We start from the raw sequence: 144,179 nt of genomic DNA on the forward strand, positions 1-144,179 counted from the left end.
TGCATGATGTTAATTTTTGGATGAAACTGTCCAAAAGGCAGTTTTTTGTTTAGTTTTTAGGCTGTAGATCAGGGGTAGCCAACGTGGTGCCCGCGGGGCACTTGGTGACCCGCAGGCACTTGCTCGCCCGCAGGGCATGTTCTAAAAATGGCACTAGTCACCATGAAGCTCCGTCTAAAATTTGTATTTAATTGTTTTTCTGGGTTTTTTTTAAATCAATAACACTTGAATTATTCTTTATTTTAAAATGACAATATTGAATATAGAATAAAATAAAAAAAAGTTTTATGTATATATGAACTCTGACCCTGCAAGCTAAATCTCCATTTCCCTTTTCGCTGAGACAAGCTAGCGGGAGCAGCTACGATGGGGCGTTAGGTGCGTTATTTACGCTAAACATGGCAGAAAAGCGAAAGAAAACTAACTATTTTCACAATGATTGGGAGGAAGAATATTTTTTTACAACAGTGAAAGTCAAAGCGACACATTGTGGAGAGACACTTCAGTAAGTGTCACAAAAGCTACCATGCTAACTAACTAGCTAACTAACTAACAGCAGTCTGTTTTCACGAGGCCGGTGAACAAGTCACAAAAAGCAACGGAAGATTCATGTAGAGCTGCACATTTTTAAATAAAGTACAAGAAAGCCTTTTCGGGCGGAGATGTCTTGAAAGGTGCAATGATGTTATTGAAAACACTGTTCAAAGACGAGGAGAAAGGTTCTGATGTCATCTCCACTCTCTCTGATGTCACAAAGTTAGTGTTTGTACAAACAGGATATGATGTAAAGATGTGACAGTTAATGATTTCCTTATTCTGTTCTAAGCAGGCTGAGTATAATCTAGGCTTGGTTAATGTCATGTGTAAGAACAAGTGCAAATTAGTCACATGTCTGCAGCCTACAGGAGGATTGCACTGACAGAGCACAGAAGCAAAGCCAAAGATGGGAACAAATGTGAGAGCCAATGTTGGCCTGAACTAACCAGACACTGTTCAGCTGACAAAAAAATAAAAACATCTTTGCAAATAGCTCACAAATACTCTGTGCCAAATGTTGGATTAATACAGGTTTCCTCATGTGTGCAGATGCTGTGGTGGGAAACCATGACTGTATGTGCAGATACATTTCTATGCACGCAGGCTGGGTGCACATCTGTTTGCGTGCGTGCATGCATGTCCCAGCTGCACTCTGCCATCCCCCATCTGATCCCTTCTGACCTTGTTTAACCTGGAATCCAATCAGATTTGTGCAGAGACCGAAAGACCTGTCAGACATGTCAGCTTCAGCTCGCCAAAGACTTTACTGCCAGATGTTCACTGCGGCATCTGCCTTGCAGTGCTTAAACTATCTTTATTTATCCTCATGTCTCTTTGTGTGTACTCTCTCCACTGTGTTCAACCCTGTCTTTCCTAATGTCTTTGAATATATTACTTTGCACAAACAATGTTCATGCCATTAGTTTTGGAGCATTCAGATTACAGATAAAGCATTGGGCTTGTCTGCTGTTCCTTGGATTTCTTGTTAGGTTTAAGTTTCCGTAGGTGTTTTTGCTGCAATGGTAGATGTAGTTTCACATGCCATCTGAGCACTTCTTCTATCAGAGGTTCTATTCATTAAATGTGTATCTTACTATAGGGGAGTTCTCCTAGATGGCAGAAGTTCCTGGTTAAGAGTTAAACTGTAATTCAATTTATGGGTGAATGTAAGCATTTATTAATTATTATAATTCATTCTTTATATTGTTTAAACTACTCTAAAACTTAGAATACAATAAATATGCCAAACTATCATTTAAGCTATTAAGGATAACGCAGTATAGTTATTTTTTGTGACAGTTGTGATGGAGCAGCTGGCTCAGAACTACATGTTGTACTTCTAAGAGGCATATTCTTTTTACTATTTGTGATTTGGTCTTAGTGTCTTCTCAAGAACACCAGACTTATTACAGAACTAGCAGACGGTTTAAATTCTAAACTGTTTTATTAATTTCCTGTGTGTGTGTGTGTGTGTGTGTCCAATTTCTGGATTTCTGAGCTTTGTGACCGACTCTTCCAAACTTGTCATGCAGTGACTCCTGAGCGAGCTTTACAGACAGTAAGTGGAGTCAAAAGAATGACCTAGACTACAGAGTCCACAGATGAAGACTGTTACCACCTACATACAATGATTATTTTAGTGTTGGCAGCCTCACATCAGGTGATAGATGCAGTAGATCAGGGGTATTCAACGTTTTTCAGGCCAAGGACCCCCAAACTGATGGAGAGATGGAGCAGGGACCCCCTACTATATGTGCACTTATGTTGCATTTCAAACTGTCTTATTTGAAGACAGTGTTCACTTAAACGATCATTCCTATTTGAAGCTATTGTACTTACAAGATTATTGCTGTTTGGAGTTGTATCCCCATGATTGTTTGCACTTTTTGTACGTCGCTTTGGACAAAAGCGTCAGCTAAATGAACTGTAATGTAATGTAATATTGTATAGAAGAGGCTTGAAGAGGTCCGTTCGACAGTTTTATATAATCTTAAAATATTATATAAATACATATAATCATGCAAATATGTCATCAAACTGTGGAAACATAGAACTGAAACTGTGTACATGTGTGAATGCAGAGAAAATGTTGCCTCCACAACACTCCCTCACAATGAATATCATCAGTATTTATTGAGTTTTGCTGTCTATCCTGAGGCCTTTCTAGTTGTACTTTTTTTAGTGCCAGTGAAAATCCTCTTCAGGTCATGGTTTTTAAATGAGGCTTATGTAAGATCCAGGTTGGACACATTCTCTTTCCCTCGCTCGGCCTCTGTGAGATTCGATTAATTCAGCAGTGGACATGTAGCATCTCTCCCATCATGTTTGCTCTCTGGCTGCAAAATAATATGAGAGCTGGATCAGAAAAAGTGGAAATGCTCTGTTTGGTGACTTTTCCTAATATCTTTATACCTCCCAATCTCCCAGCAAGGTTGTTGAACAACACTCTCGCAGGCTGTACAAGAGAAAACTCCTGTCTCTGTCTTAATCTTCAACCAGCGCTGGGAGACGTATTTCAATACACCTAGTGCAGGGGTCGGCAACCTTTACCATTTTGCCACCTCTTCCACCAAATAAAATGTGTCTGGAGCCGCAACACATATTTCATAACACAACTTAAGTTGTATATACTATATATAGTTATACTATATTTGTTGCATTTATGAAATTATAGAAATACAAAGGAAACTGTTGAGATTATATTGTTATTAGGACAACACCAAACTCTTTTAGCAGTATCAACTCAATTATTTCTTCCTGCACCACATCAGAGTTCACATACCTGCATAACAGTGCTGTCTGTTCAACATCATTTACATCACTTGACTCATCAGAGGCGATTGAATATGCTTCAGCTGAATTGAAGTCCTCAATTTGCTGTTTGGTGATGTGTGTTGCCATTTTAATGGCCCTGTCCTTGTCTTTGCAGAGAGAGACATATCTCAAATTTTCTGAACAATTTCATCTTTGTTTTTGAAGTCCGAAAATAGATGCTCTGATATTTTTAAGAATGCTTCTTTCATGTCTTCTCCATCTGTGAACAGCTTTCCACGCCCTACTATCTCCTGAGCGGCCACAAAACTAGCAGCAGTAGATGAGTTTGAAGATTTCATCCATTTCTTGAAAGAATATTTGCTCTGCTCCGCTTTCAGCAGAAGTTCAGAAATCGCTTTTTTTTCGCACATCTCCAGCTCGGTACATTTCGGGAAATGCTATGTGTTTGTTCTTGAAATGTCTTTCGACATAATTTTTTTTGTTGTTAGCTAATTTCTCGTCACATATCAAGCAGACAGGTAAACCAGCATTGTTGGCAGTAAAAGCAAATGTATCTGTCCACACAGAATTAAACTCTCTTTTTTTTGTCCTTCCTTTTTAGTTGTATCCATTGTTAGCTTACCGAGCTGGGGGTCGGAAACTCAAGATTAGCCACCTGCAGGGAAAGGCGGCACGCCCGTAAACGCAGTAGAATGTGACGCATATTTTAGTGGACGAAATGTAAAAATTTAATTAAATGTATTTCAGTGGAAGACAAAAAACAAAAAATACATAAAAATAATGTTATTTATTTCCATGTTTTTTTTGTCAAAGCTTCAGGGAGCCAGTGCAGAGGGGTTAAAGAGCTGCATGTGGCCGCAGGTTGCCGACCCCTGGCCTAGCGGATTATGTATAAAATCATACTGGAGCTTCAGCACCACACTGAAACAAGACCTTTGTGCTTTTTGGTATTTTGCTATATTATTGTGTTATAACCAGTGGTGGAAAGTAACTAAGTACATTTACTCAAGTACTGGCCTGAAGTACAATTTTGAGGGACTTTTATTTTACTTGAATATTTTCCTTTTCTGCTACTTTATATTTCTACTCCATACTCAGATCTCAGAGGTAATTCTTGAACTGTATACTCCACTACATTTATCCGACAGCATTAGTTAGTTTGCATATTCAAGTTAAAGACAAATTACAAAGTAATTTGTTATATTGCATAATAAAACGTGTAGTGTTATTTGTGGGAGGACAAGTAAGATAATGTGTTAACATCGCCGGGGCTAAATATATTTTCACTTACAAAATACCTGCTGTATGTGTATAATTCCTGTACACCACTTCTTCTTGTTGCTACTATACGTCACTGTAACCTTTCTCTCTGGATCTCCTTGCTCTTCACATCCTACCTCAAGGGTAACTTGGAGAGGATCTGTGTCTGAACCTTGTACCTTCACAATTGGCGTCCTTCTGACACCAAGTCATTTGGCTGTATTATTGGCTTGCATGGCTTCTCCTGCTACAGGTAGGTATGTAGATAATAATTTATCCTTTAAAAGGGTTTACTCCATTTTAAATGTTATTACATGTTGCTGAGCAGTTCATATATATATTTTGATATACATTTAAACATTGGCCTGTTTGTAGCATTCAGGGTCAAAGCTTACCGGAATATTTGTATTGATGAATATACATGGATTAAAGACATGGAAATGGGCACTAAAGTGTTGGTCCTGGGGAACTGTTGAGATAATGGTGAGGCGCTAGAGAAAGCTCTACAGGAGTGTGTAGATGACATCAGCATAACTAAGGTTTGCTTGTTGTGGAGTGAATTCGTCACCCGTGTTGACTGTGAGTGAGAGTCATGAGGATTCATGGAAGGCATTTACTGTGTATTTCCTAGTGTTATTGTGAATAACACTCTGTGTTGAAAGAAATCCATTAACATGCAACACTTTTCAGATCTACCTTTTTATTACAAAAACAATAAACCTTCATCTCAACTGCTGTTGGCAAGTAAACCAATAAATCACTTTTTGTCTCATAGAAATTAAATGTCTTACTTTAATCACCATATATTTAATAAAAATAAACATTATTGGAGGTGATTAACAACAACAATGGTAAAATGTGCCTTATCTTAATCAAAATATATCAGCTTATTATTTGTTGTTTACATTATAGAACACAGCTATGAACAAAAGTAAGTGTGTTTGTGTAGGAGGGGGTGGACATGGCATAAATCAGACCAACACAGGATGAACGGTGATTCTGTAAAATGAAGATGCTTCACATGGCTAAAGAAAAATACGTAAATGATTAAGCTGATCAAAGAAAAACAGTCACATGTCTCCCATATAACAAATGAAAGTGACTAAGTCAGGAGCGGGACTCGCATTGAACTGGTCTGAGTTGTCAGATGAACAGAATTCGCAGTGGAAATGCTGCAAAAGAAATGTGTGTGAAGTGTTTGAGGAGGGCCATGCATGAAGCAGGTGGAGAGTTGAGGCAGCGCTTCATGTGTCCACACTGTATAGGCTGTGTGGATCAGGTGTGATGCTCCCATCAATCACTGTGAGCACATGTTTGTCCTCCACACTCTGCTCGGTCAACAGTTATGTAGCTTTTATGTGTGTTTCAAGTCTGAGGAACTTTCTTCTCCTCCGTTTTCTTTAATGTCTTCTGTCCAACTCCTCCGTCCTTTTTGCATCGCTTTCCCTCCCTGCAGTGATTTGTTGCAACGGCATACATCGATTTAATGTGACCCTTTCTCCTCTGGTGGGCACTGACTGCTGCTAGTTTGTTTTGTTTTTGGTATAGAAAGTGAGAACGTTGCAGGTAGACACAATTTTGGTTGAAGTCAGTGGGCCAACAGGAAGGGAAGAAGTTTATGCAGGAACAGGAGAGTGATGCAGAGGAGGGGGTCCATGGTGCTCATCACACTGCAGCCTGGATGAGAGAGAAAGGTAGAAGATAAAGAAAGACGACAATTACAAGTGTTCTGCAAATACAACTTAAACTTATCTTGTCTAGTAATGTTTCTAAAGAGCCATGCTAGCAGCTCTGAGGCTGTACTTAGATACAGACAATGGTGCTTTGAGCTAAACATCTTCATGCTAACATTCTGATGTTAAGGAGGTATAATGTTCACTAGGCTCATCATCTTAGTTTAATATGCTAGCATGCTAACATTAGCACAAAGGTACAGCTGAGGATGAGGGGATCGTCATTAGTTTAGCTGCCTGCTACATGGCTAGTAAGAAGATCATGGTGGAAACAAGTGATGCTTTGCTTCACCCCACTCTGTAGGCCTATAGTTGTTGTAGCTATTCGTTTTTGATACGATGTACAATAATTAACTTTAAGTCAGTTAGTTGAAAACAGCCCGGCTCTTTTTGAAAGGAGAACGGCTACAAACTGTACATGACATCATGCTAAAGCACTGTGGCTAATGCTATGTAGGGGAATACATTTTTTCAATCTGTTGTTATTTTCTTAATGTAAACAGGCTCAAAACACACAGGACCTATGCTATAGACATGCATCAATGTGGAGAGATGTTAGAATGATGGTTCCCAAGCCAAGTCCCTACAGACCTATTTCCACCCCAGTGGCATTGTTGGCACAAATGAAGTCAAAGCGCATTTCAGCTAATTTTCTCACATCACAATACAACATGTCATTTAGAGCCCACCAAGTATATCACCAATGGTCTTTATATTACAAACAGCATATTTCAAAAGAGAACGTTTTTTATTCAGATAAAGTGTTACATGTAGCATATTCCCCATTAACATGTTGTTATGCTCAACCCCCAAATGTTCAGATTTCACCTGATTAGACTTCCTGCTCCCTGATCTTGTCAGGATATCAACTATCCTATACAGTATTTTATTTGTAAGGTGAGCTAAGGTGTTTTCAGCTGTCAGTCAATAAAGTATCACATTGTTTTACATTTAAAGGAGGGACCCAGAATGTAAACCAGGAGATAAGAACAGACTAATGTAAACCTGGAAAACCGTGTTTATGTGTGGGATTAATATACAACAAAAAATGTTTTATCCTGGATAAAGGTAGGATGTAAACGGGGTAAAATAAAGGTTACATGGAAATCTTTCAGCCAATATTAAAACTTTTAGACTGAAACGTCACACGATATTGAAGCCATTTATAAAGATCATCTTTAAAAACCAATTCCTGTTCCTGTCAGAAGCCATGAGATCTGTCACTTGCTTTAATTATAATATAGTTACACCTCTGGAATCAAACTGAAAACATAAACCTCTCCTGCGTTGTTATTGTTTGATTTAATTATGTATCTTCTTACCATATAAATCAGTGGTGCCCAAAAGAGTGTAGTATGGGTAGAAATATATATATTTATACGTATATATAAAAAAAATGTTTTTAGAGGATAGCCTATCATCTACCCCCTCTAGTAGGGGGACATTCCTACAGAGATTTTGAGAGCTCTGTCCGGAGGTAAGGGAGTTTCTCCTTGTCAATAAAAATGGAGAATACAAGCAACTTAATGACGACCAGTGGCTGCTGGACTTGGCATTTTTACCGATCTGACCAACATGTGGAATGAGCTTAATTTAGAGCTGCAAGGAAAAGACAAAACCATGCTCAGCTCAGTTAATGCTTTCAAACTAAAAAAGCAACTTCTGTCCTCATGGCTGCAGCACCATGATTTGGGGAACTTTCAAAACCTGGCATCAGAGCTAGAGACAGAAGGGAAGGCGTGTGTGCGCAACCTGACAGTGCGCACTACACAGAGCAGCTTTGCTACCCATTTAGGGAAGATATTGAAGTTGATTCACTCTCATCAAAAATTGCCACACTGTTTCACCAAAACTAATCTGCAGTGGAGGATGAGCTGCTGACAGGCTGACATTCAGCTGAAGTCCAGGGCTCATGGACAGTTTTGGAACTTACTCACAGAGAAAAAGTACCAAACATGTGGAAATGTGCTCCCTCCTTGACTGCATTATTTGGCTCTACTTATTTGTGCGAGTCAGCCTTTTCCCACATGAAGATGATCAAGTCCACGTATCCGATCCACCACGATGATCATCTGGAAGCTTGAGGCTGGCTACCTGCAGTTACTGTTACTATGCAAACCTGGCTGACTCTATTCAGTGCAAGTCATCAGAGTAAGTCTGATTGTCTTCCTATTGGAGAGACATGACTGGAACAAGGAGAGTGGTTAAGGAGAACACTGTGGGAAACTGTATTGAAGGCTGCAGAGACGTCCAGGAGAATGAGAATACTAATGTGGCTAGTCAGTAGCGATGAGGAGATCATTGGTGATTAAGATTATGCCTCTGTGCTGTGGCGTGCTCTGAAACCAGATTAAAGGGGTCGTACAGTTTGGCGACTGGTGGCCATTATGGTGCCAAATTAGATAGTGAAACAGGGGCCAGGACATGAGAAGGAGACAGTCCGGGTTTTGAAGGGGGAAAGAGAGTCAAGGCTAAGGGATAACAATGTATCTGCACTGTAGCGGGCCACCAGGTCTTCCCCGATGGCAACAGGGGGATATGGGTCCATATGGGTCACTATTGTGTTACTCAGGGCTGGTGCACTCATTTTCTTAATGTTTCTGAATGTTTTGTGCTCTGCCTAGGCAGGGGACCAGGAACAATGTGGATGGCATGAAGGTCTAATTCAGATAGGTCCAAGCACTGCAGATTGGAGGGAGTTCTACCTATGGAGCATACCAAATCCAGTGTGTTACCTTTGGATCGGACCTTGAACAGGCTGTGTGGTGTTGAAAACAGTCCAACAGTGACAGGGTTTAGTGGCAAATGTGGTGCTGCTGGAGTCCACATACATATTGAAGTCACCGAGCAGAATTGTGGATGGGACATGGAGCAGATAAAAAGGTGAAAAGCTCAGATAGCTTGGACATGAAGGTAGAGGAATAAGGGGAGCTGTGTAGACCCAGCTGGAATGAATGAAACACTCAACTAAGGGTCTCAGGTTATCATGGTTCCTGGATTGTTGCATAGCTTTAGGCCTCAGCAGGCAGCTGACCCGCTATACACTATCTGCTCAGCAGCAAACATCAGACAGACACAGATCGAGACTTGCTGGTGAACATAGTACATCATTTAGCAGCTAAAGAGCTTATCAGTGACTAAGCAAGGTCCCCAAAACTCAGATGAAAATATGAGAGGCAATTTGGCGCACCTTGAGACAGCTTATCTCTCCCGGCCCCTGCCAGCCCCCGCCACCGCTCCCATATTAATTGTTTCTGCCACTCAGTCAGATGACATTGCAGAAAAGTGACAGATGCCCACATTTTTCTGATACCATTGGTTGTTATTAGTGAAGATAAGGCAGCAGAGCCGAGAGTGAGCATGAAGTAATCTTTCAATTTTGCCACGCTTTATAACATTCATCTGTTGTCAAATACTTAGAACAGATCAACTTGAAGGGACCGTGGAACTGCACAAGATGGATTTCTCCGGGGTTCTTCTGTCAATAGTAAAATATCAGTGAACCTTCATAGCTTTAGCTTTATTTGATTTAGTGTGTAGCAGACACCAGTAGCCTGGCCGACTGACAGTCCACTCAAGGACTCAAATGTGAAAATATTAGCTCCAACCACTGCAACATTAACCAGAAGCACTTTTAGATTCAAATCTGCACTTGCTGTATGCCACTTAATTAACATCCATTTAATCTCATGCTTCATTTCAATCAAGAACAACAACATGTTTCCCAGGTGGATATCGGACATCTAGGTAAGAATTTTGTAGCAATTCTACAATACAGTAATCAACAAGTCATGTAATAAACAAACCGTTATCATCATAACGCACATACCAGATTACAAACCATAGATTATTTCAAAGTATTCAAACCTTTAAATCAGTGGTTCTCAATCTTCTTCAGGCCAGCGCCCCCCTATCCATTATCCAGGTCCCTTACCACCCCCCAATCCATTATCCAGGTCCCAGGTAAAAAGTTTGAGATTCAAACTTGAATTGGTGTTAAACACAGCAGCCGAACAGAAATACAAAACAATTTGCACTCTTAAGTGTTCCAATGGAAAACGAGCAGCCAACAAAGGAACAAGTCTGAGGCGCTTATGTCATTTATCTAATTTATGTGCACGTTTCCATGTCTACTGCGTTGCTGCTTTGAACATTCTTCCCTTTCGCAAAGGGCGGGGCTTCACTCCCGACACAGACACGTTCGTACACACATCCTGTCAGAGACAGAGCGGAGGATAGGAGAGGAGAGACTTACAACGCGCAAAAAAGTCAAAAATCCAATACATTAATTATAAATGGAGCGACGTCGCCCCCAACGTTCGGAAACTCAGATGAACATATCTACGTTTTTTTTTTTTTTTTTAAAGACACAGCCTGAATCAGCACCAGTGATGCAGATGTTAGCTCTGCTACTACGAGCAGCCAGAGTGCAGCTCGTCTGCTGCTGGTCCAAGTCCTGACCAGAGTGTACGTTTTTTTTTACCATTAATTCCGATTAGTTTTATTCATGGTGTATCCTTGGAAAAACATTGATGCTTTCGAGCAGTGGCGGTTGAGGAGGGTGGCGCTGTTATGTTTTTCAAGCGGCACTTTATCGCAAAATAAAATAAAAAAAGTCTAAAAACACAAAATGTTGCCTGAACACTGGACTTTGCCTTGCTCTTTTTCTCAAATCTCAGATTTAACAACATAGCAGAGTCTATAAAGCAGGGGTGGGGAACCTTTTCCTATCAAGGGCCATTTACAAAATCATTCAAGGGCCATACTAATTATTCACGATGGGGAAAAGGTGAGGACCCAAATGCAGTACACTGGACAAGGTTGTAACAAAAAGAGAGTTTATTTTATAAAAAGCTAGTAAAAATACAAAGTAACAAATAAAACTGAAAACACAAACCAGGAAGACACGAGGAGGCCGTGCTGGAGGCGGGCGAAGAGGCTGCGCTGGAAGCCGGAGAGGCTGGGCTGGATGCGGGCGGAGCCAATTGGGAGGCCGGCGGAGAGGCCGGACTGGATGCGGGCTGAGCCAATCGGGAGGCCGGCAGAGAGGCTGGAACCATTCAGGAGGCCGGCGGAGAGGCCGGGCAGGATGCGGGCGGAGCCAATCGGGAGGCCGGTGGAGAGGCTGGGCTGGAAGTGGCCAGAGCCACTCCGGAGGCCAGGCTGGAAGCCGGCGGTGAGGCCGAGCTGGAGGCAGACGGAGCTGCTCAGGAGGCTGGGCTGGGGGAAGCACTTGGGAAGGGACCTCAAGAGGAGAGGGGAGCGAAGGGACCTCCGGGGTCTGGAGAGGCGAAGGGATTACAGGGAGCACAGGGGCCTCAAGGAAGCAGGAGAACGCAGGGACTGGGGTCTTGAGGGGCCAGGAGAACGCAGGGACTGGGGTCTCGAGGGGCCAGGAGAACGCAGGGACTGGGGTCTCGAGGGACAAAGGGAGCACAGGCACTGGGAGCTCGAGGAACCAGGAGAACGCAGGGGCTGGAGTCTCGAGGGGCCGCATGGGGAGAGTTGCGGTCTCGAGAGGTGGCTGGGGAACAACTGGAGTATCGAGAGGTCCGGCAGCGGGAAGGGAGGTCTGCGGAGGTTTCGCAGTGGGAACTGGAGGCTGTTGTGGTCTGGCAGTGGAAACAGGGGGCTGTTGCGGCCCGGCAGCTGAAACAGGGGGCTGTCGCGGTCCCGGCAGCGGAAACAGGGTCTGCGGCTGCCCAGCAGCGGAAACAGGAACAGGAACGGTGAACTGGGAGCTGGAATGACGGTGGCTAGCATGGCCAAATCTCCTCCTCAGAGACCTAGAAGCCTTTTGCGTGCACACAGAGGTCCTTCCCGGGCTAGGCAGGTACCCAAGAATAAGTCAGGTGCTGGAGTAGGAGGAACGGTGAGCTGGCGAGCTGACTAGAAAGCAGACCGATCTGCGAGGTTGAGGAAATCCCTGATCTCTTCAGACTCCTCAACCAAGGACTTTCAGCCACCTCCCCACGGGCCTGTCGAAGAAGGACCTGTTGGTCCTTGGCTTCCTTCCATTCACGCAAAAGACATTAATGCGACCTACAGACAAAAATAATCCTCGTCATCAAGCACTGCTGGGTCCATTTTTGGTGAGTTCGTACTGTCACGGTGGGGAAAAGGTGAGGACCCAAATGCAGTACACTGGACAAGGTTCTAACAAAAAGAGAGCTTTATTTTATAAAAAGCTAGTAAAAATTAGTGATGGGACGAGCAACACTGGTGCGTCAGCACTGTGCCGAGAGCCCAAGAGTGAAACCCCGTATTGGTGTGTGTATTGCTTTAAGAACTAATCACGTGACCGATACAGGAAGTGTATCGGTTGAATTTGTCGCGCCAAAGTGTGTTTATAAGGAATCAAACTGTATCAACATGTCGTGAGTTTGTTGGATGGAGTTTTGCTGTTGCGTTATTATGGATCGTTCAAGGAAGTTTTCCCCGGTGTGGAATCATTTTGATCTTCTGACGCCAAACAAGGTAAATCTTTTTCTCCTTTGAGCACTGTTTACTGTTAGTTTTTCCATTATATACCATATGTTTTTTGGGTGGCGCATTGCATTCACTTTATCAAGTGAATGCAACGTCACCTGTGATACATATGATAGTCAGTGAAATAGCCTTACAGTTGCTTTATTCATATTATCTTGTTATTACGAGATCCTGATAGATACCCTATGTCATTGTCATTTTTTCTTTGACAAGTGAATGCAGTGCGCCACCTTAGTTTTTAATCTGTTCTGGTAAGTGGTTTGAATAGTTTTCAGATAAATTAAATTTTTATGTCATTGTAGGTGAAGTGTCGGCTCTGTTCTACAGAGCTGTCTTACATCAATAAGAGCACTTCATCAATGCTGAGGCATTACAGAGCTCGGCATGGTGGCGATGAAGAATCAGCAGATACCCGTGAGAATACCCCAGGTATGTTGACATGTTCTCCTTATTAACTTTATAGCCCTGGTGGTCTAGTGGGTAAGATTCAGAGCTCACACCCCAGTGACCTCGGTTCAATTCCCGATCAGGGAAGTTTTCCTCTATTGCATTTCTCTGCTACATTAATAAAGTATTTATCTAGCTTCCTTCTCTGTTTGACTCTGTAACATTGTTTGTAAAAAAAAAAAATACAGACCTTAAATAAGCTTTTAACAAAATATTTCCTTTTGGCTTGCAGTTCCTAAGCAAGCAGTGGATGAGGCAGTGGTCAACATGATCATCAAAGACTGTCAGCCACTCAGCTTGGTTGAAAATGAGGGATTCAGGGAGCTCTTGAAGCTCATCATACCCTCGTATGTTCTACCAAGCAGGAAGGTATGTTTAAGAAAGGTTATTATTATGTTTTTGTACTATATAACTATATTTTGGTATAAGAATATTTGTATGGTTATTTTCAGACCATCAAGGCTTTGGTGAGCCAGAGGTATGAGGAAGAAAAGGAGAAAACAAAAAAGGACCTCCAGAGCGCCGTTGCTGTTAGTTTAACAGCTGATATGTGGACATCCATGAATATGGAGGTATATCTAGCGGTTACTTGCCACTATGTGGACAAAGAAAGCCATGAACTCCATACGTCAGTCTTGGGAGTGCAGCATTTTCCTCAAAATCACACTGCTGAAAACATGGCCACAGTTAAAAAGAGCCTCATTGGAGGAGTGGGGCATAGCTGCAAAGGTCAGGTGTCTTGTCACTGATGCAGCAGCAAACATGATTTCATGTGCTCTGATGCTGCAAATACGCCATACCATTTGTATAGCCCATACCATGAATTTAATTGTGAGGAAATCATGTGATCAGGTCGAAACACTTACAGAAATACGCAACAAAACACGACAAATAGTGACGTACTTTCGATCGAACACTACTGCCAAAGAGAAGCTCACTCAAATACAGCAGCAGCTGGGAACACCGGTCCATAAATTAATCAATGAGGTGCCAACAAGATGGAACAGCACCTACCACATGTTTGAAAGAATGGCTGAGCAGAAGGAGGCAGTCTGGGTGTCACTGGCCTCATTAAAAAGGGACATCACTTCACTGACTACGGAAGACTGTGACACCATTGAAGAGATGCTCAGGGTGCTTGCTCTTTTGACCAAGCAACAACTGAACTGTTTGAGGAAAAAAAGAGTCTCTGGGTCAAAGGTTATTCCCATGCTGAAAATGGTCCACGTTGAGCTTCACCAGTCAAGCCTCAACGGTGACAAAAACAGCTGCTAAACAGCTTGCAGAAAATCTGAGAAAGCGGCTAACAGAATACATCTCTAGCATGGAATCACTCAGTGTGATGACACTGGCAACACTTTTGGATCCTAGGTTCAAAACAATTGGATTCATCAGCTCACTGAAGGCAACTGAAGCTGTCAAAAGACTGAGTGTGCTGACCAAATGAGGAGCCAAGAGCCTGACCCAGCAGAAGAAGGGCCTAGCTCTTCACATGGATCACAACCCAGTTCAGGTATGAAAACACATTTCTTTCTGTTTATTTGTATATTTCTGTGGCACTTTGTCATGTGATAATATACTTGTGATTATTATTATTATATATTTTTTTTAGGGCACAATCTCTGGGAAACATTTGACATGGAGGTTGAGGAGAACAAGAGGACCTCTAATGCCACAGCTGATTAGATACTAGAAGTCCAACGCTACCTGGCAGAAAGCAACCTACCCAGAAAACAAGACCCATTACAATATTGGAAGAGCAACGAGAGAGCTTATCCACACCTTCATGAGCTTGCACTGAAATGTCTCTGCTCACCATGTTCGTCTGTGCCATGTGAGAGAGTATTTTCTAAGGCGGGGGAGCTGGTATCAAAGAGGAGAAATCGCCTTGGAGCAAAGACACTTCAGAAACTGTTGCTCCTCAATAAAAATGCATAAACAAATCACTTCTTTTATCAATTATTTTATTTCACATGATTGAACAGTTAACAAAATTGTGTACATAAGTCACAAATTGTAAATCTGAATTGTAAGTCAAATTTGCTATATTTTACATACCAACTCAGTTTAGCATTTACACAAACAAGGAATTTTTTTACCTGCAATGATTTTCTAACAACTACAGGGGGCACTATTGGGTGACCGGCGCAGTATCAATACAGTGCCGACACAGTTTGTATAGTGTGTCAATACACTCCTTGAGGTATCATCATCCCATCACTAGTAAAAATACAAACCAGAGGAGCACGAGGAGCACGAGGAGCACGAGGAGCACGAGGAGCACGAGGAGCACGAGGAGCACGAGGAGCACGAGGAGCACGAGGAGCACGAGGAGCACGAGGAGCACGAGGAGCACGGTGCGCCATCAACAACAGGGGTGACACTTAAATGACGAACTCACAAGGAACACTGGGACAGACAGGGATATACACACACAGACACTAAACGAGGGAACGAGACACAGCTGGGAGAGAAAGGCAAATACACAGGAGGAAACTAATGAAGTGAACGAAACACACCTGGGGAGAAAGGCAAAAAACACAAGGGCAGGAAGTAAACTAGACATGACACAAGGGGAAGGGAACATTTCAAAATAAAACAGGAAACAGAAACCAAGATCATAACACACAGCCCATTAATTTCACCTACCTTTCATGCTGTGCAGAAAAAGCAACCTTTTCATCCACATATCTTTCTGTTTTATCTTTCTATCAAATCCAATGTATTTATATAGCCCAATATCACAAATTATACATTTGTCTCAGTGTGCTTTTTTATGTTTCGCTCTGGAGAGAGCTGCTTGTTGTGCCAAACTCCGCCGAAGAGCGTTAACTTTATTCAAACGCACTCGTCCTTTAAGCTCATGCAGTTTGGCATGTTTCGTGCTGTAATGACGCTCAAGAGCCTTTTTCATCACCGCAAGCGTGTCCGCACAAACTAGGCCTTTTACTTCCAAAAAGAAATAATCGTTTGTCCATTTCTCCTGGAAAGTGCAACATTCCGCAACCACCTTTTTTTACACTCGCCATGCTGCGTTCGCTGATATCAATATCCATCTCGTTTAATATTGAAGTTTCTTGACATAACGTGACCACGTGATGACTCGTTCCGCCTGTGTTCTGTTCAAGGACCCTGACCTTGGCCAGGAAAAACAGTCAGTTGTCTATTTTATTCTATTGCTGTCTACATTTGGATACATTTTTTGGGAGTTGATTTTTTGCACGTGTTTATGAATGACCTCGGGGGCCGGATCAAATGGTCCGGAGGTTCCCCAGCCCTGCTATAAAACAAACGCCCCCCAAAAACACAAAAAATATTTATAAATATCTAAAATATAGATTATAGCGCCCCTGTTGAGAACCCCTGATTTAAATGATCCAATGTCCCAATACATTACAGGTAATTTAGCAGACGCTCTCATCCAGAGCCATCACCACACATACATAGTATGTCAATGCAGTATGCCAACAATACCAGGATGTCCTCCTGCATCTGGTCACATTTTGCAGTATGCAAGCCAGCATGCTTATCTGGGTAATTAGACTCACAATCCTAAAAAAGTACATGATTTGGAACGCTGCAAAAGGCATGCAGTAAAACCGAAACATGTGAACTTTCAAATTAAAACAGGATACCAAAACCTAGGACCATGTCAGGTCTCCGGCTGGTCCCTCACAACCCAATGCACAACCGACACATACTACATGCACCACAATACCACAAATACTTCTCATGATACAGAACTTTGTAGGTAAACTGACAATGTACACCACAAATTATTAACTTCACAATTAACTGACATTTAGTAATCAGATAAATATGGGCAGGGAGGAAAAAGGAGATGCTCTGGTCAATGATTGGGCCTTATAAGATTGTTTCTGGGAATCGCTGGACTTGTCCCCAGGAAAGGAGCTGGAGAGTAAGGTAATATTTATTTATTTTTTAATGGACTGATATTTCTCTTTTACATTGTTAAAAAAAACTGTATGTCATAAGTTACTCTTGTAAAACATGGTAAATGTTTACCATACAATTGTAGGAAATAAAATGGGTGCAGTCATTATAGACTCTTACATGATGACTTCAGTCTCAGTCTGATTGCACTCTCATTGTAAGTAATCTTGACTGTTAACAGATCTTTACGCCACCATGAGACCATCTGCTGTCTCTGAGGGATTGGCTAGAACTTTTAATTGCATTCCCATAGATCATGTATCTTTAGGAGATGAGCTCCTTATTCGTGGATTTATTTGGGACCACTCGAGAACAAGTCAATTGGTGCAAAGATGTAAAAACACTTAAAAATATATACATTTTTTAAATGTTGCTTTGTTTGTTTGATGTCGACATTTGACAGTGGCCTTGTTTCAGTTGTGGTTGTTTCATTGTGGTTTCTGTATGCAAAAATAAATTAAAGTTTTGTATAAGGTCACCACCACAATGCAGACTTTTGAGTGAGAGAATAGTCTGATAGTGATAGAATAGTGCAAGTGAGGAACACGTCCTGCTTCTATTATAAAATACATTTTTGGAGTGGTTGTAGCAGCACCCCTCACTCATGGAATAACAGATTATGGTCACTTTCTATTTCCTTGACTTCTCAGCCTTGTGACAGGGAAATGTGAGCACAAAGAACAGTTAATATCAGTAGTGTAACTGCTTTGAAATGGACAAAACAACAAGAGCTATTAAAGGATCATGCTTGACAGTCCAATAACGGTCAAGCTTCTGACTCTGAGGTTTAATGTGCTGCGTCAGTAATCATCCGGAACAGAACAAACAGATGTAGGTTACATAAATGAACAGTGGACACATGGCTTCACAACTACTTTGTTAATCATTGGTTTGGTTTGTAACTGAAAATTACACTGAAAAAGGAGGACGAAATGTGTGTGAGGTAATAACAGATCTGAATTAATTACAGTTTATAACATAATGTGTGAGTTTGGCTTTATCGTGGGTGTATCTGCCCGTCCTGCAGGGTGGGCATTCCTCTAGAATTAAATCAACGTCTTTCCCACTTTATCGAATACAAACATAAATGTGGTGGTGATGGTCTAGTGGTACAGCTTCCCAATACAACACCAGAATGTTGTGAGTTCAATACCAGGGCTGCCACCATTGTACCAAGGTGCAAGGTACTTAACCCTGAGTTGCTCCAGGGATACTGTCCCTGTCCCTGTACTTAGTTCACTGTAAATCTCTCTGGATGAGAGAAAACATTACTTGGCCCAGTGAATGGAAAGTTTACATTAATAAATGTAATTAATGTAACTGTTAATGCTCTGTTCTGTGTGATTCATGCGGCAAAGAATGTTCGAACCATCGGAGAACTTCAAGCTGAAATATCACCTCAACGCAAAGCACTTAGCAGCTAGCTAGCACCACTGCTGATGCTAAAGTAAGCGACCCGTCTCGTCATACATCTCGATCAGGCATTCAGACGCAGAATGAGTCTGTCTACCTGAGACACATTAACAACTCCATCAGGAAATGTATTGCAATGGACTGCAGGTGGTAGAGGACAGGGGGTTAACGGAGGCTTTACACATGGCGTCAAATGACACAACTTTTAAGCTGCCACAAGATATTATTTATTGTGCAAGGAAAGATGTTGCACTTTATGTCAAACTGATGGTCTGTGTTGTCTAAGATAATTGTGGCAAACAAGATCTTGGAGAAATAGTATTGAAATAAAAGAACTGTTGACCTTTAAGTTTATAATGCCTACTTATTGATTCACTCATCTTCCAAAGCCATTTAAATATTTTGAAATGCTTCTCACAGCAAATATTGATATATGCGATATATTTTTTTTTAATTAATCACAAAGCTTGTAATTAATTAGAATATTTGTTTTAATCGCTTGTCAGGCCTAATAGATATATATATATATATATATATATATATATATATATATATATATATATATATATATATATATATATATATATATATATATATATATATATATAGATGTATAGATGTATAGATATATAGATGCATAGATATATGGGCCAAGTAAGGAGTATATATATATATATAGTCCCATAAATCAGTGGTCCCCAACCACCGGTACTGGTCCGTGGGTTAATTGGTACCGGGCTCCACAGAAAGATTGAATAAAAAAATATTTTATTTTGAAAGAGGTTTTATTTTGAAAAATCACCGGATACATCTGTCTGTGCGTCTATGTCTCTTGACAAATGTCAAGATGTTCGTCTCTCAGTCAAGTGATACTTTACTTCAAAAAAATGAAACCGGTCCGTGCCGCAAAAAAGGTTGGGGACCGCTGCTATAAATGGTAATAATGTATAACTTAAAATATAATTTTTTAAAATTTTTACTTTACTTTAGGTGCCGGGGAGTCACGCTGACATTAGAGGTAAGGAGGGGGGGTTGCTTGTGGTGTAACCCCAGTTATAGCACCTGTAACGTGGAAGACTAACTTTTAGCTGGTATTTTTCTAAGGGAGTTAATATGCGTCATCTTTGTTTCTGTTTACATCCCAACATCAGCAGCTGAGGACGGAACGACACACTCAACACCCCAATGCTTTAATTTTCAAATCAGAAGACTTAAACCATGTGTCCCTCTCAGGTACACTGCCAAACACCAGCTCCTTCCAACCCAGCCATCAGCATTAATATCCTGGAATTCTTGGATGGCTGATTCAATTAGCATTCTGGGAGAGGAGGTGAAGGATAAGTATCTTTGAGTTCACCTTGACAACAGACTTGACTGGAAATGTAATGCTAAGGCTGTTTATGGGAAAAGACAGAGTAGACTTTACTTCCTGAGGAAACTCAGGTCCTTTAATGTGTACAACAACATGTTGCAGTCCATTATCAGTCTGTTGTTGCAAGTACAATCTTCTCTGCTGCAATGTGATGGAGCAGGTGGCATCAGAAACAAAATGATCTGAAAGGCCAGCCCCATTCTGGGAATTACCCTGAAGCTGTTGGTGGTGAAACCTCACCTCATATCCTCTTTAAAGCTCCTGGTCAAATAGCAGAGCACACAAAGTAAGAGACTGATCCTGCTCCACTGTGACAAGGAGCACTTCAGGAGGTCTTTCCTGCCAGCTACCATCTCTTTGTACAAGCAGCCCCCTCCATATCCGGACTAAGACCCTGGACTCATGCAGCTTTCATCCTCTTGAAATGATCCATAACTTCTCTATATTTTACAGTATATTTTGCTTTTCCCACCTCACACATGTATATATGTACAGTTCAAATCCTTTCATTTTTTTATTTTATTTTTTTGCTAAGCTTCTGTACTGGTACTGGTCTGTCTGTCGGCCTGTTTTTCATTTCACTGCACCACCACATGTCTGGATTCCACCAGAGGGGTTTCCTCATTATAACTGCGATGCTTGGAGCAGACGCAGCTGTCTGCTTTATTAGTACCTGTCCTGATTAAACTAAACACTACACAGTTTCCAAGTGTCTGCGATCACTGAAGGAGAAGAGGACACATTACTTCAGCTCAAGTGCAGAAAAACTTGTCACATTAATTTTGTCAAAATATAAATGTTGTTGTATTTTCTTCACTTAAAATTAGTAGCTGTCATATTTAAATAGAAATGGGTAAAACAGATCAGATATACATGTATGCACGTAATCTGTCATCCAAATATCAAACAAAGACACCGACAGACTTTGCAGATATCTCTAATAAAAGACTCCATATACATGTTGGAGCAGCAGCATCAGTGATGAAAGTCCTCTCCCTTTGAGAAGCCTCTGAATGATCAAAGCTGTGCAAACAGTGTGGACTGATACTCTTCTGAAATGACACAGCCGTTTCAGCATGCACACACAGAAGAGCAGAAAGGATGTCACCTCTAATGCTTCCAACACCTCAGACTAGCCCCCTCATTCAGCAACATAATGCCAGCACATGGAGGCATAAATGTGCTTAGTGTTGTATTTAGGTGTCTCAGTCCTGCACACAGCATCTGTCAAACAGTCCATGGGGCTGACGGAGTGCTCTCTGCATTAGCAGCACGCCTGACACCTGATAGACTTTGATAAATTGTAATTATTCACAAGTACGCTTCATCAAACAGAACTGGGGCAGGAAGAAGAGCCATGGGGATGTAGATTACAACTCTTATAATACAGAAATATTCAAATGCAGGGTTGCCAACACATCTGAATAATATTTTTTGCAAGAAGGAACATTTATTTTGTATTGTATGTGATAATACAACATGCTTTCATAAGAAGCATAAAGATTTGAAACGTGTCAGAACAAGGTTAGTGTTTACTGCTGGTGCCAGAATAATAAAATATGGACATAATACAGCTAATACTGCAGCCAAATTAAACGCCCTCCTACATGCTATATGTCTCTCTATTTCCAAAGATGGCTTAACACATTTCAGTGAATTCTAGATAACTCCAGAATATTTGCAAGAACAGGATGTTTTTATTTTAAGTATGCGTTGTCCAATATGACATGGACATTAGGCTCCAGACCTGTCAGGTACAGTATATAGCCCCAACTCTACACACTTAACAATATAGTGGCAGGTACAATTGATGAAAAGACTCTGCAGTGCATGTCACACTGAAATACCCTCCACAACAAGACAAAGATAAAGGGTCAGTACATTTGCCTAGAATTGAGTTACTAAGACAGATGAACCCTGAGACAGATGCAGACTAGCACTGTAGCCACACACAGTCTGCTGAGCTGTTTGTAAATATCACAAGGTTCCTCCCTTCTACCACCACTCGGGGTCACTGTGGCTCTGTTTCACTTCCACCCTCCCTCCAATACTCACTCACCAGCTCCCAGCTGCTGCCGGAGGATGCCTGCGTTCCCCGGCAGCGGTGAAGCTGACGACTTGGCCACCGAGGTGGTGGTGGTGGAGGAGATGGAGGGGAGGAGGCCAGGCTGGGCCTGCTGAGGCACCCGCTGCTTACCCTGCCCCGACCTCTGACCTCCTGCCAGCCCCTGGCCGGGCTCTGAGGTGGCTCTCCCTGCTCCGCTCCCTCCCAGCACCGTGTTGGTATTCCTCAGCGGCCAGCGGTTCTGGATGTGCGACACAGCCTCCTCGGCCACCATGCCGTCACCCAGCGCGACATGCAGCATGGCATGAACCGTAAATTCCTGAGTCTCCTCGGCCCAAAGGTCAGACACGCGGCACTCGTAAACCCCCTCCTCATCCTTCTTCACCCTGGACAGGCTGAGGCGGTGGGAGATGGCGTTGCCCTGAACACGCACGGTCTGAAAGCGAGGAAGAGGAAGAAGGAAACACTGAAATGTGGAAAATAGTTGAACAACTACCAGTTTTAGCACGCATTAATCATCAAGTTAACAAGGGTCACCCACACAACCAGATAGAGTAACGACTAACAGTGAAGCTAAGGTGTGTCAGCCATTAAGGACAGACACAGAATGTGATTCAGCCTGTAGAGAGAGGCATGTTACAGTGTTACACCACCTTTTAATCATAATCCACACCACCATGTCAGGTAGCTGTTTTCTTTCTCTCAAGAGATATGAATTAATATGAACATCCTTTATCAAATGATAGTCGTATGTGTATGATTTGAACAATGAAATGCTGCTAATCAACCCACTTCAGTGTATGCAGTCAGGTAAGTGGACACTTACACTTATTTTTGTGGCTTCCCTTGAAACGACCTGAAAAAAGAAAGTATTGTGAATCACAACACCAATTAACAGAACATCAGCTGTTATATTACAAAAATATGCACATTATTGGCAATAATAACACACGATTGTTATTTCATTTGGTGGAGAGCAAACGGCATGAGCAGAGCTGGTTGTGTACATTTCTCAAAGACGCCATTAATAAGCTCTCTCTCCCTTTCGCGCCTTTCTCCTCTGCACTTTTATCCCTGCTGCATGTCTTAATGTGCTTAAACGGGAGAGGAAATGCTGCAGATGTGATTGTCCGTGACTCCTCAGACAACTGAAAAAGACTGATTTGTCATGCTGAAGGGAAAAGTAATTCCTATCGCGTCCTGCCTCAGTATCCTATCATGGCGGTTTTATGCAGCGGACCTGAGAGGAATGTAATGGTGTTGATAACCAACAAGTGCCCTTTCAGCAGTCAGAGTGGCATCGCCACAGGGGTTATGCACAGGAGTAATAGACAAAAGCAAGAGATTTAAAGACTGGTTTAATAATAAAAAGAAAATGAAAAATGGAACACACTGAATCTCAAAGAAACTGTCTCCAACAGGCCCGTATATATATATATATATATATATATATATATATATATATATATATATATATATATATATATATATATATATACAAATGAAGGCCAGTACAAATGTATATATGCATAGTGTACAAATGGGGAACTCTGGCAGATATACATGGCAGAAGTGCACTTGACATAAATGCATATTGATGCAGATTTCTCGCTGCTGGGTAAGACATTGTGCCTAAAGATGTAGCGTTCAGGTGAGCAGATCCAAAGAATATGTACAGGTCACGTAGGGCAGAGGTAGAAAACAGACCTGAGTCATGTGTTATTAACTAATGGTGTTTGTGTTGTGGTTTGTGTTGCTGTTACCTTGGCTCTGTTGGCCGGGGCACTGATCTGCAGCTCATGAGTCAGTTCCTTAGGTACTTCCTCCTTCAGGTACCACCACTGGATCTCCAAAGACATGGGCGCTGGACTGACAGCCTTGAAGGCGCAGGGCATTTCCACATCCTCTCCCTCCCCCACACTCACATCTTTCGGGACTTCAGTAAATGCAGCTTTGTTATATGAAGGGAAATGGGGAGAGAGGCAAGACACCAGAAGCACATATTAATGAGTGGGATGGCAATGGGAAACCGCTGAGTGTAAAACATCTTTCATATGCGTGAAACAATCCAGTTCGGCCATCCAGTCTCCTGCCATCATCTATTTGATCAAATAATGCAGCAATCCTGCATCCTTTTCATGGTGCTGTGATGACAGCTGGGTCATTCTATGATTTTTGTGTTTTCATGATTATCTGTTTTTTTGTCACAATTCTCCAACTATTCAAGAATTGTACAGAACATATTGCACAGGCTTATTTTAAAAGCTAGCAGGAGATGTCTAATCCTGCAGACAGCTGGCATTTATTTTAAACTATAGCTTTTCAAAAGCCACAGTATTTATTTCATTCCCCATTTGCTTCCTCTGTTGGGGGTTCACTTACCATTTGCACAAATCATAAGGGGTGAATTGAGGATGAAGTAATAAAGGAGGCTGTAGAGTCGCGTTTTTTCCATGTCACAATAAGACTCGTCACACTCACGGACATTAGACGGTCATTTGACCTGGATGTGTTGAATCCTGTTAACTGTCTCCTTAAATAACTCCAAATATGGGCATAGAAGAAGCACAATCCATAGGCAGCCGTTGCTCAGCCAGGCAACATGTACAATCCGAAGGTGAGCTCGAGCATAATTAAAACCACATTTCAGCGCAGAAACAACAAGCAAATTAATTAAATAAGTGATTTAATCCTTCAGTGAAAGCGGTGGCTCCTCTATTCGCCACTGAGCGTCGCCTGGAAGTGGAAAGCGAACTTCCCGGTCAGCGGCAGAAACCTGCTCTTCCTCATCACCCCGCTGCCCTGGCGAAGGAAAGCTCTCCCGGGCTCCGCTCCAACACCCATCACATAACCGCTCCTCTGTGTGAGACACGCCGCTGCAGCCGCAGGGGAGAAGAGGACAACTCCCTGGTGCTGACAGACAGACAGGGTTACTGCTGGAGCCACACGCTGGTCCCTGTGTGTGGTTCCTCCTCTCTCTTCTGGAAGCTGTCTCCGACCTGGAGCCGCGGATTGGTGTGAATCGCGAGCGCAACGATCAGCACAGGTCTGTTGCTCGCGCCCCCCCTTGTCTCTCTCTCCCTCTCTCTCTCTCTCTCTCTCTCTCTCTCTCTCTCTCTCTCTCTCTCTCTCTCTCTCTCCCCCTCTCTTCCTCCCTGTCTCTCTCTATATATTTCCCTCTCTCTCTCCTTGTTTCTCTCTCTCTCTATTAATTAAATTCAATATATATATATATATATATATATATATATATATATATATATATATATATATATCACATTTATTTATATAGCAGGGTACAATTCATAAAATCAAGAAAATAGCTGCATAACAATTACCCTTGCTCTCTGTGTGTTTGTGAGAGACTGAGGAATTGGTGCTGATGTTGTTTGTGTGTGTTTCCATCAATATGGAGGTATATTCCCCTCCTCCCCACCATATATGAGGTATTCATAAACAATTGTGTATTCTGCATTAAAAGAGGGCATGCATTTGGGACTCTAACTCACAATGTCATGATCAGAACAGGAATTACAGCCCCCCCCCAAACGTTCATCGACATAGTGAAATATGTATACTGCTCATTCATCCAACACCTCTTCAGATAGGCATTACAACTGGCTGTCCATGGAGTGCAGTTAATGTTATAATTGCCATTAACCAAGGGATAAAGTAGATGTGCCAATTTGCCCCCCCGGTAGTGGTTTCCCCGAACCCAATGCAGGGATTTGCAGATTATGTCCAGCGAGCCTCAAGGGAAGAGAGCCTAATTAAGAACATACTCCCCAGGACAGATTCTTTTTTGGAATGGTCAGGCCTGGAGGTCAAGAACAAAAGCTGATGCATAGCAGCTGTTCACATAGCAACAACACCTATATAGACAGGTCAATTTATGACAAACAACCACCTGACCCACAACAAATTGCAACAAAAGGCTTAAAATCAATAAATTGCCCATATATAATATATCCCCTCTCGAAAGGCAATGATCTTTGAATGTGAAACTTCATCTGTAATGTTATGTCCGTTACACTGCATCAGTGAAGTGTCCATTTCCGCACTGGGCGTGATGTACCAGTGCACTTACGTGATGGACCAGAATCAACAAGTAGCAAATCTGTCCGAGAGATGGTGATCAAGAGCAGGCATTCTCCAGAATGTGTTCGTATCTTGTGATGAATGATGAGAAACAGATGACTGTTTCGTACCTTCGGGGCAAAATGGAGGAGTTTCTTACTGGTGAAAATTCTCTTCCATACACCAACTACTATCTGAAGAACAAAATGAAAGAAAGATACGGGGACTCCATTTATATTGCTGCAGGAGAGGGTCTAAATGACATAGTTACATTCAGGGAGAGCACATCACACATACTCCGGGCTTACTACAAAGGTGCACAGCGAGAAGGAGATGAAGAGGCACAAAAGAAAACCATAATCGAGACCGCAGCAAGGCTGATCAAGAGTGATATCAAGACAGATGTACTATCTGTCACTGATCATTACCCAAAATCAGAAGAACTTGAACTTGAATCTGCACTGGTATTCCTTCCAGACACTTCAAATCAACATTTTCACCATTTGTCGAAGGGTTGACGTAGAGAAACAGTTCAATATCCAAATCTCAAGAACAAACATTCTGCAGAGAGGCCTTCTACGGTGGCAACATAACATTTTTTTCTCACAGGTAGTCAAATATGAACATATTTGCATTTTTATATACTCTTATAAAGCAAGTGGAAAATCTGATATCATTAGAAACTTGTTCATTTTAGATTTCAGCTTATGAATTATGTCTGTCATACTTTGGTTAAAGGGCAGCTAACCAAAGGTTAATGAAAGAAATGTACACTTTTATCTGTAATATACACAACTTATCGCAGGACATCTGTCCTTGAGTTGTGTGTTATGCTGTTAATTGGGTTTTAGTTTTTCCATAATGTCCATAAAAAAGTGAATATAACCCCATTCATGTAGAGTCATTTAGAGTCATGGCAGTTTGACTTAAACAACCCAACTACAACTCTCTGGAGGGCTACATAGAAATATGTTCAGACAATGTTTATATTTATATTCCCTTTGAACTTCTAATTAATCTATTCCGGTACAAAGTAATTAGCTAGTAGTTCATTGTTGTGCTGTCAGAGATTATAAGGCCACAACAACACAATAATAAATTACTACTTGAGCATCAAAGTAAATGCTGTTTGTACTTCTGTATATCCGAAGAGCCCACGATACTCTCTGACTTTGACAGTGGCCTTTAGAGGTGTGTTTACTTCTATGCAAGTAAGGACAAACTGTACCTTTTTGATAAATGTTTTCTAACAGAAGTAATACATTCATGCTCAAACTGTGTAGGACTGTTGGAGAGATGTTAGATGTTAGTTTGGCACAAGGTGGCCCGAAACTGGAGCTATCTCTGTTCAAAACAAGGAGTCCATTGCTCAGTATGATAGGACATGTATTTCTGTTTGTATAGGAAAATATAATACATGAGTATGGTTTTGAAGGAATTAGTTTTTCTTTCTTCTGTTGTCGCGGCATCATACTCCACGCAGAGCTGAGGTTGCAACCTTGGTTGGAACAACTAAGGGAAGGGCTGCAGCTGTGCGGCCTTCTTTCACTAAACCCCGCAGTACCCAGATGTTCCTGGGGAAGATTTAAAGGTGAGCAAAACAAGAAAGACCATTTCATTTTTAGAACAATAATCACTTAGTTGCTGGACAATTTCATAATAAAGGGTGATACAATTTACACCTTGATTTTATCTCATCATAGGTCAATGCATAGTTTGTCAAGGCATGGCATTCATCCTCAACTGAGTGACAAAGGGACTAGCAGGCATCAGGTGACCGCAAGGACTTCCTTAATGAAACTGAAGGTGGGTATATGGTTTTTGATTTCCTGCTAATAAATCTTTTTTACTTATATTTATTGAAACAGAGCCAGCTGCCACCTGTAGTTTAGTTTGTGTAACACTGGTTTTGAATGTTTTATTCTCCCTGAAAAGTCCTTATGATAGTAATAGGTATTATTTGATAGGGTCCTTTGTGTTTTAAAATCAGAGGCCAGCTCTAGCAAAACATGTTTGACTGTACAAGGCCATAATCACAATAAGTGTATATATATATATACACACAGGGGTGCACATAACTGGTACGCAGGTACGCATGCGCGGCAAAAATCTGGATTGTGTAACGTCACTACGCGCCTTTTCCTACATGATAGGTCATCAAAACAACACATATTTTGTTTACATGTGTTTCTTGCCAACACTCAATGGAGTAGACTACTAGACATGTGAAAAAAACAAAAGACATGAAGAAGCTACTTTGGCGTTTGGCCACATTAAAAAAAACAGCAAACCGAGCCGGAGCAGAAGAAAATATTTTCTTCTGAAAAGTGGCTCCAAGACGTGCCGTGGCTGGATGCTAATGATGAGTTCACCGAAATGTGGTGCAAAATATGCTGCTCGTATCCACAGCAGACGAAACAGGTAAGTTTTATACAGGCTCGAAGAATTTCAACCACCCTTTGTTTGAAAAACATGGAAAGAGCAAGGAGCACGTTAATGTGGAACAAGCTATCGCTAATAAACAAGCTAGCAAAGAAGAACTATCCAGCCACCCACTTGCTAGATGGCGAAACAAGCTGAATGAAGAACAACGGCAAGCCCTGTGTAATATTTTTCTCCTCGCCTTTCATAAAGCTAAACATACACGTCCCATGTCTTCCTGTGCTGAGGATATTCCTTTACTGAAGCGGCTAGGAGTAAATCTCGGATGCGCAAAACACTCACATGAAGGGGGACACGGATAATGCAGACCCTCGCGCAAACTATCAGTGGGGAGACTAGACTCAAGTTGCAGTCTGCTGAATTTTGGGGGCTGCTTTTTGATGGATCTGAGGACATCACAAAAACTGAGCAGGAGATCGTTTACATCATGTCCAGCAACGGAGAGTTTACGTCGGACTTTCTTGGACTGATTGAACTTGGTGCTGAAGGAAACATGCAGGCCATAACAGACGGACTTGTGAAGCTTTTCCAGGAGGCAGGCTTGGATGACTGGACAACAAAGTTGGTCGCCGTGTGCATGGACGGACATTGGACAGTTCACACTCCTGCTTGATGGTGAAGGCCACTACAGGACACACACTGTTTCTAATGCTGATGCTGACAGGGACATGACTAACTTACTCAGGGGGTTAATTGAAGAGTTTGAAATCAGATATGACTCCCTCAAGTCATGTGATCATTTCTTAGTATTTGATCCAACTTGGCCTCAGGAAATGCAAGGATTTCACAGTTTTGGCAATACAACAGTTTGCACCATTCTTCAGAAATATGAGGCCACCTTGCACCTTGACAGAGACACTACTACCAAACTGGTGTAGCGTGGTGCAGGGACCCCCTACTGTATATATTGTGTAGAGGAGGCTTGAAGAGGTCTGTGGGGGGAGGGGCGTGGTGCAAATTTTAGTTCACTAAAGTCCTCCACTCTGTCTCTGACTGTAGGTGTGTGTCGCCGCCCTTCGCAAAGTACAGCGGAGGAGAGAATGTGAATGTGAATGCGCAAAGCAAAGCATTTTTTTTTTATATACAAATAAAAATACTAATTTATTTTTGTATTGCTCTATCTACAATTTTGCAACCCCCCCCTGCAGTACCTCCACGGACCCCCTGGACCCTGCTCTGCGGGTGACCAATCATGTTCTAAAAATAGCACTAGTCACCATGAAGCTCTGTCTAAAATGTGTATTTAATTGTTTTCTTGTTTTCTTTTCAATATTGAATATAGAATTTAAAAAAACAAAATGTTTTATGTGTATATGAACTCTGACCCTGTAAGCTAAATCTCCATTTCCCTTTTCGCTGAGACAAGCTAGCGGGAGCAGCTACGATGGGGCGCTAGGTGCGTTCTTTACGATAAACATGGCAGAAAAGTAAAAGAAAACAAACTATTTTCAAAATGATTGGGAGGAAGAATTATTTTTTACAACAGTGAAAGAAAAGTGTGTATGTCTCATTTGCGGGGCCACGGCAAAGCGGCACATTGTGGAGACACTTCGGTTCGTGTCACAGAAGCTACCATGCTAACTAACTAACTACCCACCTGCAGCACTGCGGGCAGAACAAGCCGAGAGTTAAAGGCAGCTTTGGGCAGCAGCATCTGTTTTCACGAGGCCGGTGAACAAGTCACAGGAAGCAGCGGAAGCTTCATTTAGAACTTCACATTATTAAATAAAGAACAAGAAAGCCTTTTCGGACGGAGAGGTCTTGAAAGGTGCAATTATGTTATTGAAAACACTGTTCAAAGACGAGAAGAAAGGTTCTGATGTCATCTCCACTCTCCGATGTTACAAAGTTAGTGTTTGTACAAACAGGATATGATGTGAAGATGTGACAGTTAATGATTTCCTTATTTTTTTTACAGAAGTGATATTTTGTACTAAAATATAACAGGTGTGATTTTGAACAAAATGCTACAAATGTGCTCATTCATACAAAACTGTCAATAAAGATATTTACAAAAATATCAGAGATGTGAGTCTGACTTTCAAATAATTGAAATAGATTGAGAACATAAATAAATAATGTTGCATGTTTAAATATATCTGTGTTTCCTACCATAAATCATTGTTAATAATCATTGTGAGGGATAATTAACATTAATATGTGATCAGACAGTCTCTTCACATATATGACTATTTATTAGGATTATTATTAATGATAATATCATTAAATGTGACCTGTGCAACTATGTTATTCAGGAAGTTTGTGTCAAACAAGTAGCCCTTCGTATTACTCAGTACCTTTGAAGTAGCTCTCAGTATCAAAAAGGTTGGTGACCCCTGGTTTAAAGCAAGCAGGAAAACGCCTCCTCTGTATGTGACTTGCTCCAAATGTATTTAATACAAGTAATCCAGATGCTTACTCCAGCATCAACAAGGTAGTTAACTGTTAACTGTTTACTGCTACTGTTTTACGACTACATGTTCTGATTAAAGATACACATTTCTTAGTAATACTACGTTCCAAGATCTTGCCATATTTGGAAAGAGATATTATTTAAGTTAAGCTTAAGAACATCGTATTTTTTAATGGCAGTGATGTTGACCCTTTCTAAAAGACAAATACAGGTTTGGAAGTAAATCTTGCATTAAATTGTTTGTTTCATAAGATTTATTAATTTCATTCCATAATTTATAGATAACTAGCTTATCAATCATCATGGTGTCTCACCAACATTTTGCACCATGTGGCTTCAGTTATGACACAACACATAATTTAAAATACTCAGTAAATGTGTTAAACTGGTTAAACCCTTGAGACACATAATGTTTGTATTAAAGGGTAAATGATTTAGTACATAGTTTAAGACGGATAAATTAAAGTCTCGGCCGAAGGACTCAGATGGTTGTAACATCAGTCGTGGCCAGAAGGCGTGCCCCCCTGCTCACAGAGTGGACCCTCAACAGGGAGAAGAATCCCTCCAGCGCTGCTTGCATCTGGCTCACGGCAGTGTTGAGATCAAGATCTGCATCCTCCATTTCCTACATATAAAAATAAAGATATAGCATATATAAAGCAGGGGACATAAAGAAACACTTTAAGGGTAAGTAGATCAACATGTGAACAAAACTGATACTATGTTGAGGCAAGTATCAACATAATATCAGATATTTGATGTTTTTTAATCAATCTGGCCAAAGTAATACTACCCTTGTGCGGATTTTAAACAGTTCACCTATCAAAAGGGTTATTTTATGGTCCAACTTCATACATAATGCATATGTAATGTATTATATGCTGTACATATATTGCATTTTTAATAGTTTGAGGAATCACCTTGATATTAGTTAGCAAGTTCACTGCAATTTGAATTAAAGGCCCTTTCACACATATCCGTATGACAGAAACGTATTCCGGCACATACGAAAATTTGTCTAAATACATATACAGATACGCATGTCTAATCTATTGATATCGTATCACTTACTAATACACAATGTATCAGACGAATACCCAACAAATGCATAACGTATACACAAATATGGCGTATACAAAATATCGGCAACACGCTGGTAGTCTGGTCTCTGCTAGTGTGAAGGAGAGTAGCTAGTTTACAAGGACTAAATAAATAAATGTTCACAGAGTGATAACAATGACACTATGTGTTATAGAGGGGATTTTGCCCGGATATGAACACAGGTGTGCATTGAGATTTTGGCTTGGTCTTTGGTGTGCCTTGGCCACAGAAGTTTGGGAACCCCTGATATAAGGTAAGGTATAAGTAGTATTCGTTAAGAGCTCGCTGTGTTACGCTGGGGTGCGTTGTTGAACGCTGATGTTTTGAGCATGTTCAAAATTACCGGACGTACCCAACGTGTGTCTTCAAGTTATGCAGACGTTATAACCCTAACCCTAACCCTAACCCATGATCTGCAGCAGAGAATATCATTCAGCACAAAGAAATAAAAGCATTTTTCAGACCTATAAATGTGTTTAAATACAAGCTTATTCACACCAGTCATTGTTGCTACGTGTTATAAGAAATAACAAAAAATATAGATCCTTTGAAAGGACCTTTACACCCCACAACAGGTTTAGCTATGGACCCGTTACTGTCATCATCACACTTAGTCTAGATCAGTGGTTCTCAACCTTTTTTGGGCCAGTGCCCCCCTATCCATTATCATGACAGGTCATTCATAGCATTGACGACATCCTGTGGCATCTCAACCTGGCCGATCAACAACCCAAAGAGAACCATCTCCTGGTTCACTATAAACTGCAAATAGTCCACATCTAGGTGCAGCCTTTACGTGAGCTTGGAAACTTTAGTCAGTAGTCTCTGAAGAAAGTCTTTTTTCAGTTGCTCCTGGAATAAACAAACATCACTTTACATTATTCGATTACTGAATTGATTCAATGTACGCATAACTAACAAAGATCATGTAAGTTATTACTTAAGACATGTGCAAAGACGCAAACCACAATGAGGACTGCAAAGGTTATGACTAGGGCTGTCAAATTAGTTTGTTTATTTCGATTAATTAATCACAGAAAAAATAAAGCAACAAAAAAATAAACGCAGAATAATCGCACTCTTAGATGCCCCTTGACCCTTTACGTCCACCGACGCGACGCGGCCACAGTAACCTCGTCATCATGATGGAAGCGGATGAGAAAACGTTACTTGGCCCAGTGAATGGAAAGTTTACATTTAAAAAACTCCCGGATGGAACTGTTGATGCACCGTTCTGTGCATTTCCTGCAGCAAATAATTTTTGTACCATCGAAGAACTTCAAGCGAACTTCAAGTGAAGTGAAATATCACCTCAACGCAAAGCACTTAGCAGCTAGCTCGGAGCTAGCTAGCACCACCGCTGATGCTAAAGTGAGCGACCAGTCTCGTCAAGGCACTCTCGATCAGGCATTCAGAAGCAGAATGAGTCGGTCTACCTATGACAGGTTAATTAGATTTTTGATTAACAACTCAATCGCGAAATGTATTGCAATGGACTGCAGGTGGTAGAGGACAGGGGGTTAACGGAGGCTTTACAGGTGCCGTCAAATGACACAAGATATTGTTTATTGTGCAATGAAAGATGTTATGCCAGATTTGATATTGTACTTTATGCCAAACTGATGGTCTGTGTCGTCTAATATAATTGTGACAGACAAGATATTGGAGAAATAGTATTGACCTTTAAGTTTATAATGCCTACTCATTGATTCACTTGATTGATTGATCTTCCAAAGCCATTTAAATATTTTGAGATGCTTCTCACAGCAAATATTGATATATGCGATTAATTAATCAGAAAGCATGCAATTCATTTTTTTTTTAATTGCTTGACATGTAAACTAACTCTATGAAAGGTGATACAAATATCCTAAAGTTAGTTATTACCAAACATTATTATATACAGAGAGAGGTTCTATGTGAGCACATTTATAAGAAAGTCAGTTTTTTACTGCCAATCATGGGAATATGGTGTATAGAACACCATATGTTGAATCATACTTCTCGAGGTACCTATGTTTCCTAAAGGCAACATGATTGAGGAAGGTCCTCAGCCTTCTTTGTTTTGCTTTCACTCATATTTCAACACCCCTCTCAGTTGAAGCCATACCCCCAACGCCAGATCAGGGCCAAAGTGAATAAATGCTGCGGTCAAACTCGAGGCGGAAATTCGCTTTGTGCCCGGTGTGAACGCACCATTAGCCTTTCTGTCTGGTTTCATACTACTCAGGTTCCTCGTTGGTTTGCCCCACACCACAGAGCAGATCACTGAACACATTTTGAATGGCTGCTATGCTTACAAAGGAATATACATATAATATACTTAGCATGTATTGACAGAATAGTGGTCTTCATTGTAAAGGACAGATCCAACTATTTCTGAAAGTAGTGAGAATGTACAAGCGTTACATTTTTTACAAATCAAATAAAGTATATTAGTCTGGTTTTGACAAATCAAATCCTAACCCTACTAACCATTGACTGCTATACACAAAAAAAAGCAATTACATAAAGAATTCAATACAGAGTTCTTTTTCAGGTTTCACTGGCTGTCCTCAGGCCATGTCATCAGGTGAAACATTTAGCAGCAATCATCTCACATTTTAGAATTTGCTGGGTGGCAGTAGCTAAGTCTGTAAGGACTTGGCTTGGGAACCAGCAGTTCAAGTCGCCAAATGTACCAATTACGGAGTGTGGACTGGTACCTGGAGAGGTGTCTGTTCGCCTCCTGGCACAGGGGGCCTCCTGGTGCTCCGGTAGTCCACCACCAGCTCTTTGGTCTTACTGATATTAAGCTTCAGATGATTGTTGTTGCATCACTTTACAAAGCTCTCTAAGAGTCCTCTGTACTCCTCATGGTTGTCTTTGGTGTAGTCTGAAAGTCTCTTAAGTTAAACAATTACTTGTGACTATTTTGCACAAACTAAACCTTTTTTTTTTGCCATTTCTAATCTATCAGACTAGCATGAGAGAGACAGGAAAGGCAGGGGATGACATGCAGCGCAGGATCTAGGGCCAGTGTGCGCTCTACCCAGTGAGCTACCGGGGAACCCTGAATAAATGTTATTTTAAATAAAAGATTACTTCTTTAAATATATCCATCCTTGATTTACCTTTATATCTTAAGAGATATAAATGATGATAGTGTTTCTTGTTACTTTTTCATCATTTTTATCTAACTGGTATTCTATGTGATAATTTAACCTAACCGATTTGTATATCAACTGGATAGATATTGTGAGATATACAACACACATTTTGTTGACATTATTACAGTTATGGAGAAGTGAAATAGACTTTTTGGAAATAATAATAATTTAAAAATAGCTGTATAGTGACCTTGCTTTGTCAAGGAAGACTTCAATACATTTGCTCAGTGAAAAAAGAAAGCTGTTCACTCTCCTCCCTGTGGCAAATCAGACTTCAATCTTAATCGCCTCTATTGAAAGGGACTGGACAGAAACGTACCTGATCTTTAGTTAAGAAAAGTCATTTCATATCAAACAGGAAGCAAGGGCTTGTACATTTATACAAATAGTCACTCTGATAGGAATGGCATTTGCATCTTTCTCTCCATCTGTCTTGGCTGCTCTCAATGTGTTCTTTATCATTTTGTATTCCCGCTGTCTCTTCAGCAGAGACCATTTATTTGCGTCGGAAAACAGCATGTTGACAGAATCTTTCATTAATTTACACATTTCTTTTGGATTTGAAAGTATAAAAAATAAAAGACATTGTTTCTGTTCATCTTGCACAGCATCTACCAGCGAGTACCACACACAATTCAACAACTATTCTTACCACAAAGTTGTTATGTAATTGCATTACTACACAATTATTCAACAATGGTTTCTTTATCTAGAGGGGTACCTAGCGTAGGGGCACTGACCAAGCTGTCGTTTTTGATGAGTTCGGAGTGAGGATGTGTTGGCCTTCAAATATCTCCAAACACCCAGAGGTCAACTTACAAAAACAGAAAACAAGACGTTATGATTTAACAAGAAACTTTACTTTAAAGTTTTAGAGTACACTAATTATTGTCAGTCATGTTGCAATCACTGGGGTTCACACACCGTCAAACTCTGAAAGAAATTAGGTGATTTCTAAACAATGGCTTACAAAACCAATGTAACCTATTATGTTTCATTTTTTAAAGGTTTTTTAGTTGTCATGTTTGAATTACGTGAGCACTGTTGCTCATTATGATGATGCTATGAGTAACAGGTTTGATAATGATTATTACTGTTGTTGTTGTTATTATGTTATTGCTGCTAATATTTACATTAATATTGTAGTGACAACATTTATCACTTCCACAAAGACGCCACACTAGGAATATCTTAACTAAAATGATTTGTGGTATTCTATTTTACTAATATTTACTGATATTTACTAATATCCCAAAGGATGTGCAAAAATGCCACTCCGGGTGCACCAATCATAGTGAATGGGACACTCAACTATGTTGAGGTTTTTACTTACCTTGGAAGTCTTGTCAGTGCAGGTAATGCAGCACAAAATGACATCAGAGCATGGGCATGGGCAGGCTCACAGTGCCTTTACTCGGCTCCAGCCTGTCTTGAAAGAAAGCAGTGTTGTTGTATGGCTCAGGATGCTGGCAAGTGACAACGTGTGACATGAAAAACATCAATGCTTTCCACAACAATCTTTAATCTATCCTAAGGGCAACATGAATGTTTCTTCAATATTTCATAGTAATCCACCAAATAGTCATTTTAATCAGAGCTGTATAAAAGTCCACCTGATCATGGTACAAAGCAAAGTCATGGTCTGTGTTGATCACACACTCATGGTTTCATATTCTGGGGACCTTGAATATCTGTACCAAGTTTCATGCCAATCCATCCAAATAGTTGGGACTGTGTATGTCTTGATAACATTTCAATTCATCCCATATTTGTTGACATAATTCAGTCTGGACCAAAGTTATGGACCAACATAACGGCAGCCGTCAGTTGAATAAAAGTAAAAAAAAAAACTACCTTTCTCTTAGCAGTTCTTTAATTTGTGCGTGCTCAGCAGAAGACTTCTTGACAATTTTATTATGAAGACAATTAAAATGTAATCAAAAAATAGAAACTGTGGTTTGCCACATTACATTTCATGATTGAATCAATGTGTTGTGACATTGGTTGTGATTAAGAATTTATGATAACATTTGCTCAGGGGAGAAAATAAACTTGCTGGCTGGGAGAGGGAGATAGACATTTAACAGGGTTTGTTACATATTCCCCCAGAATGTTGTAGATAGTGTGCATGTTTCTGGTGATGACGTTTTCTGTACTCTACAGTAGAAAGTGAAAAAATAATGTCTGACAGAAGCCAATAGTGCGTGAATTGCTTGTAGCATATTTTATAATTAATACAAAAATATATATTTACAACAATAACTCAAAATGATACATTATAAATGGTACAAAAGGTGAAGGAGAGTGATGGAACTTAACTTCGACTCTCAGAAACACTAACTTTTATATTGAGCAACAATGTATGAATTAAAGCGGACCACGTGTGACCAGGTACAATCAGTTACTAACATCTTTATTTGAAGTTTACCCATTAAACTAAATTTTAATAGCATAATGCACTCTTTAATAGTTGGGAGTTTAAGGAGCACCAGGGAAGATTGTGTTATTCAGTTAACATCTTGACAAACCCTAATGTCAATCAAACTCATCATGGTAAAACACAACTTCCTATTAATAAAACATGTTACATTTTATTTTCAATATCAGTGTGTTTGTTTCACGTTGGTTCTGTCTCTGTGTGTCTGCTCCCTATCTCTGATCAGTAATGTATGATGGCCATAAAAGGGGGTTGGGTCGTAAACTTTGAAGCTTAATATTGTTCCTTCAGTTAATGCTGGTCTGTCCTATTACAGAAATCACAATACTATGTAATAATGTATAGGTGCAGTCACCAATATCGGCTAAACCTACCCTACAAAGAACCTGTAACTGTTCTGAAGGCTCATATAAGTTTCATCGCGCCGTAAAGAATGTGTGTTTCTTTGTTCTTCCTTCGCCTGTTCCACTTGTGCAAGCATGAGCGCATATGTTGAGATCTGAACAAATAAAACAGAAGTTTGAGTTTCCCCTCCGCATGTTTAAGGCAAATTAGAGTGTGTGTGTGTGTGTATATATATATATATATATATATATATATATATATATATATATATATATATATATATATATATATATATATATATATATATATATATCTATATATATATATATATATATATATATATATATATATATATATATATATATATATATATATATATATATATATATATATATATATATATATATATATATATATATATGATCGTAACATCTGTAGCGTAATGGTGCTAGGTTAGAAAAGATAATTAGTTTGCATACAAGACCCTATGTCTGTGTGAAGCATAACTAACACACTAACTTGGCAGTGTGGTGGTGTGGCTGCCACAAAACATACAACAAAAAGAGCACAACACTGAAGCTCAGTGATTAAAAACCAAATCAACACATGTACATTTACAAAAGTAAAGCAGTCTGTGCCTTGTCATGTACTGTTATGCGTACTTAGCATGCGGCTTTATTAGCTTTGCTGGTGACTGTTGGTTGTGGACGAGCTGATGTTGAGTGTTTTTGCTGTGCTGCGTTTCAATGGTATAAGTAGAAGGAAACCCGTTGCTCCAGTCTTTTGAGCAGAGCAGTTTAAGTGACAGTTAGCATGTTTTAAATCAAATCAAATTTATTTGTATAGCCCAATATCACAAATTATACATTTGTCTCAGTGTGCTTTACAGACTGTACAGGTTATGACACCCTCTGTCCTTAGACCCTCGCATCGCACAAGGAAAAACTTCCTAAAAGAAACCCCATAATTAAAGGGGGAAAAATGGAAGAAACCTCAGGGAGAGCAACTGAGGAGGGATCCCTCTCCCAGGACGGACAGACATGCAATAGATATCGTATGTACAGGATAAACAACATAGTACAAATACAACATTTGACAGAAATTATGTTGTGTTGAAAAAGAGAAAGTTTGGATCAATCCAGGAAAATGTCAAAAAGGCTTCCCGGTGTCCAGCAGGACCAGGGCCGTTTCCTTGTTCTTGTCATTACACGTGCCGCTGCAAGAAGTTGCTAGACATCCAAGTTTTTATGTCCTTAAGGCATTCTTCAAGTTTAGCCAATTGATTGGTTTCATTGATATATATAATTGGGTATCATCCGCATAACAATGAAAGTTTATAGAGTGGTTCCTTATAATATTGCCCAAAGGAAGCATATATAAGGTGAATAGAATCGGTCCAAGTACAGAACCCTGCGGAACTTCAAGACTGACTTTGGCTGTCATGGAGGATTTATCGTTAACACATACAAATTGAGATCGCTCAGATAAATAGGACTTGAACCAGCTTAGTGCGGTTCCTTTTATGCCAACACAATGTTCCAGTCTGTAGTAGAATGTCATGAGCAACAGTGTCGAAAGCAGCACTGAGGTCTAACAACACAAGAACAGAGACAAGTCCTTTGTCTGATGCCAATAGAAGGTCATTGGTAACTTTCACCAGTGCCGTCTCTGTGCTATGATGAACTCTAAATCCAGATTGAAAAACCTCAAATAAACTATTATGTAAAAAATCACATAACTGTTTTGCAACTGCTTTCTCAAGGTTCTTAGCGAGAAAGGGTAGGTTAGATATCGGCCTATAGTTGGCTAAAACCTCTGGATCAAGACTATGCTTTTTAAGAAGTGGTTTTATTACAGCTACTTTAAAGGATTGTGGTATGTAGCCAGATAACAGAGACAGGTTGATCATATTTAATAATGAGGTGTTAATTAAGGGTAAAACTTCTTTAAACAGTTTAGTTGGAATCGGGTCCGGGAAAGACAGGTTGATGGCTTAAACGATGAGATTGTTGAAGTTAGTTGGAGTAAAACAGTCTAGATATATTTCAGGAGATACAGATGTTGACAGGGTCCGTTGGGAATCGAACCCCGGTCTCCTGCGTGGTAGGCAGACTCAGGCTCGGAGTGGGTTAGAAAAGGAGTCTTTACTTTTAGAGCAAACAGGTGGCAGGACAAAACTCAAAATACCTCCAGACAACTAACAGGTAAAGTCTGGGCAAAAACAGGATCAACAGAGGATATACGAAAAGCAGACAGTAAAAGGATCTTAAGAGCTAAAGAGCAAAAAGGCAGTCAACTTAGGAACTCGAGACAAGGGCACAAAAACGGACACTTCAAGAGACGGCTCAAAAACTCACAAACTTGGGCTCCGGCAACAATTCAAGACTCAGCAATGAACAGAAGAAAACAGGCAGCTTATAAAGGCTAGCAAACAAGGAACAGGTGCAACCAATGAAACAATAAAGACAAGCACATGACACACAGAAATGAATGGTGGCGACCCCACACGGTACAAAGAGGAACTGCAGTCCAAAAACCCTGACAGATGTTTTTAAAATTCCGGAGGTTGAAGTTAAGTCATTACCAATTGAGGGCAGGAGGAGATTAATTTTGTCTCTAATAATTATAATTTTATCGTTAAAGAAGCTCATGAAGTCGTCACCAATGAGAGATATAGGAATGAATGCAGGCTCTGTAGAGCTGTGGCTCTTTGTCAGCCTGGCTACAGTGCTGAAAAGAAACCTGGGGTTGTTCTTATTTTCTTCTATTAAGGAAGAGTAATAAGGTGCTCTGGCATTACGGAGAGCCTTCTTATACTTTATAAGATGATCTAACCAGACTAAACGAGATTCTTCCAATTTAGTGGAACGCCATTTACTTTCAAGATTTCTCGACTTTTGTTTTAGTTTGCGGATTTCCCAACAGAGAGATCCCGAGTGGCATATATTGTCTCTCTGCTCACAAGCAGGGCTAAGGACTAGGGAACTGCCGAGTGGGAGAAAGGATCTCCAGCCTGCTTCTCCTTCAAACTCTTCACTGAGGAGCTGCGGAAGGGCTTCGATCATGTGACGCCTGGAAGAGAGGTCGCTCAAGGGCTGCTCAACCTGAGGCAGGGAGTGAGAACGGTATCTGATTACTCCATCGAGTTTCGGACCATGGCAGCTGAGAGCAGCTGGAACTCTGCCACACTTCTCAATGCTTTCTACCACGGTCTGTCAGACCGCATCAAGGATGAATTAGCGACTCGGGATTGTCCGACTGATTTGGATGAGCTGGTGGCTCTCTCCATCCGTATCGATGGACGTCTGCGGGAACGAAGACAAGAGAGGGCTCGGTCTGCTGTTCCTCAAGCCCCGTTTCATCAATCTTTCCACTCACTGGGGCATGCTACTGAGCAGGTTACCGACACTCTCTCCGGCTCTCCAGAGTCAATGCAGCTTGGACGGACTCAGTTGTCTATGGCAGAAGGGGGCCCTCATCCAGAGGGCGCTGGTGAGCCAACTTACTAACTTTGAAATGCCCTCTCGACCGTTGACACAGGCCCAGCTATAATGCTCGGGCATAAAACACACATAGACTGGTCTTCAGGAACTATATTACAGTGGAGTGCTCATTGTTATGTTGTCTGTCTTAAGTCTGCAACCCCATCTACTCCTAGTCTGCCTGTCACCTCTGAGTTTCCAGATCTTTCTGGAGTGCCCAAGGATTATCTGGATCTTAAGGAGGTGTTTAATAAGACCCGGGCCACCACATCGAATCTATGACTGCGCTATTGACCTGCGTCCAGGTACTTCCCCTCCCAGAGGTCGACTCTTCTCGCTATCGGCTCCTGAGACCAAGGCCATGGAGAGGTACATCAATGACTCCTTGGCTGCAGGAATTATCTGACCATCTTCGTCTCCAGACGGACCTGGGTTTTTCTTGGTGGGAAAGAAGGACAAGACCCTGCATCCATGCATTGACTACAGAGGACTCAATAACATCACCATCAAGAACCGGTACCCTCTCCCGTTAGTTTCCTCTGCTTTCAAACTGTTACAAGGTGCTACTATGGTCTTCAAGCTCGACCTCCGCAACGCTTACCATTTGGTGAGAATCAGGGAGGGGGACGAGTGGAAGACGGCCTTCAATACTCCTAGTGGACATTATGAATATCTAGTCATGCCATTTGGTCTCACTAATGCTCCTGCAGTCTTCCAGGGATTAGTCAATGAGGTTCTTTGGATCTGCTCAACGTATGTGTCTTTGTGTACCTGGATGACATTCTGATTTTCTCCAAATCTAAGCAGGAGCATGTGACTCATGTACGCCTAGTTCTCCAGAGGCTTTTGGAGAACCGTCTGTTTGTGAAGGCTGATAAGTGTGAATTCCACACCTCAGAAGTATCATTCCTGGGATTCATCGTCAACGCAGGTAACATCCAGATGGAATCGACCAAGACCAAGGCTGTCACTGACTGGTTGTCTCCTTCCACACGAAAAGAGCTTCAACGTTTCCTGGGTTTTGCCAACTTCTACCGGAGGTTCATCCGTAGTTACAGCTCGGTGGCAGCTCCCCTCACCGCCCTCACCTCCGAGAAAGTGCTCTTCCGATGGTCCCCTGTGACAGAGGAGGCCTTCTGTAAATTGAAGTTGCCAGATCCCACTCGCCAGTTTATCGTGGAGGTGGATGCTTCGGACACCGGTGTGGGGGCAGTTCTTTCTTAGCGATCCGCTGAGGATCAGAAGGTTCATCCTTGTGCCTTCTTCTTTGTTGGCAGTAAAACTGGCACTGGAGGAGTGGAGACACTGGTTGGAGGGAACAGAGCAGCCATTTGTGGTCTGGACAGACCACAAAAACCTGGAGTACATCCGTTCAGCCAGGCGGCTGAACTCTCGTCAAGCAAGGTGGGCTCTCTTCTTTAACCGTTTTGACTTTTCACTTTCCTACAGACCGGGTTCAAAGAATTTGAAACCCGACGCCCTTTCCCGTCAATTCCAGTCGGAGAGTTTTCTATCCACTCCGGAAGGTATCCTTCCTTCTGCATGTGTCATTGGTGCAGTAACCTGGGACGTGGAGGACAAGGTAAAGCGCTCCCACGCTGAACATCCTGCTCCCAGTGCTTGTCCAGATGACAGTTTGTTTGTTCCTGCCAGTCTCCGTGCTCAGGTCCTCAAGTGGGGTCATTCGTCTCGCCTGGCTTGTCACCATGGGGTGAGACGCACACTAGCGCTGCTTCGTCAATGCTTCTGGTGGTACTCCATGGAGGCGGACACCAGAGGATTTGTCGCGGCCTGTCTGATCTGCTCTCAAAACAAGACCTCTCACCAGGCCCCCTCCGGTCTTCTCCATCCCTTGCCAGTTCCAGCTCGTCCATGGTCCCACATCTCGTTGGATTTCGTCACTGGCCTACCACCCTCTGACGGTAACAGTCATACTCACTGTCGTTGATCGATTTTACAAGTCTGCTCAATTCATTCCACTTACCAAATTGCCTACTGCCAAAGAAACAGCGGAGATTATGCTCCAACAGGTGTTCCGACTTCATGGTCTACCCTGTGATGTGGTCTCTGACCGTGGTCCACAATTCACCTCTCGCTTTTGGGCTGAGTTTTGCAGGCTGCTGGGGGCCACTGTCAGTCTGTTATCCGGTTTTCACCCCCAATCCAATGGTCAGACAGAAAGAATGAACCAAGAGATGGAGACAGCTCTACGCTGCCTCGCTTCCTGCAACCCCTCCTCCTGGTCTAAGCAGCTCTTGTGGATCGAGTATGTCCACAACACCCTTCCCAGCTCTGCCACTGGTCTCTCACGCTTTCAGTGCTCTCGGGGTTACCAGTCACCACTCTTCCCAGAGCAGGAACATGAGGCCAGCGTTCCCTCTGTGTAGGCGTTCGTAGGTCGGTGTCGACGCACATGGAGACAGGCTCGCCTCACACTCCTGCGCTCTTCAGATCATTACCAACGATCCGCCAACTGACGTCACATTACTGCCCCCCTGTACACGCCGGGGCAATGGGTCTGGTTATCTACAAAGGATCTACCCCTCAGAGTAGAATCCAAGAAGTTGGCTCCACGTTTTGTGGGTCCATTCCCCGTCTCAAGGTCATCAATCCTGCTGCTGTCCGTCTTCGTCTACCGCCTTCCATGAGGGTTCATCCCACATTCCATGTATCCAAAGTCAAGCTATATTATATTCTGCCTGTATCTGTGTCGTGCTTTTGGGTTCAGTCCTGTCGGTTCCAGCGAACCTTACACTATCAACAAGATGATTAATTTAGGAGGGACTAAAGTTAGCATTGGAGTCCTCCATTATATTGATATTGAGTCCAGGTATTGAATTAAGTGCTGATGGAATCACTTCCTTAAATTTAGTCACAGCACTTTCAGATAAACATCGAGCATAGGATATTTTGCCTACTGGTTTGTAGTCCAGTAACAGGACTTAAAAAGTTATTAAAAAATGGTCTGATAAAAGAGGATTATGTGGACACACTGATAAACTTTCAATTTCAACACCATATCCCAGAACAAGGTCCAGAGTGTGGTTTAAACTGTGAGTTGGTTCATGTACATTTTGACTGAACCCAATTGAATCTAATATTGAGATAAATGCATTATTAAGGCTGTCACTATCAACATCCACATGCATATTAAAGTAATCTACAATAATTACTTTATCTGTTTTAAGGACTAAACTTAATTAGCTGTATCACTTTAATTGCTCTATTTCTTAGGTATTTAAAAGGTAAATGCCATCAATGGAGTTGTTGGCATTACAGTGAGCTCAACACCACACAATCCTGTAACAGGTGAATTACATATTCTAAGTGATGTTGGCACACTATAGATAGTGGGGCAGCTCTGGAGCTCATGTCGAAGCTTCTTTGAGGAAGACACTGAACCATAATAGTACAGTAACAGTAATATAGATGCAGCCCATTTACGAAATGCAGTCCATATCTACCTCTCTGGGAACCATCACCTTATCGTGGTGGAGAGGTTTGTGTGTCCCTATGAACCTGAGAGCTGTGTTGTCTGGAGCCTAGTGCTCCTGGTAGGGTCTCCCAAGGCAAATTGGTCTCAGGTGAGGGGCCAGACTAAGAATGGTTCAAAAATGACTTCATGAAAGAAAGGGAAAGGAAAGGAGAGACCCTGCCCGGAGGAAGCCCAGGGCCCCCGTCTGGAGCCAGGCCCAGAGGGAGGGCCCGACAGAGAGTGCCTGGTGGCCGGGTTTGCCACGGAGCCCGGTCGGGCACAGCCCGAAGAAGCTACGTGGTGCCTCCCATCCATCCATCCTGTGGACCCACCACTCATGGGAAAAACCGCTGGGGTCGGGTGCGCTGTCACACGGGTGGCAGTGATGGTCAGGGACCTCGACGGACCAGACCCGGGCAGAAGAGGCTGGCTCTGAGGACGTGGAACGTCACCTCTCTGTGGGGGAAGGAGCCGGAACTAGTGCGGGAGGTGGATTGCTACCAGTTGGATCTGGTGGGGCTTACCTCCACGCACAGTCTTGGCTCTGGAACCGTACTCCTGGATAGGGGTTGGACTCTATTCTTCTCCGCAGTTGCCCAAGGTGTGAGGCGTCGGGCCGGGGTGGGGATACTCACTAGCCCCCGGCTGAGCGCCGCTACGTTGGAGTTTATCCCGGTGGACGAGAGGGTCGCCTCCCTACGCCTTCGGGTTATGGGGGGGAAAACTCTGACTGTTGTTTGTGCCTATGCCCCAAACCGCAGTTCTGAGTATTCGGCCTTCTTAGAGACCCTGAATGGAGCCCTGCAGGCGGCTCCAGTAGGGGACTTCGTAGTCTTGCTGGGAGACTTCAACGCACACGTGGGAAACGATGGAGACACCTGGAGAGGCGTGATTGGGAGGAAGGGCCTCCCTGATCTAAACCCGAACGGTCGTTTGGACTTCTGTGCTAGTCATGGAATGGCCATAACGAACACCATGTTCGAACATAAGGATGCTCATAAGTGCACGTGGTACCAGAGCACCCTAGGCCAAAGGTCAATGATCGATTTCGTAATCGTATCATCTGATCTGAGGCCGCATGTTTTGGACACTCGGGTGAAGAGAGGGGCGGAGCTTTCGACTAATCAAGGGGTGGGGGAAGACTCTGGACAGACCTGGTAAACCCAAACGGGTAGTGCGGGTGAACTGGGAACGTCTGGAGGAAGCCTCTGTCCTGGGGATCTTTAACTCACACCTCCGGCGGAGCTTTTCAGCCATCCCTGTGGAGGTTGGGGGCATTGAACCTGAGTGGGCGATGTTCAAAACCTCTATTGCTGAAGCTGCGGTGATGAGCTGTGGTCTGAAGGTCTTAGGTGCCTCAAGGGGCGGTAACCCTCGAACACCGTGGTGGACCCCGGTGGTCAGGGAAGCCGTCCGACTGAAGAAGGAGTCCTTCCGGGTTATGTTATCCGGGAGGACTCCGGAAACAGTTGCAGGGTATCGAAGGACTAGAAGGGCGGCAGCTTCTGCCGTGTCAGAAGCAAAGCAGCGGGTGTGGGAGAAGTTCGAAGAAGCTATGGAGAAGGACTTTCGGTCGGCACCAAGGTGCTTCTGGAAAACCATCCGGCACCTCAGGAGGGGGAAGCGAGGAACCATCCAAGCTGTGTACAGCAAGGGTGGGACCCTGGTGACTTCAACTGAGAAGGTTATCGGCCGCTGGAAGGAGCACTTTGAGGAACTCCTGAATCCGACTAACACGCCCTCTATGGTTGAGGCAGAGCTGGAAGCTGATGGGGGATCATCGTCAATTTCTCTGATGGAAGTCACTGAGGTAGTCAAACAACTCCACAGTGGCAAAGCCGCAGCGGTTGATGAGATCCGTCCAGAAATGCTGAAGGCTTTGGGTGTTGAGGGGCTGTCTTGGTTGACACGCCTCGTCAACATTGCGTGGAAGTCTGGGACAGTGCCTAGGGGTTGGCAGACCGGGATGGTGGTTCCCCTATTTAAAAAGGGGGACCAGAGAGTCTGTGCCAACTACAGGGGTATCACACTTCTCAGCCTCCCTGGTAAAGTCTACTCCAAGGTACTGGAAAGGAGGGTTCGGCCGGTAGTCGAACCTCTGATTGAAGAGGAACAATGCGGATTCCGTCCTGGTCGTGGAACAACAGACCAACTCTTTACTCTTGCAAGGATCCTGGAGGGGGCCTGGGAGTACGCCCATCCGGTCTACATGTGTTTTGTGGATCTGGAGAAGGCGTATGACCGGGTCCCCCGGGTGATACTGTGGGAGGTGCTGCGGGAGTATGGGGTCAGGGGGTCACTTTTGAGGGCCATCCAATCCCTGTACGCCCAAAGCGAGAGTTGTGTCCGGATACTCGGACTCGTTTCCCGTGGATGTTGGCCTCCGCCAGGGCTGCGCTTTATCACCAATCCTGTTCGTGATTTTCATGGATAGGATATCGAGGCGTAGTCGTGGAGGAGAAGGGTTGCAGTTCGGTGGCCTGAGGATCTCATCGCTGCTCTTTGCAGATGATGTGGTCTTTATGGCATCATCGGTCTGTGACCTTCAACAGTCACTGGTCATCGGTTCGCAGCCGAGTGTGCAGCGGTTGGGATGAGGATCAGCACCTCCAAATCTGAGGCCATGGCTCTCAGCAGGAAACCGGTGGATTGCCTACTCCGGGTAGGGAATGAGCCATTACCCCAAGTGAAGGAGTTCAAGTACCTCGGGGTCTTATTCGCGAGGGGACAATGGAGCGAGAGATTGGCCGGAGAATCGGAGCAGCGGGGGCGGTATTACAGTCACTTTACCGCACCGTTGTGATGAAAAGAGAGCTGAGCCAGAAGGCAAAGCTCTCAATATACCGGTCGATCTTCGTTCCTACCCTCACCTATGGTCATGAAGGCTGGGTCATGACCGAAAGAACGAGATACAAGCGCCCGAAATGGGTTTTCTCAGACGGGTGGCTGGCGTCTCCCTTAGAGATAGGGTGAGAAGCTCAGCCATCCGTGAGAGACTCGGAGTAGAGCCGCTGCTCCTTTACGTTGAAAGGAGCCAGTTGAGGTGGTTCGGGCATCTAGTAAGGATGCCACCTGGGCGCCTCCCTAGGGAGGTGTTCCAGGCACGTCCAGCTGGGAGGAGACCCCGGGGAAGACCCAGGACTCGGTGGATAGATTATATCTCCTCACTGGCCTGGGAACGCCTCAGGATCCCCCAGTCGGAGCTGGAGGATGTGGCCCGGAGAAGGGAAGATTGGGGTTCCTTACTGGAGCTGCTGCCCCCGCGACCCGATCCCGGATAAGCGGTAGACGATGGATGGATGGATGGAGTCCATATCTAGTGTCACAGTTTACTTCTCTCCTTACCTGCTGCACTTCAGTATTTTTACACACATCCTGCCTCCACTTCCACCTCACCCCACTGGCCAGCCACTCCCACCTTATCAGCTCACCTGGGCTCCAGCTGCATCTCATCTCCAATCAAGTATTCAAGTTGCTCCACCCTTTGGTCCTGTTTCTGGGTCACCCTCTGGGCCAGATAGAACTTTTGACCCAGCTCCTAAGCTATTCCCTTGAGTTGCCCTGCTCTGCCTCTGGGGATAATTGTTTGGTGAAAAATGTACAAAAAATATTTGCCAGTTATTTTAAGAGGGCTTAATATTAAGGGGGCATACTGTCTTTATTTACAGTTTTCACTAACATGTAATGAGGAAGTGTGACAGTAAATGATTCAATTTAAACTACACTCTGTCTTCACTGGCTGCAGTTTAACTTGGTGTTTAATCAGAGTTTGCACTGCATGAGAACACTACACCAGTAATAATTACAGACACAATGACGTTATGTTTTTCTTTGAACTGTCCTTCTGGCATTTACCCTGTCCAGAGTGACGTCCTTGTATTTTAAAGTGGATCTCTGAGATTATTCCATCTAGTCTTTTTTTAATCAGCATAACATATAGGCCTCTTCGGGAACTAAATGACAACAGAAAATTTCATATTAGCAATTCCTGTACAGACAACTACCACTGGATTACTTTTTTACTGTACTTAAAAACCTCATACAGGAGTATAAATGATTCCACAGGTAAAAAAAAGAAAAAAAAAGGCTTTGATACACACACAATACATGTTAGTAAATACAGTTGTTGTTGGTTTGGGTCTTTTCGTGGGATTGTTTACAATAAGAAGAATATGGAATATCAAAGTCCTTATCCTTTAAGATTATTATAAGAAATTTGACGCTGTTTACCTGAGTTGGATCGTCAAAAGTGAAGTGTGAAAAGAAATAAAGAGAGAGCTTTAAGCTGCTTTAACATGATCAGCAGTAAATCTGCTCTGCACTGGCTGTGCCGTTGTTTTCCTATGCAGAGAGCGCTGACGCCCGACTAAGTGGAGGCCACCCTTGGTTGGAATCTCATCATCGAAGTTCAAATTATTTAAACTTTGACCTCGATTGCCGCTGACCTTTCAAAGTGCAACCAATGAGTTAACCGCTATATGAAGTGGCAAGCAGGGGAGGTAACCATAGAAACAAAACTAACTAGCTGCCTTCACCGCAAGGCTCTGTGTCCGACCTTGAGGTAAGTGCAGGGAATATTTCCTATCATGTGAAGGCAGTTTTAGGATGGTAGTCCACCAGGACATCCTGCATCTCTTCCGATGGGCAGACGTTTACATTGTCACTGGGGCCGGGTTATCCCAGATATCTGGAGATATTTGCTGAGAGGATAATCAGCAGTTGTTAGCATTTTGTCATGTCATCTTGACATAAATTCCAGCGAGGCCTCCCCCTGGTGGAAATTGGAGACTGAGATAGTCCCTGTAGATCATAATCATCACATCTGTGTCACTGCTGTCCTGTCAGTGGTGTTTTTCTGCAGTAACACGAGAGCCACTCAGCTGACGAGAAAGGTTTGAGTTACCCTGAAAAGGATGAGGTTGACAGTTCAATCTGAAGACCGAAGTGCTCCCCGTCAGAATTGAAAAGCTGCTCTCAGACAAAAAGACAATGAGGCACTCTGTCACACTGTAATCTGAGGCTAAATGCTACTCTCAAGATCCACCTCTTAAGCATAACCACGAGTATGAGTATTGACTGACATCTTATAGTGAATTTGCTGCTCTGCTGGAAAATGTAATTGAAGACAGCTGATACTGCTGTCCTGAGATTTGCTGAGTGTTTGCTCCTGGAGCCCTCCATCAGCGTTCTGTAGTTCCATCCAACTTAAATGTTGCATACCTGATTTACATGACAACGCCTGGACCAGCACAAAAAGAAAGAAGGGGGATGACTTCCGGTTGGGCGAACATGTGAGGGCAGCGTTGTCTCGTTCTCCCACGACTCTACTTTATGAACATTTCATTTATAACCACCGGATTTGAGCTAAAACAGTATTTGTGAACATAATTTGGACTCTAAATTAGTACAGGCCGATGTGATGTTGACAACTGCATCAAAAACGGCGACGAATAATGCAAAAAAGGCCGAAACTGCTGTCTCAGCTACGAGTACAGTAGCTGGCTCGGACATGGCTAGCATAATTAGCCTGCTTGAAGAGCACAGAGCTAGCATTTCAGCTGATTTTAAAGCTGACTTTGCGGTACTGGAGGTGAAACTGAGCATAACGCAGACCACAGTAGCGGAACATGGTGAGCGAATTGACTTTCTTGACTCCAATGCCAACCTGCAAGACCAGCGATTAAATTCACTTGAGGAGAAGTGTGCATTGCTAGCCGATAGCAATGCCAAGCTAGCTGCAAAGACCGCAGATCTGGAAGGTCGGAGCCGCAGAAATAATATCAGAATCATTGGACTTCCTGAGTCTATTGAGGGACCCCGGCCTACAAACTTCTTTTCAGAACTTTTGGTTGAGCTGCTAGGCGCTGAGACTCTCCAATCCCCTCCCGAGCTGGACCGTGCACACAGAGCGCCAGCTGCTAAGCCGCAGCCAGGGATGAGGCCGCGACCTGTGATAATGCGTTTGCATTGCTACCAGGTCATGGATCTGATTGTCTGGGAGGCTCGCAAGAGACGAGGGGATCTCCGCTACCGTGGGACACCAGTGCAGATCTACGAAGACTTCACACAGGAGGTCCTCAAACAGCGGACTAAGTACCGGGACATCATGTCAAAGCTGTAAAACCTAGGCCTCAGACCGGCTCTTCTGTTCCCTGCTCGCCTGCTGGTCACACTGGGAAACGGGGCTAAAAAAAGGTTTCCCTCGCCCGTGGAGGCTGTAGCCTTTGTAGCTAGCCATGAACGTGAGCCGGCTAGCTAACATCTGATGTTGTGCTAGGCTAGTGGTGGCTAGGCTAAGCTAAACCGTGCTAGCGCCGCATTTATTGTGGACTGGGTACGTTACAACCGTTATGTTGGGACACAATTTATTTTATAAATCTAACGTTACCTAGTCAAGACAGCGCATAATGCGACATGTTGTTTACATTTATTTTTTGTACAATTTTATTTTTATATTACTATGTTAACATATGCTGTTCATAATTGTTTCTGGGCACGTTGCAACCGTCGTTCTGTTGGGACGTAATCTCTTTTATAACTAACGTTACCCAGCCAAAACAACACATAGTGTGCATCTTTGCAATGTTGTTGTTAACATATGCTTTTCACAATTATCCACACTTATTAAGGAGGTTGTATTAGCATGATGTGGGTACTGAGACACTTTGAAGAAGGAGAGATGATTCAGGTAGGGAAGTCATTGCCAATTTTATTGGCAGACATGTTTTTGGATGGAGCTGGAGGGTGGGGAGGGAGGTGGGCTGGGGCATGGGAGGAGGTTGGAGGGAGGGGGAGTATGGGAGGGAGAGGGCGGGAAAGGGTAGGACATTTATCATGATGGGGCTATGGGTTTCCATTTGTTCGAGGCAGCTATTTCATTTACATTCTGTTTTATCATTTGTATGTACACTGTTCTCTCCATTCTTAGTTATGGATGTTCTAGGGCTGACCTGACACTTTCGATGCTATACGTGATGTCATGGCTAATGTAACTGGAAGTGGACAGGGGGTCAGGATACTATCTCTGAATACTGGTGGGTTGAATGCTCCGGTGAAACGTACAAAGATTATTACACATCTTAAATGTTGTATTGTCTATTGTGTTATAGACCCAACACTAGACAGATCTAGTTCCAGATCTGTTGCGCCCTCTAAAATGGCACAGACTATCTCTGTTTTTATGAATCACTATGGCTTCGTCGACCCGTCAAGATATTTACACCCCTCGGTTAGGCAATACTTTCGTCGATTGTCTCAGTTCATTACTCACCGATAACTGTATCAGATCATTCATCTGTGATCTTGGACCTTCACTTTGATCATAAGCCCTAAGGAATTTAGATTATGGCGTCTTGACCCTCTTTTACTTACATTTTTTGATAAACTAGATATGCCCAAGATTTCGACTAATGACCAACAGATACTAGATGCACCCCTGCAGCTCGCTGAGATTAAAGAGGCAATACAGTCCATGAATAGTGACAAATCACCGGGTCCTGACGGATACCCGGTAGAATTTTATAAAAAATTCTCAAATCAACTGGCCCCATTACTATTAGATATGTTTAATTTGTCGTATGACCTAGGCTCACTGCCACCCACCCTTATACAAGCCTCTATCTCTCTGATCTAAGAAGGACAAGGACCCGTTGAGCTGTGCATCATATCGCCCAATCTCGCTCCTGTCTGTAGATGTGAAAATACTCGCGAAGATTTTTGCTCGTCGGTTGGAATCTATTATACCCTCCATTATCTCTGAAGATCAGAAAGGATTTATAAGGGGGAGGCAATCCTTCACAAATGTCCGAAGACTTGTCAGCGTCATCCACAGTCCGCCTTCTCCTGCCGAACCTGAGGTTGTCATATCTCTTGATGATGAGAAGGCCTTCGACATGGTTGAGTTGGCATATCTGTTTTCTGTCCTTCGACATCTGGGCTTTGGTCCTGGCCTTATCTCTTGGGTTAGACTTCTGTACTCTTCTCCTCACTCTTCTGTATGTACGAACACCCAGCGCTCCAAATCCTTCCCTCTTTTCTGAGGGACGTGTCAGGGTTGTCCGCTTTCCCCACTACTATTCGCAATTGCTATCGAGCCATTGTCAATTGCTCTAAAAGTAGAGAGAGAAATTAAGGGGATTCAGAGGGGGGATATTGAACATAGGGTCTCGTTATATGCTGACGACCTGCTTCTGTATGTGCGCGATCCTATAGCTAGTAATCCACACATACTCTCACTTTTGACCATTTTTGGTTCATTTTCAGGATACAAATTAAACATCCAAAAGAGTGAATGTTTCCCTATCAACCAATCGGCTACAGAGTTACCTCCGTTGTCGTTGCCTTTTAGAATATCCAACTCAGGGTTTAGATATCTAGGCATTGCAATCACGCAGTCTTTTAGTGCGTTACGAGAACAAAATCTTACTGTCCTGACGGCAACCGTCAAATCTGACCTATAAAGATGGGGTCACCTGTCACTCTCTTTAGCAGGAAGAGTTCAGACGATAAAAATGAACATACTGCCCAGACAGTGGCGGGCCGTGCATTTCACACCTAGGCCTTCAGTGATGTCATACACAGTCCTACCTGAATTATTCCACCTCTTAATACCATCATTATGACGCCATGGCTCTAAAAACTATACGTTTAGACAGAAACGCAATATAACCGGGCGTTACATCACCTTAGCGTAGTCAAGTACAACAGAGTTATATTAATATTTCCGAAGCATTTATAATCAATAAATCCGCATTTACAATTAAGAGTGTTAAACTACCAGCTTTAAGATCACTAGGATACTGTCAAAACTTAAAAATAAAAGGCGCTTTTAAGGGATTAGTCTACAAAGTTTTATTAATTCCACTAAAAGTATGTGAGCTTTAACAAGTGTGTTCACTAAACAGCGCATTGTCTCACCTAAAGCAGTTTCATTTAAGAAACGTGATGATAAAGAATAAAGACACATAAACTATTCACTGAAAATAAAAGAAAACAAACAAATAATTTGCATTTGTTCATGAGGATATATTTGCGACAGTGGTGAAAGTGTATTCCTAGCCTTAAAGGTTAAACCAAAACAATTCAACAAGTCTCCTTGAGTACTTTTACTGCACAGCTGAGCCAGTGCGCCACACACATCTTTACATCTTTTGCAGAAGCATGAAACATTTTATATATTTGTCAAAAAACAAAATGCAAAAAACAAAATGCTTGTTACTCACCAAAACAACTGATTATTTGAACACAAAATCCATCCTCCTTTCTTTCCTCAAGAAGACTTCAATGACTCTGTTGTACAGTTCATCTGTGCGTTTCAGTTAGCTAGTGGGCCACTAGTGACCCACTCTCCACAATTCCCCCAAACTTAAAGCAAGAACTTTATCTAGGCACCATGATTCTTATATTTATGATCTTTTTTCTCCGGTTGATGAATCTGCCATTAAAACTTATTAGAACTAATTGGGAAAAGGAACTACAGATCACCCTCTCTGATGACTTTTGGAGGGAGGCCCTGAGAGCCATCAACTCATCCTCCAGTTGCGCTAGACTTAGCCTAATACAGTTTAAAGTTCTCCATAGACTACATTATAGCAAGGCTAAAGCTCTCCAGGATTTATCCAGATAGATTGGATGACAGGTGTGATAGATGCTCCCAGGCCCCCTACGACCTGACTCACATGTTCTGGTTGTGCCCTAAATTATCTACCTTCTGGCAATCTTTCTTCTAATGTATTTCTGATATTGTAGGTCTAAAAATGTCTCCTGATGTAGCTATTTTCGGTACGCCCCCAGATGGAATCAACATGACAAACACCCAAACCAATGTCATTGCCTTTACCTCCTTGATTGCTCGTAGGAAAATCCTTCTCTTGTGGAAATCTCCTTTACCACCCTCTTTTAATATGTGGCTGAGCGATACTATGTCTCTCCTAAAGTTGGAAAAAATTAAGTTTACTCTCCGAGGTTCTTCACATAAGTTTTATGCTCATTGGAGACCACTGATCATTTATGTAGACAGTCTTCCCCCTTGATATAGTGTCGCTGTAGGGATTCTCCCTATATCTGCCTATAATTCCAATATTTTTACTCCCCTGTCCACCACACATGCAGCCCATGTGACATCCCTTGATATATGTGTTAGTATGTGTACATTTACATGTGTGTATGTATGCAGGTATGTGTATATATGTGCATGTATATTATTGTATCTATCATTTGGTATGTAATTGATGTACTGTTGCCTTATTGCTTCGGGAGAGGGGTCGGTGGTATGGGTTGGGATGGGGCTGGGTTGAGGGAAAGTGGGTAAGGGTTCTTTTGTTTAAAAAAAAAAAAAAAAATGCCTTATTGCAATGCATTTTCAATGTAATGTACTGTTACACTTTTTCATGCAAATAAAAATATAAAAAAAAAAAGAAAGAAGGCAAGACAAAAATCCACCTCTGGCTCTGGTCAGCAACACATGACTCCAGCTACACGCCAGATAAATAATAAATAAAATTAAATAAATACAACCTAACCTAAACTCAGATTGATTAGATTTTAGTTGTGTGTCTGCAACCTCGGGTGCATTTTACTCCCAGTTTTATTTTATTTTATAGCATTTGGTTTCGGGTCCACCATCTAGTTAAACATTGTTAATTTAAAACTGGACCACAAACAACTTTCTTAATAAGAAATATTTTTCTTTTCATGATCTTTTATTTCTCCCATTCACTTGTATTATGGCTGCAATTCAACACAGAGAGTAGGAGAGTTTGTCAGCAAAAATATACATTTTACAAGAACATTTTTATTAAGCGTCATTTCCATTCAGTCACGTGTTTTTATACTGCACACTGTGTCCTGCTTAAAGGAATGTGTTTGTATTTCTTATTCATTATTTGCGTCAATATTTGTTATTCTGATGGTGAATTCATTATTTAATAATCCAGAATATGGTTATGTCTTTTGAAGACTGGAAAAAATGTATTAGGATAAATGTTTGAGGGAAAATTTTAAATTACATCACTTGTATCCAACCCAATGTTAAAATATGTTAATTGTAGATCTGAACAACAAAGCAACAACAAACAACTTTCTTAATTTACTACAAATATTTTTTCTCTTCATGATCTGTTATTTATCCCATCAACTTTTATAATGTGGATACAATACAATACTTTCCTCTGCTATCGATATGGTTTCCACAATGATTGATGAAGCAACAGCCAGCAAGCTAAAGGCTATTCCTCTGTCAAATAATACTATCGCGAGGCGTATTAATGATATGTAAAGGACATAGAGGAGCAGCTTAATGACAAGTGACGAGACAGCCGCTTTGCTCTGTAGGTGGATGAAGCGACTCTAACAAAGACTATTCACTGATATCGTACGTCACATTCATTGATGGTGATGATTTGATGTGGTGATTAAAGGTGTCATTTTTGCTGAGAAAATGTTCAAGTTTAATTTTTTTCTCTCAGGGAGTTGGTTAAGTTTTGAAAGCCTGAGAGGTAATTTTGAGAAAATATGTTGAAAGTAAAAACACTGTTACACAGTAAAAGTTACACAGTATTACACAGTTAGACTTTTAATAATTCTACTGTAAAGGTGATTTGTCTCTTTATTATTATTTATTGTGTTAAAGGGAGGCGCCCAGGTGATGCCTGAACCACCTCACCTGGCTCCTTTCAACACAAAGGAGCAGCGGCTCATGAGCTTCTCATCATATCTCTAAGGGAGACGCCACCCGCCTGAGAAAATCCATTTTCAATCAAATCACAAACAGGATTGGTGATAAAGTGCAGCCCTGGTGGAGGCCAACATTCACTGGGAACGAGTACGACTTACTGCCGAGTATCCGGACACAACACTCGGTTTGGGCCTACAGGGATTGGATGGCCACTTCCAAGCAATGTTGATGAGGCGTGTCAACCAAGACAGCCCCTCAACACCCAAAGCCTTCAGCATTTTTGGACGGATTTCATCAACCCCTGCGGCTTTGCCACTGTGGAGTTGTTTGACTACCTCAGTGACCTCCAACAGGGAAATTGAAGATGGTCCCCCGTATGCTTCCAGCTCTGTCTCTACCATAGAGGGTGTGTAATTCGGATTCACAAGTTCCTCAAAGTGCTCCTTCTACCGCCCGATAATCTTCTCAGTCGAAGTCAGCAGGGTCCCACCCTTGCTGTACACAGCTTGGATGGTTCCCCGCTTCCCCCTCCTGAGGTGCCGGACGGTTTTCCAGAAGCACCTTGGTGCCGACCGAAAAGTCCTTCTCCTTAGCTTCTTCGAACTTCTCCCACACCCGCTGCTTTGCCTCTGCCGCCCTTCGAGTCCGTCGGTACCCTGCAACTGTTTCCGGAGTCCTCCTGGATAACAAAACCCGGAAGGACTCCTTCTTCAATCGGACGGCTTCCCTGACCACCGCGGTCCACCACAGCGTTCAAGGGTTACCGCCCCTTGAGACCACAGCTCCTCACCGCAGCTTCAGCAATAGACGTTTTGAACATTACCCACTCAGGTTCAATGCACCCAACTTCCACAGGGATATCTAAAAAGCTCCGCCGGAGGTGTGAGTTGAAGATCTTCCAGACAGGGGCTTCCTCCAGATGTTCCCAGTTCACCCGCACTACCCGTTTGGGCTTACTTGATCTGTCCAGAGTCTTCCCCCACCCGTTGCTCCAACTCACCACCATATGGAGATCAGTTGACAGCTCCGCCCCTCTCTTCACCCGAGTGTCCAAAACATGCGGCCTCAGATCAGATGATACGATCACAAAATCGATCATTGACCTTTGGCCTAGGGTGCTCTGGTACCACGTACCTTATGAGCATCCTTATGTTCGAACATGGTGTTTGTTATGGCCATTCCATGACTAGCACAGAAGTCCAACAACAAACGACCGTTCAGGTTTAGATCAGGGAGGCCGTTCCTCTCAATCACGCCTCTCCAGGTGTCTCCATCGTTTCCCATGTGCGTGTTGAAGACTACGGAGTCCCCTAGTGGAGCCCCTACAGGGCTCCACTCAGGGTCTCCAAGAAGGCTGAATACTCCGAACTGCTGTTTGGGGCATAGACACAAGCAACTGTCAGAGTTTTCCCCCCCCATAACCCGAAGGCGTAGGGAGGCGAGGTGAACCGGGGTGAACTCCAACGTAGCGGCGCTCAGCCGGGGACTTGTAAGTATCCCTGCACCTGCCCGACGTCTCACACCTTGTGTAACTCCGGAGAAGAATAGAGTCCAACCCCTATCCAGGAGTACGGTTCCAGAGCCAAGACTGTGCGTAGAGGTAAGCCCCACCAGATCCAACTGGTAGCGCTCCACCTTCCGCACTAGTTCCGTCTCCTTCCCCCACAGAGAGGTGATGTTCCACGTCCCCATAGCCAGCTTCTGCTGCCCAGGGCTGATCCGTCAAAGTCCCTGACCATCACTGCCACTCGTGTGACAGCGCACCCGACCCAAGCGGCACCACGTAGCTTCTTCGGGCTATGCCCGACCGGGCTCCGTGGCAAACCCGGCCACCAGGAGCTCACTGTCGGGCCCTCCCTCTGGGCCTGGCTCCAGACGGGGGCCCCGGGCTTCCTCCAGGCAGGGTCTCTCCTTCTCTTTCCCTCCGTTTCATGAAGTCATTTTGAACCATACGTAGTCTGGCCCCTCGTCTGAGACCAATTTGCCTTGGGAGACCCTACCAGGAGCACTAGGATCCAGACAACACAGCTCTCAGGTTTATAGGGACACACAAACCTCTCCACCGCGGTAGGGTGATGGTTCCAGTGGAGTTTGGAAGCATTCTTATCTACAAAAGGGGGGCCCTGCAGAAAAAGTTTGGGTACCATCGCTATAAGACTTGAGTTGAGCACAGCGCCTTTCTGAAAAATGTGGAGATTTTTAAGTAGAAGCTCTGGGAGCGATTGCACAGAAAAGTCAGAGCGCTCTGAAAACAAACACTATATGGACACCCAGACTATTTGAATGTCATATTAAGAATGCAGCTTCAAAGATTTGAGATATTTGATACAGCCACGAGCCACACAACACTATCCCAGCAGGGGAAAGGCCATGAATGTAGAATGAGATAGGTAGCAGGAGCGAGAGGTACGGTAAATCTGGACGGGGGATTTGTTTGGTGTGAGTGGAAATATAAACAATCTTTCTCCAGAAGCACTGACTCCTTAAATTAGCCAAGGATTTCAGTCACTTTAGATTAGTAAAGGTCCAAATTAATTTCATAAACTCTCTCATTGAGAGAGTAGTGAAAGAATAAGATCCCTAAAAATAGCTTGTCTGTTTTGCTGGCCAGTACAGCTTTTAACATTAATCAAAGTTACACAATACAGCAGTAACGCATACACAGCAGGGGGATCACAGAACAGAGCCGGCTAAACAAAAAGCAACATGTTAAAACAAGCTACCCACATCAAACCAACAATTGTCGCTTCTTAACTGGTTTCAAATTAAGCCTAATATTCGCAGTTTCTTTCAGTATTACTCCAACATTGATCTAGCCTGTGGGTTAGGGTTAGGGGACATTTCAGTCAATAAAAAGTTAATTAACTAGGTCCTTCTATCCTCAGATGAAGAAAGTACATGAATAATTTTCTGTTGGTTCTCGCAGCCAACAACACAACAAGAAGTTGCTTTGCTTCTGCTGGTGCTCCCAGGTGGGCCATCGCGAGGAAATCACAAAGGCAAGACGGGGAAGGTCACCTAGCTGGAGGTGGTTCTATGTTCAACAAAGCCCCATAGGACCTGATAGAGCTGCAAGTCTGATAAGCTTGTGCACTTTGCAATATATGTCACCTTTTAAAAGCTGACTCAATCAAGTATTAGCTGAAGAACTCCCATAAAAGATAAGAGACACACAGCCTTGATTGTTGCCCATTCACACATGCAGCAATCACGGAGCAACATGAGCAATTATATGGAGTTTCAGGCCAGCTGACAACTCTTATAGTTTACTCTCCTTTTTTTTGGTCTCCACCCAATTTGAATAATAATATGTGGCTTTTTCACTGCGGGGGCTATAAAACCAAAACAATGAGCTGAATGAGGCTAAACAGCTCTGAGCTGAGGTGGAAGATCATTCTTGTTACCATTCACATTAGATTCAGAGATTTGATCCATTGTTACCAGCTGTGACAGTGACGCTGGTTTTGTTTTTAGCTTGTGAGTCTGTTTGTGTGTGTCATCATGACAAAATGTGATATGTGTTTGAGTAAGTTGCAGGGTGTTTATATTGCTGTCTGTCTATCTGCTTACAGATTTTGTCACCGCCATAACAGTAAAACCGTGCAAGAAACAGTTATAAAACTTTACAGATGTGTAGTTGAGATCAAATTGAAGGTTGAGTTCAAAACTTGCATACAAAAACCTTTTGTATACACAACATGCATTTTTAACTTCAACAAAATGTTTTCCCCATAAGTAAAAGAAACGTATACCCTGGCCTACAGTATACAGGAATGTTTGTGAACATGAACCAAACAGGAGAGCTAATGTATGAATGCAGCTAAAACCAACACACCTGACACGGAGCATTTCCTTCTTTCACAATATTCAGATACTGTCATTTTCTCTGCATCTCAGGAATAAGTAAGTAGGTTTTATATGAGGGCTGTGAGATCTCCTCTACTAAAGAATCATTGCCTTTTCATGTGATTTCACTTTAGATAATAATGTGTTAGATCTTCAAAGCCTCAGCACTCATGTGCAGCCTCACATCTAGCCCTGCAACTTCCTCTGCGGCAAATGTATTATTAACATAACAATAGATCTCTGGTCTCTCACTGACCCGCCATTCATTAGCATATATATAGACGCTGGACACCACTGCAGACTGCTGTATGGCTTAATTCAGAGCAGCAAGTAAGAACTGACTGGGGGAAGGGAAACAGCATGAAACTAAATATTGATGGATAGTGGAGGACGTGCAGAAGCCAGTATTTGTCTCATGGGGATGTCATGCTGTCCCTAGAAGTATTGTTTGGTCCCTGATGTAACCACTGATGAACGCTTGGCTTCTCTGCTTTGTTTCATAGAGGCAAATCAAAGAAGACAGGCCCTGTCAAACCTATAATATAATAACACTGGTATTACCCTCATACACCCTCAATAATGTCAGGGATTCATGCTAGCAGTGGTCCTGTTTGGGGATAAGAGCTTCTAGAGATTTGAGTTGACATTCAGGGACTTGTTTTCCCAAAAGCAAAGCAGACATGGGTTAGTTAAAGAATGAGACAAACACGAGTCCAGATGATTTTGAGCCAGTGTAAAACACACAATGAAGTTAAGTAGTAGGAAGAAAGAAAATGAAAAATAACTCTCACATATTTGGTTGTACATTGTTTGAATAATTTCTTTCTCCCAAGTTTTCTATTTTCTAAATGTATAATTATAATACCAACAACATGTGGTATATAAAGAATGTGAATATTGGAATCCTTTCAATGACCATGAACATCCAGTGCCATCGGGTGGTAAACAAGTTTGCCTATAGTAGATACAGAATGGATTATAGGCAACAAAAACACTAAGTTAAGGTTGAGGAATGATCACGGATATGAAAAAAAGCTGCTTTGTATGTGACAAATGAACCATTGGACTTTACCTGTTCTGAGCGGCTAACAGCACACTACACCAGGATTTGCTCTGGATTTACAATAAGTGGCACACTGTCCCGGTATCATCTGTTTGTTAATAACTTACATGGATGTTAAAGGGATAGTTCTGACATTTTGAAGTAGGGTTGTATGTACTTATCCATTGTCGGTGTATTACCTTAGCAGTTTCCAAAACAAAATCGCCCAAAAAGGAAATTGTTGTAGAATTAAAAAATGTCAAAAGTTTTGATACCAAATCACAGCATGGATCTTTCTATGGAGTTATTCGAGGTCTTGGTGTCTTAATGTGGCATTTTGGAGGGATCTTCGACCATTTCTATTAATTCTTTAGTGGCCAAAAATTGTTACATTTTGCACCAAATCTATTTAACACATGGTATCAACCCAAACATGGCTGCCACAATTTATAAGATATAATTGAGCATTGGAATTGCCATCATATACTACCATCATACAGTCACCTTCTTAAACTAATGGCCTAAGTCATATTTTGAGGGAAATGTTTTGTTTGCCTAAATCATCTCTTCATGATGCTGGCCACCTCTGGTAAAATTGCCTAGATCCTTACTGAAAAGATAATGCTGTTCCTACCCTGTTAGTATAACGGCCTATCTCAAGAGTGTGATTTAGGCAATAACATTTTTTTACAAGCTTAGAAGAAATAAAAACTACCAGATAAATGAAGTTATTTCCATGGTTCGGGGCTCGTCCCCTATTGGTAAGTGATAATGTACTGTAATATAGGCTAGGCTATAAATGTTGTGTAGTTATTTAGTGTTTTACTTTCACAAGTCATAGTTTAATTATGAAGCCTCCCAGTGGGTTACAGACACAAACTAGCTAATGTAGCTCCATGAAGCATGAACACATTTCCATCTGGGACAATAAAGACTAATCTAAAAACTAATCTAATCTTACTTTACAATTATAAAAAGGAATTGGCTACTAGGAAAAGTAACTTTTGCGTTTGTCGGCTTCAATTCTTAATATTTTGTCTCTTCAAACAATATTTCATTTACACTTATTGTCACCATTCTTACATCGGGAATATCAACAGGCAGCTGCAACTGCTAGAGTGAGGGACGTTGGGATACAACATTTCACAAATGTGTTCCATGAAGGAAAGTATTCTGTATTCATTCCGCGAAAAGATCAGTGTGACGTTTGTGTTTCATTCAAGCATGGGAATATCAGTAAATCAAATCAAATCAAATCAAATTTATTTGTATAGCCCAATATCACAAATTATACATTTGTCTCAGTGTGCTTTACAGACTGTACAGGTTACAACATCCTCTGTCCTTAGACCCTCGCATCGCACAAGGAAAAACTTCCTAAAAGAAACCCCAAAATTAAAGGGGAAAAAATGGAAGAAACCTCAGGGAGAGCAACTGAGGAGGGATCCCTCTCCCAGGACGGACAGACGTGCAATAGATGTCGTGTGTACAGGATAAACAACATAGTACAAATACAACATTTGACAGAAATTATGTTGTGTTGGAAAAAAAAAGAAATAGAATGTTTGGATGAATCCAGGAAAATGTCAATAAGGCTTCCCGGTGTCCAGCAGGACCAGGTCAGCAGGCGCTGTCACGATTCATGATCCTGACGTAAACTTTATCAGTGGCAACCTGCCACATGAGAGACAGACACTCCGGGGATGATACCCCGGATGGTGAGTTAGTAACATACATTTACATAAATGCATACAGATAGAGAGGGAGAAGAAGAGAGGGAGAAGAAGAGAGAGGGAGAGAAGGAAGAGAGCAGGGAGGTGTCCCCCGGCAGTCTAAGCCTATAGCAGCATAACTAGGGGCTGATCCAGGGCAAACCTGAGCCAGCCCTAACTATAAGCTTTATCAAAAAGGAAAGTCTTTAGCCTACTCTTAAATATGCCGAATATGATGCACATATGATCCAGAAAAATGAAGCGGGGCAAGAGAAATCCTGCAACAAGGATTCTGCGAACAATGAGAAGTCCGTTTGGATAATGGATTTGCAAGCCGTGCTGATGTGTCCAAAAACCCAAGCCAGCTGCCTGTATTACAAAATGAAACTGCAGGTCCCTAACTTTGCCTTCTTCGACTTTGAAATATTTGGTCGGAGGGCGACCTCAGTAGCGAGGTATTAGCACACCTGCAATATCGCCATTTTGAAGGTGTGATCAAAGACCATCCAGAAATCAAGGATATGGTAATGTGGAGCGATGGTTGCGGTTATCAGAACCGCAATGCAAATGTGGCAAATGCATTTTCTGAGCTTGCCACGAAATATGGGGTACTTATAACACAGAAGTACCTTGTTGCAGATCATACTCCAGACTGCAAGAATCAGGCCATCACCCTACCATGTGAAGGTGATCAAGCATGAGGATTTCCTGAAATGGAATGGCTCTTACTTCTTGACCAGGCAAAAAAGCTGGAGATCCGACTGTACATCATTTGCAGGCTCTTCAGTTTAGCAGTGATGGTAAGGTCCATTACAAGGTATCCTTCTCGGAGAACGCTGCATGGGATGCATTGCCACAGAGGTTACAGGTGCCAAATAAGCCGATGGCATGGATTAGAATGTTTCCACACGCTCTGCCAATCAAGGAGAGGAAGTCCCAGGACCTTCAGTCCATGAAACATGTCATACCCTTCCAGTGTCATCAGTTCTTTGACAATTTGTTACATAATTAGGCATCAATCAAGATGACTGAGAATGAAGGGGAGAAATAGTTTTAAATGGAAATAGGTTAGTTACAATTTAAAAACCCAGCAAAGAAGAGCTGGAGGGAGAAGTGAGGAGAGGCACAAACCTCCTTAGTGTTTGATTTACCTTAGTGTTTGATTTATTAAAGGGCCATCCACGGTCTCTGTGTGCTCCTCTAGCATTTTAAACTGTTTGTGGTGGACCCCATGGTCTGTCACAGTAGTGGGAATAAGAGGAGTGCTGTTTTGCCTAAGTCACTTTCTCCAGAAGTAATCAGGCCTAAATCAGGTTTAAAATTGCCTAAGTCACAACACCATGTTCTTAAATTGGCCTAAGTAATTTAATTCTCTTATGTTACATAATTGACCGACAGTGTTATTTGTATGTCAATAGTCATATATTGTCATAACCTTTTTGTGTGAAATGATTAATAAATATCATATAGTTTCTCAGTCTGACTATGAGTTCACATAAAAGGGGCGGGATTTGCAGCGTGTGACCAATCATAAACAGAAACGGGTGAACTGTCAGCAGAGCGTCATATTTTACAAATGAAGAACAAACTACAATATTAGACAAATAAGAAGAAGTTAAACACATAATCCAGGATAAAAGTAACAGTTTAACAGGACAGCTGGCAAGAAATCCGACTTTGTGAATGTGTAAATTAATAGATATATAATATAACTGCCCAGCTAGGGCACGAGTAGATCTGATTTGTGTATTCCATTAAATGAAGGCGCTGTATTAAATGTATTCTAATACAATATAAAATACTCTTGGGGAAATTATGACTTGTATGATAACACTTTAGTCTTACTTTATGTATTGAGAATCCCCCAGAGCACACGGCTATTTACAGCTTTGAATAATGTTCTTATATTTAATTATATATATATATATATATATATATATATATATATTATTATTATTACTATTATTATATGGATTATGACTTTATATAGACTATGACTTGTGCCACTATGTGGCGCAAATTTATTTTAGTTCACCCCTCTCCTTTTCTCCACTCTGTCTCTGACTGTAGGTGTGTGTCGTCGCCCTTCACAAATTACAGCGCAATGCAACAAATAAATAAATTGCTTTATCTACAAACTATTTTGCGACCCCCCTGCAGTACCTCTGCGGACCCCCTGGGGGTCGCGGACCCCCTGGTGAAGACCTATGGGCTAGAGCAGGCCTATTCAACTAGCGGCCCGCAGGCCGGATACTGCCTTTCTTTCTACCTTGAATTTCAGGGGAGGGGCACAGCATGAGAACTCATCACTTATGAGCCAGACTATGCTGAAATAGCTAAATCAAGGCAGTGTAATTTCTTAACATGACAGAAGTCTGATATGTTTGTAGTTCTATAGTAATACATCACCTGATTTAGGCATGTAATGCACTCTTAGTGTAAATGCAAAGACAGATCTGTTTTATGATTCAAACAAGCCTACTTACTGTTACATTGTAAAAATGTATCCAACATATATGTATGTTATTGTGAGTCTGATGCTACTGTTTTACTATGTTCTATTTGCATTTAGTATTTCATTTTATGGATATGGACTCAAACTACCTTATGTATGCTTAGAAGTGTTGAGGATATTATAAAGAGGGCTACTTACTGGTAATGTGGTGAATACTGTTTTATTATATTCATCTTTTTTTCTACATTAGTGGACATGGACCTGTTGGGAAACAAACTCATGTCTCCTTGGTTTTAAAGATGCATTTAGCACTTTTGCCAAATCTTAATGTTCCTCATTTGTCACGCTTTGTTTCTGTCCAACTGATGTGCAACTTTTTTTTTAATAAGAAATCGATCTATTTACGTCTGTAGAAACACACACGAACTAGCATGTAATAGTGAAACGAGTCGACCGGAGTCAAGCTAACGCAGGTATGAAGAGCCAGGTTGGTCGTAGTATCCTTCAATTTAAATGTTCAAATTTAGCGATATAAATGATTTTTTAGCAAATGTCCATATTCATAAGCATGCTTATGTTAACATATTTTTAATGAGCTTAAGTTTATTTATTTATATACTAGCCCACCATGTATCTACCCGTCCAAGAGCACATTCACCATTGTAGTGCTGATAGACCGCCAAAACTGGCAACTCCGCAGAGTCAGTGTCGGCCGAGCAAGTTTAAATATCTTGTTTCTAGTCTATATTTGATTCTTTTATCAATTTATTATTATAAATTATTTGTAGGCTAATAGAGCAGACACTTTCAGTGTTTTAATGGGTTATATGTAATAGTCCTGCTTGTTTTTATGAAATATCTGTATTGACTCCATAATCATATCTATCACCCCTTTATTTAGCCCACTGCCACGCGAGCCACCAATTAAAGCTTGGCGAGCCGCAGGAGGCTCGCGAGCCGCGCAATGAGTAACACTGGTGTAGATGATCCCCTACGCACTTGGATAATATTGTACGGCATGCTCCCAGGACGTAGGGAGCAATCTATGAATATATAGTTGTTGTTCCGCTTTTATACATTTTATGATGCAAATTAACAGGAAGTGATATTAGAAGGAAAGACGTCTCGTCGATCATAGCGAGTAACTCATTTATTCTTACGTACACAGTTTAGAGATGGACAGACACTGAGCACATGGACCAACAGCTCATTTTGATTTCTGTAAAGTGATAGGGGTGATGGAGAATGGGGAGCAGACTGTTTCCTTACTTACCAACAGAGAATTGATCCCAGCTGAGGATTGTATAAGTGGCCCATATTTTGTTTCAGTATATTTGAAATAAAATGAAAGAAATATATACAATGATAGCTTTTATATTTGGACATGTATTCCAAACAATTATCCATCCCAAAGTAAATTATCTACAGTAATAAACATAAGGTGTGAAGTGTGAAAAAACAGTGTGAACAATGTGAGGTCTCTATACACACAGCTTCTGTGTCCTTATATCCTCCTTTCTGAGATGTGAAACATGATATATATGATCTGACATTTCAAACTTTTAATATTTCAAATGACTATTATTTGTTTTACAGTAAATAATGAGCAAATTGGTGTAATCTGTGGCTAGCAAGCATATGGATGAAGAGCTGTGTACGGAGCAGGTAGGACATCAGTGTCCCCCTGAATGTGTGAGGAGGGGCCCTCTGCCTCATTGCAGACAGAATATATTTTTGCCGGTCTGAGGTGGGCTGGTCGCTGGTGCCTCCTCACTGGAAGCCAACACCTACACCACGCAGCTGGAGGACTTTCTGGTTCTGCTGTGTCTCCATTCCCTCCAGCAGTGAATGTCATCATTCCATTGATAATGACCATTATCCTTTATGCATGCAAAGGGAAACCGTTTTTCATGTATCCTTAACTTAAGCAGACTTTGTTTCCTGTTTCCATGACTGCATGAGCTTTTTTAATGATAAAATTATAATTATTAGAGACAAAATTAATCACCTCCTGCCCTCAACCAGTAATGACTTAACTTCAACCTCCGGAACCTTAAAAACACCTGAAACATATCTAGACTGCTTTTCTTCGATCGACTTTAACCAACTAACTTCAACAATCTCGTCGTCTAATCCATCAACCTGTCTCTTATGCCCGATTCCAACTAAACTGAAATTTCATTGGCATAAATGAACCGTACTGGTTCAAGTCCTATTTATCTGAGCGATCTCAGTTTCACTTCATAAGCTTTCATTGTTATGTGGATGATACCCAATTATATATATCAAAGCCGATCTATTAGCTAAACTTCAAGCCTTTTAAGGACATAAAATGGTGGATGTACTGCAACATTTTGATGTTAAACACAGACAAAACTGAAGTTATTATACTTGCGGCAAATGGGTCAAATTCATTTTCTAATGACATAGAAACTCTGGATGGCATTAATTTGGCCTCCAGCACCACCGTAAGGAATCTCGGCGTTATCTTTGATAAGGATATGTCCTTTAACTCATTTTATTAAAATGAATTTCATGGACTGCCTTCTTTCATCTACATAACATTGCAAACATAAGGCACATCCTGTCTCAAAACGATGCAGAAAAACTCTTTCATGCATTTGTTACTTCAAGACTGGATTACTGCAACTCCTTATTATCAAGTTGTCGCCAAATAATTCCTTAAGACTTTTCAGTTGATCCAAAATGCTGCAGCATGTGTATTGACAAGAACTAGGAAACAAGATCCTATTACTCGTTAGCTGCTCTGCACTGTCTCCTGGTCCAGAATAGAATCAAACCATCTCCTGTCATCTATTGCCGGTCTGTCCATCCTGGGAGAGGGATCCCTCCTCAGACTCTCCCTGAAATTTCTTCCATTTCCCATCTTTAATTGTGGGGTTTCTTTTAGGAAGTTCTTCCTTCTGCGGTAAGAGGGTCTAAGTGTCACAGTTTCTGTTCCTTTAAGGCTTGCTCGCCTAGTAGTGTGTCCCTCACCTGCTAGCCACGCCTCCTCTGCAGCTCACTTGAATTTCCCTGCTGCAAACAATTAAGACTAGTTAGTATTTAAGCCTCCTCTGGCCTCCACTTCACTGCCAGATTGTACTCCGCATCATGCAAGTCTTTCCAGTGCTCTTCCCTAAACAGATCTCTCGTTGCCGACCCTGCCTGCCCCTGACCTGCCTGCTTTGCCTGTTTCCTGACCAAGCCTGTTTTGGACCTGTCTGCCTCACCTGTTTCCCGAACCGGACCGGATTCCTTCAACCTGCCTTGCCTGCTTCCCAACCCTCTGCCCGACCCCGACTTACCCCTTGCCTGCTACCTTTTGGTTTGTCCTTGTGGATTATTATCATTCCACTGTGGATCTTTTTACTCGGCTATAACCTGCTCCTGACTACCAATAAAAGTCATTACCAATTATCCTTAGTTTCCTGTGTGCTGCACTTGGGTCCACCATCGACTTGTCGTAACACTAAGGACAGAGGGTGTTGTATCCTGTTCAGTCTGTAAAGCCCACTGAGACAAATGTGTCATTTGTGATATAATGCTATATAAATATATTTGATTTGATTTTAACAGTTGACTTCTCAACGGCACCTCGTAAAGATGAAATATGCAATACCATGTAAGAAAATCTAAGTGTAAGAAGTCTAGAGAAATAATTGATTCTTTATAATAAAGTGTGGGATGGGGGGGAGGAGAATGCCAGGGAGTTGGAAAGGGGTCATAATTATTCCAATTAGGAAACCTGGAAAAGATGTAACATCTGTAAATGAATGGCACGTATGATAAGAAGTTAATGTACTTATTGGAAAATAGAGGCATGGTGGCTACATATCAAAGCAGATACTTGAAAATAAGGAAGGAGTATAATAGATCCAGCGTTGTGCCAAGAGAATGAAACCAGGAAAGCCCAAGTAAATAGACAGTGGATGCAGTGTTTATTTTCCATTATGTTAAACAATATATTTGTAAACCTTACAATGGATATGGGGAAATCACCCTTTGCAGATGCCCAGGCTTTGTGGAAGAGAGGGAGAAATGTTGAATACATAGTTAAGAGAATGCAAGATGGAAATAATCAAGTTGAAAAGTGGGAAACAAAATGAGGATTTACATTTTCAGTAAACAAAAGCTATGTTCTTCACAAGAAAGACACTCAGTCACACATGTCATGAGGTGTCTTGCAGGTTTTGAGTGGGGAGCTCACTTTGCATCTCTGAAGTATATTCATTTAGTTGTACTAAGATCGAGGTAAGACCATGTAAGTGTTATTTACGGGTCAGAAGCAAGCTGTGTACTAGCAGACCTGGATGTTATGCTCAGGCTCTAAGGGTATGCTTAGGAGAAGATCGAACTTCCCCGGTGTGTGTGCAATCCAAGTTGAAGCTAGCGAAATGCCATTGTAGTTACGGAGGAAACAACTGGTGGCCATAACATAATGGGGAATGGTGATAGCAATCCAACAAAAAGTGTGCCGCATACATGTTGGTCGAAGGAGAAGTCACAAAAAAGTAAGAATGACAAGTGAGAATGTCAAAATATATGGGAGTATATGGTAAAGAGTTTTGTGGAAATGTAGTGTGGCCTGATAGACCTATCTGGGAATTAGAAAATGTCTGTGTCAATCTGGAGTTGCATAAGATTAAGCACAGGAATAGGAATGCTGATTTAAGCAATGGATCCCATATTTATAGCCACCATAATTATTTCAAATTAAAGACAGTGTTCATATGTTTACAAATGGCTCAAAGGACCCACAAACGGATGCAACAGTATCTGCAGTTGCTGGGACTATTTACCAAGTAGGATTTAACACGAGACAATCTGATTGTTTGAATGTGTAAAGTGTTGAATTGTTTGCCATACTGATGGCATTAGGATGGAGTGAACAAATTTGTTGCAGCAATATGTTAATATGTAGTTTGGCTTTAAACAGTTATTTTGTTTTTCCTTTTGAACACATGTGTTCAGACAGAAAAAAGACATTTGAATCTCCCGCACTACAGGGTCCATCCCATTACCTAATTGTTCCCCTTTGTTTCCCTCACTTGAGTCTCTTTGTCACGCCTTACAAGGCGGAGCTAAGATGCGAGAAAGAGACGCGATGAATCCTCAGTTGGGAAATGGGATATCCTCGTTTACGCGATCCTCACTTTAAAAAAAAAAAATTATTTTCCTGTTTTGGTAACTTGTGAACTAATAGCCTATTTGCACGTTCGCTACCATTAAAATAGGGGAATTTACTGTTTATCATACCACAAATGAGACAATAATTGTCTAGCTAGCACATCGAGATTACCATTGACCATTTAGACCAGGGCTCTATTGTTGAAATTCCACCTTTTTTCTTAAGAAATTTCAGGTTGTTCATAATGTTTTGTAAAAAGATTAAGTTTGAACCTTTTTTGCAATAAAACGAAGGGAAACATTTGGAGTTGTCATATAGGTTATTATGCTATGATTTTAGTGGTCCGGCCCACTTGAGATCAAATCGTGTTGTATGTGGCCCCTGAACTAAAATTAGTTTGACACCCCTGATTTAGACCCTGCCGCTGGTCACAATCTTCGGTAACCAGTGGAAAAAATCTTTATCCCTGTTTGTGCGATTGTTTTTTCTTTAAGTAGCTTGTATGGTCATGGGGGTGGGGTGACAGTAGCTCAGTACGTAGTGACCAAGAAGAGGTACTAGTTCGCCTGCTTGGCACTGCGAGGGGCACTCAAACAAGGCATGGGACCCCCACATTGCTCCTCGGGCGCTGTATAGTAGCTGCCCACTGCTCCTAATACTAAGATGGGTATTACATTTCAGTCTAAATTTCACTGTGTGCTGTGAACGTGTGATGATTAAAAGAGGATTCATTCAATCCTCTATTTCCATCAATTGGTTAGCTTTTGAACTAAGCAATATGATGTGATAGAGAATTTGTGACAGTAAATAATATCTGTAGAGGCTAAGCCAACACTTTAAGCCACTGGGGTTCCGTTTTGTTGTTCTAGTTGACGCACTTCTTGTTCTGCCTGCTGAATAACTATTCCGATTCCAAACATTTGCAATTGAACATTCAGTCCGTTCATTTCCTTTTCTATCAGCAAACATACCATGACATTTAGACACACAATAGGTTAGCCTGCGGGAGCAAACGCTACCTTCACCAACTTGTATGTGTGTGCGTGTGTGTATGTGGTCAAAAACTGTTTGCTTTCCGGCAGATCACCACTGTCAACAAACATTGGTTCCTACTTATAGCAGGAGTGCTAATTGGCTCCTACAATATCTGTGGTGATGGTCTAATCAAGTTAATGCTGTAGATCAGTCAAGCCTCAATCTTAAATTCTTTGTTCTTTTGTAATGTTTTCTGTACCTAATTTCTGCTTAATGTCAAGAATATAAGCATGACACTGACACCATAATCATATACTAGGTTATTAAATAATGAATTCAGAATATCAATAAATACGCAAACAATGAATAAATAATAAAAAAGGCTTTCTGCGTGTAGAACAGGTCCCTGTGCCTCTGGGCAGGACAAAGTACACTGTGTTACTACAGAATGCAGTGTTTGTTAAACATGCTGCTGCTGCTCTGGCACTAATTACTGTGTGTCTTTATTAGTATTAGCAGAGTGCACATGTGTGCATACATAAACTCCATCAACAGTCTCTACAGCTGTTAAAGCCAACAGACATCTGATCAGAAATGAGGGTTAGGGTTAGGAAAAGACGACTAATTTCTCTAAAAACACATTTCCTCATTTCCTCTCTCCACGCAGAAGCAAGTGAGGAAAACGTAGATGCATCCCCTGGACTGAGCTGCAGAGAGAGCTCAGACAGATGCCACGGTTATATGAGCAAGACGGTTAAAGTACAAGTACGTCTAAATTGTATGCATACTGCATGCTACAGTAAGTACTAAAAGTAAAATGTGACAGAATGCACAACCTACGGGATGTAGCTTTTAAAATCCGGCCTGAAGAGAGAACTTAAAATTGTTAATTCTATATTCAAAGTCCTTCTGTGCAGCAGGTGCAAGGCAACTGCTGTGCTTAGATACCGTTAGTCGGCTTCTCGTGGCTCTGGATGGGAGGTTTGTGATTTTTGACCCATTTAAGCCCAGGCAGTGCTGCTGATCCTCCAGATAAAGCATGCTCACCGGGGACAGCTTAACACTGACCTGCACTCTTCATGAAAAACATGATATTAATGTTGATAGGTGAAGCAGACTGAGCCATGCTATACGACTCATTGCTAGCACAGCTTCACTGACAGTGATACAGGTCTGCTCCAGGGCCGGCCTTCAAGGAAAGTATCCGATGTCCGTGGATTACATTCTTTTCACTGTCAAATCCTTTCTGCACATTAAGGCATAGGGAAGTTGTAAGCGCACACACACACACACACACACACACACACACACACACACACACACACACACACACACACAAAATTAGTATTAAAATGTTGCATCTTGCTCTATTTTGGCGACACTTCTGTATCCTTTATGTAAATCACTAGGCAGCAAAGCTATTAGTTAAAAGCATTTTCTGAATAAATGTGACTTGACAGCGACTGTGTTTGGTTACACAACACGATGGGACATGAGGGGGAGGGGTGGGACAATATAGAGCATGAGCGGATGTATTTACATTTGAGTGGAACAGTGACAAGTGCAGAACACTGCTCTCAGAGACAGAGGCTAGAAATCCTCTTTATGTCATCATGAAGGAGTCCGGCTCAGTCTGACTATAGGCAACAGATTAGAGCTGCAGGCTCCAGCTACCATCGTCAAGGTCAGTTTATACATAGTCGGATTGAGTCCAGGAGGCAGACACATCAAACTGCTGGTCAAAGTACTAGTGACTCCCCCCAGAGCCGGATTAAATGTATAGATTACACTAGGCAGACTGTATTTTTCAGACCACACTACAAACACATTTATTTGGTAAAGAAAAAATGGCTGCTACATATTCAGCAGCGGCAACGCCAGACAATTGTGATTGGTGGATCTACAGCTCTTTTTATAGCAGGTGCTAATGAATTTTGATGCAACAAATAATACATATCTCTATAACAGCTACACAATTGAAATGCATGTACTAAATGTTTAGAATTATGTAACAAGGCAAGCACAACTCATTCTGTAAATGTAGAACGAACAACTGAAATGCACAGGTTTATGACAAAAAAGCACGAACAAACAATCCAAGAGATAGTCACCACAGAAAATATCTGTGGATTTATTAAATACAGTAGTTGTGAGCTAAAACCATGGTAATGCAGAACCATCTTACGTTACTATGGAAACAGGAATACACAACTCCTGCTCGCTCAGCTGCCTGACAGCTGGAGCTCACAACATGCTGCAAAAGCTGCCTCCGCCTGCTGATTTTGACAATCGTTCATAAATTTAAAAATATTTAACGTCCTGCAAGTGCTACATTCTTATGAGAGTGCTCTGATTAATAAATGTATTTTTACATTTTGAAACTGTAGCCCTATGTTGTTGTTACAGGCTGCAATGTGGAGTTGTTGGACATAACAATCGTCTATCGCTGCCCATTATATATGTTTAGGCATCAGACTACATCAGTCAGTCCGATGTCTTTATATATATAGCCTTTATATATTGTATTTTTTATTCCATAAATATTTTTTAATGTAGTCTACATTGAACAATGTTTAGCATATTTCAAAATATTTTCATTATGTAGGCAGTTGATGTCCTTTACACCTGTCCGGGCCCCTTGATGGTGAGGAGGCCCTAGGCATGTCTGTGTGTAGAGCCAGGATGCAAAGCATAATTTTAGGATTTAAGTAACTCTTACACTCGACATGTGTAACTACAGTGATGGTGTGTGTTGGGCTCTGATCACTGCTAAAACATGAGCGACCTATACACTCAATGCTGTGCCTGAATGCATCCTGTGTAGAGATATATGACTGAAGCTGTTGCCTACTAATGCTGTTTTCAATCCACAGCGTGTGTAGACATGTGTCTATGTAAGTGTGGTGGCAGTTGCACAATACATTATATTAGACCAGGGTTTGCAAACCTGCTTTATATTGACAACTGGTTCCGGACTGGTTCACACACTGGAAGATTAATTTTATTTGGTATGCATGTCATTGTAGTTACTTACTAAATAAAAAACACACATAGGCGTCATACAGTGCTGAAGGAACAGGCAAAAGACAGAACCAGGCAAGCAAGCTTATCCAAAAGGGAGTGCAAAGGGCAGGGGGTCATGCAGGCAGGCAGTAGCGGAATTCTATGGAGGTACAGTAGGCGATCAGGGCAGGGAATAAATAGAAGTGGGTGTTGTAGCAGGTTTTATTAGTATGTGTTTTTAGTAGGTTTTACTAGTACATGTTTTTGTATCTAACGTGTTAGAAATGTGTATTGTTAAATATATTCAACTTGGTTGTGAAAACACAGCATCTGTAGGCACAGCTGGGGGAGGCCTGAATACCAGCACTGGACTAGTGAGAGTGAAGAGGAAGTCTCCCAATTCAAATTCATACAGTAAACAGATTTATGATATAGTATATCCAGGATGATATAAGGAGAGACAGGCGCCTGTGAAAAGGACAGGACTGACCTCAACTATGCTAAAAACCCAAAGACACACTCTAAAAAGGCCATTCAGGCAAACTCCAGGTGTTAATTCAGAAGGAGAAGGGGAGAAAACGACAGGTTGATTTATTGGTATGAGGACTGGAGATGAACAGCCTTTTAACAGTTTAAGTAACTTAAAGAAGTGTCTGGAGGAGGGGCCAGACTAAGAATGGTTCAAAAAAGACTTCATGAAAAAAAGGGAAAGGAAAGGAGAGACCCTGCCCGGAGGAAGCCCTGGGCCCCCGTCTGGAGCCAGGCCCAGAGGGAGGGCCCGACCGTGATCCGTGGCAAACCCGGCCACCAGGCGCTCGCTGTCGGGGACAGCCCGAAGAAGCTACGTGGTGCCTCCCATCCATCCATTCTGTGGGCCCACCACTCATGGGAAAAACCGCTGGGGACGGGTGCGCTGTCACACGGGTGGCAGTGATGGTCAGGGACCTCGACGAACCAGACCCGGGCAGCAGAGGCTGGCTCTGGGGACGTGGAACGTCACCTCTCTGTGGGGGAAGGAGCCGGAACTAGTACGGGAGGTGGATCGCTACCAGTTGGATCTGGTGGGGCTTACCTCTACGCACAGTCTTGGCTCTGGAACCGTACTCCTGGATAGGGGTTGGACTCTATCCTTGAGTTGCCCAAGGTGTGAGGCGTCGGGCCGGGATGGGGATACTCACTAGCCCCCGGCTGATCGCCGCTACGTTGGAGTTTACCCCGGTGGCTGAGAGGGTCGCCTCCCTATGCCTTCGGATTATATGGGGGGGAAAACTCTGACTGACCGCAGTTCGGAGTATTCGGCCTTCTTGGAGACCCTGAATAGAGCCCTGCAGGGAGCTCCAGTAGGGGACTCCGTAGTCTTGCTGGGAGACTTCAACGCACAAATGGGAAAAGATGGAGACACCTGGAGAGGCGTGATTGGGAGGAAGGGCCTCCCTGATCTAAACCCGAACGGTTGTTTGTTGTTGGACTTCTGTGCTAGTCATGGAATGGCCATAACAAACACCATGTTTGAACATAAGGATGCTCATAAGTGCACGTGGTACCAGAGCACCCTAGGCCAAAGGTCAATGATCGATTTTGTAATCGTATCATCTGATCTGAGGCCGCATGTTTTGGACATTCGGGTGAAGAGAGGGGCGGAGCTGTTGACTGATCACCATCTGGTGGTGAGTTGGATCAAGGGGTGGGGGAAGACTCTGGACAGACCTGGTAAACCCAAACGGGTAGTGCGGGTGAACTGGGAACGTTTGGAGGAAGCCCCTGTCCTGGGGATCTTTAACTCACACCTCCGGCGGAGATTTTCAGCCATCCCTGTGGAGGTTGGGGGCATTGAACCTGAGTGGGCGACGTTCAAAACCTCTATTGCTGAAGCTGCGGTGATGAGCTGTGGTCTCAAGGTCTTAGGTGCCTCAAGGGGCGGTAACCCTCGAACACCGTGGTGGACCCCGGTGGTCAGGGAAACCGTCCGACTGAAAAAGGAATCCTTCCGGGTTATGTTATCTGGGAGGACTCCAGAAACAGTTGCAAGGTACCGAAGGACTAGAAGGGCGGCAGCCTTTGCCGTGTCAGAGGCAAAGCAGCGGGTGTGGGAGAAGTTCAGAGAAGCTATGGAGAAGGACTTTCGGTCGGCACCAAGGTGCTTCTGGAAAACCATCCGGCACCTCAGGAGGGGGAAGCGAGGAAACATCCAAGCTGTGTACAGCAAGGGTGGGACCCTGCTGACTTCGACTGAGAAGGTTATCGGCCGGTGGAAGGAGCACTTTAAGGAACTCCTGAATCCGACTAACACGCCCTCTATGGTAGAGGCAGAGCTGGAAGCTGATGGGGGATCATCGTCAATTTCCCTGATGGAAGTCACTGAGGTAGTCAAACAACTCCACAGTGGCAAAGCTGCAGGGGTTGATGAGATCCGTCCAGAAATGCTGAAGGTTTTGGGTGTTGAGGGGCTGTCTTGGTTGACACGCCTCGTCAACATTGCGTGGAAGTCTGGGACAGTGCCTAGGGGTTGGCAGACTGGGGTGGTGGTTCCCCTATTTAAAAAGGGGGACCAGAGAGTGTGTGCCAACTACAGGGGTATCACACTTCTCAGCCTCCCTGGTAAAGTCTACTCCAAGGTACTGGAAAGGAGGGTTCGGCCGGTAGTCGAACCTCTTATTGAACAGGAACAATGCGGATTCCGTCCTGGTCGTGGACCAACGGACCAACTCTTTACTCTTGCAAGGATCCTGGAGGGGGACTGGGAGTATGCTCATCCGGTCTATATGTGTTTTCTGGATCTGGAGAAGGTGTATGACCGGTTCCCCCGGGTGATACTGTGGGAGGTGTTGCGGGGGTCACTTTTGAGGGCCATCCAATCCCTGTACGCCCAAAGCGAGAGTTGTGTCCGGATACTCAGCAGAAAGTCGGACTCGTTTCCAGTGAATGTTGCCTCCACCAGGGCTGCGCTTTATCACCAATCCTGTTCGTGATTTTCATGGATAGGATATCGAGGCGTAGTCGTGGAGGAGAGGGGTTGCAGTTCGGTGACCTTAGGATCTCATCGCTGCTCTTTGCAGATGATGTGGTCCTTATGGCATCATCGGTCTGTGACCTTCAACAGTCACTGGATTGGTTCGCAGCCGAGTGTGAAGCGCTTGGAATGAGGATCAGCACCTCAAAATCTGAGGCCATGGCTCTCAGCAGGAAACCAGTGGATTGCCTACTCTGGGTAGGGAATGAGCTATTACCCCAAGTGAAGGAGTTGAAGTACCTCGGGGTCTTTTTCGCGATTGAGGGGACGATGGAGCGAGAGATTGGCCGGAGAATCGGAGCAGCGGGGGCGGTATTACAGTCACTTTACCGCACCGTTGAGACGAAAAGAGAGCTAAGCCAGAATGCAAAGCTCTCAATATACCGGTCGAGCTTCGTTCCTACCCTCACCTATGGTCATGAAGGCTGGGTCATGACCGAATGAATGAGTTCACGGGTACAAGCGGCCGAAATAGGTTTTCTCAGACAGGTGGCTGGCGTCTCCCTTAGAGATAGGGTGAGAAGCTCAGCCATCTGTGAGAGACTCGGAGTAGAGCCACTGCTCCTTTGCGTTGAAAGGAGCCAGTTGAGGTGGTTCGGGTATCTAGTAAGAATGCCACCTGGGCGCCTCCCTAGGGAGGTGTTCCAGGCACGTACAGCTGGGAGGAGACCCCGGGGAAGACCCAGGACTCAGTGGAGAGATTATATCTCCTCACTGGCCTGGGAACACCACAGGATCCCCCAGTCGGAGCTGGAGAATGTGGCCCGGAGAAGGGAAGATTGGGGTTCCTTACTGGAGCTGCTGCCCCCGCGACCCGATCCCGGATAAGCGGTAGACGATGGATGGAGTAGCCTAATAAGAAAAATAGAATTTTAATTAAAAAAAGATTTTATCAATAATATAAACCATAAATACTAAGAATAATAATCATAATAATACAAACAGAATAATAATCAACATTAAAATTCAGGGGAGACAATTAGCCTACATTTTATTTGATGGGAGGCGGTTAGCGACCTGGATAATGGATAGCGGGGTGCTTGCCCACAAAAGGTTGAGAACCACTGGTTTAGATGAAGTTCTTTCCTTAAAATGTTTTGTTTTTTTGTCAGGGACAATAAAACTGAACATTGTTTAAAAATGTTTTTGTGACCTGTCATTTCCAACACATGCAGTCTTTTCCATCATACAATATCATCCCCCATCACAGCACATATTTTAACCAAAAATGCATACAATTTGACATAATCACATTAAAAATGTTTTGTAGTTTGGGAAATTGTGCAGTACTATTAGTTAATATCTTTCGAAAACTCATTGTGCCATGTAAGGAATTAATTGAAGACTTAAGTAAAGCAGTTCGAAGATGTTTTTCATATAAAAAAAATGGAAAAAAAGGTTATTTTTAAAATCCTGAAAATAAATACAATTATACATTAGGTCATCTCTGTGTCTGATATTTCTTTGAATAATTTGAAAACACAAGGTATGTTAAATCTTTGTTCTTTTTGTTCTTTCTTCTTTTTGTGGTGTGATGGAAATGATGATTTGTTTTAATAAAATCACAAAGATTGTATATTATTTAAAGAAATTCAGAATAGCCACTATCAGAAAGTTTTAATTCACAGGATGTAGAAATATAAACATATTGAAACATTTCTCTAAATATATAAAAAAAATTCTAAAAAGTTCCACACCAAAATGGGCCGTAGTGTGTACACAGAGAACTAATACCAAGAACAGGACACAGATGGAGGAGGCATGCAAAGACACTAGGGAAGCTAGGATTAGACACAGGAGGATGAAATCAGGAAAGGCAGCTTCATGGCAGCTTTTGCACTCATGATGCGTAGACTGTAGCATTGCTACCATAAACACGTGCATTGACTCACTTCGAAACCTAAGAAAAAGCACCACGAGCACATCCCAAACTTACACTGCACTCATACATTTAATGAGAAGTTTGGCCTGATAAGCTGAAGCCTTTTTACTAAGAGCTAAAGAACTGTGAAACTATTGATTTGTCAACTGCCTGTCTCTGAGGAGCTCAAGCAGCTGAGGGACTTTGTCATGATGTGACTGAAGGAATTGAATGATTTATGCTGCGTGTTTACGGTGTTGTTACTCTTAGATGATGAGAATGATCAGCTCTGTTGTGGACATTTGAAAAAAGAGTCTGATCTGGAATGACTCATATTCTCACTCTTCTCAACAAAACACCAGGTAAATAGTAATCATATTTTGAGTTACAAGTTTTACAAGATTTAAATCAAAAGGTAGTGTTAGTTTCATTGTCATGTTTATAGGCTGTAGATCTGCCTCATTACTGCAATGTGCAATCATTCAGTCAGTAAGGGGCGTGAAAAAGGTAAGAGCATGTAAAGCTATAAGATCAGGTTTAATGAGACAGAGCCTCTGAGGAAACACTATTTTTAGAATCCCATTGGATGTGATTTGAAGATAGGGTGGTACTCGCTGAGCAGGCTCAGCTAGAGGAAAGTTGAGCGGAGGGAAAACACATCCAGTCATTTGCATGGTCCGTTTCAGGAAAGTGAATCAAAGTCATTGGGGAGATTATGCTCTGGTGTCAGTCTTCACACTGTAGATCGTATCGAGGCAGTTTACAGTCTAAAACAGTTTTTTCCCTGTATGATCAAAGTCTCATCATTTTATCCTACACATTAAATAGAGACTGCAGATGGCTTGTCATCGTATTAGAGCGGCATGATTTTTTCACACAGGATTGAGATTATAATGTTGTAGGAAAAACTTAAAATGTGTGTCGCTAATTAAAAAACGATCTAAACTGTAGGTAACTAATGGGAAAAATCAAGCAACCAAGTAATTAACACAGCAAAAAGCAAGAGGTTAAACTGGGGGCTAAACACAGCAGGGGACAGGAGACAAACTGCTGAGGAACTGTAGAGCAATAAAAGAACAGTCATCAGGTGATGGATCAGCACATCTGTCATTTACTGTAGACAAGTAATAAACATCAAAGACCCATCTCTGAATAGATGTGTTCCTTTTGTTCTCTGTAAGTTCATACCTTTTGACCCCTCCGATCTGAATACATTTGTCCTTTGATGTTTGGGTATATATGTAGAAGCAGAGACAGTTGCCTCGTTGAGCAACACAGCAGAATTTACAACCTGTATGTACGTGAGTTTGATCATCCTTTGTATGAATAAAACTCGGCTCCTTCTTGCAAGAATATTGATTAAACTCTTTTATTTGACTTGGATCCTGACTTTGTGGTGTTATTAGGAATATTTTTCCAACAGTAACACACAACTTGCATCTATAGCCAAATGTATCGTGTGCCTCAAAACACTACAGCTTGGTCAATTTATGAGGGGACACTGTTTTCACAATATAAATACATTGTTAGCAATACATTGTTTTCAACTCCAGCAAAGACAGGCCTATGTGATCTTTAGATTCAGACTGAAGATTAGACTAGATGATGAAGTCATTATCTATAAACTCTATAAAATCTATAAAACTGGCTGTCAGACTCAAGCTCAAGCTTGACCATAAATCTGCCGTCTCCTTAAAATTATGCATTTTTCGACACTCGACAGCAAGGCATTGAGTTGTAACCTATTTGTCTAGCTAAATTGTCTGTTGCAGTGGTGACCGGAGCCATACCTTTGGCTCTGTTCACCATATATGTTATGGATGTTTGAATGGCCAGCAACAGTGACGTTATGATGTAACATTATGACGGATGACATTCCATCAGCCTCACAGTCTGTATTTTCTGTTTAATGATAATTAGCAACGGTAGTCCTTTCCAGCAAGATGGAGTAGGAAAGCACTCCATGGGATTTGGGGAACGTGCACTGGTCTTAAATTGCTCTTTGCTTCTTTCATGAAGTCTATTATCAATTTGAAAGACATGGCAATGATGGAGTCCAGATCTGGGGGTAACTCATGGGGAGCCAAATGATCTTTAATAGCGTGTTTTAGACCATTCATAAAAGCGTCTACCAAAGCTGTGGTGTTCCAACCGATGTCCGCTGCTAATGTGCAAAACTCTATTGCATAGTCTGTTACTCGTTGGTGTCCCTGTTTGAGCTGCATGAGCACTCGTGAGGCTTCTCTGGCAGGTGATGAGTGATCAAACACACAGCTAAGAGTCTGAGTAAACATGTTCAATGACTGACAAACTGGAGCTTCTTGACCACTCTGCAGTAGCCCAAGCAGCAGCTCTACTCGACATGTGAGACACCATGAATGCTACTTTAGCTGGGTCCGAAACAAAAGCAGCAGGATTATGTGGATAATGCAGTTCACACTGTACCAGAAAGGGTCGACCATCTCCGGAAACCCCGGAAAATGGTTCTGGAGGTGTCAAACGAAGCGTTGTTCCTGGGAAGGTGACTTGATCCGCCGCAGCAACAGCAGGTGACGTGCTTGCCGTTGCAGCAGTAGTTGCAGAAGAACCAGCTTCAAGGTGTGTAAGAACTTGCTGCATCTGGACTGCCAGGAGATTCACTTGATTTGTGACAGCTGACTGGAATTCTCCCTGGCGGTCAGCGAGGTCGATCATCCCTTGGTCGATGGAGGACAGCTGTTCGGCTTGGTGTGTTAGCCTAGCTTTCTCCGCTAACACATCGGTCTTGAGCATTCTTGAGTCGGCTGAGTCCATTTTGTGGCCAGTTTGTTCTGTTATGAACGTGACACAAAAGGTTGAACTCAAAAGCAACGACTTAAGACAAGGTTTCAAAAGTAAAAAGGTCTTTACTGAAGATGGTTTAAAGTACAACAAAAAATCACTCACTGAGGAAAAAACGTAGAAAAAAGGAATAGCAAAAAGCATGAACAAACTAAACTTCTACAATGATTCTTGATTCAAAAACGCTGGCTCTCTTGGTGGCAAGACGAACTGGCACAGGACAAAGGGAGACAAGGACTATATATACAGACTGGAAGTGCTCTGAAATGAGAGGGAAAGGTAATTACAAAATAAAACAGGAAGTGCATGACGAGACGAGACATGAGTGAAGTGAACAATGAGACAAGACTAAACATAGACTGTAAACTAAACATGAAACATAACATAAATACATTAACACACATGACAGGACAATCAAATGAACACGTCTACCGTTTTCTAGACTAGGCACAGGTATATTTGAACCCAAGTAAAAAATAAAAACAATGTTACCTTTATGCTGTTAACATCTGTATGACATTATTAAATGTGTCTATTGTATCTATGTATCTATTTTTCACAGCGTGTTCCATGACTGACAAATATCGTTTCACATGGTCAGTAATCGAAAATAGTTTAATCAGGGTCAATGCACATTCGCTGTTGGAGGGCTTTATAACCCACTTCCACTCCCCGCTAATTGGTTTGGGACGGAACTTAATCTGACGGACCCTCCACAAGAGCGCGCAAACGGACTGGTGTAGGGAGTGTTAGGTGTCAGCCTTGTAACATATGGGCTTAAAGTTAAGTAACCTTAAGCAATATGTGACAGTGTTCAATCAAAATGAAAATGTAAAAAAGTTAATAATATGTCATAGTATAATATAAATCACATTATTTGCCCACCGCTGTAGTTTAGCTTTTTTTAATACAAAAAATATATATAAAAAACATGTTTTCACGTAGGCTATCAGCGCCCCACATTCATCAAATGAAAAAAATGAATTTGTTATGCGTGTTATCATTACTAATCAACGTACAACGTGTCTGCTCCATACAGTAGCAGCACAGAGGAGCAGAAGTCAGTTTCTCTCATCGTGGGACGACTGGAGTGTTAACCGACAAGAAGATTGCGGGGGATTTGGTGTCAATCTATTTGGGATTTAAACACAATGCTAGTAGGGAATGTGATACAGTTAATAAGTCTAAGAAAGTAAGTTAGAAATCTGTAAAGTTGTACAAAAGCTTGACGGAAGTCTGGCAGTTATTTACAATTTATTGCATGTTATAAGAGTATAGTAACAGTATAAAATGAAGAAAAACAGAATTTGATTTTAGAGGTTTAGTGAACAAAAAACACTGCATGAATACATGAATAACAGATTTGGCATGTTAGATTTGAAATTTGAAATGTATAAAACTATTTACTGTTATGATCTTGGTTTCTGTTTCCTGTTTTATTTTGAAATGTTCCCTTCCCCTTGTGTCATGTCTGGTATTACTTCCTGCCCTTTTGTTTTCTGCCTTTCTCCCCCTCGTGCTCCTCGTAGCTTCCTGGTTTGTGTTTTCAGTTTTATTTGTTACTTTGTATTTTTACTAGCTTTTTATAAAATAAAGCTCTCTTTTTGTTAGAACCTTGTCCAGTGTACTGCATTTGGGTCCTCACCTTTTCCCCACGTGACAGTACGAACTCATCAAGAATGGACCCAGCAGTGCTTGATGACGAGGATTATTTTTGTCTGTATGTCGCATTAATATGCTGCTCCAGCACCAGACCCATTTCTGGGTACCTTCCTAGCCCGGGAAGAACCTCTGTGTGCGCAAAAGGCTTCTAGGTCTCTGAGGAGGAGATTTGGCCGTGCTAGCCACCGTCATTCCGGCTCCCAGTTCACCGTTCCTGCAGCTGGGCCGCGACAGACCGCTGTTTCCACTGCCGGGCCGCGACAGCCCCCTGTTTCCGCTGCCGAGCCGGGACAGTCCCCTGTTTCCGCTGCCGGACCTCCACAGACCTCCGTTCCAGCTGCCGCACCTCCGCAGACCTCCGTTCCTGCTGCCCAGTCTCTCGAGACTCCAGCTGTTCCCCAGCCGCCTCTCGAGACTCCAACTGTTCCCCAGCCACCTCTTGAGACCACAACTCTCCCCCTGCGGCCCCTCGAGACCCCAGTCCCTGCGTTCTCCTGACCCCTCGAGACCCCAGTCCCTGCGTTCTCCTGGCCCATCGAGACCCCAGTCCCTGCGTTCTCCTGGCCCCTCGGGACCCCAGCCCCTGTCCTCCCTCCGTTCCTCGAGACCCCAGCCCTTGTGCTCCCTCCGTTCCTCGAGGCCCCTGTGCTCCCTCCGCTCCTCGAGGCCCATGTGCTCCCTCCGTTCCTCGAGACCCCAGCCCCTGTGCTCCCTCCGTTCCTCGAGACCCCAGCCCCTGTGCTCTCTCCGTTCCTCGAGATCCTAGCCCTTGTGCTCCCTCCGTTCCTCGAGGCCCCTGTGCTCCTTCCATTCCTCGAGGCCCCTGTGCTCCCTCCGTTCCCAGATCCCTGGTTTGTTTTCAGTTTTATTTGTTACTTTGTATTTTTACTTTTTATAAAATAAAGATCTCTTTTTGTTAGAACCTTGTCCAGTGTACTTCATTTGGGTCCTCAACTTTTCCCCACCGTGACATTTACATTAACATTTTTGAGTCTTTGCCACACAAAAATAGGCAATAAAATGGAAACTATGTACAGGCGTTTTTTTCCACACAGGATAATTCTCACTTCTCTGACAGTCCCTTCACATGCAAAGGCCTTGGTGGTACTTCCTGTGACAGTTCCTGTCTGGTTGCACACACAGGCCCACATCACAGTTGTTACAACCCCGTCTCGGCGAGGGAAAAGGGAGTAACATACACCAGATGTTGATGGCAAAATAAGATATTTATTAAATATGGTGGACAATTTGACAGACAATTGCTTTTAACGACACCACAAAGAACAAAAGGAGGGCTCTTAACATAAGAGCAAATAAGGCATAAAAGCCAAACTAACAAAACAAACTCGGTGAAAACTTGACAACAAAAGAACACATAAAACAGCGCCGGGGCACCCTAACGTGCCTAACAGAAAACGCTGCAAACTTCTAATCAATTGATGCAAAAGGTAAATCTAGTTCCCACACCTAGGATACAGTACACATAATTTCAACCCACAAGATATGATACTCTGGTATCCACACACACACAAGTACGAGGCATGCGGCTGACAACACCAGCAGCCCCAACTGTCGAGCTGGCCTGGCATTTGTATCCACCGGTCTCTCCAGTGCGCCTCGGATTGGAGAGCCAGAACAGGTGCACACCAATCACAGCCGGTCTTCATCAAAGTGGGAGGAGGAAGTGTCGCAGCCAATCAAGCGGGCGGCGGTCACACATCCAAACCTGCATACCTAAATAGGGACACAAGGTGCATGCATCCACAAAGTAATCCCCCGCAGATAAACAAGACCGTGGCCGTAACACAGTCCTCACACTTCCATGCAGTGCTCCTCTTGCAGAGTTTAGAGCTTGAAGTTGATGGTGTAGCCGTTCATGTCAGCAAGCACAACAAATTTGGCCTTCATGTACTGCTTGATGCTGAGTCTTGCCTTGGTAACAACCATCCTCTTGTCGAATGCAAGGTGCAGTCTTGGGTGGTAGATGGCCTTGCAGTTCATGCACATCATTTCCATGAGAGATCTGACCCGGTGGAGGTGGTCATAATCCTCGGTGCCCTTTTTCTGATAATTTTCCTCATTTTTCTCTGGGTCACTCATATGAAGATTAGATAAAATGGCAATGAACCAGTCTCGGGACATGACGGTGGCAGGTAATGACACATGGTAAATGGTTGGCAGGTCCAAAATTAACATGTACAGGAACATGCCTATGAACATTTCTTCTGGAGTTATTTCAGGTTTTTGGCTGCATTCTTGTTTGTGTTTTCAGAGAGAAAACTGCAGCATCAAAGTGGGAAAGAAATGTTCCCCAGCCGGCCTCCAGAGCACCTCCGCCGGCCTCCAGCCGGCCTCCAGAGCGACTTCGCCTGGCCTCCAGAGCGACTTCGCCTGGCCTCCAGAGCGACTCCGGCCGCCCTGTCCGCCTCCAGGGCAGTCCTACCCGCTTCGCTGGCCCCGTCTTGCTGGCCTCCCCCGACTTCCTGCCCGGACTTCCCCTTCCAGTCTTGTTCTCTGGCCTCCTTTGCCCCGTAAATCCTTCCTCTGGACCCCCTCCTCCCACCCTGCTAGTTTAAAAAAAAAATTGGGACGTCTGGGATCGGTCCCTTGAGAAGGGGGTTCTGTCACAGTCTTTGGTTTCCTGTTTTATTTAGAAGTTTCACTCCCCCTTGTGTCACGTCTTGTTTTACTTCCTGTCCTTGTGTCTGTCTCCCCATCTGTGTCTTGTTCCCCTCATTAGTTTCTGTGTATATATCCCTGTATGTCTCAGTGTTCTTTGTGGGATCGTTGCTCAGCCTGTTCGTGCCTACCCCGTGCCTACCCCGTGCTTACCCCGTGCCTACCACGTGACTACCCCGTTCCTACACCGTGCCTACACCGTGTCTACACCGTGTCTACACTGTGTCTACCTGGTTTGTCTGTTCACTATTATTTTGTTACTTTGTATAAGTGTTTCAGCTTTGTTTTATTAAATCTCACTTTTTGTTGTGAATCTTCTGCATTTGGGTCCTCTTCTGTACCACACCGTGACAATTATATTCTGCCATGTCATTAAGCTGGATGCTGCTTGTTGTTCAGCTAGACCCTTGCATTCAGCTGCATCCCTTGTATAATTAATAAACCTCTGTTGATTGTAATAAATGTATTTAATCCAATCCACATTCTTATTGGTAGTTGCCAACATAACAACAATGATACGAAAACTGCTCCAATTTGATCTATTGCCTTGAACTCATCTGGCACACCAATGGACACTCCTATTGCATCTATGTATGCTGTGGAGCTGAAACTCCCCCCAGGTGCTGTGCTTCTCTTATGTCTTCCAAACAATGCTCCAACCGAGTTCAAGCTTGCAAGAGTTGTAGCTGTTATAGGCAGAGCATAGAAAGGTTCGACCAGTGTCACCAATGCACATATTTCTGTCTTGTGCTATTGGTTCTGTGAGTTGAATATCTCTTATGGAGATTTTTTCAAATTGGACTTGGTGGTTCTGTTGCACTATGCATCATTGTTAAGTGATATTCAACTGTCAGAAAAACAAGCGGGTAATATGAAGTATAAATTATCTATACAATCGCCACAATCTATGTAAAATATAAATCAACATTTAAAACTCTTGGGTTTGAAAGTTAAGTTCTTAAAAGTTTTACTTTCAAAGGCTAACTTAGGTTGGATGCTGGTAGCCAAACTGCATCGTACAGCAGCTCCTAACTCTCTTATTCTTACAAAACAGTGAAAAATCCCCCCAAGTGCTTCTGGCACTGAGTAATAGTGGTCTGTATATACTGAATTTATAAGAAAATACACTTTGCCTGAATTCGTTTTGTTGAAAAAGATGCCTGAAGATATAGGGTATATCTGGTAGTGGTGAGCTGGCAATAGAAACAATAGAAACATAGCACCAAGTGTTACCAAGTTCAGGTAAAAATTTGAGAACAAAGGCACAAAAACTTAACATATTAGACAGGTTTTTCTAAGAGTAACACCAGACGTTCACAAGCTGTGCAATTTGGAGATATTATAATATTTATTAATAAAATAGTATTTGTATTGCTCATAAATAACCATTATATACCCATATTCCCTGTTAGTAGTAATGACACAGAGTAAGTGAAGTATAAACACATTTTCTTACAATATCTTTGTGTCTTATTTGTATTTTCTTCTGAACTTGAATATAATAAATATAATTTTGAGAAAAAAAAAACACTTGTAAAAAAGGAAACATATGAAATGACGTATCAAACTGTTCAGCCATTCATTGGCTATACGATACGCCAGTCATAGGGGGAATCGGTAGCTATTGGCTTAGTCTGTAAACAAAAGAAGAGAGCTGGCACTTCCTTATCAAGTTGACACTGATTGGCTCTTGATGGCTGTAGATAATGCATGGAAGCTCCGATTGGCTCAAATGAAGTGTCAATCGAACGCTCAGTGTTCGCCTTACACGTGGGAAGCCGGCGTTCGGCGGTGCAGCCAGCGGGAGTAAAGTTTTTATCGTGTATGAACAAAATATCTCACACATCTATCAGCTGATTTCAAAGATTGCAACAGCTGTTCATGGGCTTTTATGGACGTGACGATGTTGGTGATCAATATCTTTTTACCGGAAATGATCGTTTGGACCTTTGGCAATGACACAGGAGTGTTTGTTTTGGATTATTACTGATTACAGGATTATTATGAGGCTTCGTAATAAAATTGGCACAAAGTTATGATTTTGATTTTTGAGTTTAATTGCTATTTTGAGGAGCTGATTGTACCTGCTGTTGTGATTGTGATCTCAAAATCTAAATAGATGAGATTCTAAGCTTTCTAAAAACATGTGGCATCGATAAGAGGTAAGGTCCTTTGATTTTATAACATTTGTATCACTATCATATCATAACATCAATACTTACATTTAAAAGTATATCCATTTGCCATTACTGCTGGGTCGAGGGGCGCCATTTTTCATCAGAAATAAACTACTCTGGGTGCACAATGAATCATGGGATACCTGAGGCCGTGAAGGATACATCAAATGTATCATCCAAATCCGACAAAAGAAGGCCGCATTTGTCAACTGCATTTGAAGGAGTTGCCGGAATGGGACACTCCTGTCGCGGCCGCTGTGACGTAATCGGTCTACAAATGCAGCCTCCTAAGGCTGCAGCCCCTGAATTGAGACACAGCCGTAAAATTATTGCTGGGTATCACAATCATATCAGAGTTTCTATTGGCCCAAAGCTAACACGGGTGTGAGTAATGCACACAGTATTCTTCTTTTATTGGTGCAAATGGTCCCTATCCGTAGATATGCACTTTATAATGATACAGAACAACTTAATAGCAAATTATTTTGTGGACCCCCTGACACAGTGACATGGACCCATGGTCCCCGGAAGCTACTTTGAGAAACACAGATACTATGGATACTTCATTTATTTATATTTTGTATTAATATATAGACCTAATATATTATTATAGATTAAGCCACCCAGCAGTATATAAAGCTGTAACATTAAAGTGATGAACACTTGAATTAATTATATCATAATTATAATTCAATAATATATATACAATAATGAAATGGGTCATTCACCATAATAAAAACGTTTAATTTTGGTATTAATGTTTTGATGCTTATACTTTTGTACTTTTATTTAGGTAAGATTTTAAATGCAGGATTTATTTAAACTTTGTTATACTGTAGTTTGCTACTTTCACTCAAGTAAAAGATGTGAGTACTTCTTCCACCACCACTGACTATCTGTTCTTATCTGTTTGCACGCAGTGCTTTAAACACCCCCACGGCAAGACAGTTATTTAAAGAGTTTACTTTGTGAGCCAAAATATGCTCTACACTGTCCGTTTGAACGGATTTCCTTATTACAATACTTTATTGAAAAGACGCAATTTGATTGACCTTGTCTTGTCCTTTATTTATTTATTTGTCATATGTTTGTATAGTTAATCTTCCTGCATGGATGTAATTTGAAATAAATAAAGAGTTATGTTGTTGTAGACTGATTCCGTATATTGTAAACAGATTATTTAGCATGTCAGCATGTCAGCATCATCTGCTTCATTTAATCTTTTCTGAGTTTAATGATATCTCCATCTTTAGACAAATTCCACCACTGGAGAAAAATACCCTCAGCTGAAAACTTGACTCGCTTTGCTTTTAAAACTCAAACGAGAACAGACGAGGGCATGCACACTGTGGAGAAGCACAGACATGTTGGTTGAATGAGAGTAGTCTAATTATTTTGTGTTTCTAATTTCGTCAGAGCAGCCTATCCTTGCCTCTCTGCAGTATGTACCACTGTACTGTATTCAACACAAAATACCACTTAGAGAAATTTCAGTAGGGGCACAATGCCAAAGGCTACTCCTTGTATTTGGTTTTCTGTCAGCTTCATTTATAACATAGCAGTAGATGTGAAGAGGTCAACTGTAAGCAGAAAATTCACCAAATATACTTGAATTCAAGGAGCAAGTCAATCTCATGTATGAGTCACAATACAAGGCTGGCGAGATTGTCAATTAACTTGACAAATGACCTTAGCACATTCAAATCGATAAAATAGCCATTAGCCATGAGTGCAGGGTTTCAAGAGAAGGAGAAGGAACAGAAGTGGAAGATTAAAGTTGACACAATTATAATTTTGTTCAGAGAGATGAATTTAACATCATTAAGTATCAAACAGCCAAATTCTAATAGCATCCTCTCTAAATACAGATTGAAGAGAATTTCCCCTGGCAGCGTATTTAATTCCAAACAGGTAAGTGGTGAACAAACTGAATACATTTTGCTTATGCATAATAAATTGAGCTCGGACTAACTTGGTTTTAAATCACTGACCTTTGAGAGGTCGCACTGCACCCACCAGGCTGCTGGAAGGGCACAGGCAGGAGATTTTAGATTGTATTACAGTGTGACATATAGTGTGAGAACTCTGCTGTTTCCGTAAAACAGGCAGGACTGCAAGTAGAGAAAACCCAACCAAATACAGAACCTTGCCGTGAGTACAGAAAACCCAACCAAATACAGAACCATGGTGCGAGTAGAGAAAACACAACCAAATACAGAATCATGCTGCAAGTAGAGAAAACACAACCAAATACAGAAACATGCTGCAAGTAGAGAAAACACAACTGTTGGAAAAATATTCTTAATAACACCACGAAGTCAGGATTAAAATCAAATAAGAGTTTTAATCTATATTCTTGCAAGAAGGAGCTGAGTTTATACATACAAAGGATGATCAAACTCATACACACAGATTGTAATGCTGTCGTGTTGCTCAGAGAAGCAACTGTCTCTGCTTCAGTATATATTTAAGCAATAGCTCACGACAGGCCATGGTATATGCTCATTATATCACAGTTAAGGGGCGTGGTACAACCCCCTTAACTGTGATATAATGAGCACATATCACGGTCTGAAGTGAGCTATTGCTTTTATAAAACGGTTACCAAGTGGGGCAATATGAAAGAAAAATACACACTCCAATTTAAATAGTTTTATTATTAAATAATGATGTTCAAAATAAAATAGTCCCTCCGTTGCCTTCTGCACGTAGCTCTGCATGTCGTCTTTTAGGGGCTTTTTTCTCTGGAGATAGGCACTGATCAATCCATTCCTCCAGAGTAGAGAACATTGTACTATACGGATTGCATAAATGGACGGTCCCTTGTATTGGCGCATGCGCGACCGGAACCCGGGACCAGATTGAACTGTAAACACGTCTGTGTTTCAGCCTGTATAGTACGTGTTTGATTATTGTCATTTCACGCTGATATTATTTATAATAAAAGCAACCGAACGAATGGAACTCTGTTCTTATTTACATAGTAAAGCTTTGTAAGTTTGTTTCTTAAAGGACGTAATTTAACAGCTGTAACGGTTGTAGCTTTTTCTCAGACGCGGAGGGATACTGACCTGTTGTGAAAAGTAATTACAATTCTACCCGTGATATACGCTCATTATATCACGGCTAAGAACCAATCAGATTGCTTGATTTGACATGTCCGTTTTATAAATATATATATACAGAGATCAAAGGAACAAACTGATTCAGATCAGTTCATCCTTGGTTTATTGCTTGTTTACAGTAAGTAACAGATGTGCTGATCAATCAACTGAGGACTGTTCTTTGATTGATCTATAGTTCATCAGCTGTTCACACTCCTGTATCCTGCTGTGCTAAGCACTCAGTATCTGTATTTTCCAATCAACAACCAAATACAGAAACATGTTACAAATAGAGGATATGCAAGTGATGTCACCGTAGGCAGAAGTCACTGCGGTTAGGTCGATTGAGTGGCAGCCTTAGCGTTCAGCTTGAATGTTGCAAAAACACATCTACAATGGAAAAGAGCTGTTGTGAGAATGACTGTAGAAATTATACCTGTCAACATTGGAATTTCAAAATAAGGGAAAAAAATGCAAACATATTTTAACAGCTCTGAGCCACCCAGCCCCTACTCATTTAATGTAAATGTAAACACATAAGGGACGGGTATATACATTCAGGAAATACATGTTTATTTAAAGTATGTATTACTTGTACAGACATGTTTATAAAATGTATGTATTTGATTTATTAGTTGTTATCATCAATTTATTTAATGATTGATGAGTTGTGTGGCTTTTGTTTTCCCCGACGAGGACTTCCTTGCGATGGCAGAGTCAGGAAACATGTCTGCTACACTGCGACTGAAATCATCGCAGAAGCTGAAGGCTACATTATTTTTGACGCAAAGCATTAGCATCTTTCCCTCAGCTTTGGTCACTTGGTCTGCCTCTGAAACAGTTCTTGTCACAAATTAAGTCATTGACAGTGTATGTGTTTGTGCCTCTTGGGCGTGCTTGTGCTTGGATGATTTTTCATGCTGGCGAAAATCGCTTATTCCTCCGTGTGCAAAGCTAAAATCTGAATGGCACACTTTACAAAAAGCATGAGTTTGCCCGACTCTGCTTTTTATTAAATAACAGAAGATCTCCTTCCATTTGGCAGGTACTTGCATAAAGTTTTAACTTTTGAGGCAGGTACAACTGCATCTCCATCTATCTCCCGTTCACTCGGACTCTCATCCATATGTTTTCGTCTCCTTCTGTGTTATTGTTCCTGTTTTCTTCTTCTGTGTGTTTACTAGCGGATAACGTTTTTCAGCTCATGTTAAACATAATACTGCCACCTGCTCTACCGGAGGCCACTTTACGACTGTACACTTTTTAAAATTAGGTCTTCTTTTTTTTGAAAGGTTAAAAATATCAAATCAAATCAAATCAAATTTATTTGTATAGCCCAATATCACAAATTATACATTTGTCTCAGTGTGCTTTACAGACTGTACAGGTTACGACATCCTCTGTCCTTAGACCCTCACATCGCACAAGGAAAAACTTCCTAAAAGAAACCCCAAAATTAAAGGGGAAAAAATGGAAGAAACCTCAGGGAGAGCAACTGAGGAGGGATCCCTCTCCCAGGACGGACAGACGTGCAATAGATGTCGTGTGTACAGGATAAACAACATAGTACAAATACAACATTTGACAGAAATTATGTTGTGTTGGAAAAAAAAAGAAATAGAAAGTTTGGATGAATCCAGGAAAATGTCAATAAGGCTTCCCGGTGTCCAGCAGGACCAGGTCAGCAGGCGCTGTCACGATTCCTGATCCTGACGTAAACTTTATCAGTGGCAACCTGCCACATGAGAGACAGACACTCCGGGGATGATACCCCGGATGGTGAGTTAGTAACATACATTTACATAAATGCATACAGATAGAGAGGGAGAAGAAGAGAGAAGGAGAGAAGGAAGAGAGCAGGGAGGTGTCCCCCGGCAGTCTAAGCCTATAGCAGCATAACTAGGGGCTGATTCAGGGCAAACCTGAGCCAGCCCTAACTATAAGCTTTATCAAAAAGGAAAGTCTTTAGCCTACTCTTAAATGTGGAGAGTGTGTCTGCCTCCCGAACACAAACTGGAAGCTGGTTCCACTGGAGAGGAGCTTGATAGCTGAAGGCTCTGGCTCCCATTGTACTCTTAGAGACTCTAGGAACCACAAGTAACCCTGCAGTCTGGGAGCGTAATGCTCTAGTTGGTTTATAAGGTACTATGAGATCTTTAAGATATGCTGGAGCCTGACCTTTAATTGATTTGTAAGTCAGGAGAAGGATTTTGAATTCTATTCTGTATTTTACCGGGAGCCAGTGCAGAGCAGCTAATACAGGAGTAATATGATCCCGTTTCCTTGTTCTAGTCAATACACGTGCCGCTGCATTTTGGATCAACTGAAGAGTCTTAAGCGACTTTTTGGGACAACCTGATAACAATGAGTTGCAGTAATCCAGCCTTGAAGTAACAAATGCATAGACTAGTTTTTCTGCATCATTTTGAGACAGGATGCGTCTTATTTTTGCAATGTTAAAAATACGGGATAATTACGGGAAAATATTTAAACGGGAGCAAAACGGGATAGAAGTAAAAATACGGGAGGGTTGACAGGTATGGTAGAAATAGATTATAGAATAGAACAAGCATTCAGAGCTATTCTTTTACAGACTGTTAACCACTTAACAGTCGGCGGCCGTCCACCCGTTTTCATCCATTTTCAGAGAGGCTGTATCTTGCCCTGTGTTCCATACAGTCCGCCATGATGGAGTTGTTATGCAACACCACATGTCGTTCGAAAGCTTAGAGTCGTGTCTATTTAGTGAGCGAAACGGTTTTGAGATCAAAATCACAACAGCAAGTACAGTAGGCATCTCACACAAGCAAGCAAACTCACAATCAAACCCATAACTTTGAGCCAACACACCTATGAATTCTCGTCATAATCTGTAATCAGTAATAATCAGAAAAAAACAGTTCCTGTGTCATTGCAGAGGTCCAATAGATCGTTTCCAGTAAAACATATATCCATCATGAATATCGTCACATTGATAAAAGCCCATGAACAGCTGTTGCAATCTTTGAAATCAGCCCTCTTCTTTTGTTTACAGACGGAGCCAGCAACAGCCCAGTCTCCAGTTGAATTGCGTATTATGTAACCAATGAACCGCTGAAGCTTTAGTCATGTGACAACCATGGTTTTATTTTTACAAATGTTATTTTATTTTCTTAACTGTTTTTATTAATTACAAAATACAAAATAAACACAAAAATATTTTTAAAGAAATTGTTTATACTTCACTTACTTTGCGCCATTACTACTGACAGGGTATATTGGGTATATAATAGTTATTTATAGTAAAGGCCAATAGTTATTTATGGTCTTTTTATCAATAAATATTATAATATCTCCAAATGCACAGCTTGTGAACGCCTGGTGTTACTCTTAGAAGTCTAATAAGTTATGTTTTTGTCCCTTTTATCTGAAATTTGAACCTGAACTTGGTGATACTTGATGCTATGTTTCTATTGTGTTTTTCAGCTTGGGACTACCAACTATACCCATTTTCAGTGTTCTTCACATTTAGTATATTCAGACCACTATTACTCAGTGCCAGAAGCACTTGGAGTGATTCTTCAACGTTTTGCAAGAACAAGTTATCTTTTGAATGAGACCAAAATCATGCAGCTGGTTTAAATGGTTGAAGAGCAGCTTTCAATTTACTTTGATATGTCATTTGTAGGTATTTTCGGGTAAATTCCCCCACCCCTTAAGAGGTTAAGGAAGTGCCTGGCTAGCTCCATGAGTGGCGCAACATCCTATTCTTCCCAGACCAAACGTCCGAGGATGTCATCATGACTGGGTCCAGAGTCACTTGATAGGATATGAGATATAGCCCAATACCTCCCTGCAAGTATCAGATATAAACAATCAATCAAACTACAACATGACATGGTACTGATTGCCGTAACTGTTGAAAATCCGGGTAAAGAATCTGTAATATCTGGGCCCATTCAAACCCTGAAAAGGGTGGGAAGGTTTTAGCCGGCTTTATCCTTTATCAGTGTTCTGTCATAGACCATATAGACCACCTTTTACACTTTTCAGTTTTATCAGTGAATTTATTGAATAGCTGTCCTTAATTCGGCCTAGATTTGATAAATTGCTTATCCTTGGAGACTTCAATATCCATGTCTGCTGACCTGACGACTCCTTGGGCCTGGAACCTTTTAGATTATTTTAACCTATCATGTGTTCTGACTGGACCTACTCCATCAAGAGGGCATACTTTTGATCTATGCTATTTCTGAATTTGTGCACTTCTGTACTTACATTTGCTGTTATGAATGCATAAGTGCGCTCAAACTGAAAAGTATGGGAAAATGCAATGCATTATGAGTATCCAGATGTTGCACTCTTAACGGTCAAAAGGTTGAGTGTGGAAACATGGACACTTCTCCCCCTTAATGATCAACATCTTGGCTAGGTAATGGAAGTAGAGGGACCAGCAGTGATTGCAAGTTGCTCCGTTGAACACAGCACTATACAAATAAAAGTTAAACATCTCATCAAATTTATGTATATAGCCCAATATCACAAATTATACATTTGTCTCAGTGTGCTTTACAGACTGTACAGGATACGACACCCTCTGTCCTTAGACCCTTGCATCGCACAAGGAAAAACTTCCTGAAGGAAACCCCATAATTAAAGGGGGAAAAATGGAAGAAACCTCAGGGAGAGCACCCAAGGAGGGATCCCTCTCCCAGGACGGACAGACGTGCAATAGATGTTGTGTGTACAGGATAAACAACATAGTACAAATACAACATTTGACAGAAATTATGTTGTGTTGAAAAAAGAGAAAGTATGGATGAATCCAGGAAAATGTCAAAAAGGCTTCCCGGTGTCCAGCATTACCAGGGCAGTAGGCGCAGCCACGATTCATGATCCAGATGTAAACTTTATCAGTGGCAACCTGCCACATGAAAGACACAGAAACTCTGGGGATGATGCCCCGGATGCTATGTTAGTAACATACATTTACATAAATGCATACAGATAGAGAGGGAGAAGATGAGAGAGGGAGGGGAGGAGAGAGGAAGAGAAGGAGGAGAGCAGGGAGGTGTCCCCAAGCAGTCTAAGCCTAATGCAGCATAACTAGGGGCTGATCCAAGGCAAACCTGAGCCAGCCCTAACTATAAGTTTTATCAAAAAGGAAAGTCTTTAGCCTTCTCTTAAATGTGGAGAGGGTGTCTGCCTCCCGAACACAAACTGGAAGCTGGTTCCACTGGAGAGGAGATTGATAGCTGAAGGCTCTGGCTCCCATTGTACTCTTAGAGACTCTAGGAACTACAAGTAACCCTGCAGTCTGGGAGCGCAATGCTCTAGTTGGTTGGCTTAAAGAATACTAGATGACACAGCAGAGGAAACATTCTCTAACATTATGAGATCATTTGAGCCATGCTCAGACTGCTCCTTAAATCTCATGGTTGAAAATCTAAACAACACCTTGTCATCTACCCTGGATACTGTTACTCCATTAAAGGTAAAAAATAAATCGACTGACAGAATCTCCCCATGGTTAAACAACAGCAATGTTACTCAGACTAAGAGGAATTGTAGAGCAGCTGAACGAAGGTGGAGGAAAACTAAGGTCACAGTTAACTATGATATCTACAAATAATCCATGGCTGCCTATGGTAAAGCAATGCAGCTGGCAAGAAAGGACTTTTCTAAGATTATCACAGAGAACATTGGAAATTCTAGAATACTATTCTCGACTATTAACCAACTACTGAACACTATCCCCACCCCTCCACAGTCCTCTGCATCAAAGTGTGAAGAACTCGCATTGTTCCTCAATAATAAAATAACTTCAATCAGAGCCAGCATCACATTGTGATGTAACCATGGGAACATTCACCTGCATCACATTAACTGAGCTTCATAAAACTGTGATGGAATATAACTCCTCCACCTCTTGTGTTGACCCCATAACTAAAACTTAAGCGGATATTCGACAGCATTTCAAGTCACGTCCTAAATAATGTCTCTTCTAACGGGCATCTTCCCAGACGCCTTCAAAACAATATCTAACCTTCCATTCATCAGCAAAATACTAGAAAAAATAGTCTCGGTCCAAATAAACTCCTTTCTTAAAGAAAACAACATCCTGGAGGAATTTCAATCAGGCTTCAGAGCATGCCACAGCACCGAAACTGCTCTGACTAAAATAATTAGTGACCTCAGACTAAACTCTGATACAAACAAGGTCTCAATTCTTATCCTGCTAGACCTGAGCGCAGCATTTGACACGATCGACCATGACATCCTAATTAATCGTCCAAAAAAACTGGTTGGACTTTCTGACTATGTATTAAACTGGTTCAGAACATATATCAAAGAGAGAAAATATTTTGTCAGGCTTGGAGATCATGTGTCAGAGAAGCATGATGCCCACTTTGGAGTTCCACAAGGGAGCTGCCTCGGTCCATTACTGTTCTCCCTATACATGCTACCACTGGGGGACATCATTAGAGAACACAATGTGTGCTTCCATAGCTACGCAGATGACACACAACTGTACATCTCTGCTGAACCAAATGATACTACAGCTATTAACTCCATCACCACCTGTCTGTCAGCAATAAATAAATGGATGAGCAATAATTTCTTAAAATTAAATGAGAACAAAACTGAAATCCTACTAGTAGGTCCTATAACAAAAAGAGAGATGATGCTGAATAACATGGGGAAACTTACTCCTTTGATTAAACCTGAAGTTACAAGTCTTGGTGTTATCATAGACTCAGATCTAAGCTTTAAATCCCACATAGACAAGGTGAAAAAAACATAATTCTTCTACCTTAGAAATATAGCTCAAATCAGACAATTTATAAATCAAAAGGATGCTGAAAAAACTAATCCCTGCTTTCATCTCAAGCCGACTCGATTACTGTAATGCACTCTTTACCGGCCTCCCAAAAAAACAACGGAGAGACTTCAGCTCATCCAAAACGCTGCAGCGAGGCTGCTAACAAGAACCAAGAGGAGATACCACATCAGTCCAGTGTTAGCCGCTCTACACTGGCTTCCAGTAACTTTTAGAATTGATTTTAAGGTCCTCCTTCTTGTATACAAAGCCCTAAACGGAACCGCACCAACTCTCTAATAAACTATGTGCCCCCAAGAACATTACGATCATCCACTACTGGTTTATTAAATGTTCCCAGAAACATCCAAAAGAAAATTGGGGATGCAGCCTTTAGCAATTATGCACCAAAGCTATGGAACACTTTAGCTACAGACATTAGGGAGGCAAGCTCGCTCAATATCTTCAAAAGTAAGCTAAAAACATATATTTTTACTTTAGCCTTTTAATGGTGATATTTAATATATTTTAATGGTGACACTTTAAACTAATTTAAATGATTTCATAATTTTTTGCCATGCCTGGTTTAACATTGAATGTGTAAAGGTGAAAAGCCTGAGATCAAATAGACTGTTTTACCAAGGGAAAAAGAGGAAGTTTCTCTGATAAATGTGTGTTGGAGAAAAACTGGCTTTAACCGAAGGGAGTAAACCAGTTGAAATGCCACAGGGGCGCATTATTGATCTCTTGCTTTCAAAATAAAGCTCTGACCGCTTAAAACATTTACAAGAATGGTGTGATGAATGTGATTTCCCGGCAGTAGGGTCGTTAAGTACGGCACAGATAGGGAAACTAGGCATGAATTCCAATGTTATTTTTATACAATTTTAATTCTGCTATTTTATCTGCTATTTTAATTCAGCTAGTTTTATACAATTTTAACTCTGCTATATTATATTATTTTAATTCTGCTATTTTATCTGATATTGTATCTGCTATTTTATCTGCTATTTTATCTGCTATTTTAACTGCTATTTTATACTATTTTAATTCGGCTATTTTTATAATGGTACTTCAGACTCATTTACATCAACACTCTGATTATTGTACTGTAAATGCTCTTATTCTGTCTAATTTTGTACTAATTGTTATGTTTTTGCTGTGAAACATTATTATTATTATTATTATTATTATTATTATTATTATCATATAAATAAACTGGACTTGCCTTACCAAATACTTTGCCCGTTTCGATTCAATGCTCAAGAAACCAAAACGACTCAAATGCTCACCTCCACATGGTTGTCCTCATGTGGTTTTTAATAAGGCTAAATAAATAAAAATGTTGTTCCTATGAGGCAATGTGGAAGGGTATTTCAATGACAATCTTGCTTAGGCTGAAAAGCTTGTGGAATACCTCCTTGAATGGTTCTAGAAATATTACAAACTCAAGAAAAAAGAAAAAAAAACCTCCAGTTTGTCAAAATGAGCTCAATATTCAGAAAAACCTTCAACTTCATGAAATAAGCTGCAAAACTCAGAACAACCTTCAACTACAAAAACTGCAAAACTCTTTAACTACAAGCTACAAGTGTCTACTGCCTGGCCACCATTACTTTCAAAACCAATTTCTTGAGGAAATCTTCAGCCAATCTGAGTTGAACTCAGGCTATCTAACAGGTTGCCACTGGCTAAATGCCAAGACCAAGACTATTGAGTATTATGTAAAGTCCACAAGGCGGCTCGCCATACATTCTTTTCAGAATATTAAACCATTTTACATGTAGTTATGATCCAGACATACATTTATAAAGCCTGTGATGAAGAGAAAAGAAGTAATCAGCTTTGGGACTTTACAGTAATAACAATCATAAGGTTCAAACAATGAGCATTACAGTGTACATAAAAAGCAAACTTTGTGATGTCGTGGGGAGGGCTGTGACGGAATTGATTTCTTCTTAACATTAACAGGTTTACCGCCAATGCCGCCATCTACCAATCAGAGACTGTGTTCCTGGCTGGACAGCTCTGATCTCAAACGCATTGCGGCATTAGAAAAATATGACCTTGGCCCTACACAAACTGTAGCCAGACCTGCCGGACCAAACACCACCAAAAGCAAGAACATTTCACTTAAGGAAGAGAGCCGGGATAAGAGCTAAGTTTACCCAGAGATTACCCAAGACTTCTCCACTACCCAGCCTGCTCCTGGCTAATGTCTGATTCCCGGAAAATAAAATGGATGAAATAAGACTTTGCTTCATCATAACATCCCAGATCAAGTCGTCAAAGTTGATGTTTCCCTGATCACCAAATTTGTATTAAGATTATTATTGCCAAATATATTATTAGCCAAGCGAATTCACCAGTGTTTTTGTTGTTACAAATTACATTCCTCTTGATGCAAATAAAAAAGAATGCACCGCAGTAATTGTATGTGGTCATCAATAGTCACGTGACAAAACAACCAGATGGTATTTTTAATATAGCTGGTGATTTTTCCATCACCTCTCTGGGAACCATCACCTTATCGTGGTGGAGAGGTTTGTGTGTCCCTATGAACCTGAGAGCTGTGTTGTCTGGAGCCTAGTGCTCCTGGTAGGGTCTCCCAAGGCAAATTGGTCTTTACGTTGAAAGGAGCCAGTTGAGGTGGTTCGGGCATCTAGTAAGGATGCCAATTGGGCGCCTCCCTAGGGAGGTGTTCCAGGCACGTCCAGTTGGGAGGAGACCCCGGGGAAGACCCAGGACTCGGTTGGGAGATTATATCTCCTCACTGGCCTGGGAACGCCTCAGGATCCCCCAGTCGGAGCTGGAGGATATGGCCCGGAGAAGGGAAGATTGAGCTTTGCCTTCTGGCTCATCACAACGGTGCGGTAAAGTGACTAATACCGCCCCCGCTGCTCCGATTCTCCGGCCAATCTCTCGCTCCATCGTCCCCTCACTCAAGACCCCAAGGTACTTGAACTCCTTCACTTGGCTCATTCCCTACCCGGAGTAGGCAATCCACCGGTTTCCTGCTGAGAGCCATGGCCTCAGATTTTGAGGTGCTGATCCTCATCCCAACCGCTTCACACTTGGCTGCGAACCGATCCAGTGACTGTTGAAGGTTACAGACGGACCACATCATCTGCAAAGAGCAGCGATGAGATCCTCAGGTCACCGAACTGCAACCCCTCTCCTCCACGACTACTCCTTGATATCCTATCCATGAAAATCATGAACAGGATTGGTGATAAAGCGCAGCCCTGGCGGAGGCCAACATTCACTGGAAACGAGTCCGACAAACAAATCTAACTTAATTTAATTCCACCAGCATGTCCACACCCCCACTAGGGGAAACTATTCTGGACCAGGAATATTTGTGACAGCTAAAAAGCCCTCCCCCACTTTGGACAGCATGACCATATCTACCATCTTCTGCTGCCTACTGTTAACGTATGGACAGATGAATCTACAGCTGCTTTACAGGATTGTTTTGAATGCCCAGACATACAGTATGTTCAGGGATGCCCCCACCCAGGAGAACCGCATCACTCTGGAGGAGTAAAGATCAACAGTGATCTATTCTCAGAATCTTGAATCAGTGGATAGAGCATCATTGGAGCAAGACTAAAAGCTGACATTAAAGAGTCAAAGCGGAGTTGTCAGGAGAGACTGGATAGAGACTTCAACACTAACAAATAAGGAAGCCTCATTCCGCTCAACATTCCATGTGACAACAAACAGAGTTCACTCTGTCACAGAATGGGAGGGTGTAGGGGCCGGATTGGAATTGGGCCTCTGTGTCTCTCTTCCACCTCTTGAAGCTTCTGCAGCTAGCATATCTACAATCCTTGGTGCAATTTAGAATCTAGCTTTCCTTAGATTAAGCCTGTTGGCCAGAGGAATGTCTAGAGCCTTTAGCTTCTTTGGCAAATCGTTCTGCTTTAGGAAACTCTTGGGCCAACCAGGCCAGAAAGATCTCCTTCTTCAGCTTGATAGCCTCCTTCACCGCTGGTGTCCACCAGTGGGTTCTTATGTTGTCACCATGACAAGCACTAACAACCTTCTGACCACAATTCCATGCAGCTGTCTCCACAATGGAGGCTTTGCGATTCCAATTTCACTCTGGATTAATAAAATATTCATGTGAAATTCTTCAAGAAGTGGGAGTACTTGCGACAGGAGCCTAAACCAGATGTTCCCAGTTCACTCTCTCCTCCAGGTCTGTCTTGCACTGTCCACCGCCATCTGAACCAACTGATCAACAGGCGCTAATGAACACAGCTGGTTATCAAACATAACTTAAACAAGAGTAACTGGTGCATTTGAGTCTGAGCATGGCATACTCTGTCATGACATAGACACACTGACTTTATGCATGCTTGAAATGAGCTACTCATGTAGAACTCCTTACAGAAAGTGAAGGCTTGGTCTGAACTTCATAATGCCGCATTTGGGGACCTGACAAGACATCTAAAGTAGCGATCAGGCTTATAGGAGGTTAGCAAATCAGACACATAGGCAGCACCTTGTATTATCCACCAGCTGCAGATCAGAGGTTTTTCTCCTACTGAGCTGAACCTGCCCTTTTATAAGATCTCCGATAGATCAAAAGGAAAAGACACGCTACCAAGACTGTTTTTTGTTTGTAGGAAGAATTAACTGAAGAATCTCTCATTTCAAACGATTCATCACAAAGGAAATATTAGACATTAGATATCAATTGTCCATGTCTTTTAGTAGATGACATGCAGAATGTGCAGATACAGTATATGCATGTAAGTGCGTTACTATTTGTTGTCTGTATCATTTTAATTACGGGGGTAGTACAGGGACGATGGGACAAATAAGTGTTTTGTTAACCAAAACAATTTGACCAAATTAGGATAACCTGCAGTTTGATAAGCTTATTGATGTCATGAAGTACTGCTACACTCACACTGCTGGCGTAGGGCAGCTTGTGTTGTGTTTACAAAAAGTTGCGATGGAAGATGATCTATTTATAGAAGATATGCATGTTGGACTGGTTTGAAAACATTCGATCAGCTTTCAGATTTAGACATGCAACTGTATGTTGTCCAAAAATATTTTAATAATTAAATTGTACAAATATGCTGCCGGACAATCACAGGGCAGCTTAGAGAGGAGTCAGACAGCCATCTTAATGAAGTTAGTGTATCTTGCACAGTATGTGCACAGTATTGTTGAAAACGTTTTAATGTGAGGAATCGGTGGATACCTCATACAGCTGTGTGAAGCCTATATATCATGGATCACTCCACTCATATAGAAATTGATCAATACTCAATATTTATGAGAGATTTATACCAGGGTGTCATCATTACTGAGCAAGGTACTTAACCCTGAGTTGCTCCAGGGGGACTGTCCCTGTAGTTAGTTCACTGTAAATCGCTCTGGATAAGAGCGTCTGCTAAATGATCTGTAGCCTGTAAACAGTAAAGATAAAACAAGAACACAGCACCTGAGTATATCTTTATAAATGACACCAGATATGCATATAGGCCCTATGGTTGAGGAGCTATTCCATATTAATTTTGGGTATGTTACTTTAGGTAATTTTTCCTAGGATAGAGCCAGTGATTAAGAGGTTGTCATTGGGGAATTCAGTCAGTCCATTAATCAGCTGATTTTGTTATCCTAATCGCTAGCATATACGTATCCCAGCCTTGAATGTGAACTTGAATTCACAAATGTTTATAAGTGTTTAGACTAAACTGTATTTTGTCACCATAACAGTCTCTTTACAGCACTCTTATCTAATCATAACAATAGTTAGCATGATAGCAATTAGTAAGAGCAATTGAAATGGTATAACAATTAATCAATAACAGTAATATAAAACAATATATTAAATCATATACACCAACAGATTTTGAATGGGAACAGAGTCAGTGATGACCAGGTCTAGTGTATGCCCCCTGGTGTGTGTGATGACTTCAAGATGTTGTTTTAGGTTGAGAACGTCCAGTAGTAGAAATCAGCTGCAGGGTGGCAGGAGGGGGTGTCGACGTTAATGTTCCAATTCCCAAGTATGACAGTATTTGCAGATGTTGTACAGAGTGAAGTGAGAACGAGATATGAGTCACTGTCAATGTAAAGAGTCTAGGCAGAAAGATCAGATCTAGGGGGGAAAACATTGGAATTGAGCATTAAGCCCTGTAATGTTAATGTAGCCTTAAACTGATATGGATTTTTTTAGGATTCTAAAATAGGTTTTCAAGCTTCCCCTGTCCACAGCAGTACATTGCTTAGCTTCCATGCTGGTACTCTAGTATACGTAATACTCTAACTATTGATAAGTACCTCATGCCAACGTCAAAACATCTGAAATACCCGTCTAATCTCCTCCATGAGCTGAGTGTCGCTATGCAGCTCCACCTGCTGACTGTGCTGAGCGGTCAAATCAGCAGCCAAACTACTATAAACTCCTATAATATCTTCCTGTTGTTTTTACAACACCTGCATGCACCTCTCCCATTGCCCTCGTAGTACCTTTTGTCGAGTCCCCCTTCAACCCACAGCTGGATTTCCTCAGGGCTCTGTGCTGGGTCCCCTTCTCTTTTCTCTGTACATCAATTCACTCGGCTCTGTCATTCACTCTCATGGCTTCTCCTACCACCGCTACGCAGATGACACTCAACTGATTCTGTCTTTTCCCAGGTCTTTTCCCAGGTGAAGGCATGGATCTCTGCTTGTCTGGCTGATATCTCTCAGTGAGTGTCTGCAAACCAATTGAAACTCAGCCTCAACAAGACCAAACTGCTTTTTCTTCCGGGGGAAGGGCTCTCCCATCCAAGACCTTACCATCAACATCGGCACCTCGCTTGTTTCCCCGACTCGAACTGCAAGTATTCTGGGTGTGACTCTGGACGACCAACTGTCCTTCAGTGCCAGCATCACTGCAACAGCCCGCTCCTGCAGATACACTCTGTACAACATCAGGAGGATACGTCCCCTACTGACTCTTAAGTTGATGCAGTTTCTGGTCCAGGCTCTTGTCATCTCACACTTTGACTACTGCAACTCCCTCCTGGCTGGACTGCCTACATGCGCCATCCAACTTCTGCAGCGCATCCAGAATGCAGCAGCCCGACAGGTCTTTAACCTCTCCAAGTTCTCCCACACTATACTCCTCCGCTCCCTTCACTGGCTATCAGTGGCTGCCCGAATCTGCTTCAAGACTCTGGTGCTGGCCTACCGTGCTGTGAATGGATTAGGCCCTTCCTACATCCATGGTCGAACCATACACCCCAGCTCGTTCACTTTGCTCTGAATCGGCCAATCGGCTCGCTGCTCCCTCACTGCGAGTGGGACCCAGATACCCCTCAAATAAAACCACCTGTTTGCTATCCTGTCTCCAAAATGGTGGAACAAGCTCCCTATCGATGTCAGCAGAAATATGTATATTCTAGTATGTTGCACTTACATTGGTTTAGCTCATTTGAAGCTTTTGTACTGTATTTAAAATCATTTCACCTATTTGAAGCTAATATATTTGTAAGATTATTACTGTTTGGAGTTGTATTGTAATGAGTGTTTGCAGTTATTGTAAGTCACTTTAGACAAAAGTGTCAGCTAAATGTAATGGTACTGAGGGCAGTGAGTGTAGCTCCAGACCAAATAACGACCATTTATCTCAGCTCTCTAAAAGCCATTCGTTTTCATTCCCAACTCATGGCAGGGATAAGAGACATGTTTAATTTACATCAGATGATGGAGGAGCACCCTGGAGGAGCATCCTCCTAAATATGTCTGTTGGTATGGCACCTGGCCACCCACACACGCACGTGCGTACACACACACACAAACCCACAGGCATGTCTACTGATGTACACACAATCAATTTTGCTTCAGTGACCTTGACATATGACAATGTTACAGACACGCTTTTAAATCCTGTGCTCTATGCTCCTACCTCTCTTTTGGGTCCACTTTCCCCCCATCCCCTCCCCTTCTTCTCTCACACTCTGTCTCACCTTTTCATCTCACGGTCTCTGTCCAATACTACTATTTATATAAATGTAACTTTTTCAGCAAGCAGTAGGCTATTGTGGTGAGTAGATTATTGTTAGGGGCAGAGCTGGGGGAGGCCAAAGGACCATGATACATGAGATAAAGCCGTGTCTTTCTCTCTGGTGCTTTCCCCGTCTTCTACCTGAGATCTTCCATTTATGAATGTGATTATTTTTCTTCTTCCATTCGGGAGATTACAGGAGGAGAGATTATCTCCTGGCCTCCTGCTGGCCCAGACATTGATTTTAGGGCAAAGGCTCTTCATGCTGTTTCACCCCATGTGTCTTTTGCTGAAAGCACATAGGCTGACTGGAGAGCTGTGATTGGTCAGATTATGCTGCTTGTGTTTCCTCCTGCATGTCTCTAAATGCTGGTGGATATGTTTGAAGGTGAAGACACCATCGGGAAAGGGGAAGAAAGGCTCAGTAATCATCTCATGTCAAAAACAGACATCTACATCTCCACTACAAACCTTCTGCTCCCCGCGTTGGCTGCTTTGTGTCAGTCTCCAATTCAGAGACAAGGCAACAATTACTACAAAGATCATGCAGACCGACAATATTAATATTCATATTGTCACAATACTAAAATCATGACTTTGATACATCCTGCCCAAAATATGATGATACAGATACTGAAACAATACTATGGCAAAAACCTAAAACATCAGGTAAAGTAATGGAATGATAGATGACAGAACATAGAACTTAATTTTTATTTTCATTAATTTAAAAAACAAAAAGAAAATATTTAGGCAATGTCAATGCAAATCAGTGGAGGATTGTCATAAAACAACAGGAGATAATTATTGCACCATAGTGTTTTCATACATTTATTATCCAACCAGGACTGGAGAAAGTCCTAATTAAGAAGATATTTCTTCACCTTCACATGTCACACTGCTGCTTATAAATCCTTCAATCCTTGCAAAGAAAAGAGCAAGCAGTACTGTACGCTGCACTTTCTTGAGTTGCCTCTTAGCAAAATGCTCTGAGTGAATTTAAGTTCCGCCTGGTGATGCAGCGTATATTTCAGGCTTTTGTTGTGGAAGGTAAGAATGGAAAGAGAGTGAAGCTGTAATACACCACCGCTGCTGTTGATAATGTGACATCAGTCATCTCTCATCTCACAAATAAATACAAGAATGTAAACCATGTTGCTGTGGGAAATGAAATTAAAGTATGACACATCTGTCTGATGAGTGTCCTGAGTGTCAATGTTGTGTATTTTTAACTAAAACAGTATCCACAAGAAAATATAAATAGCACTACAATTAAACAATAACAACAATATGATAGGAAAAATATACATGTTGTTAGCACCCTAAATGAATACAAAATGTCAGACTGTCAGACTGTCTACTCGTGAAGGACATTATCAAGATTGATTTGAAAGGCCTGTTGATTGAGTGTATTTCCCAAAATGTTTAAATCATCCTTAGTTGACAGAAAATATTACTAATTCCAGGTCTAAATTGTATTTATTATTTCATTTATTTTTGCATGTGCATTTAAAGTATGCTAATGATCTATGTTGTGTGTTGTGTAGTTTAGTGTACTGTTAACAAAAGGTCATTTGTCAGTGCCTTCCAAATCAACTTGTAGGACTTCTGCGGTAATGTGGTATATAAAGAGAATTTCTCATATGCTCAGCGGCTGAACAGTGCTTTTTAAAATGCTGCACACTGAGGATGCTCAAAAAGAACAGGCTGTATTTATGTTAGTGAGTGAACCCTCTAATTGATGATAATGGCAGAGCTGCAGGGGTAGTCAAGCTGCAAATGAAAGATCTATTAATCTGAATTGTAATTTGAACATTTTAAAGGTACTATTAATTGGAACTTTTTTTCTGCAGGAGAGGCTAATAGAGGTGTTTTATTGCAGCTGAGATTTTAGAGAGACCTTTGGCATTTTAATAAAACAGGTCTTACCATGAAGTGCTGAAATGTTAAAACCCATGTCAGCAGGGACACAGCCGACAGATAAAACCATTCTGTCTCATCCCATACAGAGAGATGAAAAGCTCAATAAAAATAAAGAGACTAAAACTGCATATGATGAGTACTAAATACAATATTGTTCAGACACAGGCTGGTTTTAATACCACAACCTGAAACTTTCATCTGGGGCCTCACTTATCAAAGTGTGTGTGTAACCGATGTATAAATGGTAACATGTTTTATATTTCACAAACATCCATTTGTTCATATTTTATTGTAATAATACTCCTTTTTTTGTATATTTATTTCGAGGAGTCTTATTTAGTTAAATATGCTTTAAATATGACTTTGATACTCCTGAAACTGGCACTTTCTGTGTTCACGCCACTTTCGGGAGACTGTTTCGGGTTCCGCTGAGGAGAGGAGGCATGTAGGTAGAGAGTTGCTCGACGCTAGATGAGGCCTCTCGCCGAGCCTTGAGACAATAAATGCTGGTTAAAAAGGCAGAAGTTCTCCTAATCATTATTTCCTGATCCAACACAACACAAAGTCACAAAGTCGCGGAGTCTATCGTGGTGTCGGTCGCAGACCGGCTACATGTGCATAGTACTGTAGTTATCAAACATACGTACTCAAACCTTAATGCAATAACCATAATACATCCATTTGCTCATTCACATGCAATCTTATTTACACAGACACGGCCTGCAGAATCCCAAATATATCCAACAAACACCTTTGAAAGTCCTGTTGCCTGAATTTAGAGATTCTTCATGAAAAATGTTGCAGTTGAAAAGATAAGACGAAAAATAATTACAAATATTGTGGTAAAGATACTGTAGCATCCCAGTAGCAGGTGAGTGGAAAATCTTCCCAGCATGCAATGGACATCCGTTCATGTGTGTGTTCCTGGCTTCTGCATTGTTGCTGGTGTTATTGTCATTATTATTTTACTTTAAGTTCAACAATTATTCCATTGTTTCCACACTTCATTTGTTGTTATACAAGTATTTATTATAAGCGCAGTTCGAGTACAAGTGACGTTGTGTCCACAATTTCTCAACGTCTCCATACAGTGTAAAAATAGGGATTGAAATAATGGTATGGGCAAGTCTACTACTACCAAACAAAGTTAAAATCCTGAAGACTTTAATGAAATTAAAAGAAATTAAACCCTGTATTTCACCATTGTTTAAGAACAGCCAGCCAATGTATTTAATGTAATTACCTTTCTATATATTGTTTTTTTAGAGGCGGCGGGGTTTGCAGGTGTACGTTAAGAGTGACATAGAGCTGATTTGAACAGAATTATTCAGACCATTGTCAATACCGTATTTTAAAGCTGACCCTGTATCTGCCATTAATGATCCAATCATTATCAGTATTTTAATATTTTTATTGTATTTTTCTTCTTTTCTTTATTTATGTTGATTGATTTTTTTGATTGTTGAGTTCAAGGTCACTGAGTTCAGCGAAGATGTGGAAAAATGGAATGCCCAGCAGGACACAGTCCTTGTAGCTTCTTCTGTCTGCATCACTGTCATTAAGTACAGTGCTGATATTGTCATCACGGTTGGATCTCGCCAAGGGCTCGAACATTTCAGACATATAGCAAAGATTGTGGTGATCAATACCAACATATTATTTGTTTGCAGACTCATGACCTCATGGTTTGATGAGCATCTTAGAGCATATGAGCTCTGTATCAGCCATTTGTTCACCATCTCAGTCACATATAGCTGTCCTCACTGAATCATGTTTTCCCCCAGTTACTTCATAGAGTTAGAGGCAAACAGCTTGTTACACTTCGAAGGTACTTAATATACGGAGTGACGTAAATACAAAAATGTTAGAATCTTAAAGATTTCTCCCTTTTTTCTCAGAAGTTTTTTAAAAGGTTGATGCTGAGAGTTATCATCAATAAAGATGATATTAGGAAGTTAGCTTTAAATGAGAGGCCGGATTCCATTGAAGAATTAAAAATGCAACTCAAGGATAAACTGTCACTGCAGTATGAAGACCAAGACTTCAATAATGCCCTCTTTAATTTGACTGAAATAACAGATTTGCCTGAAAGAGCTATGATGAAAATCATCCCTCTCGTGACTCTACATTTAACAGCCCTGTCATCACTCATCATAAGCCGGGCATCAATGGAGAAAAAATAAGCTACAAGTCTATTATGACACTTAAAGACCACTCCACGATCTTCAACAAAGCTATTGGTAGTGCATGACAAGCTCATTTCTCAAGGCTGATTTAAAAAATCGAAATCATCCCTGAATGCTTTTCTCAACTATTGACAACCTCATAAATCCAGCTCGTAAAAGCCCCCCATCCATCACCTCAACATCTTTATATGAGAAGTTTGCAGAATTTTTAAGAGACAAGATAACAAACATCAGGTTGCATCTAAACCATGCTATGTGAAATGTGGGTGAGCACCTGTCTTTGGATTATGTCCCTCTGACTAAGACTATGAAGGTTTTTGCTGCTGTTGATAAAGAAATGGTCTGGAACCAGTGTGGGTTGTGTTTGTTTTGGTGGAAGTTTAACTGAGGATGAGTCTGAGAAGAGCTTTTGTGTTATCTTAAAGCAGGCATTATATGCATTTTCATTTAAGTAATATGTGTTCTATGGAGGATTTTATACTGGATCAGTTATAGATTTGTATTGTTAATCATTTGATTTCTGCAGACCTGCATACAGGTAAATTCAATGATTTAGCAGATCCGATGGAATGTTCCAAATTGTCGCCGCAATAACCAAAAAGAAACCTGGTCACCTTTGGATTTAAAATAAGAACGGGGAAGAGGTAAAAGGCCTTTAGAGCCCATTCAGTGTATGGTCAACCTGAGTCTGCGGCTAGGGAGGGTCCCGGTGCTCTGGAAGACTTCATGTCTCATCCCTGTCCCCAAACAGAAACACCCTAGGGTGCCAGATGACTTCTGGCCGGTTGCACTGACATCACACATGATGAAGACCATGGAGCGGCTGTTGCTCCATCACTTCAGACCCCAGGTCCGCCAAGCACAAGATCCTCTGCAGTTCGCATGATAGGCTAAGATGAGCGTGGATCACTCCATCCTCTATCTGTTACACAGGGCTTACTCTTATCTGGACAAGGGGAGTGGCGCGGTGAGAATGATGTTCTTTGATTTCTCCAGCGCCTTTAACACCATCCAGCCCCTACTCCTGAGAGATAAGCTAACAGAGATGAGGGTGGACTCACATCTGGTGAGATGGATCACGGACTACCTCACAGAGAGACCACAGTACGTCAGGCTGAAAGGCTGCACGTCCGACACTGTGGTCAGCAGCACTGGAGCGCCACAGGGGACGGTACTCTCCACTGTCTTGTTCACCATCTACACCTCTGACTTCCAGCACAACTATGAGCTCTGCCACATGCAGAAATACTCAGATGACACTGTGATCGTTGGCTGTGTCAGGAATGGACAAGAGGGGGAGTACAGGACCCTGGTGGAGGACTTTGTGAGGTGGCCCAAGTCGAACCATCTGCAGCTGAACACCTCCAAGACCAAGGAGATGGTGGTGGATTTCCGAAGGATCTGGCCACACCTGCAACCTGTGTCCATCGAGGTGGTCAACGTGGAGGTGGTCAGGTCCTACAAATATCTGGGCCTGCAGCTGGACGACAAGCTGGACTGGACGGCAAATACGGACACTCTTCATAAGAAAGGGCAGAGTCGTCTGTACTTCCTGAGAAGGCTGGGGTCCTTCAAAATCTGCAAAAAACTACTGTTGAAGTTCTTCCAGTCTGTGATGGCCAGCGCTCTCTTCTATGCTGTGGTGTGTTGGGGAGGAAGCAACAAGAAGAGAGACGCTGGGCGGCTGGACAGACTGGTGAGGAGGGCTGGCTCTGTAGTGGGCACAGAGCTGGACTCCCTGGTGACAGTAGCAGAGAGAAGGACCCTTGATAAACTGTCATCCATCCTGGACAACACCCACCACCCTCTGCACAGCACATTCACCCGGCAGAGTAGCGTGTTCAGTGGCAGACTGCTGTCCCTGTCCTGCTCCACAGACAGGCTCAAGAACTATTTTGTCCCCCTGGCCATAAGACTGTACAACACCTCTTGGTGATGGCAGGGGATTCAAATTCAGATACAATTCAATTCAAACCATAACAGCCTGTATTTTCACTTTGTATTTATAACAGTTGTATTGTATTATAACAGTCTTATCACATAATTTAACTTAATTTCACTTAATTTAATTTTTAATTTATTTCAATTCTTATTTGTACTTTACATTTGTAATGGCGGGAGGGGGGGGGGCAGGTGGCTAATGTTGTATGTCATGTCTTTTAACCTCTTACAGTGTGGGCAAATTTACCTGAAAATACCTACAAACCACATACTTAAAGTAAATTGAAAGCTGCTCTTCAACCATTTGCACCAGCCGCATGATTTTGGTCTCATTCAAAAGATAACTCTCTTATTGTTCTTGCATAATAGTGAATAATCACTCCAAGTGCTTCTGGCACTGAGTAATAGTGGTCTGAATATACTGAATTTGAAGAAAATACACACCGCCAGAATTTCTTTGTTGAAAAAGATGCCTGAAGTTGGGTATAGCTGGTAGTCCCGAGCTGAAATACACAATAGAAACATAGAACCAAGTGTTTTCAAGTTCACCTTTCAAATTTCAGATAAAAAGGGATAAAAACTTAATTTATTTGACAGGTTTTTCTATGAGTAACACCAGCCGTACACAAACAATTTGGAGATATTATAATATTTATTAATAAATATTATTTTTATTTATTAATAAATAACTATTATATACCCATATTCCCTGTTAGTAGTAATCACACAGAGTAAGTATAAACAAATTTTTTCCTAATATTTCTATGTTTCTTTTGTATTTTCTTCTGACTTGAATATGATAAATATAATTTTGAAAGTAAATACAATTTATAAAAAATATACCCATAGGATATGACGTATCAAACGGATGAGCCGTTCATTAGCATTACGATGCTCGCGGCTCCGCGAGGCTGAGCTGCTCCTGGTGCAGCCTGTCAACGAAAGAAGAGGGCGGGCAAACCCTTGTCAAGTTGACACTCATTGGCGCATGAAGTTTGTAGATAAGCCAGAGAAGCTCCGATTGGCTCAAATTAAGTGTCAATCTAACGCTAACAGTCCGCCTAACACTCAGGAAGTAACTGGACAGTGCTGAACGCACGAGATATTACGTTATGAAAGTTTATGATAACAAAATGTAAAAATCAATCAGCTGATTTCACAGATTGCAACAGCTGTCCATGGGCTTTTATCGATGTGATGATGTTCACGGTGGATATATTTTTACCGGAAACGAAAGTATGGACATTTTGCAATGGCTTGGGAGCGGTTTTTTCAAAATATTGCTAAAAAGAGGATATTTATGAGGCATCATAGGTAAGTGGGCTCAAAGTTATGATTTTGATTTTGAGTGTGCTTGCTAGTTTGAGGAGCTGATTATACCTGCTGTTGTGATTTTTATCTCAATATCTAAATAGACGAGATTCTAAGTTTTCCAAAAATATATATATATTTTTTTTCAGAATTAGGAGATACAAATGTACATGGCACAATAAAGCGTGTGTCTGTCTGTCTGTCTGTCTGTGAGTGAGAATTTTTCATCTTTACAAACAGTTTATGAATAAAGTGCAAAAAGAATCCATTTATGTTTTCAAAATGTAAAAGAATTCATCTTTATCAATAAAACAAACAATATCTTTGTAGAACCAAGGGTGTTTGAAAGCTTATAAATCTTCAAAGTGTTTGTAAAGTCTCAACTCCAGCCAGAGTCTGTCTCTGATGTTACAGAGTTACTGACCTGCCCTTCTCTGTTCTCTATTCTGTTCTTTCTGCTCACATAAATCACCATTTTGGCTTCTCCTGAGAGAAAGTTCAGGAGCTGCTACTTTTCCTTTGTCTTCTTGTAGGCAGCTCCCATGATAAAAAACACTCTGAGTACAAACTACATCAAAGACACTAAAAACCAATGTTAAAAGAGAGAAGAAACTTGTAAATCTCTCAAAGATTACAAAATGGACACTTGGTAAAAACAGCAGGATTAATAACAGAAATAAAAGCAAAGCAAAGCAAAAAACAACACCTATGCCCCAGGTCAAGGGTGTCCAAACTACGGCCCGCGGGCCAACTGCGGCCCGTTGTCCATTTTTAATTGGCCCGCAGCAAATTCTAAAAGTATAATGGAATAGATAGGCCCAGATAGAAACTTGCACTTGAATGTATTGTACTTCTTAGTTCTAAAACAGAAACACAGTTTTGATTTGTCAGCTAACTTAAAACATCAAGTATCAGATAAAGCCTGTGCTTTAGATTTTTACTCAATTGCATGTGATGAGATCACAGATGCGACAGCCACCACACAGCTGTTTAATTTTTTTGTGGACGATAACTTTTGCGTTACGGAAGAGCTGCTTGGTCTTACGAGTCTAAAGGGCACAACATAATTCGAGCATGAGGACTTTACCACAGAGAATTTCAAGCTTTCCTGTCTGATATCGATGCTGAATACGGGGACGTACTCCACAGTTCTGATGTGCGCTGGCAGAGTCGCGGCTCCGTGCTGCAGCGGTTTTATTCCCTGAGATCAGAAATTAACCTGTTTTTGAAAGAAGGACCTACCTCTTCATGAGCTGAGTGACCCTCCATGTTTGGCAGACCTGGCATTTTTAGTTGATCTTACTAGTCATCTCAACACAGAACAAGAGCCTATTGCGCACATGAAAGTATTCTGTGTGAAGCTCCGTCTCTTTGAGACACAACTACGCAACTTCAATGCTGCGCACTGCCCCATGCTGTCCGAAATCAAATGTGCTTTTTCAAAGGCCAACCTTTCTGATAACAAGGGGAAATATGTGTCTGTGATCACGTCTCTCATGACAGAATTCAGTCAGCACTTCCAAGATTTTTCTATCATTGAGAAAGAAATCGAGCTGATCAATGCAGAAGTTTAAGAGAGTCTGCAACTAGAACTAATATAATAATATTTATATAGGATAATTCCCTGAAGAATCAACATCAGCTTCTCTCCCTCCCCGACTTCTACCAGAGCTTGGAAAAGTTTCCTCTGATAAGACGCCACGCACAAATAATGATGAGTCTGTTCGGCTCATATGTGAGCAAACATTTTCTCTGTTAACAAAAGCAGATTGAGAACCAAAATGACCGACAGCATCTCTGCGATGTCCTTCGTATCTCAAACACCAAATTTACTCCTGACATGCAGCATCCTTCAGTCCAAAGTCAGACAGAGTGCAACACTGTGCCCATTATAGGAGAGTTAAAACATATATTACACAGTATTTATGTAAGGTCAATTTTTCAATAAATTCAGTCAATTAAAGTTAATAACATGTTCTAACTAACGTTAGTTGATGTGTTAACAAGCCCAATAACTTATTTGTTTAGCAAGCTTGAGATATCCCCCCCTTTATACAGGGCTGTGAAGGGGATCACCTCCTGACTAAGAAGCAATCTGAGGCTCCTGTTTTGAGAATGAGCTGCAAACCCTTATTGTAATAAATTAAATGAAACCTCATTAATAGAAAGCTGTGATGGAGGCTGCCCCCCCCCCCTCCTTGAGCATATTCAATTATCAAGCATAATCTACCTACATTTGATAGATTTTAGGGCAATATACCTCACCTCGAATGAGTGGCCCAGCCCTTCATATATTTTTCTGTATGTGGCCCTCAGTGAAAAACGTTTGGACACCCCTGTCCTAGGCCAAAGGTCAATGATCGATTTTGTGACCGTATCATCTGATCTGAGGCTGCATGTTTTGGACACTCGGGTGAAGAGAGAGTCAAAGCTGTCAACTGATCGCCATCTAGTGGTGAGTTGGATCAAGGGGTGGAGGAAGACTCTGGACAGACCTGGTATGTCACAACAAGGTGGACCCAAGTGCAACACACTGGAAACCAAGGATAATCGATAATGACTTTTTAATGAATTTTATTGGCAGTCAGGAATGGGTTATAGCTGAGTAGACAGATCCACAGCGGGATGATAATAATCCACAAGGAACAACCAATAGGTAGCAAGCAACGGGTAAGTCGGGGCCGGGCAGAGGGTTGGGAAACAGGCAAGGCAGGTTGAAGGAATCCGGTCCGGGTCGGGAAACAAGCGAGGCAGACAGGTCCAAAACAGGCTTGGTCAGGAAACGGGTAACGAAGGCAGGTCAGGGGCAGGCAGGGTCGGCAACGAGAGATCTGTTTAGAAGAGCACTGGAAAGACTTGCATGATGTGGAGTACAATCTGGCAGTGAAGTGGAGGCCAGAGGATGTGGGAGAAGTTCTGTAATGATCTTGGTTTTCGTGTTTTATTTTGAAATGTTCACTTCCCCTTATGTCATGTCTGATTTTACTTCCTGTCCTTTTGTTTTTCCCTCCTTTTGTGATTGTTGATTTGATCCTGTGTCCATTCACCCTGCCCTTGTGTCTTTGCCTTTTTCCCCCAGCTGTGTCTCGTTCCCGTTATTAGTGTCTGTGTGTATATATATCCCTGTCTGTCCCATTGTTCCTGGTCTGTCACCCTTGTTGCATTGATGTTTTCTTGTGTGCTTCCTTGTGCTTCCTCCTCGTGCTCCCTCGTGTCTTCCCTGGTTTGTTTTTTCAGTTTACTTGTTTACCTTTTGTATTTTTCAGCATTGTTTTAATAAAGCTCGCTTTTTGTCATTATCAAATCGTGTGTACTGCGTTTGGGTCATCCCCTTTACACCACATCGTAACAGTACGAACAGACCCAGCAGTTCGAGACGACACTTTTTATGATTTGCACATTTCTTTAATCCTTCTTTTTGGGCAATGGGAAGAGGCCACTTGTGAGAGGGACCAACACGCACTTCTTCGAAAGGCCCACAGGAAGGTGGCTGAGAAACCCTGGTTGAAGAGTCTTCTGCCTGAGTAAATTAGGGACTTTGTCCTCGACAATCAGTCTGCCTTCCTGTCAGCTCCGCTGTTCCTCCTGCTCCAGCCCCTGACCCATTCCTGGGTACTTGCCTGGCCCTGGGAGGTCCAGAGGACATCTAAGAAGGAGATATGGCCATTCAAGCTGCCATAATTTAAGCTCCCAGACCCCCTTTCCTGCTGCCGGGCCACTTTGCCAACCTCCTGACCGGCCTACAGAGTGGCCTCCTCCCTGGCCTCCTGCCCCGCCTCCTGCAGGCCCCAGGAGTTGATGAGATCCGTCCAGAAATGCTGAAACATTTGGGTGTGGAGGGGCTGTCATGGAAGTCTGGGACATTGCCTAGGGGGTGGCAGACCGGGGTGGTGGTTCCCCTATTCAAAAAGGGGGACCAGAGAGTGTGTGCCAACTACATGGGTATCACACTTATCGGCCTCCCTGGTAAGGTCTACTCCAAAGTGCAGGAAAGGAGAGTTCGGCCGATAGACAAAACTTAGATTGAAGAGGAACAATGCAGATTCCGTCCTGGTTGTGGAACAACGGACCAGCTCTTCACTCTCACAAGGATTCTGGACCCCTCCTGGGAGTTCACCCGACCGGTCTACATGTGTTTTGTTGATCTGGAGAAGGCATCTGACCGGTGATACTATGGGAGGTGCTGCGGGAGTATGGGGTGGGGGAGTCACTACTGAGGGCCATACAATCTCTGTATGCCCAAAGCGAGAGTTGTGTCCGGATACTCGGCAGTAAGTCAGACTCATTCCCAGTGGATGTTGGCCTCCGCCAGGGCTGCGCTTTATCACCAATCCTGTTTGTGATATTCGTGGACAGGATATCGAGGCATAGTCGTGGAGGAGAGGGGTTGCAGTTCGGTGGCCTGAGGATCTCATCACTGCTCTTTGCAAATGATGTGGTCCTTCAGCAATCATTGGATCGGTTCGCAGCCGAGTGTGAAGCGGTTGGGATGAGGATCAGCACCTTGAAATCTGAGGCCATGGCTCTCAGCAGGAAACCGGTGGATTGCCTACTCCGGGTAGGGAATGAGCCCTTACTGAAGGAGTTCAAGTACCTCGGGGACTTGTGGGAGATTATCCGCAGAATCAGAGCAGGGGGGGTATATATCTCCACACTGGCCTGGGAATGTCTTGGGATCCCCCAGTCGGAGCTGGCAGATGTGGGCCAGAAAATGGAAGTTTGGGGTTCCCTATTGGAGCTGCGGCCCCCGCAACCTGACCCCGGATAAGCGGTAGACGATGGATGGATGGATGGACATCTGATTATTCTACATATACACGCATTTATATATTATAAAAGTATGCAGTAGTTAATTCACTGCACAATATTTTATATTGTACATCATACTAATATTTATTTTAAATGTATACATCATATATATTTTACTTGCACAATTATGTCTCTTGCACTATTTTATTGCACAATTTTATTTCTTTAGTTCATTTTATGTCTTAAGTATACTGTATGTTGCATTGTTGGAGGAGACTGGGATTTTCATTGCCAACAACTAACCTCAAGCTCATTCCAGCACACAGCTGCCTTCAGTTCCTCACCTCTCCAGACCGGAGCAGTATTCCAGGGACTCGGATAACTGTCGCTCCTTCCTGGTCCAGTGTAGGTAGCACTTTGAGCTACAGACATCCTCATTCCAGACGGAACGAGCATGAGGTAGCCTACATCTCTCATCTCACTGGCAGAGCGGAGGCATGGGCTATAGGGGAGTGGGCTAGAGAGTCACCTATCTGCAATTCCCTGGGCCTTGTCACAGACACATTCCGCAAGGTTTTTGATCCCACAACTCCCGGCCGGGATGCAGTGATAGCACTTATGGGTCTGTGCCAGGGAAAGATGCATATTTCCAATTACGCTGTTGAGTTCCGCACTCTTGGTCCCTCCTTAGACGCTTTTCTTCATGAACTTTCTGACCCCATTTAGGACTAGTTGGCTCCTTTAGAGCCTCCCCGTGATCTGGATACTTTAATTAACAAGACAATTAGAAGACAATCATCTTCTAGAGAGAGAGAGATGGAGAAGTGGAGGGCTGTCAAAGAGGGCAGTCTACGGATAAAATCATTATTCTTTGTGGCGCTTATTCCAGACTCTGGTTAATGATGTTCACTGTGATATGCTGAACCGGTTTGTCTTTGTCTCTTTGTGTCTCTGTCTCTCTGTGTGTGTGTGTCTCTCTCTCTCTCTCTCTCTCTCTCTCTCTCTCTCTCTCTCTCTCTCTCTCTCTCTCTCTCTCTCTCTCTCTCTCTCTCTCTCTCTCTCTCTGTCTAGTTAGCTAGTTGGGGTGTTTTGTGCTGTTTTCTCCTGCCGTGTCATGATCGGGATTTTTGTATATCCTGTTTTATTTTGAAGTATTCACTCCCCCTTATGTCATGTCTAGCTGTACTTCCTGTCTGTGTTTTGCCTCTATGATTGTTGATTTGTTCCTCCTGTTCACCTTGCCCTTGTGTTTTAGCTTCTCTCCCCAGCTGTGTCTCGTTCCCCTCGTTTAGTGTCTGTGTGTATATATCCCTGTCTTTCCCAGTGATTCTTTTCAGATCGTCATCCATGTGTCACCCTTGCTTGTTGATGGTTCCTCGTGCCTCTTCGTGCTCCCCGTGTCATCCTGGTTTGTCTTTTCAGTTTACTTTTTACTGTTTGTATTTTTGTTATTTTGTAAGCTTTTTGAATAAAGCCCTCTTTTTGTTAACTTCCTCGTCTGCCGTCTTGCATTTGAGTCCTCACCTTTTCCCCACCGTGACATGCCGGTTTCTCGCAGGTTGGCGTCTGATGTCATGGTGAATAGAGACTTCACCAAATCATGAGGAAGCATGGCATCAAAATATATCCTGCTTCCCGTGCAGTATGGAGAATATTGGGCTAGCTGTGGGGGAGAAGGTCAGACACGGCAGCGTTAGGTGAAAATGTGGGGCAAAAAAAGAGATTTTAGGTGAGGTAGGAAATAGTGAGGTCAGGATAAAAAAAGGAAAAGAGACAGTTGAAACTGGTGAAGACAAGATGGATGAAACAGAGAAGATCAGTAAGGTGCAGGAAGGACAGTCAGGTGGTTTGGGAGGAGAACAGGCAGTGGAGACGGGTGGGTTGTAGGTAAACATGGCAGATGAAGAAAGGGTTACATGGGGTGCAGAGGTGGAGGAGGAAGAGACAACAGGAGTGGAGACAGTAAAGCAAAAACCTGCTGCTAAATGTGGGAGAAAATCTAAGAATGCATGCAGTGATGCTAAAAACAGTAAAGTTGGGGAAGAGGGACAGACAGTGAAAAGGCAAGAACAGACCGTGAGAAGGCAGGGACAGACAGACGAAAGTTTTATTGAAGAGGTGTGTGTGTTGGACAGCAGGGACGTCTCAAGTTTTAATTTCAGTAGCAGCCAACAGAAATGAATGTACACTGCCGAATTGATAAAATGTTTCATCCAACAAACAAACCATCTAAATCAGGGGTCGGGAACCTTTTTGGCTGGGAGAGCCATAAAAGCCAAATATTTTTTTATGTATTTCCTTGAGAGCCATATATTTAATACATTTGAATGCAACTTTCTGTGTGCATCTTTTAAGAATAATACGTCTCCGAGTACTAATAGCGGTATCAGTGTTTCATTGAACAGGTCCTCTTTTATTAAATAAACTAAACACTTACGTTATTTAGTTAGTACGTTACATCTAATGTATGTGCACGTTTCAGTGTCTACTGCACATGTGTCAAACTCAAGGCAATTATATCCGGCCCGCGAGAAAATATCATATGTCTGTCATAACTGGCCCGCCGGTTTTGGTAATTAAATCAATGCATGGCACAACCACGGGAAAATACATTTGAGGAAGTATCTAAATGTCTGAATGAAAATAATGTTTTTGGAAAGCAAAGGGAAACACACCACAGATCTCTGGGACGATGAGAGCTGGCCTTTTTGTGCAACATAATGAAGAATCTCACTGTTAAACCTCCAGCTTCAGGGCCGTGTGGTCATGGACATATATGATGCAGTGAGCGCTTTCCAAACCAAGCTGCATTCTGCTGATCAACTGAGCGCATTTGCCGACTTTGCTGCTCAGAAATTTAAATTGAACTGCTCAGCAATCCGTTTGCAGTTGACTTAAATATGTTCCATATCTTTTTGCACTTTGTGTATCCTGTCCAAGAAATGTGGACCGTGTTTGGCCCTCGACGTAGTCCCAGTTTTTAATGTTGGCCCTCTCTGTGATTTGAGTTTGACACCCCCGGTCTACTGCTTGCTTTGTGCAGTTTCTCCTCTGCTCGATTTCGCGAAGGGCGGGGCTCTGCCCCCTACACACACATGTGCGAACACACCTTAACCTACAGCCAGAGACAGAGCGGAGGAAAGGACAGGGGAGAACTAAAAACAAATCCGCTGCTAAATGTTTTACAATATAATTATTTATTACTTGTTAATCATGTTAAAAGTCAGCTCAAAGTTGCCTGCGAGCCATATTGCGTTATCGAAAGAGCCATATATGGCTCGCGAGCCATAGGTTCCCGACCCTTGATCTACATGGACTACAAACTTTTGAAGATTACTTTCCAGATTTGCCAGTTTTTTATACCTCAGCCAGAGAGGAGTCTGGCCTCACTGACCAGGAGGGTTTTAGATTAAAACAATTTGTGCTTAAAAAACAATGTAAAAATAAAATCCCCAATGTGTGTTTTAATTAGTTTTATTTTTGTTTTTAATCTCTCACTCATAAGGGATACTTTTAGAGTGGGTAGTGTAAATGTGAATGGAGCCAGAGTTGGTTAAAAAGAAAAGCACTTATTTATGAAACCGCTAAAATTAAGCATAATGACGTACTGTTTTTACAGGAGACACACAGTGACAGTTTTAATGAGAGACTGGAGGAGAGAGTTGGAAGTGGAAGTCATTTTAAGCCACAACACTTCTCTCAGTGGAGGAGTGGGCTTCCTCTTCAAGTCTTTTACTCCAGTCTCACTGGAGGTCGAGCATTTCATCGAGGGGAGGTTGCTTTTAGTTTTTACCTTTTTAGAGCTGTTTTTATAAATGTGTACACTCCAACAATTGGTGCAGAGAGGAAGCTGTTTATACAAAAAGTTAATGATGTTTTAAATGGCTGATTTTTTATTCTTGGGAGAGGATTTTAACTGTACAGAAAATGCATCTTTAGATCGCAAGCACGCAGAGCCGCATCCAGCATCCCAGCATGCTCTGAGCTGGTCCACTCCCATGGCATGGTGGATTTATGGAGGACGATGCGCTCAGACAGTGTACTTGTTCCCAACTCATAGAGAGTAAGATCTCTTCAACCAGACTAGACCATATTTATTGTTTTAAATATAATTCTAATAGTTTTAAAATGTGCAGTATTATACCTGCTGGTTTTACATATCATTTCTTGCTCTTATGTAATGTTTTTATGAGAAATGTTTTGTCAAGAAGTGCATACTGGCATTTTAATTCAGTTTTAACATTTGATAAAAAGTTCAGGGAGATGCTTATTTATTTCTGGAAAGTTTTTAGACAGAGAAAGGATGATTTTAGCAGTCTTAGGCAGTCCATGGTAAGACTGAGATAAAAGTCAACAGCACACCCTCAATGTCACATAAGACATCACTAGATCTATGAAAGACCTGGAGAGCGATATCGTGGAACTAGAGAAAATTAGTGAGTCCACAGGAGATCGAGGATATATTGAAATCCTCAAAGTCAAAAAAATGGCTTTAGCCGACCTGCTAGACGTTAAAGTATAGAGTGCACTGGTCCGTTCCTGGTTTCAAAACGCCACCGATATGGATGCTCCCTCTAGCTCAGTGGTTCTCAACCTTTTTTGGGCCAGCGCCATCCATTATCCAGGTCCCTTACCACCCCAAATTAAATGTGGGCTAATTGTCTCCCCTAAACTTTAATGTTGATTATTATTCTGTTTGTATTATTATGATTATTCTTCTTAGTATTTATATTATATATTAATTATATCAATATTTCAATTTTTATATATTTTTTATTAGACTGCTATATTATGTTATAAAAACAAAAATTATCTGAGATTAAAGTTACATAATAACATTTCTAAATAATAAATATTCTAAAAATATTTGTTACTGTTGTTTTTACCTTCAATTGCCCTAATACACCATGTACCCAGGGAGAAAAAAAGCCATTTTATTAGTGAGTGTTCAAGGATTGAGGATTCAAACTTTAATCTGTCATAGACTGCAGCCAATCAGAAACGGGTCAGACATTCAAACTGTAATTGGTGTTAAACACAGCAGCCTCAGAAATGCGAAACAATTTGCAAGCTGTGTTCCAACGATAAACGAGTACAAAAGGAAGAAGTCTGAGGTGCTGCCCCCTCCCCCTCCAACGGAACCCAATGATTTTATTATATATAAAAAATGAATTTATCGAACTTATGTGCACGTTTCCGTGTCTACTGCGTTGCTTCTTTGCGCATTCACATTCTCTCCTCAGTTTCGCGCACACCTCCAGTCAGAGACAGAGCGGTGGAAAGGAGAGAGGACTACAACCTGCAAAAAAGTCAAAAATCCAGCACATTATTATAAATGGAGCGACGTTGACCCCAACGTTCAGAAACTCAGCCTGAATCAGCAGCAGTGATGCAGATGTTAGCTCTGCAGGTGTAAGCTCTGCTACTATGAGCAGCCAGAGTGCAGCTCTCGTAAGACGCAGCCCATTAATTTCATCTTTTGTTCATGTTAAATAAATAATCTATGCTAAAAGAAACACAGTTGCAGCTTCCAAATGCAGGAAAGATAGCTAGCAAAGACGTTTCACACTGATCCCATACAGTTTAAGAAGCTGACACAGATATGTCAATCCCTCCAACGAGAATATCTATCTTTCATATAAAAAATTGTCTGGGAAAGCCCTCCTAAGAGACCCTTTCTCAATCCACGCTTTGATTGGTGAGTAGACGCTCGGTCTTATATCTCAAACTGCTCTGGAGCAGGTCTGTGTGGCGCATAAATTACCATGGTGAAGTATGCAGGTAAGTGAACCACCACTTTAACCTTGAAAATCCAGAGTTTATCTGAATTTACCTCACTAACCCCAAATCCTGCTTTGTTGTACAGACCTCAGGTCTGCTGATTATGATATGGATGTATTATGTTATCTGGAGAGCCTCTGGATAGGAAGAAGAAACACAGTCCCTATAGTGCTACACTGATACTGTGGCTAATGTAAAAGTAAAATATAATAAACTTACTGTTGAGCAGCCACATTCAAACATATGATGTCTGTGCATTACTGATGATAATTACTTACCTCCAGGCTCTTTGCAGGTATTCTTTCCATTGAAGGACAGTTTGATTTTGCAGACGGTGCATAGGGCCTGTGAGCAATGTGCTTAATCCCCTATTTATGCAAAAGCATTTCTGAGAGAGATGTAAAAGGGGACACTGACAGGAGCTTCCCAGGCCTCACATACACTGGGACTCAGAAGGAGCCTTCATCTGTCTTAGGGAGCGTTTGCTATGCTTATCTTAATTGATGGCAAGCTATTTCTGGCTGCCACGCAATAGCCTTTCACATTATTCTCTCCCCCTACCCCCCGTCTCTCTACCCCACTGACTCTCTCTCGCTCTTCCCCACTCTCAATTTCCTCTCGTTCTGTTTATCTCACTCTCTTTTCTTTAGTCCCTTTACTCTGACTCAATCTGTATCTCTCCTTAGTTCTTCCAGGGTGATTTATTGGCTCTGGTCTACCTAGTCTGAATTTCTACCTACATTATGGAAATAGTGTGATGCTTAATGCCAGCAGAGATGCCGGCTAGCTCCCCTGAGGGACGTGTACAGGCCAAAGTCTACATCAGCTGCTCCATCACACACACACACACACACACACACACACACACATATATACAGAGAACAAAAGACACAATGTATTACATAGATTTCAAACATTATAGAGAATGTCTTCAGTCCTTCCATGAAGATTTCCAGGAGTCAGCTGTTTAATCTCTTATCCTATCCCCAGTGATGTTGCATCATGAGCGACGTCGCAACATGATTAACCTGATTGAAAAGCAAAATGATTTAATGGCTTGTCTCTGATACATTATTTGTATCAATACCTATGTCTCCTGTTTGACTTGGCTTATCGCCAAATCTATTCATCAAAACCTTACACAGGCTGTGCACACATGTTCACATAAGACCTCAAATTCGTGACTTCATAATTTGAAGACTAAATATTCCGTGAATGTTTGATAGCTCTGAAGTATAGATCTCATGGGATCTTCACTGTGTTTTTCGTGAACTGTTATGAAAGAAGGCAGATTATGTCCAAGTCTTTGAGGATTCTGGAAATGTCGTCAGAATAGCAGGAAATGTTTTTAAATGACCTTCTAGGTTTTTCGCCAAATGTTTGTTCATACATGACACCCAAACTGTCTCATGTCTATAGGACATATTATATAGGACATTTGATTCCTTCCTGACTTTTAATTGGGCACCATGTTTATAGATACTAGAGGTTAAATTAATGTAGCAGTTGATCTGGATTATGTGACAGAATCTGTAGGTGGATGAATTGGTGAAATCTTCTCAGAATTAACTTTTTTTTTTGCATCATTGGAACGTCCACTTTTTTTAGGTGAAATTCTTGGACATTATATCAGCCTTTGCCCAGCGCATCAATTTTATCCATTTAACACTTTTAATATTTGCATTCAAGGCCCAGACATTCATACCTCAGTTTACGGTAGAGTAAAGACCCGGTCCTCCCCACAGAACCCAAGAACTTGTGTTTCTGTATAATGTAAAAACTGCATAACGCAGCAAATTGAAGCTCCTAAACTGGGCCAACAGCCATATTTTTGTTCTGGGGAAACCAAATTATATTTATATCTATCTATCTATATATATATATATATATATATATATATATATATATATATATATATATATATATATATATATATATATATATATATATATATATATATATATATATATTCTATATTGAGATATATATCTATATATATATATATATATTCTATATTGAGATATATATCTATTTATATATCTATATCGAGATATATATATATCGATTTTAGCCATATGTAAATGTAATTTGGTTTCCCCGGAACATGGTAGAAGGTAGCCTTGTAAGTAGAGTCACTGCTTCATAAAAACAGTTAGTTACAGCACTCAGAGCTGTCTTTAGTTTCAAAGTTGCAATGTGGCTTTATTGTTGTGTTGGTAACAGACAGGGTAGAACTTAGTGAAATCAGGGCTGGAAAATGTTCCTAGATATTGGCGTTCGCCTCCTGTGTTGTCATGCACTCTAGCTGCATTGCTTCCTCATGCTGATAGAAGGTTGCTGGGTGTTGAGAAATCAATGTTGTTTTTTACTATTTATTTTAGAAATAAATTATAAAATACACACAGTTACAGACATGGTTTCTGACAGTAACTATGATCCGGCAACATTTTCTCAGCCCTATTTTAAGATCACGATTAATAATTTTGTTTGTCTCCACAAGATAAATTAATGTTTTCACTGAGATTACATTGGCATTTTGTGTCGCCTGCACGAGAGGAGAGTGAACCATCTGAAGTCTGGACAGACTGAAGTAAAACTAGCAGAATGGAAGAGGGAGTGATCACCTGTAACACGGACTCCTCTCCAGTTGGCTTCTTTTCAACAGTATAACATGAGTTTTTCCTGAGAAGCCTTAGACATCACTCAGACATGTCTCCACACTTGCTTCAAGTGTCAGGGCAGGAGAAAGCAGTTCCAGCAGAGCCTCCGCTGAGAAAATGAAAGTGTACCTGAGTGGCCGCCCATTGCCACTATTGTGCTGACAGCTGTCATTCTGTAACAGAGGCTGAGGGGCAAGCTTTCTAATGAGCAAATGTCTCCAAACAGAGGAGAGAAATATAAACCTCACAAGTTAAAGTATGATATTTTGTAGGTACAGATTTAATGTTGACAGAGAATCAGTTCCTCTGTGCTCTGCAAAGCTGGTTATTGTCTTTCAGCTCATTCTTTGGGTTTTACATTCCACAACAATACTGTTTAGGTTCAGTCTCATCGCTCTCATAAACGTTGTGTCCAGCTGCAGCAAGTGGCTGTTTTCAGTCCTGCTGTACACTGCCTGCTCAGCAGCGAACAGTTAGAGACCAACTTGTGAACATAGTCTTTTAGTTTCACTTTGCACCAGAGTGCAAATCTATGATCATGTTCGTCCCCACAGAGATGACAATAAATAATGAATTCAATAAGAAAGTTAGGAAATCATTTCTATATAGTAGGCTGAGAAAAGATACTGTATTTTTTTGAGAACATCACACAAACACTACTGGAATAGTGCCAACATCGAACTGCAGGCTGCATCTTTACATTTCAGCAGGCATGTAGGTCACACACAGGCCACATTTAGCTCATTGATCTGCCCCGCATTGCTGTGGAAACTATGAGCCTTACAAAGGGGAATTATAGACAAAAATGGTGATACCTTTAGAACACTGTTATTGGTTCTCTCCCTGCTTTTCTTTTCTTGTTTTTATTCAGATGAGCATCTTAGAGCTTATCATCACAGTTCACAGTTCACCAGTGATTGCCTAAGCTCCATCTCCCCTTTATTATTTTAACACACATGCATATGCAGAGGTTTGTATCACTATACTGGGAGGACTTTGCACACACACACACACACACACACACACACACACACACACACACACACACACACACACACACACACACACAAGCTTTATTATTCTCACTGAGATGTGCCACCAGGCACCGATATATGGATGGATATTTAATTGCTATTGTTTTTTGTCCTCTCCCTCTGGTCCACCTTGTTTTTTTGTCTCTATTTTTTATTCTGTTTCCATTCCAGCTCTGCTTCAGGGGTTTACAGAAAAGACTGAGATACAATTTGCCATCATAATCTTCTCTGCCTCGGCTCGGCTACGCTTGGCTGGCACTGTGTGTGTGTTTGTTTTAGGTGATGAGAGTAATTGAAAAAGAGTGTCACGTATGAAGTGTCTCAACAACCTGTGTGTGGACATGCATATATTTGTGTCTGCTGATAGAAGGTTCCTGCCAAAGGTTAGGGCACACCAATAGAAACAGTAGTACACTAAATACTTTTAATGTTTTATATTACATAGTTTGTCATCAGAAACATGGGTTTTATTGTTGTTTGAATGATCAAGATTATAGTCATTTGTCAGAATAAATAATGCAATATATATAATTATATCTTGACCTTAATTGTAATATTTTATACAAAATATTAATTTCAACCGGTTTCTCCTATATGAGGTTTGAAACAAATTCAATGAGAGCTATGAGAGAAATTCTCAATCAAAAGCAACAACTGATATGTATACGTGCTGTGTATAAGCAGTGCACTTTATTATTGCTTACAAAAGCAGGTAGGTGTCACCAACAGAGAACAAGAGAAAGCCTTTGTGCATTCATAACACATGTTGTAGGAAACAAAGCTTTGAGTCGTCATTGTGTAATAGTGTTGCATATGTTGTATTTATTAAAATATTAAGGACAATGAACATGAATCAACATTAATTAAAATATGCCACGCTTCACCAAGACTGACTCATGTTCATATACAGTTCATTTATTCAAATTAGTTTAATAAGTTCTCCGGCTACTGAACATTTCTATCTTTTGATTCCTGTCTGCACAGGACATCTGCTGCTTGTGATCATTGTGTGCCAATATCTACTGTAGAGCGTGAAGGACGGGCACAACTGGAAGGACATGAGAGACTGTTTAATCGAAATAAAAATATCACTATGTGGTCATGAGGCCAGAGAGAGGTTGAGTGGGTCAATTTACACCCCAAGAATAATATCTCAGGGAAATGTCCGGACCCCTGGGCACTTAGCTTTCTAAAAATGTGACCCCTGAACAATATAGTTGAATAGCCCTGGTCTATAGTGTCGGCCAGTCTGACCTTCGACTTTCTTCCAAACCTGGGGCATACACATTTAATGGGGCTTTGTCTTTATTAAGGCCATAAAATTAGACATTTTCATGGCAGTTTTTTGCACTCATGATGCGTATATTTCATCATTGTTACCGTAAACGTATGCATAGACTCACCTCAAACCCAAGAAGCAGCTGCACGAGCACAACCCCAATGGGCACTGCACTAGTCATAAAATATTTTAAATGTGTAACATTACTTCAAAAACGGTTGTTTACTTTCCAGATTCATTATGAATTGTGATGTAAAAAATGCTGTGACAATTCTCCTCTACTGTTTGTGTCCCTCATAGCTGTTAGGTTAGAGACCTGCGAGAGACCAAAATCATGCAGCTGGTGCAAATGGTTGAAGAGCAGCTTTGAATTTACTTTGGGCATGTCGTTTGTAGGTATTTTTGGGTAAATTCGCCCACACTGTAAGAAGTTAACACACGCACATATGTTTTATTTTGCGAAGCAATACAAATGTCTGCATGATATAATAAAATATAGTCTACTATACAAAAGTGTGACATATATACTGTTTATATGATTGAATGAAAAATAATTTATATACACAAAAACCCTCCTTTCTATCTATATGACAACATCAAATACAACAAAACATGAGAATCTTCTTATTGATTTAATAATTTGTTTGCATCTGTTTGCACTTCATGTCAAGATAAAAGCAGTTGAATAGGGTGTACCTTACATTCAAATATATAAAACATAAGTAATATCAAAGGGAAAGGTCATTAATAACTGTGGTTAGAACAGTGCCTTATTCTACACACACGGTGAAGGGCAGAAAGTTTGAACACACATTTCATCAACTTGAATAACTACAACCTATGAATACAGAATTAACAGTTACATTTGTGAGTGCTGACATGGTTTGAGATTATTCCAGCTGTGTGTCACACATCTCTTATATGTCACGGGTGTTGAAAACACTTCCGCAAAGGATACACCGGTGTATCCTCACACAAGCTTCCTGTCTCCTTGAGGTGCCATTTAGAAATTGAGATGTAATTAACGTTATAGGACTGAGATCGATTTACCGGGTCACAAGCCGGAGGAGCAGAGAGAAATGAGAAAGTTGACAGCAAGGGCCACCACAGTGACGGAGGCTTGTCACAACCTTTGCTACAACCTCCTTTAATCTATAGATTCCAGTCATCTCAGTCAATGAACGAGATGTGAATTGAGCGCTGTCTCGGATCTAACAGGGGTTTTATTGGTTTTAATTGCGAAACCAATACAAGAAAGTGTGTTTTTGTGACTTTAAACCAATCTGCCTTTTTTTTCTTGCTAGTTTGCTTCGAGTTTTCTTTTCACAACCTCTTCCAGTCTAACAAACATTATCAGGAGTGAATGCCAGAACCCATTGCAGAGAACAATCTGAAAACAATCAAAAGTCAAATGGACAAAGTCAATGGAGCCACAAACATATTTATTGTGTTTCAATATTGAGTGACCCTTCACCAATCCATACAGTGTGTCAGCGTGAGTGTGAAGTGATCTCTGAAATTAATTCTGAGTGTTGTTTAAAGGCCTGTGGCAGAGCAGTGGTGCAGCAGCAGAGGGCTTTAGCATTCTGTCAGTCCACCAGCGGTTAACTGTTGGTGACTGTGCTGTGATAGCCATTGACAGCTTGCGAAGACTCTCCCAGGATTGGACAGACTGCTGATTTACTGCGGTTGTTGCACTATTGGCTGGAATGGGAGTGAGTAATGCATTCTGACACATATGCCATGGGACAACTAAAACAAGAGGAGTCAAACACAAGTGCTTAGACATTATACTTCTATGTGTGTGTTTGTTTGTGTGTGTCAAAAAGAGTGGAGCAAAGGAGAGGGAGTAATTAAAGCTGAATTGAATAATTGACAAGCCTAAAACCAAGTCATACAGTATGATTCATTTAATTTAATACCAGCTGTTAGATTTGAGAGAAGAGCTGCCTGGGGTTTGCTTGAGGTTCTTCTGCATCCTCCTAAACAAAATTAAACATGAGGGAATAAAACATTGAGATTAAAGTTCCTTGCATATGTTTGAATGTTAATGTAAGAAGTGCAGTTAAGTTAAAACACAGTTTAAGGGTAAAGTTGATTGCAATGTTTAATAATACAGTGAAACAGGTGTAGGCTGAGGCTCACAATTAGAACAATGATTAAAAACTATTTGTGTGCTAATTTAAATATGTGAACACATTGAAATAACATTTGGGAACTGTGCTTTATCACTTCTGCAGTTTGTTATTTTAAATGACAGGGGCATTTTATTACTTTCTGCATTTAAACATTAATCACAATTAATTAACCTTTCTGCCGTGTTATTCAATTCAAACAGGCAAAAATTGTTTTCATACACTTTGTGAGTTTGGGCAATTTAGCTTCCATAACACGTATTCTTTCAGACTACTGGATAAAAAACATCCAGAATACACATTAATATTATTAATAATAATAATAGTAATAATGGTGGCAGTAGGTAAACTCCAGGCAATCATAGCTCCAGAGGCAGATATACCTGCAGAAAGCGACAGAACGAGAGAGTAGAGAGGCGAGAAAGCACAAAACTACGAGTATGTTTGACATCAGCTGACATCTTATCTAGCAATTCATTTTGGCCCCAGGGCCCCTGAGCAGAGTAATCAAACCGTGGTTTTACATAATTGGAGTTTGACTCATCATTCTTTATTTCTTAAATCCGGCAAATAGATGTTCATGTTTGTTTAATATGGGAACAGTAACAATCAGAAAAAAACAATACTAAGACTCTACAGCTATTCTTTATGCTTATACATAGTGGTGCTTTGTGCTGAATGCTAACCTATGTATGCTAACATGATCTTTAATGTGACATTTTGTTATTTGTATCCTTTCAATGTTTGTGTACATGTTGGACTTTTGTTTGGATGTCCTGTGTAAACAGGCCATGTTAAAAAGAGTGAACTGCTCTTATTTGACCGCACTGTATAAATTAAGGTTGCATAGATGTTCACAATGATAATGGCATTAGCATGCTGATGTTTAGCAGGTATAATGTTTACCATGTTCACCATCTTAGTTTAGCTATGTTAGCATGCTAATATTAGTAAGCAGTAAACACAAAACACAGCTGAGGCTGATGGAAATGTTTAATTTGGTCATAAACCAAACTATTTCGTGAGTGGTCTAACCAGGCCACCCTTAATCTAGAGCAGTGGTCCCCTGGAGGGCCAAAACTGAAACTTAATGTTGGACCACGGGCCAAAAGCACAGGCATATTGTATTTCATTGTATTGTTATGGTATTAAATGCTTTCTAGGATCCCAAGTTACCTTAACTGAAATGCCTTTTGTCCATGTGCCACTGTAGCTGCCTCCCCCATCTTGCTGGACAGGATGGTCCAACAGAATAAAACAGCAGCTGACTCTTTGCTGTAAAATGCTGCTGCCACCTTTTTTTTCCACCCCTGAATGGGCCTGTTGATGTACTTCCCTTCCCCATCTCCCTCGTCTCATCATGAAGACCTTATTGGCTTTTTCTGGGCAGACACCTCCTCTGCCGATCAATGAAATGGACGCAGATTGAGTGACGCTAGTCAATATGTAAGGAGATAGGAGGTGAACAACTCAATAAGAGGTGAACAACTCAATAAGATGCCAACAGGCTGGCTGTCAGGTCAGACAAACACAGCTGGTTAAAAGGCAAATATATTTTTTTGCAAATAGCTGTCAGGTTTGACATGAGCTGTTTGTAGCTAAATTCAAACTGTATCTTATAGACCAAAACAAAGATGGCTAAAGCTGTCTTATAGCAATAGTTACATTGTAGCATACATGTCTTTTCTTTAGTTTTCTTTCTTTCCCTTAAAAGAGTCAGATTGATGTGCTCTTTATGAGGGACATAAAGAGAGGGACTACTGTCTATTTCAAGTGTGCAGTTAGTGAGAGACATTTTTTTATGTATTAGTTTATTTGTCTGGTACAATGCACAAAACATTGTTTGGTTAGGTTAAGTTACAATAACTTGACACAGATGTGCTGCATGTAGGGTTTCTAGCCAAGGCTAATTTGGGACCTCTGCGATGAAAGCATTGCTTTCGAACAGCAATTTATTCATTTGAATGAGAAAATCCTTACTGATGCATCATTGCATTTCACCTGTCACATGTTGGATTTATCTTACTTTAGCGTAAACATAAGCTAAACAGGTTGTCGTTGTTTGCTAGCTTTCTGCTGTGTTATCACAATGCAATCATTTGATCAGTGACTCAAAGCAACAAATAAAATGTATGTTGAGACATTACAATCAAGTTCTACCAAGCAGCAAAGTTTAAAGCTGGATACTGACTAATGAGCAGATTTGATTTTACGAATTTAGTAGTTAATGACATTGGAGACAAGATATTGGACTGACTTATATGTAACAAAACTAAACTATAAAATCCCATTTTTTATTTACTATTTTCATTTATTATTAACTGATGGTGACTGTTGACCTTTGCTCCTTATTGTATTTGATTGGTTGTTATCATTACAAGTGTGATTATGCATGATAACATTGACGTTAGTTTTCTAGCAATTTCTACAGGTGTCACTTTGTTAATGCAGCTACATTCAACTAATGTTAGCCAAATTGTTAGCTAATTTTGTTGAATTTCATATATTCATGTTAAACCATATCTCAAAATCTATTTCACTAATAAAATAATAAAATCCTGCGGCAGTAAAGATCAGCTAGTTGGCACCCCACATCAGGTCCAGTCCTCCTCCATAACCTGCATCACCTTCTCTGGTCAGAAGATTCCACTCTCATCAACAGTCACCAATCTGGGTGTTAAAATGGATCCTCATCTGACCTTTGAGGCCCACATCAAACAAACATGCAAGAACTCCTTCTACCACCTCAACAATAATACCACATTCCAAGAAACCGGTGGAGTTGCATCGTTTCCGGCACATGGAAGTCCAGGATGACCAGGACTTTGGACACCGGAGGTTGCAATTGCCCCTGGCCTACTTGCTTACCCAAATAATTGACGGCCTTACCAAACTCACAGTGCTGCTGCCACTGTTTTTTTCCACAGCTGAATGGGCCTTCTCTATCTCTCTTGTCTTATCATGAAGACCCTTTTGGCTTTTTCTGGGCAGACGACTCCTCTGCATCTCAATGAAATGGACGCAGATTAAGCGATGCTAGTCGATATGTAAAGAGGTGGGGGACAACTGAAGAACTCAATAACGCATTTCATGTAGAAGAGGAACAACACTTTCTGACCCTCTGCCTACGAAGGAAGTGTAGCCGCTGTTGGACTGTAGTGCAGACATTTTCTACCTGAACACTCCATGTCAGTTTGTTGTTAATGTGTATGCCCAGTAATACATGATGGAAATTGGGTGCATTTTGGGTGTGCTGTAGTTTGTGAACACAGCCTGCCACATAAACAGAACAGATGACCAAACTCATGAGGTAGGTAGAAAGGCCTGAGACTCACACATAACAGTGCCACTTCTGGATGACAGATTTTCTCCCGGACTGCACCACTTTTTATTTTTGAACAAACAGAGCTTTTGTTTTTACGTCACCGCTCACTTCTGTCAGAGTTATAGTGTGAGAACCCCTCTATATCAGAGGTCAGGGATCTCTGGGTGTTACCAACTCTCAGCATGATACAGGATTCACAGTACTCAAAGCATTCCCTTGTCAGAAGTCTGAGTTTGTTTCTCTTATTTCCTGAGCAACCTTGTGTTACCATCATAGATGGTAGTGGCAGTGGCGGTCTATTTTCTCTTCAACTTTGCTGTTGTACATCTCCTCTCTGGCCTTTTTCCCGCAATTGCTGCCAACGTGGAGCTCAAATGTCCTCTGACAAGTTTTTTATGAGCGATCCGAGAGCCTGATCTGCTGTCTGCTATCTCAGTAGTGGCGTAGAGACACGAGTGCTTCCCTCCAGCATAGGTATAGTGCTGCCGGAGCGCACCGGAACAAAGCTAAGGCACATTTTTTGGTGTGAGGAAATAAGAAAGAGACAATATTGTGAAGGTGAATATAGATCAGCATGTGTGGAGATAATGAAATAGCTCTCAAACAGCTGTGCCAATTACATTTAAACGTGGTGACGATAGTTCAGTAAAGGAAATGCTTTACCTCAAATTATTTGGATGGTTCAGAGCATCACAACATAAAAACGCATCTCAAGTACCAAAAGACAGATGGAGTATGATCAGGTAGCGTGTTGTTGTGGCGCATTTTATTAGTATGTATTTATTAGAGGGATTAATAGAGTGGGTTCTGTAATAGGTTTTATTAGTACATAATTGTAGTGGATTTTACTAAGCATATGGTTTGTATTATGAATATATATTTATATATATAAATATGTGTAATGTCCAATCATGATCAATGTAAGTGTGAGAGAACAGCCAAATGTGTAAACATTTGGAGAATGGCCTGCAAAACAGCATTGGTGGGGGGAGGGGTGAAGAGTGAGTCTCCCAGTTCAACCTCATTGAATGGTAGGGTTGTGAGGCCCTGAGTATATGATGAGGGTGAGATAAGCAGGCCAGGCGCCTGCTACAATGGCAGAGCTAACTGGAGAAGAGACCCAGAGACACACGTGTAGGGGGCAGGACGGGCAGATTCCAGGGGATGAGTCAGAGGGCGTAGGCCAGGGTATGTTAGGTTGATTTACTAAACTCAGTACCACTCCACAACCTTTTAGAATACAGCCTTGGTTTCACCATGTGAACTGGGGAATAAAGGGGGGAGTCAGATCAGTACTTTGTCAGTGCGCAGCTGGCTGGATACTCAGAGTTTGTTATGTACTTACGTGTGTAATAAACTCCACTTGTATCTAACTTTGGACTTCTCCAGTGATCTTCTTTTCTGGGATAGAGATCTTCGTTTTTCTGATTAAGTATTACGTTAAAGAGACTGAGTTATAATGGATTTGCAGTAGTTTAAATAAGTTAAATATTAGTGGTAGGAATCCAGTCTTATTCACTGGCCCAGAGGACAGATTTTTATCCACAGTAGCGTATAGCTTTGATAGAAGTATAAATTCAGTATTTCGATCCCCGATGGGAACATGTCTCTCTTAACCCAAACTCTTACCAAGTAACCAAGAGAATATGTTCGCACTAAGCTGGTTCAAGTCCTATTTATCTGAGCGATCTCAATTTGTATGTGTTAACGATAAATCCTCCATGACATCCAAAGTCAGTCTTGGAGTTCCGCAGGGTTCTGTACTTGGACCGATTCTATTCACCTTATAAATGCTTCCTTTGGGCAATATTATAAGGAACCACTCTATAAACTTTCATTGTTATGCGCATGATACCCAATTATATCTATCAATTAAACCAGACGAAACCAATCAATTGGCTGGCTCAGGTTTGCCTTGGATCAGCCCTTAGTTATGCTGCTATAGGCTTAGACTGCCGGGGGACATCTCCCTGCTCTCTTCATTCTCTTCCTCTCTCCTCCCCTCCCTCTCTTCTTCTCCCTCTCTATCTGTATGCATTTATGTAAATGTATGTTACTAACTCATCATCCGGAGTTTCTGTGTCTCATGTGGCAGGTTGCCACTGATAAAGTTTACGTCAGGATCAGGAATTGTGGCTGCGCCTGCTGCCCTCGTCCTGCTGGACACCGGGAAGCCTTTTTGACATTTTCCTGGATTCATCCAAACTTTTTCCTTTTCAACACAACATCATTTCTGTCAAATGTTGTACTATGTTGTTTATCCTGTACACGCAACATCTATTGCACGTCTGTCCGCCCTGGGATCCCTCCTCTGTCACTCTCCCTGAGGTTTCTTCCATTTTTCCCCCTTTAATTATGGGGTTTCTTTTAAGAAGTTTTTCCTTGTGCGATGCGAGGGTCTAAGGACAGAGGGTGTCCTGTAACCTGTACAGTCTGTAAAGCACACTGAGACAAATGTATAATTTGTGATATTGGGCTATACAAATAAATTTGATTTGATTTTATTTGACGTCAAATATCAATTAATAAGTCCTATAAATTGACTTGAATGTCGAATGGTAATAGTTTGTGTAAAAATCTGGTTGTTATTAATGTAAGAAACATTTAGAACAATCACTAGTCACATGACAAGAATATATCAAATTATTATTATTTTATATATATGTTTTCTTTAATACTAGATTCAAGAATACAAAAAACAATATGAATTTGAAAGCTTGCATGCAATATGGAACTGTAATATTGTTCTCTTTATGTACATTTTCTCATCTTTTAATTAGCTGTTTGATCTTGCAATAAGCTTAACTTTGCTTAATTAACTCTTATAGCTATTTTTGGAATAAATATGTCAAAAGTACAGCTATAGTGTGGAAATATAGTGTATATTTATTACAAAATATACAGTATAAGAAACACACTACATGTGTCACCTTATATCAGTTCTCTCACACATTATGAATAAATAATTATATAAAATAGAGTACAAATGTACAGAAAATAAATAAAACTGGGATGCCGACTATCTACAACCATGAATATTAATAAAACAATGAGAGACACCATTCCGTCTTATCCGCCCTCTTCCTCCGCATTTCTTCTATCCACTGGTCCATTTTGGGGACAGTACATGTGCACATATTACTGGCTGTGGCCAGTTTCTTTGCTGTGGGGCTGGTGACACTGTAGCATTTATTTTTGTCTATTTTGCAATTTTAAGCCCTCTGGACAGGTTGAGTATGAGGGGTACTGTTTCTGGGTCAAAAACAAATGGGCCAGAAATGGGCCAGTGGCAGGGGTGGAGTCAACAGGCAGAGGTGTTTGGAGGTGCTTGTTCAGACAGCGGAGCATGGTGGTGTGGTGGAGCTGCGTATTTCCTTTTAACCGCTGCCTGACCCGCTGTAGAAGCAAGCGGTACTGATGTTGGGGGCCAGGCAGTGGGGGTGCAGCAGTGAGGCACAGGAACAGAGGCAGGCAAGTTGACCCCTTGCAGCAGTATATTACATTCCTTCCCTATTCAGTCACTTGTTGTGCCACTGAACAAGTATTATTGACTGACCTTAAACAGCTGAAGAGTAGTGCTCTGCTTGACTATGCCATTACCCTGTTTTACTGTAGTCCCTGAGAATCAGAGTCCATCTTGTTTGTGTATAATTGCCCTATTTTCTGGGGCTCTTATGAATGTCAAAGTTTGACAACGATGGACTCTACCAGATGACAACAGTCTGGCCACCGGGCACAACTACACCTGGCATAAATTCACTTTTTTTGGAACACCTGAATCGCACACAGCACACTTCCACAGCCTGATAAATATAAGAATAGGATTTAAATCAAAAAACACAATATCACAAGCAGAATAACATTTCATCTGATATAGTATAACACATACAAATAAAGATACTCACCTGCTGTAAGGTCTGCAAAAAAAGAAAAAAGAATAAAATACAAATAATAAATAAATAAAATCCACACCATACCACAAGTAAAACAGATTATGATAGATTACGTGACAAAAACACTTACATGCTGTTCTTGATGTGTGCTGGGATGATGAAGCAGAGGGAGAAGCAGGTGCAGCAGAAGGAGGAGTAGCTGGAACGCTGTTGGAGGTTGGAAGGACGAGGGCAGAGCAAGTAGGCAGGACTGATGTGCCAGAGGGCATGTCTGTTTGCTTGTGAACAGTCTGGAAAATACAAAACAATACAAATACACCATGAGCGAAATGTAAATCGAATTACATAGTATGATAAAAACATGTTCCAAGAATAATGCTGCTAGAGTCAGATGCAGAGAGAGGTGATACCTACCTACATCCTCCAGCATCTTGTCTGTCTCTTACATTTTCTACCGTAGTTACTCAGTTACGTCCGGCAGTTTTCACCTCTCAAGTCCATTTTCCCTCGACTTCTGGATTCACTATGACTAATGACTTCCAATCTTCACGTTAGAAAGAATAAATAAACACAACATCGTTTTGTTTTGTGTGTGTGAACATGTGTTTGTCAACTAAAGCACCTGGTGGGAATAATAAAAATAAAAAATACATTTCAATTCAACATTGTGGAAATGGCCTTATTCAAGATACAACTACTGTTATAACTAGACATGAAATACCTGTGAACCTTGACCTTCGACAAGCCAACATCTTTACAACCACATTAGCAATCGACAGATTTTTTTCTCGACTGAAGTGTCCTCTCTGGCAGCTCAGTGCCCCTTCAACAGTAAGTTATGGGGTTTGTGTGGACCTTTAGCCTACTTACAGTCGCAGTACTTCCTGACCTAAAAAGCTGAATTCAGGTAATAATGTTCCTGTAGGAGAGATCTAATTTACTATGTACACTTCACTGACTAGGACTTTTCTGCTTCACATGTTTTCTCTGAATTTCTACAAGGGCAATTAATTAATACATTCAGAACAGAACTTCAGTGAATCTTGAGTGACGTTTAAGTGAAATGCTTCATGTAGTTGTTTGTTTTTACATTGTGTTTCTTGATGAAAACCAATTAAAATGTTATTCCAACAGTATGAATGTTCTGCCGTAAGCATGTATAAAGCTGAGCCTGTCTTGCATATTATTATGGCTATCTACATATATCTGTACAGTATCTGTTTGTGATACTTAAGAACATCATTGGTCTTTTGTAGAGTATATAGCTTTTTAAGTCTACTCATTGTAAAGTTTGTTTAAATTCCGCTGTTTTCAAACCTCTAAAGATACTTCAAAGTGAATCTTAAGGTTTGTCTGATTAGAATAACTCCTTGATCTATTATTTCCACTGTAATAAAAATGCAGTCATATCTGTAACAGTTTTACTGACTGTACTTATCCGAATCATGGGTCTAAGCACAGGTGTTCTTGTTTGCTGTACAGATTGCCCCTTGAGGCAAAATTGTGATTTGTGATATTGGGCTAAACAAATAAAATTGACTTGACTGCTTTATCTGTAAGACAAAGATGAAGAAGATAAACCTGTTTCTGTAGATTTTAGTTTAAATGTCACAGTTGCACCTTTACTTTCATCCTTGCTGTCAGATTTTGTGTGTGTGTGTGTGTGTGTGTGTGTGTGTGTGTGTGTGTGTGTGTGTGTGTGTGTGTGTGTGTGTGTGTGTGTGTGTGTGTGTGTGTGAGACCAGGTTATGGCATTTCAACAGACCTATTTTCTTCAAGGCCACAGATCTGTCTCGCAGGAACGCTCACTAAAAAGCTCTGCAGGCTCCATGAGTTCACGGCACATGAGAGATTTTATTATGATGTTTGATGTGAAAGGACACAGCTATCATCCATCGGTTCCATATCTGCTTAATGGTATATAGCAACACTGCCTATTCCATTCCAACTGATCCCATGTCTAATGTGAGTATAGAGTAATAACCTGTTTCTGACTGGCACATATCTACAACATCAACATCACATTGGTAATTGCATAATAAAAAAGAGCAATCATGAATGTCTCACCTCAGCCAGTGTCATTCAGGGAACCCAGGTATGACACTGGTTCGGCAGACTAGTCCGCACAGGGTGAACGTAAGGCTGCAGCCCACCAATCCTCCTGCGCCAGCCTCTGACCCATTCCTGGGTACTCGTCTGGCCCTCGAAGGTCCTCGGAGTCTTCAGGGGACTTCCAGGTCTCGGCGCAAGAGACCCAGACCCCGACAGCTTCCCCTTCCTGCTGCCGGACCTCCGCAGACGGCCGTTCCTGCTGCCAGGACCTCCACAGACGGCTGTTCCCCAGCCGCCTCTCGAGACCCCAGCTGTTCCCCAGCCGCCTCTCGAGACCCCAGCGCTCCCCCTGCCGCCTCTCGAGTCCCCAGCGATCCCTTCGCCTCTTGAGTCCCCAGCGATCCCTTCGCCTCTCGAGTCCCCAATGATCCCTTCGCCTCTCGAGTCTCCAGCGATTTCCTCGCCTCTCTTGACCCCTGTGTTCCCCTCGTCTCTCGTGACCCCAGCCCCTATACTCCCTTCGACTCTTGAGACCCCAGCCCCTGTGCTCCCTTCGACTCTCGAGACCCCAACCCCTGTGCTCCCTTCGACTCTCGAGACTCCCGTGTTCCCCCTGACTATCGGGATCCCAGTTCCTCCAGCCCGGCCTTCAGAGCGGCTCCGCCCACATCCAGCCCAGCCTCTCTGTCGGCCTCCCAAGCGGCATCCAGACCGGCCACCTGAACGGCTCCGTCTGCATTTCGAGATGTCCACTTCTAAGAGGGCCAGGAGGCCATATAGGAAAGAGTTGCATGTGACACACACACACACACACACACACACACATACACACACACACACACACACACACACACACACACACACACACACACACACACACACACACACACAGAGACACACAGAGAGAGACAGAGACAGATCTAGTTTCAGAATTTGAATAGTCTCAAACTACAGTGGGCTTTTCTTTTGGATTCTAGTTTTTAGTTGTTACACACTTCCCATGTTATTTTGTAAATCACTTATAAGTTATAACTTTATGATCAATATGAGTGAAATATAAATGATATTGTATGTATGATTATATACATTTACTGAGATTTGTACTGCTCATTTGAAGTGTGGTATACGGATGTTTTGTATAGCAAGAGGTATTATGTATTTGCAATTTACCATCATGGGCCAACAAAGAAAATGTTTGTCTGAAAACAGTTCTTGTTAAGGTCTGGATGTTGTGTTTGCTGAATGCAAAAAAGGTTAGCACCCTGCTTACATACCGTAGGTCTCCAGAGAATATAAAAACTTTTTAGGGAAGAAATAAAACAAAACAAAATGCTCTTTATCATTTTTGCCATTTTGACACAAGAGAGTTGTTAAAGACAAATAGGGAGTTAAGTGCTTTATTTAATTAAGTGCATGAATTAGACATAGTATAATATAGACCCGGGTCGCTAAAGACATGAGATATGCATTTAAGGGTTAATGGGTAAGTTAGCCTCTCTGAACAAACCTACCCTCAGCACATCACTGAAAGTTTGAAACTCGTGGTAGTGTTGCTGTCTGGAGAGGCAGGTGGAGCTACAGATGAGCTTTCATGCTGCTTATGAAAGTAGGTTGAAATAAAAATAGTTTTAGAGACATTTTAATATGATCAACAGTATACAGTAAATGTTCATATTTAATTATAAGTGTTGCACTTCTGTCAGTTATTAGTTGATTAGTTGACTTTGGTGATATTTCCATAGCTTCACCCAACACCACCAGTGTGGGCACTGGACGTGCCTCTAAGTACATAATCATTCAGAAAATGTAATTCACTATCTTTGGTAGAGCCTATTTTAAATGTTAATTTTATTGCAAGCATAGACTGTATTTATTGGTTTGGTGATTTGGCCATCTTGGTTTTTCAACCAGAATGGACATGAGAGGGTCGAGCAAAGTACAACCGAAAGCTAAAAATGGAATTTTTAGGCGACCAAAATCTTACAATTAACTTTCATGAAGTGAAAACACACCAAACCACCATTTTACTCTAAATGGGACCATAATTTACTACATGAACATCATGCTGCATTGAAGAAGAGTTGTAACTAGAGATTAGACATAAACTCATTAGTAAAATGTTTACTAAGGGAATAAAATCAAGAGAGAGGTAGGGTCATTTTCTCATAGACTTCTATACAATCAGACTTCTTTTTGCAACCAGTGGAGTTGCCCCTTGCTGGATATTAGAGAGAGTGCAGGTTTAAGCATTGGCTTCACTTTTCAGACTTTTCATGACCTGTGATAGAGGAGCATCACCACTGTGTTTATTAAACCTTCCACCTGGACTCGCTGGTTTGCATTTTATCTTTCGCCTGCACTCTTTAGCAACACGGCCCAGTCCTATTGCCAGTCTGAATGCATCCTTAAGGTGTATGTGTGCGTGTGCCAAGGAGACAAAGGGGGGTGTGGGGGTGGAGCATTGAATTATAGAGGGCCGATGGAGGGAAGGGGAAGCTGATATGTTTCCTCATCTCAGGCACACAAACTCAGTGATGCTCGTCGGTCGGTGGGCTGACATGTTTTGTTCAGCCTCTGTTATCAATGTTTCATAACCTCCCAGGCTGAGAACATTGTTCAGTGAACTGTCATGCTCCTGGGAGCTTCATTTTCTTCTGCTGTGTATTTGTGTTTCTATTCATGTGGGATTAGCAGAGCCACATCAAATGCTCCACACCAAAGCCCATAGATTACCTGGATATTCCTTTGCGTTAGCTCATTTTCAGCTACTATCATGTCAGGAAACTGCGTTAACACTCTGCGCCTGTGTGTTGTCCTACTCACATTGTCTGACCCCATTAAGCAGATTGTTTCAAACTGGCATGCTGCAAATATCAAAAAGGGAATTTAAAATAGACATTAAACCATATCAATAGTCTTATAATGCCTCTGTTATTAGCATAGCATTGTTATGTTATGCACACAGTCAGAGGTGTAA

General features: G+C 41.8%; 1 protein-coding gene and 2 long non-coding RNA genes across 6 annotated transcripts; 1 reads left to right on the top strand and 2 right to left on the bottom strand.

The window, feature by feature from the left end:
* Positions 1-5,261: 5,261 nt before the first annotated feature.
* On the bottom strand, positions 5,262-25,054 carry vstm2b (V-set and transmembrane domain containing 2B). 2 transcript variants are annotated; one of them, XM_029461713.1, is made up of 5 exons: positions 24,428-25,054; positions 23,809-23,996; positions 22,872-22,901; positions 22,036-22,481; positions 5,262-6,249 (listed from the first exon to the last, which is right to left on the bottom strand). In XM_029461713.1, exons 1-5 carry the CDS (start codon positions 24,498-24,500, stop codon positions 6,189-6,191), a joined length of 798 nt encoding a protein of 265 aa, XP_029317573.1. In that variant the 5' UTR covers positions 24,501-25,054; the 3' UTR covers positions 5,262-6,188. The 2 variants fall into 2 exon arrangements, with proteins under 2 accessions (XP_029317573.1, XP_029317563.1); XM_029461703.1 differs by having other exon boundaries at positions 22,040-22,481; positions 24,428-25,048.
* Positions 24,961-87,255, top strand: LOC115028187 (uncharacterized). 2 transcript variants are annotated; one of them, XR_003834534.1, is made up of 4 exons: positions 24,961-25,091; positions 27,606-27,713; positions 27,826-27,928; positions 86,430-87,255. It is a non-coding gene; the product is annotated as an uncharacterized LOC115028187 (long non-coding RNA). The 2 variants fall into 2 exon arrangements; XR_003834538.1 differs by lacking the exon at positions 86,430-87,255 and having other exon boundaries at positions 27,826-28,169.
* On the bottom strand, positions 31,214-40,394 carry LOC115028179 (uncharacterized). Of its 2 annotated transcripts, none has more exons than XR_003834531.1 (4): positions 40,367-40,394; positions 36,561-36,652; positions 35,968-36,041; positions 31,214-31,602 (listed from the first exon to the last, which is right to left on the bottom strand). It is a non-coding gene; the product is annotated as an uncharacterized LOC115028179 (long non-coding RNA). The 2 variants fall into 2 exon arrangements; XR_003834532.1 differs by having other exon boundaries at positions 35,949-36,041.
* Positions 87,256-144,179: the final 56,924 nt, after the last annotated feature.

This window comes from Cottoperca gobio, chromosome 3, assembly GCF_900634415.1.
Source record: "Cottoperca gobio chromosome 3, fCotGob3.1, whole genome shotgun sequence".
NCBI lineage: Eukaryota > Metazoa > Chordata > Actinopteri > Perciformes > Bovichtidae > Cottoperca > Cottoperca gobio.

Bases quoted from the DNA above. Each gene is read 5' to 3' on its own strand.
- vstm2b (XM_029461703.1), bottom strand. From the start codon at position 24,500: ATGGAAAAAACGCGACTCTACAGCCTCCTTTATTACTTCATCCTCAAT. The intron at 22,902-23,808 runs GTAACAGCAACA...TTCTTTTTTCAG, and splicing joins CCCCGGCCAACAGAGCCAAG to GTCGTTTCAAGGGAAGCCAC. The intron at 22,482-22,871 runs GTAAGTGTCCAC...CCTCGCTTTCAG, and splicing joins GGGAAGCCACAAAAATAAGT to ACCGTGCGTGTTCAGGGCAA.